At 39.5% G+C, this 144,179-nt stretch overlaps 8 protein-coding genes and 2 non-coding genes across 18 annotated transcripts in view; 5 read left to right on the forward strand and 5 right to left on the reverse strand.

Annotated features, from left to right (window-relative positions):
* The first annotated feature begins 805 nt into the window (after window positions 1-805).
* On the forward strand, window positions 806-1,433 carry LOC145437749 (large ribosomal subunit protein eL20-like). Its single transcript, XM_080315040.1, has one exon. It carries the CDS (start codon window positions 859-861, stop codon window positions 1,393-1,395), a length of 537 nt encoding a protein of 178 aa, XP_080171166.1. The 5' UTR covers window positions 806-858; the 3' UTR covers window positions 1,396-1,433.
* Window positions 1,434-3,508: 2,075 nt separating this feature from the next.
* Window positions 3,509-45,581, reverse strand: LOC145437748 (membrane-associated phosphatidylinositol transfer protein 2-like). Of its 6 annotated transcripts, none has more exons than XM_080315034.1 (32): window positions 45,315-45,581; window positions 41,231-41,325; window positions 39,243-39,329; window positions 37,462-37,594; window positions 35,559-35,744; window positions 34,752-34,930; window positions 34,486-34,543; window positions 32,986-33,164; window positions 30,693-30,774; window positions 30,577-30,633; window positions 29,227-29,313; window positions 28,305-28,430; window positions 24,703-24,758; window positions 24,076-24,198; window positions 22,863-22,996; window positions 22,105-22,270; window positions 21,042-21,170; window positions 20,364-20,525; window positions 19,353-19,491; window positions 18,477-18,624; window positions 18,341-18,417; window positions 17,290-17,409; window positions 16,356-16,421; window positions 15,437-15,585; window positions 14,809-14,925; window positions 14,474-14,614; window positions 14,114-14,241; window positions 13,149-13,298; window positions 11,701-11,884; window positions 8,376-8,504; window positions 6,669-6,743; window positions 3,509-5,710 (listed from the first exon to the last, which is right to left on the reverse strand). In XM_080315034.1, exons 3-32 carry the CDS (start codon window positions 39,318-39,320, stop codon window positions 5,621-5,623), a joined length of 3,648 nt encoding a protein of 1,215 aa, XP_080171160.1. In that variant the 5' UTR covers window positions 39,321-39,329; window positions 41,231-41,325; window positions 45,315-45,581; the 3' UTR covers window positions 3,509-5,620. The 6 variants fall into 6 exon arrangements, with proteins under 6 accessions (XP_080171160.1, XP_080171162.1, XP_080171163.1 ...); XM_080315036.1 differs by lacking the exon at window positions 45,315-45,581 and adding an exon at window positions 42,422-45,292; XM_080315037.1 differs by lacking the exon at window positions 45,315-45,581 and adding an exon at window positions 42,265-42,393.
* Window positions 9,036-9,199, reverse strand: LOC145438397 (U1 spliceosomal RNA). Its single transcript, XR_013914930.1, has one exon. It is a non-coding gene; the product is annotated as a U1 spliceosomal RNA (small nuclear RNA).
* On the reverse strand, window positions 10,880-11,043 carry LOC145438409 (U1 spliceosomal RNA). Its single transcript, XR_013914938.1, has one exon. It is a non-coding gene; the product is annotated as a U1 spliceosomal RNA (small nuclear RNA).
* A 4,922-nt stretch (window positions 45,582-50,503) lies between the features above and the next one.
* Window positions 50,504-64,414, reverse strand: LOC145437750 (catalase-like). Its single transcript, XM_080315041.1, has 12 exons — window positions 64,189-64,414; window positions 62,717-62,795; window positions 62,545-62,655; window positions 60,823-60,953; window positions 60,443-60,547; window positions 60,102-60,227; window positions 59,624-59,758; window positions 58,448-58,504; window positions 56,430-56,721; window positions 54,654-54,799; window positions 53,400-53,507; window positions 50,504-50,752 (listed from the first exon to the last, which is right to left on the reverse strand). Exons 1-12 carry the CDS (start codon window positions 64,345-64,347, stop codon window positions 50,669-50,671), a joined length of 1,533 nt encoding a protein of 510 aa, XP_080171167.1. The 5' UTR covers window positions 64,348-64,414; the 3' UTR covers window positions 50,504-50,668.
* Window positions 64,415-77,410: 12,996 nt separating this feature from the next.
* Window positions 77,411-79,216, forward strand: LOC145436799 (uncharacterized). Its single transcript, XM_080314023.1, has 5 exons — window positions 77,411-78,436; window positions 78,490-78,548; window positions 78,607-78,693; window positions 78,864-78,960; window positions 79,102-79,216. The coding sequence occupies exons 1-5, from the start codon at window positions 78,370-78,372 to the stop codon at window positions 79,209-79,211; spliced, it is 420 nt and encodes a 139-aa protein (XP_080170149.1). The 5' UTR covers window positions 77,411-78,369; the 3' UTR covers window positions 79,212-79,216.
* A 315-nt stretch (window positions 79,217-79,531) lies between these two features.
* LOC145436803 (angiopoietin-related protein 6-like) lies at window positions 79,532-79,928 on the forward strand. The gene is made up of 2 exons (XM_080314027.1): window positions 79,532-79,560; window positions 79,622-79,928. The coding sequence occupies exons 1-2, from the start codon at window positions 79,532-79,534 to the stop codon at window positions 79,926-79,928; spliced, it is 336 nt and encodes a 111-aa protein (XP_080170153.1).
* A 2,038-nt stretch (window positions 79,929-81,966) lies between these two features.
* Window positions 81,967-91,985, reverse strand: LOC145437762 (pyroglutamyl-peptidase 1-like). The gene is made up of 5 exons (XM_080315055.1): window positions 91,785-91,985; window positions 90,743-90,862; window positions 87,249-87,328; window positions 84,936-85,088; window positions 81,967-83,450 (listed from the first exon to the last, which is right to left on the reverse strand). The coding sequence occupies exons 1-5, from the start codon at window positions 91,941-91,943 to the stop codon at window positions 83,285-83,287; spliced, it is 678 nt and encodes a 225-aa protein (XP_080171181.1). The 5' UTR covers window positions 91,944-91,985; the 3' UTR covers window positions 81,967-83,284.
* Window positions 91,986-100,132: 8,147 nt separating this feature from the next.
* Window positions 100,133-119,818, forward strand: LOC145437764 (gametogenetin-binding protein 2-like). Its single transcript, XM_080315056.1, has 18 exons — window positions 100,133-100,295; window positions 100,976-101,056; window positions 102,024-102,133; window positions 102,836-102,979; window positions 103,180-103,278; window positions 104,033-104,233; window positions 109,493-109,664; window positions 111,537-111,646; window positions 111,702-111,803; window positions 113,033-113,210; window positions 113,759-113,911; window positions 114,384-114,507; window positions 115,526-115,633; window positions 117,084-117,143; window positions 117,562-117,662; window positions 117,728-117,808; window positions 118,808-118,871; window positions 119,583-119,818. Exons 1-18 carry the CDS (start codon window positions 100,161-100,163, stop codon window positions 119,759-119,761), a joined length of 2,202 nt encoding a protein of 733 aa, XP_080171182.1. The 5' UTR covers window positions 100,133-100,160; the 3' UTR covers window positions 119,762-119,818.
* A 10,711-nt stretch (window positions 119,819-130,529) lies between these two features.
* The window catches only part of LOC145437765 (calcium homeostasis modulator protein 5-like), a 36,284-nt gene continuing 22,634 nt past the window's right edge, over window positions 130,530-144,179 (forward strand). The window contains exons 1-8 of one of the 4 annotated variants that reach the window (XM_080315058.1): window positions 130,535-130,617; window positions 131,350-131,527; window positions 132,393-132,503; window positions 133,887-133,951; window positions 134,947-135,073; window positions 135,803-135,914; window positions 136,621-136,714; window positions 136,774-136,898. In XM_080315058.1, the coding sequence (XP_080171184.1) occupies window positions 131,359-131,527; window positions 132,393-132,503; window positions 133,887-133,951; window positions 134,947-135,073; window positions 135,803-135,914; window positions 136,621-136,714; window positions 136,774-136,898 (803 nt within the window). In that variant the 5' untranslated portion in view covers window positions 130,535-130,617; window positions 131,350-131,358. Of the gene's footprint in view, window positions 131,528-132,392; window positions 132,504-133,886; window positions 133,952-134,946; window positions 135,074-135,802; window positions 135,915-136,620; window positions 136,715-136,773; window positions 136,899-144,179 lie in introns of all 4 variants that reach the window. The other 3 variants (XM_080315060.1, XM_080315061.1, XM_080315057.1) reach the window with 3 other exon arrangements.

The raw sequence follows: 144,179 nt of genomic DNA on the forward strand, positions 1-144,179 counted from the left end.
TTCTCGCTGGTTCATTAACTTTCAGTTGCGAGGAGCGTGCAATTTCAGTACTCGAAAAAATCGTCTTTTACTACTCGACTCGAATCATTAAAATTAATACTCGATTCAGATTCGAGTACTCGAATCATTGTGCCCAGCCCTAATAACTAATAAACGCATGCAAACATATGATTAACGATGGCATGCAAAATTGATTCATTGTGGCACAGCTCGAATTATTCACTATGCAATTACCATGAAAGAATGCCTTTCTAATTATCCTTCCTCAGGCAGTTTCGGTCCTGGTTGTGTGGTAAGGGAAGCCCTACCAAGGCCAGAATCGGAAATATAGATATGCTAAATCATAGCAATTTACAACTTAGCTGCGTTGTAAATTGCTGTGGGTAAATCTTGTTATATATCTCACGAGCGACATCTTGCGATCACAACAAGTAAGAATCTCTATCGCTAACCACCCGAGAACGAAAAAAGTGTGCTTACTGCAAATATAATCAGACATTTTCAATATAAAATAGTGCCGTCATATACAATCATTTATAAATAACACACTATTTAGTTTTTCATACATTGGAGTGCGGAACTGAAAGTGGAGGTGACGCTCATTATGTTTTGCAAGAGTATATAAATATACGACACTCGTCTTACGTGGTAATCCTATTTTTCATTTGTTCATAAAAATTTAGTATTCAAGCATGTTATTAGTGCACTAAAATTACATAACGAATTCAGTAACCACAACACCAGCACGCGCCGTCACGAATCTCCGTAATAACACGCATGAGTTGAGTCAATTTGTGGCAAGCCGTTTTCGTGCCGTCAACGAGGCTTTCTTTTTGGCGACGCCGTGGTCTGAGCAAGATGAAGGCAAAGGGAGAATTGCGTGAATACAAGGTAGTAGGCCGTAAATTACCTACTGATACTGATCAGAACCCGCCGCTGTACCGCGTAAGAATATTCGCACCTGATCACATCTCAGCCAAGAGCCGATTCTGGTATTACGTCTCCTACTACAAGAAAGTGAGGAAGAATCATGGCGAGATTCTCCAATGCTCGCAAATTCACGAGACTACGCCCGGAAAAGTAAAGAATTTCGGCGTTTGGCTGCGTTACGACTCCCGTAGCGGTACGCACAACATGTACCGCGAATACCGTGATGTCAAAGTCGCCAGCGCTGTGACTCAGTGCTACAGAGACATGGGTGCAAGACACAGAGCCAGACCCGGGTCTATCCAAATCTTGCGTGTTGAAGAAGTGGCTTCGTCCAAGTGCAAGCGTGCGAACATCAAGCAATTCCACGATTCCAAGATCAAATTCCCGATGCCGAGGCAAGTTCTCAGCAAATCGATGCAGAATCATCCGCGATTCACCACCAGAAGACCGAACACATTCTTTTGAATTGTTTACTGCTTCGGAATAAAGCTACATCAATGCTGTGTGCTGTCTAAATGTAAGCTGAGTGGAGTATTTAATGGACTTGCAGTATGTGTAATTTAATTACGGGTATAGGGCTATGCAAAATCAAGTATAACTGAGTGATTCAATTATGAACTGAACCTAGTGTTTTTAGATGTACGTGTCTGGTTAGGTTGGACGATTACCAGTGAGTGTTAGTGTATCGTTCAAGCTGGCACATATTCGTTTGCACGAGATTGTTAATACTTGCTCTTATACATGACTGTCCGTTATAACAGGAATTGGGAGTTTATAGGACTGGGCGAATCCAGGTAGCCAGGTCAAGGGAGATCTGTATCTGTATGGCACTCGATGAAGTCACACGTACTTCAATTGAGTGCAATGGAGAAAATGAAACCAGTTCTATACCCACAAGATAATTTGATAACTTAACGAGGATCTCCATTGCGTTTCGTAGATATGCAGCGGGCTGTTTTATTACTCGCAGCAATGTCATTACCATAACATGCTTAGCTTTGTGCTATACATATTCTGGATGCTGTGATATAACTAATTAAGGTTTTAGGGTTCACATGATGGTGGTGGGAAGAAAATATCGAAAATAATTCTTATTGATAGTTTTTCAAGGGCCAAAGTGGAATTGGTGGTAACGTCTTGCGCAACATTCCTTTCAATTGCTTAATTATTCTATGAAAGAAACCCTTCTGTCACGCGCAACTTGTTGACAAAAACAACCACTGTTTCCAGTCTGGCTCAAGGGTACCCAACTTCAGTCCTCGAAAATAACCTTATTACATAAGTTGGTATTACAATTGATACGGTACATGGTTCGTTATACTCAGCAACAACCTCTGAGATTGAATGTGGTTTCGATTAAAGACTTCTGAGATATCAGTGATTTTACAAAGAATCATGAACAAGTGGAGTCCTGGTCTAAGATTATTTTGTGGTGTCTGCAAGGAATCGAACCAAAGCATGCTTCATAATTGCCACTGGGCACAGCCTTGTACAAAATCGATACCCGTAAACCAGGTAACTTGATACAATTTTCAACATTTTCGCTTCATATCTTGGAAATGCTAGAGTGCAGGGGAGGCCAGTTTTGTGTTTTTCAGGGATTATGGAGCAAAGATTAGGATTAGCTAATCCAAAATCTACACCGTCATAAATTAGTAGGCCTACCTTATTTTTGAAAATTATCCGTGTCCCAAGTTAACCCGTCATGTGGGGTAACTTTGGACAATGTAGTTTTTTGTATCTCTGTACACCCGATTACAATCTTTCGGCTTATTGCCTACCCATTTGTTTTCGTATTTTGACAAACTATTGATTTATTAACCTTCTCATTCCATTTCAAAAAGCCATCAGGCAGGTCATAACGAATAGAGTTGACGATACACTTTAACACAGATGAAGCAGCCACTTTCCGGAGCTCTAAATATCACATTTTCCACTGTCCAAAGTTACCCCGTTCTGATCACGTTTGAAGGGGTAACTATGGGCATCACATTTCCTAATATTGATTCAAGGGTGAGCCCACCGAGATTTTTGCCATGGACGAAGACTACTTAGAGGTATTTGCTGCCAAGTATTGACTCGCATGTTAACAGCCAATAATTTTGATGAAATTGACCCCTGCCATTAATTTATCAATGTTGTATCAAGTTTATCTGGTAGTGAAATGAATCCACCTTTTATTATTGAGACTACTTGCGGTACTGTTGCCTCATGAAAAACAATTGGACGACCAGCGCCAACCCTTCTCCATCAATAACCATTTAAATCTTTTACTGCTTAGTGTCCAAAGTTACCCCGCTTTACGGTAGTTAGTTGGTTGGCGGTTTTTTGAGTAGTTGTGGTTCTAGTTGTCGATTTTGAAAAATCAGTTGAACCAGGTCAGTTTTCTTCATTTTTACTCCTTAGCACGACCCACTTCTAGGCTTTTTAAAAGACGCTGCTTACACAGATGAGATGGCGAGGAGGCATTTTTGTAACACTGATACACAACCATAAGAACTCGCCCCGCTGTCTCGGATATCCCTACTGAGTAAAGAACTACATCAGCAGTACATTCCAACAAGTAACACAAATAATATGTTTGAGAAAGACCCAGGGACTACTCAACACGCTCCATGTTTTTCCTTGATCTTGCGCTATTGATATTTCAAAAATTCATGTTGCATAATGAAAAATATCAGTGCGAATAACATAATACATGAGTGCTAATCTCATTTGCAATGATACGTTGACAAGTGCTATATGCTTCATAGGACGTTCATGCATGCCCTGGTTTCCATAGATAGCTTGTAATTCTCATGAGCCACTGGGTCATAGTTGACGACTGCGACCAACCATTACATGGCAATCAAATCGAAGCAGCATAGAATTTCCTTATACCAAAATTTTTCTTTGCAAAGGGGGGTAAGCAATTCAGACTTGTGCAAACTAGTTAGTTGACGGTTAAATAACTACTAGATCTTTTAATAGTTACAGTTCAAGTTGAGCATTTTCAAAAGTGAGAAGTTCTAATTGCGCATTTACAGAAATTAGTAGCGAAACAACTAGAAAACTTGTGGCGCCGTCTAGTGTGAATTGTAATATCGGTTTTCTGTTGTGTGATGTTCTGGCAGCCATTGCTAGCTCAGAGTCATCGCTGCTGACAGTGGCATAGCCAAGGTGTGAGTTTTGGGGGTAGAAACCCCTCCCATTGAAGTACAGGTCATGTGAAATTCCGATGAAGTAAAATTGAAGGAGTTGCTTCGGAATTAACACTAGTCAGTTGTGGATTTTTAAAGGTTGTCAGTTCCAGTAGTAGTTGCGCAATGTGCATTTTGAAAATCCAGTAGTTTGTACAAGTCTGCAGCAACTGGCAAAGCAGCAGATGACACGAACGCTACACTGCCATGGCATGAAAAGCCTGAAGGTACACTATAAATAACTTGTGAATTAAATAACATAATATCCCTATCACATATAGTTTGAGAATATAATGGAACAAATTAAACAGATATTTTCCCAAATAGTAAACCCTTATGCAAAATCAAGTCTAGCACCTATATATCATGCAGTTGCATGTCACCGAGTACAAATGACGAAAGCTCTTGGTAATCAAGTACAGAGGTGGTCATAAATGAAGTTTTTAATCAATTTTATGAGTGAAATAGTCAGTAAAACGGCGTGAAATAGCCACTATGTCAGGGTAACTGAATATATTTTTGAATATTTGTAGTGTGACTGGTCATTTTACATTAGTCGCAAAGTTTTATATGAAGAGCTTCTTGGAGGTACAGAACCTCAATATACAATTGAGTAGTATATTCATATTGAAATGAACCGGAATCATTTCGGCTGACACTCGTCAGGGGTAATCGTGAGCTACGTTTCAAAAGCACCAACATCCTATTAGCTGCTAAAAGTGTGCGATCCTTCAACCAAATCCACCTACCTTTTATACTATTCTGACGTTTCATTTTCCACTTGAAGTAGTCTTGAATTGTAATAATTGAGTAGAAATTTAAGGTGTTACTTCTAATATTATCTGAGTAGCAATGCAGACTACTTTGACTCAAATTTGGACAACTACTAAATTTTCAGCGTTTTCCTAATAATATGAGAATTAGAATTATAGCTAGTTTTTTTTTAGAATAAGATTAAGATTAGAATGATAGCCACAGTTTTTCACAAATTAGATTACTATTATAATTACAGCCACACGGTTTTCCCCAAATTAGATCAGAATTCGAATTACAGAATTCACAAAAAACTTGGGCATTGAATGAAGCTCACTTCGTATCAAATCAGATAAGCACAACAATATGTAATGTCTCCAGAGCGTATACTGTATAGCTAGGGCTACCGTACATCCTCCTTTTTTAAGAAATCGGAAATGTCCACCTTTGTTGCAATCCGTCCTCCTTTAGAATTAGATTACCGTCATTTTAATATAATTACTCTATTTAGATAACTAAAATTGTCTAGTTGACCACCCCTGATTAAGTACCACAAGCATGCTGCGTTCAACTCAGCTCAATTCAGGATGTACAATTTGGAATAAGGGATAAATAACAGTGAAATATAATGTGATGTCGATATTACAAGTGTTCAAAATATAAGATTCTATTGAAATGATTGCACTGGCTTGAGACACGCCTCCAGCCATACGCCGATATCCGTAAAAGCTTCTCCTTGCCCACAATTGAGACGGTATTTAATCGTGAAAACTGTTCTTTTTGAAGGATTTTGACTTGTTGCTACTTCGAGAGCCGGGAAGTCCGAAACAGCCTTTACGAGACGCGATCTGAAGAGATGACAATGATAAATTTTTAACCAAATTGGTCATGGCTAGGGTTGGGAACATCATAGGGTTGCACAATCCTAGTCGCTAAGAGTTAATTTACCAACGAGAATGATAGTTTCGATATAATATTCAGCTATAGAACCCTTGGTCGTATTGCATAGGGTTGCCATATTTTGACATCCGAAAAAGAGGAGACCTCAAAAATTCTGACAGCGCTGGACAAGAAAACTGGTCACTTCATGCCTAGATTCCCGTTTCACCCGATTTTTTACGAAACTCTGACATTTGATGCGTCGGGATCGAGTTTTTGATCTAATTTTAGTACTTTTTCTAGAATGAGAGTAAAAATTATCAAAAAAGAGGACATTTAGGCGTCCTTCGAGGACTATGCTGGCCGTAGTATTGCAGCATACGAAACATGCAATACAAATAGCACACAACTGAAATGACAGACCCACAGCATTGTGACAAAAAGCAATGAAATAGGTATTTTCGAAAAAATATCAAATATCTTTCATGTGATATAGATTAATGGTCGCATAAAATGTGCATATTTGAACTTGTATCACTCAGAAAATCGATTTTGCCCGGCCCTAGCTATGATGTCGTAACAGTATGGAAGATGTAGAAAGTTGAAAAATGTACCTTTTTTTGCGGCCACGAAGAATATATCACCAGTGCTACATCACATCAAATATGATTCTGTATTTTCGATCACGCCTATTTCATTGCACTTTGTGACAATGCTGTGGGTTGATTACGACTTCACAGATATGTCTTTTCAGTAATGTGAGTAGCTTTGTATTACATGTTTCATACGCCGGGATATGACCTATCGTAGCAGAGCCCCTGTCAACCAATTCTCAGCTGTACAGGGACCTAGATTTGATACATTCAAAAGACAAATCGGACCATGGTCATTTACAAGACGGTGTTTTTGGAATGAATATGAAAATACCTGTGCATTATACTTTGCCGGCTTCAAACTTTCCTTCAATTGTCTCAGATGAAGTGCATAGCCATCGCTCAGCGACTGAAACGAAATACACAGCCTTCAACCACACTGCACAGTTGTTGGTAATATTAACCTTGGAATCGTGAGCCTCTGACGCTATCAGTTGCAGTCTGCAGCAAATTTGGTGTGTAGGCTTAAATTAGGTAACCTAGCAATTTTATCAAGTAGCCAGTGCGATTTGAGAAAAAAGTCATTCATGAAGAGCCCTAATGTACAAGTGCCAATGCAACAATGATCAGATCATCTCTACGCATAAACATATGCCAGTTATTTAGATATGTGAATAATGACTTACTCCCAAAGAAGAGCGAGCGAATCACAAACAAATTCCGGTGCACTACTGATGACTGACTGTTAGGGCATAATCTAGTATGACGAATGGTTCATTATATAAATTTAGGTCGTTAAGACAGTGCAACACCTTGAAGAAACAATAAGAACAATATGTGAATGCATTCAGAATAAGGGATAAGCAGGGAGAACGAGGGGGTGGATTCAAGTTTGAAAAGGGGTAGAGGGTTCTCGAATTCTACCCGCTGTCTACGCGTCTGGTGGCCAGTAAGTCAGTCAGTCAAGTGGCAAAACTCGACCTAGAATACTTACTTTTTTGCATACTTGGAAATCGCCAACAACAATGACTGCTTAGACCACTCTTAGACCACAACATCTCAAATGTTGGTGCTATTATCAGGTTTCACTTTCGCACATTAAAACATTTGGCTAAACATCCCAATCATTAGTACGGTAGAACAGTGGTTCTCAACCTTTTTCACCTCGCGGACCGGTAAAATTTTAAAAAATGTCTAGCGTACCGGTGAACTTTCAAAATTGAAATGAATCCAAAATGTAAAGTATGCAGCCGTTTTTTGCATTATATGGTGCTAGAGAGTGACATTTAGAGGGTTTTGATCGTATTTATATTCATGATTGCATCTATGTGCTTTTATGGTAGTGAGTCTGCCGAGTCGAGGTAAAATTGCCCTGTTCAGATAAACGTGCTTCCGCCGAGAGTCATTTACAGTCTTTCGTCAGCCCACCCCCGAAAACATTGGTATTGGGGGCCCCACAGGTCGATAAGCCAAACTTCTGGAGGCTTCGCCCCCCGACCCTACAGTTGGGTGGATGTTTTCACCTGTACTTGTGAGCACATCGATTCTACTCTGCGTAAGCAGAGAGTTCACGTAGCTTAATCGCGCCAATTGCGAAAATTTTCGATCATTCACGACTGAAGCGGTTTTCTTGCGGCCGAATTTTTGGCCCACCGTTCGGAGTCCCATGTTAACCTTAACTTCATTATGTTTTGGTACGTCATGGGCGCGGTAATGGCTGACGACGAAATGCGTATAAATCATGCGTATTTCTCGCAGAAGGGCACCTAATCAGCAAGACATTTAGGTACACTAAATCGTGCAAAGCGCGAAAGGAAATTGAAGAATGTTGGAAAACGTTTCAAATTTGATGTTTCATTTATTTTATCAATGGACAAGCCTTTGACATTGCATCTTGAAATTAAAGTATAAAATTGTAATATACCTGGCGGACCGGCAGGAATGTCGTCGCGGATCGGCACCAGTCCGCGGACCGGCGGTTGAGAACCACTGCACTAGAAGTTTCATTCTTCGAAATACACCAAAAGAACAACAAACCCACCACACACTGAGTAGATTGCTTCTTTGATATCTTCCCAATGATAAAGATTTGATTGCAGTCAAGTCCCAAATGATTGTATACAGAAATATCTTTGCTCGAACCATATCCACCGGCGAATGTCAGCTTACACTGAAAAACAGAAGCCAAAAATTTATCAAGGCCGAGTAGATTTACTTTCGTTGAACTGTTGGGCACAAATTTAATTCCTCGAATTATAAGCCTTTTATATTTGTATGGTCCTGATTGATATCACATATCCTCACCATGTAGCTCACTGCACATCACATAGCAGGTTACGAAACCTTACAATTTCTGCTGTATAAATTTACAGAGGTACGCTTGATGCTCTTGGCATGATGCAGAGATAAATTTATTCGATTGCAAAACAATTGATAAGGTGAATCATTGAAAGGAGTTAACATTGTACCAAGCATGTCTATTGTATAATAATAACAATAATATTATAATCTATGTTATATCAGTAATGACAACTTACGTATATCGCAATGCTGCAACCCAAATGCTATCCTGACACACAATCAACTCCCAAGAAAGGAACACCTTATTGAGCTTCCATGTGAAGATACTAAGTGCAAATATATGAGCTAGCTAGTAGTATATTGCATACCTTGGAACATCTAGAAGAGTGATTAGGATTGGAAGGGGTTAGCGCGAACGCAGACCCCACTAACAGAAATTACACGACCGAGTTACCCACATTTGGGGTAATCGCTGGGGTCAACCTAGCCGCAGTGCAATGGCTAGGCCTCGCCCAGGCAGAACCGGCTGCTTGATCCCGGTTTACTGCCTCGTCAGGTAAGTATGAGTTGTTAGGCTAGCGTCGCGAATAATATTCGCGGGATAATAACTAGCGATTACGGTGAGCGCGACAACATGCACACGGCGGCGCCGAGCTTTTGTTTCTTTTTGTTCTCCCGCGATCGCTCACACTTTCGCGCTTCATCGAACGCGTGGACGAGCGAGAGATGGATACTATTGAAGTGTTTGCAGAGCTTCTTAGCAATAGCCTAGTGATCATCATCATCATTGGTTTAGTAACAAATTTTATCAGTTCAATACACAACAACTATGCGATACAATTAATCACTCTTCACTTCTTATCCATAATACCATATTTCCAATTCCAAGTACAGTTAAGAGAGAGAATTGTTCAATATACCAATCAGACATGGTACTAGTTTAGTCTTTCCAATATTTATTAACTAGTCCATACAGGATGTGGTTGATTGGATGAATTTACTATCCTGAAGTGACATTTCCTTCCCATTTCGAGAAATTTTGAAAGAAACCAATAACTTGAAAGCAGTACCACCACATGTAGTTGTGAAGCGCGAAACACCCTCCTTTTCAAATGACCGTTCTGACGCTAATACTCGGTTGCAACTCAATAAGTCGTATTATAGTGTTGCGCGCGGCCAATTAACGAAAGGCGTGTTGCCAATTAGCACTAGACGCGCATTGCACTGCACAATGTAAGGCGACACGATCTCCCGATGTGACGATTGCGAAATCAGGTCATTCATTGCCATCGCCAATCGTTGCTAGCCTGATTTATCGCGTCTCCAACACACCTAGTTCCACTGGCTCGCATCTCCAATAGGCCTAGTACGATAAGATATCACTAGCGTAACTACCGCGTCTCGGGCCGACCATTCTTTGGCTCATATTTCCCGATGGCTTGGATAAAATGCCGTTCTGCTGATTACCGATTGTGATTAAAGAGTGACATCTCGAAACTGCAAACATGTGCGAGAGTGCGACGCGTGCGCACATGCGGAATTGATCGCTAATTCTTGAACATAACAATCAGAAGCTGTGTGTCAAGGCTTGAGTTATAAAAGGGGTAAGGTTTGAACCACCTGAAATCGGCGTCATCATGACACATATTCCATAAAAACTCGCACAGTTTGACTTGCGCAAATCGTCGCCGAGGCTACGTAAGACGCATTGATAAGCGCGCGTCTTTAATTGTTCGACGCGTTGATTAGCGCAGCGCTCGTGTATTTAATTGTTCATGACATTTCAGGCAGTCGCTAATTAGCAGCACTTCCGGACCCGTCGACAAGCATATCATACGCGTATAATCGTCAACACGAGGATGTTGTATAATCGTTATTTACGCATGCACTTAACCCTAATGAATTGATGCTATATTACTAAATTCGAAAAAAAATCGAAACCCCCCCCCCCCCCCCGCATCCCCCTTATTTTTCGACTGGCAACGCGCCTGACTCAGGTACTCGATTTTGCCCAGCCCTAGTTAGGAGCAGTTACAGAATAGTATATTCATATGAAATGAACCATAATATTTTCAAGGGTAATCAATCGTCAGCAACTAGCAGAGAATCGGAAAGAACATTAATAATTTGAAATTGCAAGCTGGTGACACGAAAATTGACTTATATATGAACAACACTTTCTCTGTGCGTATAGAATCGCAGTTTCGTAATGTAGACACGATACTTGGAAAAATTTATAAATGTAAGGGGTTAGCGCGAACGCAGACCCCACTATCAGAAATTCTGCGACCGAGTTACCCACATATGGAGCAATCGCCGGGGTCAGCCTAACCTCAGTGCAATGGAGAGGCCTCGCCCGGACAGAAGCGTCTGCGTGATCACGCTTGACTGCGTCGCCAAGTAAGTATGCTTACTTTACGGCGATCGCGGGTAGTCAACCACGGGAATTTATTAACATTTACGGTGGCCAGGAAGCCACAACACACGATGCGTTTCCTACAACAGTTCATTGATATCATCGCCTACGTACTAAACTTGGACGACTAGATAATTCTACACGTCCAAATAGACCTTTCACAACGGAATGAAGATGATATAATTCTAATCTTAAGCCGTGAAATGTGTCTATGGTCTCATTTTAATTCCAATATACTTTCTGGCCTTCCTAATAAAGCTATAGGAGAACTGTATAGTATCTAACCAGTCCAAGAGTGGTGTACATACATTTGCTATTCTCGTGCTTATGATATTAAATGATATGATCTGAACCTTACTTTTGTTGTATTTCTTTGTTATTCGGAATTTAATTCAATCTCGTGAATTCAATCATTTTAATTCTAAATAAACTGTGTAGTAATGCCAATACTGATCTAATTTAGAAAAGGTGAAAATTTGCTAGGTTTCCAACTCAACTATGAGCCACAGATCATAAAATACGGTAAATTAAGCATTTCTAACATAAAACATTTGAATAGTATATTCCTATTGAAATAAACCAGAATATTTTAACAGTGACTGAATCCAATTTAACTACTCAAGCGCAAAATTCAATAGAGATAACTAACCTCTTGCTGCAGTTGCTTCAGTAAATTGGTTTTCTGCTTCATAGGATCGTGTGACAGGGCGTCCGAAAACCAGACCGGCCCGTGCGGAAAATTGTGGTGCGCCAGCCAGTTGACCACGCGATGTTTCTGTATGTTTGGACGCGCCGTGACGTAGATGATGAGATAGCCGAGATCTTGCCAATGACTGAAACAGAACAGAAGATTTTTTATTGGGTGTTATTCTCTATATTTCTTGCAGTATCATATCAAGTAGGCTGTTCAATAGGGTTGACCAAAATAAACTTATTTTCCAAACATCACTGGCTAACTGATGAAATTGTTAGGTTGACTAAAATGACGCTGTACACCTAATTGGGCTCAGTAGAAGCGAAGCGAAGTGATTGGTAATAATTGAAAAAAGATACATGCAGATATTGACAATCGCGTGGGAAATAAATGCCGTTTAGTTCAGGGGTACACATCCTGTGGACAATGGCTCCCATGAACCATGAAAAAATTTGGGAAATAATAGTTTTTGAAATGCATCATCTCTATGTCTACTCCACTATAATTGTATACACCATTTTTTTTTAAATTAAAATTATGTTTTTAAAATATTTTCAAAGGTTTCAAAGTAATAGGGGTCAGTTGAGTTTATTATACTTTTCGAAGGTGGCTAGAGGTGTGAAAAAGGTTTAGATACTCTTGGTGGTCGCCAATTTCAGTGCGAATCATTATATAACCATCATATTAACAAGGCTATCACAATCAGACTGGGACAACTAGATAATTCTAGTTGTCTAATTTCACTGAATTAGAGAGAAATCCCAGTAATCTAATTCTAATCTAATTTGGAAAAGCTGGAAATTTTCTAGTTGTAGATAATTCTAGTTGTCTAATTTCACTAAATTAGATCGAAATGCCAGTAATCTAATTCTAGTCTAATTTGAAAAAGCTGGAAATTTTCTAGTTGTAGATAATTCTAGTTGTCTAATTTCACTAAATTAGATCGAAATGCCAGTAATCTAATTCTAGTCTAATTTGGAAAAGCTTAAACTTTTCTAGTTGTCCAAGTCTGATCGCAATGACTTGACTAACTTCCAGCTAGTCAGCGTCATATATGTTCTTCACTCTTTAGCAAATGTCTTTGTCCAAATGCTATTACAGGCCCATCTCAAGATCAAAACGCGTAAAAAGAATCTGACACCTTCATGCACGATGGAAGATGATCTTACGTGACCGAAATGAGAGAATTTCAAATTGTAACCCTTCTACTGGTTGGACTTGAGCCAAATTTCGTCACATAGCAAACGAGATTAATAAAAAACAAGTGTGCTTCGAATAGTCCTACTATTTAAATCTGAAACGATGGCAAATTTGGTAGCATTGATTAAAAATAGTTTTCCGTTCCCACCAAAAGTCATTTTGTAACCAATGGTTGAGCACAACTCTTTTCATGTTTCACCCACCGTACGACGTCTACAGAGCCTGGCCGCACTTTTGGGTCTGACCCCATCAGGGAAACACTAGCCGCAAAGGAGCCGTCTATGCTGAAGATGACGCAATCTGTGTTCGGCGGGATCACGACAAGGTAGCTGTCCGCTATGGTGAGGTCTCCTCTGAAAAAGCACCCGTGTTACTATTCAGATCTTCTGCCATTGCTAATCTAAGTTTATACTGTGGAACGCAAAACTTTAACCATGTATTATTCAGATGAGGAGCCTAAAACAGGAGTTGAGTCACAACGAGGTATGATCCACACAAAAATCCACAAGAAAATAGCCTTTGGGCATACGTAGAAGAGATTTTTGCATCTTACGTCCATTTTTTCAAATTTTGAGATCCACTTTTCAAATCGACTTTTTGTATCATTTCCATATTTTTCGGCCATATTTATGTTTGTCGCATTGTTTCAAAGTTAACCATGGCCAAAATATGGCCGAAAGAAGATGAAAACTTTACATAAACAGAAAAATGTCTGTAAATGTACATAAATATGTAAAATGGACATAAGTTATTGTAATTCCGCAGCGGCTATATTGCCTCCGACAGATTAGTGGTTCACAACTAAAATATAACGTGCAAAACCTTTTTATGTGCCTCTTATGCAGTAAATACGTTCAAACGTAAAGTATAAATACAAAACAACATCTATAAACTCCTGGAAATGGTCTGCTCAAAAAGCGCTAGGCAGGCATAATCCAATAGACCTACAAATTGGCATTGCAAACTTGGTAATACGGATTGACAGTGCAAGACACGGTGACCAAGACACTGCAAAATCAGCTATTTTCTGCTCATTTGGCGAAATCGCGTTACCATCAGAGGGTGAAAGAATTGTAAATCATGATAAAAGTATTTCATTGGAAATTGAGCTATATATCAAGACCACTTTTGGAAATTTTTCTCTTCATCCTATAGAATCCATACTGACCTGACCACCATTTTGACAGGGTATATACCCAGCGAAAATCTCTTTTCGGTCGGGATGGTGCAACTGATTCTGCCGTTAGAGTCTGTCAGCTCCGATGCTACGTGAGACCACGCATGTGTCGCCGTGTTCTGTAAATACACAACATTGTGTATGTAGCAGCTGGGCAAAATTGAGTACACGAGTACGATTCTGAATCAAGCATTAGGCTTTGACTCAAATATTGGAGTAGAGTAGGCCTATCACTCAATATGATGTCATAACATTATGAATGATGTGGAGAATTCAAATATGTACCTTTTACGCGACCACAAAGGATATAATGCCAGTTATAAATCCCTTAATTACGAGATGTAAGCTCACCATATCATTGATATAAACATCCACTTTTTCACTAGACAGAGAAACAACGTCCAGCGGTCCGTATGTGAAGCGACCAGAAAGGACTTGTTCCGCACTGTCCACGACCACGCAGTCTTTGCCACGGTGATTCGATGTCATGTTCTGAAATACCAACAGACTCTTGATGAAATACAATAGTAATACGATATTTTGCTTTCGAGATTGCATTCATCGCATGATAATTGTTATAACTTGATTACTTTATCAGTTAACTGCACAATAACCAGCATACAAACACAGATTCGAAGAAAACAAATTGAAAAATAACCGGCTTGTAGTAGTTGTAACTTTTTTACCCGAATTTTGACGTGCGTCCTGCGTTTCAACCACTTTTCTCTGGGTACGGTGGGGGTGAATGAAACAATCTGGTTTTCACAGTCGAGACACACAGCGATATTCTCTTGATGCACAACCTGAGAATAAAAAAATACCTGTTTTACGAGACTTTTGGAGGTACAGAACTTCAATATGCAATTAAATAATAAATACATATTGAAATAAACCCGAAAATTTTTGGCTGACACTGCTCACACAGCTACTAGCGGAGAATTGGAAAAAAAATTGTATACCAACAAGCGGATCACCAAATATGATGCCACTGGCATGAAAATTTGAACCATGAAGGCGATAGGATGGCGTAAGCTCAATGTACCGTTTATAATATTAATTATTAGTTATTTTAAATATTTAATAATCTAAAAATACTACATTGAGCCTTTTAAGCCATTTGTTTGCTTCAATTATTCTAATCTAATTCATATTTGGTGATATGAGGCTTAAAAACGAAGTTCTTTTCGATTCTCTACTAGTTGCTGACGATTACCCCTGACGAGTGTCAGCCGAAAATATCAATAGGAACAGATTTACTCAAAAAGTAACTGTGTGGAAAAATTTTCAAAATTAAATTTTCACGAAAAATTCTACCTGACGAATAATAAAAGCGGCCAAGTCGGTCGATTCCCAGAAGCTGGCGTAAAACAAGTGCGGCAGAGAGACTGTCGGAAACGAGGAGAGAGATTCCGGGCAAAAGAGAGCGAAATCCAATCTCTGATCTCCAAACCATTTTCCTGCCACTGAAATAGAGATAATTTTAAGAATCAATTATTGCCTGAGAAATTTAGTAGCTGTGCCGATTTTTCAATATTCTCTTGAACATCTTCCCAAGTAAAACATGTTTCAGGCCTTTTTTTGCCGCAAGTGTCGTATATAAAACAGCAATTCTTGTTAATTCGAATTTCATTCAATTTCCAGGTTTCTGCGAACTCAGTCATTTTAATTCTCATTTGGAAACAACGACATAGCTATAAGTCTGATTCTAATCTAATTTTTGGAACAAAATCTGTGTAGCTATAAATCTAATTCTAATCTAATTTGAAAAACACAGTGTGTCTATAATTGTAATTTTATTCCCATTAAAAAAAAACAGTGCAGCTTTTATTCTAATTTGGGTCTACTGCGAAAAAAAAAAATGTGTAGCTATAATTATTAAGCTGTCATTCTAATTCTAATCTAAATCTAATCATCAAATATTTTACATGCAGCCTACATCTCTGGAATACGCTAGTTAGAAATCTAAAAATCATTTGGCTTTATTCTGTATATGTGGTAGCCAGATTGTTGATAAGTTGATTACTGTCATCAAATCAGCATGTAAATGAAAGCATTCTGCCAATAGTCTGCATATAAGTTTAAAACAATCGCCACACAAAATAAAGGCAGAAGCGAGGTTTTGTTATGCATATCAACTTGACTATGACATTAAAATAGGAGACCAAGATATAAAAACTGCACACTTTTTTTTATTGCATGGCGTTAACGAGTTAGCGGCATGCAAATTACTCACAATCATTTGGATGGTTGTCGAAAGCATCTCTTGTTTCATCATGTTCCACGCTTGAATGAGCATGCACTGTTACGACAACCGATGATCATGCAAAACTAACCCACAAAATAACGTGCACGTTACACACCGCCACAAATAAGGACCTGAAATATCTTGAAAGCACTGACACATAATTGAGATGAATGGACGCAAGCCCACCGGACAACATACATACAAATATGCTACTGTACTGGACATGACAATGGGCCCGAAATTTCAAATGTACCAGGTTTGTAACCAAGTCGCCGAGTCACAAGTGAATTCTACTTTTATAGTTTTGACTCGAGTCAAGTGGAGTCATTTTCAATTCACTACCGAGTCAAGTCCGAGTCCAAGTCAAGTTTTGAGTTGCAGTGCTTAAAATTGAGTTTTGGCGATGACTTGGACCCGAGTCACAATACTATGACTAGACCTTCAACTCACTGACCTTGGACTCGGTGGTGAATTGAAAATGACTCGACTTGACTCGAGTCAAAACTATAAAAGCGAGATCGACTTATGACTCGAAACCTTGCGAATTTTGTCCAATCATGGAAATCGAGTCATTAAAAATTCGTGACTCGAGTCCAGTCATGCCTCGAGTCATTACAACCCTGAAATGTAGTCAGTGCCATATGCTTGCTGGCAAGGTGATCATTTGAAAGGTAATTTATTCTACTTTCAGCTTTTGCCAACCTCCTCAAGTGGTTATGATAAACTAATTATAATTCCACTTAACAGTTTTACGCCTTTTGTGCATAACTAGGCCTGGAATAATTTCTAACTTAGGAAGCACTACATCTTGTACTATGGTAGAAATTCACATTACTTCTACTTGTTGTGTATCAAAGACTACACTGACCAAACCTGTATGCTGATTACAACAATTAGAACAACAAAATTAACACCAACCAACCTTGGTTAATTTGACTCAGCTGTTCTCCGCTGTACGACATAACACTGAACATGCTCGCTCTTCGTAAGCTTGCAAAATCGCTTTCCGAAAACAGATCAATATTCGCAGTGAGCGTATCGCCTGTGAAAAATTGCAGGTAAAAGAGTCTTGTCTGATGGGAAACCATAATTGAACCTCAACACCAGCTGTTCTCAAACTAGGATACGCGAGGAACTTTATTTTACTGTCAATTTTCAGTTAACAATGATTTTAACACAAGTGTGATATGCAATTTATGAAGGCTACTTGATTACCATTTTCGCAATTTTCAGTGTTATGCTTATTAACAATAAGGCCGTACAAAAATAACTTCAAATTTCACTGGCTACTTGAAGTTGTTAGGTTACCTAAACAACGCTGCACACCAAATTTGACTCAATTCCAACCAGCGGAAGCAAAGTTATTGCGACAGAGAGCTTTGGATTTAAAAGAAATAGTATTTACGGTGGCAAATTAATTCATTTTATTGTAGAATTAGCCACCGTAAATACTATTTCTTCAAATCAAAAATGTTCTACCCCAATAACTTTGCTTATACGGGTTGGAATCGGGCTGAATTTGGTGTGCAGCAAATTTTTAGGTAACTAGGTAGCTAGCAAATTTTGAAAATAAAAAACATCTTCCAACAGCCCTAATGCACAATAAGCAGACTAGTTTATGGGGATGGACTCGCTACTGTGTCAAAAATGCGTCGACAGACTATTATTTTGTCCCCTCCAGTTACAGTTGTGGGCAAGGTTTTTTCATGCATTGTGCATGATGACTCCCTGCCAGACTTTTGTTAAACATAATTCGCGTGTGTGCCTTTCCAAAGAACTTCCAATTATATATTTAATCATGGTAGTGTCAAGTGCTGAAATTATGTTTACAAGTGTAAATAGTTTGTTGTGTTTTGTATTTCAATTGCATATACTTTATGCAACATTGTTTTCACAGGATAAGCCATAATATGCCAATTATTCGAAAGGGTGCGCGGTTAAAATAAGTTTGAGAACCCCTGCAGTAAACTTACCAAGAGTCACTGATTTTCCATCTCCGAGAGGATACTTGTGATATCGAGGAATATCGACGACATTAACTTGAGAGAATCTGCAAGTCAATATCACTTTGATTGCGGATTCTCTCAGAACAAAAAGCACACAAGTCACCTGGTATCGATGAGAGGCTCGACTCTGCTCGAAGAAGGGTCCGACGGATAGAAAATGTTGTAAAATCTCTCACAGTTTGGACGTTTGGGCGAGTCGTGACTCCCTGTGATTGCATTGCGGAGCGCCAGGTTGAGCCCAAGCGGACATCCTGCAAATATAACATGGAAATAATGAATTCAACAATAACAGAACATGGCAGACTAATACAAGCTACCGTATTTTTGCAATTCATAACTAGAAGTAGAACTAGAACTACTCGCTTTTAAAAAGTAGCTACTACAACTAAAACTAGAACTAACCAGTAATCACTTCTAAATATCTGGAACTAACTAGTTAAAACTCAACTAACTAAATTCTAGGTCTGGTTGCGAGTTTTGAAAACTGAGCAGTTAAAGTTCTAGTTGCATATCTTCAAAATCGAGTAGTTCTAGTTCTAGTTGGATATTTTGAAAAATGAGGAGTTATAGTTGCGAATTTTAAAAGTGAAGAATTCTAGTTTTAGTTGCGTATTTTGAATATTGAGTAGTTCTAGTTTTAGTTCTAGTCGAAATATTTCTAGTTCTACATATAGTTGCGGGTTCTGAAAAGTGACTAGTTCTAGTTAGAGTTCTAGTAGCAGATTTTGGAAATCGAGTAGTTCTAGTTCTGGTTGCATCTTTTGAAAATCCAGTAGTTTGTACAAGCTTGGTCTGGAACTGACAAGACAGAGTAATACACCACACATTTTAGGGGGCAAAGCTATGATTATGGATTAGGTATTTTTAAAAACTTTAATAGATACTCAAAGGAAATCTTGAGGTCTAAGATTTAACACTGACAAGTTCACATTTGGAAGCCTTGGCCTATAGCCTTGGCCTATACAATCTGATCACTCACCCAAAAGAAACACCGCAGAAACTTCAAAATCCAGTTTGCTATTTCCACCGTTTTCGAGACTGGTCCCAGAGGAAGAGCGGCGCGAGAGCGGACCGCCGGACGATATACCAGAGCTCAAAACGTGCTTCGGTGACACTTTCTAAGCACAAAAAAAGATTCAGTGGAGCCGCATGACCAGACTTGGACAGCTACATAATATCTAGTTGTCTAATTAGACTAGTTATAGTGAAATTCTAATCTAATTTGTGAAATGTTTCTATGTTCTCATTTTAATTCTAATCTGATTTATGATTTTCTGACCGGTGTAGCCGTAATTCTATTTCTAATCGAATTAGGAAAGCTATAATTCTAACAGTCCGACTCATCGAATGGCGTTTCACAGGACAGAGAAAACATAACTTACAGGCGACCAATACGTCTAATATGCTACACTTACATAGCATAAAGAAAAAAACTGAACAGATGAATATCACAAGAACAAATGGCACGGAAGATGGTCCAGGTACACTTGTACAGACTAGGATTGCGACACACGTCGGGTTGGGCACAAAGATTCGCGAACCCAAATCCGAATTGAGTATAATCTCAAACGGAATGATACACCCCTAGCCACTTGAAGTTAGTTTATAACGAGAACTATAGGTATGGTACAGTTTTCCACTACGGAAACTGTAAACTATCGTACCCTACGAAATTTTTAATACAAAGTAACACATGTCAGCAGAAAGACCTGTCAGTGAAGACGTGATCGACCAACAGCATTGTCATAAAGTGCAATGAAATAGGTAAGGTCACAAAAATGTGATGGTAATATATTTTTTGTGGTCGCATGAAACGTATATATTTGAATTTTTCACATCATTAACGAGTGAAACTTGAATATCTGATTCAAAATCAAATCGCTCGCATATACTCAATTCTTCCTAGCCCTGGTCACAGGATGTTGTTTTGATGCACAACAATAGACTGGTGAATTTGATGACATCACAACGACCACATCTACCACCCAACCTGTACGTCCAAACAATAGTTGGCGCTGTGTCTCCGCGCCGTCACGAGGGGGACTTTCAAGGGGTCAAAATTACCCACGGGGAATTCCCCGTGGTCATACGTGAACCGTAGTTTGGGGGAGGAAGGCAAACTGCAGCTGGATACGAAACGGTCCTCCTCTTCCTATTGTGAAAGTTGATGATAAAAAATGAAAAAAATATATAAAATAATAAAAAAATGAAAATCAATAGTTTTTGATACGAACCAGTCCACTTCCGATTACAAAAATTCAGGTTAAAAATTAGTAACAAATAAAAAATGTCAATAATTGAAAAATATAAATATCAATAGTTTATGATGTAAAACTCACTATTACTAAAATTTAAATTTAAAAAAAGCAAATAATAAAATTTGACAAAAATAAACATTTGAAAAATCAATGTTTTGAGATGCGAAACCGTTCTCTTTCTATATCCAAAATACAAATGAATTCGAAAAGAAATTATTGTATGAATCTGAATATAAAAATCAATATTTTGCGAGAAGATGGAAGTGAAACGGTCCTCCCCTTTTTGTTGAAAAAATTCAAATTAAAAAATTTGAATAAAAAAATACTATATAGAAATTTTAAAAATATCAGTTTTTTTTTAAATCAATATTTTGCGATGATGAGATGGAAAACCACAAAAGGGGAATCACCTCGTGGGGGGAGAGAGAACTTCCTCTTCTGTAACTGCCGTGGGACGTTCGTCTTTTGATTTCCGGGGCCACGAAGTTCAGTATGTCATACGCAAACAGGCCACCGACGCTGTCCGCAATGATGCACACCTGAAAGGATGGAGAAGTTCGAGTCGAGTCGCGGTTTTTGGTGACTCGAGTCATTTTTTCAAATACGTAAAATGACTCGAACCTAATCACACGATTCAGGCTCAACCGTCTTCTCACCGACTTGGACTCGGACTTGACTTGCTAGAGAATTGAAATGACTCGACATGACTCGAGTCAAAACTATAAAAGTGAGATTGACTTGTGACTCGGAACCTTGAGACTTGGTTACAGCCCTGGTAGTTACGCCGTATTACATATGTATGACTGTAAATCATTTGAAATTTCGCAGCTGGACCACTGTAGAAATAACGCCGTGAATTTCTACTCGAATAATGCCAATCACTAGGGCGTTTTTTTTTTGAGATGTGATTGTGTTATGAAAAATTGTGATGTAGGAACCATTGCCAGAATGAAGCAACACGGTTTGTCACCAACAGTGTACGCACAACTTCAGTGTTGTCAGCCAACAAATGCTGCTGTTGAACGTTCTTTCTCCGTTTTTGGCAAGCTACTTAGTAAGGACAGAATCTTTCTACCCGAGAATGTCGGAAAGTAGCCTACTCTTTTTTTGTACTACAACAAATTTTAATTATTTCTACCATAGTACGTGATGTAACTACTGGAATTCTTCATAGGGCCAGATTCCGTTAAAATATGGTTTTTCATGTAAAAATTTGTCAGTTTTTGAGTCAAAAAAGTGTTTTCAGGGCAAACTGCTTCATAAGGACGGACAGTTCCAACCAGAAATGAAGATAAACAGTACAATTCCAACATTATGTGGGAAAACACCTAATTTGCATACGTTGGGTCAAAATGAAGTTGTTTAAGGTAAATAAAAATGTCAAAATTTTGATTTTTAGGTCAAAATATCCCGTTTTTTAGGTAAAAAAAATCGCTCTACCAATTAATTTTGACGAGCAAAGGTGCCACCCACCTGGCCTCCAAAGCCTCGGCCTTCTTTAGAGCGCAGAAATCCTTGAAACACCGAGTTGCATTGATTTAACGTAACATTGACAGCGTCTGTGTACTGCGGGTTGTAAGTGGCGCACGTAGCCACGAGCGTGCCCGATATCGTTTGCGAGTTTGGTTCCGGAGATAAACTGGAAAACGAAGGGACGGTTGCAGCAGAATTGTACAATACAATAGACAGATAGAATACGAATGACATCTGCTCAGTTTTTTCAAAATTAGAATAACTGAATTTGCAAGAACTTGGAATTAAATGAAATTCTGAATTTGACACATGTACACCAAAATTCAAATTACTTCATATCAAAGAAAGTTCATCCTCATAAGCACAAGAATGGCAAATGCCTGTACAGCGAGCTGGCCTCATATCTCACTATACAGTAGGGGTATTCAAAATTGACTTTTTTTCTCAAATCGTACTGGCTACTTGATAAAATTGTTAGGCTACCTAATTTAAGCCTACACACAAAATTAGGTCACCTAACAATTTTATCAAGTAGCCAGAATGATTTGAGAAAAAAAGCCATTTTTGAATACCCCTACTATACAGTTCTCGTGATGCACTTTCAGGCAAACCAGAAATTAGATTAGAATTAAAATGAAAGTAGAGAAAGATTTCACAAATTAGATCGCCGCCATTACGCTTTAACCAGTCCAATTACACAATTATCTAGTTTTCCGAGTCTGAGTTGCAGTGCTTGACGAGACAAGTTGAAATCAAACCTTTTCAATAGCTTGCAAGCTTCCGAACATATTGCCGGGCATTTGACGAGCCTGAACGCAAATCTGCCCACAGCGCTTCTGTAGTGACTGGCCGCGACAACTTCAAATGCAGAGGTAATGGTAGAAAGGTCGTCCTGTAATAAGCAAGACATTTTATTAAGGCTGTGCGAGGGGGAGTTTTGATTCGAGTAGAGTATTCACATTTTCACTACTGTCAGCCAGTGCTGGGATCAAGTCACTACCTTCGAGTCACGAGTCATCTCGAGTCATTCTACATTTTGACTCGAGTCAAGTCAAGTCAATCGATTTTCGAAGGTCACTTGAGTCAAGTCAAGTCACTCGTTTTTTTGGGGTGACTCGAGTCAAGTCGAGTCACAATTCAAGTCAAATTGAATTTTCGAAGTGTCAGCGATGATGCAAAGTCATTACACTTTGCTAGCGGTGTGAAAGACAGATCGATTGGCCATACATCTTGAATTAACAAAGAATATAAAGTGAAATAAACATACAATATGGCATTGTCTTGTTCACGCACACGTAGAACTGCTAATAAAATACGCGAGCTAAAATAGAGGATGGAAAAGGAAACCTCGAGAAGTTGAAACAAATTGAAATGGTACAGTACATTAGACATCTATTCTATATCCGCTCGATTTAAATTATACGAGAGGGTTAGTTCTGAGTCGTCCAAGAAACAGAGATACATTGCTATTAGAATAATGTACCGCTACTTGCTAGTACATTAACGCAAGCTATGATCATTTCGTTTGCGGTCAATTCATTTGTGATATGACAATGGAGGATCAGTGAAGCGTACAATAAGTAAATGACTGGTCGCTCTCATAAGTCACGCCGGCGGGAACAATCCAAACATAAACAAGATACCGTGATTTCATCGGCACCGTTTATTTGATGACTTGAAATTGACTCGTAAATTTTGATTCGAATCCACATTTCTGAAGCGCCGTGTCAAGTCAAGTCATACGAAAAAGTTGACTCGAGTCTGACTCGAGTCATCGCAGTACTGTTGTGAGCAGCTTTTTACTACGTGTTTTACATGCTGCGATACCATCAATCAAGGCTTCAAGGCTTCCACAGTGGGTACTAGTATATAAACTATAATTCACGTTGATAATATAACTAGAACCTTCACTGATAACCCTGATACATTTGGCCGATATTCAAAATGATCAAACTTCAAACAAATCTTCACCTCTTTGCTCGATTGACTGAGCCTTTCGTCCCATAAAGATTCCAGAGGATTGCCCCCGTGCAAAACAAGGAACAACGTATTCACTTTACAACGTTCCAGGCTCATGCGACCGTGGAAGCTTTGCTGCAATGGAATCAGCATATGTCACAACGCAGATGTGTGTCCAATTCAACGGAAAAGACTTAAAACACTTTGAAGTGATTGAAAAATATATTGATATTGAAATAAAACCCGAATATTTTCGGCTGACACTCGTCAGGGGTAATTGTCAGTCGAATATTTGAGGCGAACGGATAGCTATGTGCAATGTTTAGATTATACGCACTCCATACTCTTTTTTATGCGAAGAGAAGGAATTGTCTACAATATAAAAATAGTACATATTGAACCAATGCCATCTATTCCCCTCGATCTTTCGAATTTTTATAGTGACGTCATATTTTGTGATACAATTGTTGATATACAATGTTGTTTCCAATTCGCGACTAGTTGCTGACGATTACCCCTGACGAGTATCAGCCAAAAATATCCGGGTTTATTTCAATATCAGTATACTATTCAATTATTTATTGAACTTCTGTACGTCCAAGAGTTCATTCAAATTCAAAGTAAGGTAAGATTTGTAACCTGAGAGATTGCGTCTTCATCTAAACTTGTCTGGTATGCGATAGAAGACGAGAATTCTAAAAAAAGGAAAACAATTACTTTTACGGCAATAAGTTGGGTTGAAATACGACCGAAGATGGTCATTAGGTTTACCGTAATTTTCCGAATATAGTACGCCCTCATGCATAGGCGCTGACTTACGAGGTTACGAGGTGGCGCAGCCACCTCGTGACCATATTTACGAGGTGGCGGCCACCTCGTACAAAATGCTCAAACGCCCAAGTGATTTGTGACCAGTAATTAGTAATCAGGCGAATCGATGCGACCTCGTTAGAGACGTCTTCGATTTCGATACGCGCGTGTGCCAGGCGCGTAGCCACGGGTTATCGGGGGTCGAACTTCCCTACTTGAAACGCGAAACCCCGTCATTTTGAAATGATCATTCTAACTCTTGCAATTGCAACAGTTGCAATTCAATAATTGTGTAATCACTAATCAGTGTTCCGCGCGGCGGGTTTGCGAGAAACGTGTTGTCAATTAGCGCGAAGAATCTGTGATTATCTCCCGCTGAGATGGTCGCGAAATTAGGTCATTCATTCCCGTGCGCGGGGAAATCGTCGCTAGCCTGATTTATCGCGTCTCGATCAAGCCTGGTTCCGCAGGCTTCAACAATCGCATCTGCAATGGGCCCAGTTCACTCTATATCATCGCTTAACTGCGCTATCGAATCTGCATTGGCGGCTTCGGCCTGGTGTGCACGATATCATCGCTGACCTACACAATAGCATCTGCAATAGGCCTGGAGTGAAATATATCATTGCTGGCCTATGGCCTAACTATCGCGTCTCGGGCCTAGGATGCTTTGATTCCTGTCTCTCGCTGGTTTCGAGACAATGCGGTCGAATTTACGCTAATTAGTTATTGTTTTATGTCATATTGATTGAAAAGCGACATCGCGAAACTGAATAACATCAAATCGCTGCAAACAGACTTTAACGTGCGAAATTGATTCCCGCTAATACTTGAACGTAACGACCAGAAGATTTGTATCATGTCTCAAGTTTTGAAATACGACAAAGGTTTGAAATCGATGCAATCAAGTTCGGGCATTTAGTTTGCGAAAACTGTTGCCGAGACTGCGTAATACGCGCGCGTATTTAATTGTTCACCTGAGATCACTGACTCGCTAATTGACAGCACTCCCGGACTCTTTGGCAAGCTTATCATAGGCCTAAAATCGTCGATACGAAGATATTATATGATCGCCATTTACACATGTACTTGACCCGAATGGAATTGATGCTATATTGGTAAATTTGAGAAAAATCCAAATCCCCCTAATTTTTCGACTGGCTACGCGCCTAGCGTGTGCTGAGAAGCACCATCCTAGATCTCCTCTGCCGACCAGGCGCCCAAATATGCGATCTGGTTTTCTGAAATCTAAATTATGTGCACCTATATTCGTTTACAAAACCATTCATGAGCTAGCTAGCTTCGTGATAGGTAATCGGAGCGCGAAATTGGAGGGTGGGTTGGTGTGTGCCTGCAAATTGGAATTCATTTCTGCGCAGATTCGTTTCTCTAACAAGGCTTTGCGCGTGACATTAATCGGGAAATGCAGCAATACAGCTTAAACACCGATATAATGAGAAAACAATTGTCGTGGCGAAAACTATTCAATACGGTGTCACACTCAAAACCGATTGTGGCGATACTGATTAGATTACACGCTTTCTCATTTGCCATCATCTATATTTCTTGTTATCTGTTTGATACATTCGTACTCCGAAATTGTCGCACAAAGTCATTTTTCAGTGTTCCTTTCATTATTATCGTGATGCAGCACAAGATTATGGGTGGCACAAATTCTGATTTTATTCGATTCGTTTGAACAGGGAACCTTCTACATTCCGATAAACTTGATTGCTGGATGTACTCGTATCGAGAACAACATTATTAAATATTAAACTATTAGGCATTAGATAGACAGTGGATTTCTATTGGTAAGATCGCGGCATGCGTCCGGAAGTGGAATTAATTCTAGCCCAAGGGTGGCCAACACGCGGCCGTAGAACGAAATTTGTGCGGCCGTCAACACGTAATTCAATTAGTATGCGTTGGCGGCTGTCGACATGCATATTGAATTTACGAATTGACCGATGTGCTCCCGAAACGCGTCGCGAACTTAAATCGGGAAATGCACCAATGTTTTAATCATCAAACAATTGCCGCGATGCGAGTTGGTCAACGCGAAGCAAGAAACCGCAAGAGACAATGACTGATTGGCTGCGCGATTTCGCGTTTGTAATCATCATTATTGTCTGCTTGAAGTATTCGAGAGTTTTTGTGTGTTACTTGCATAACAATGATGTGACTGCAGATTTCGTCGGACGGACTGGTAGCGCAGGCCGCAGTTACACTTCAAATGATCGTGCCGTTTTAAGATTCCATTTAATAACTCGACTGCATGGTTTGATATTAATGAGTGCATGGCCGATATTTAAACGTCACGCGAATGGTTCAGCTCTGCACGTACACCAGTGGCATGTAGTAAATTACGTTTTCGTGCGACAATGACGTCATCGATATGGAACAATTATGACGTCACAATACTTCGCCACCTCGTAAAAAAATAAAAGTCGGCGCCTATGCCCTCATGTATAATACGCATGTTAATTCTGGGAAAAAGCATGTAGCCGTGTAAAGTACGCACCCTGCATTCGCAGTACATGAATATTGAATAGTTATGTTTTAGTATTCGATGTCATTCTGTTTTGCGATGTCACTCTTCAACAATCATGACATAACCATCGCTAATCATTATACACTTAACGGCATTGTCTCCAAACGATGGTAGATAGCAGCCAAAGCCTGCGATGCCCGCGTCGCGATAGTTCAGGCCAGCGACATCTTGCGCACGAGGCCTATTACAGATGCGATTGCACAGGCCAACGATTATGTCGTGCGCACCAGGCCTGTTGGAGATGAGACTGTAGTGTTGAGGCCAGCGATTACATATCGCGCACATGGCGTATATGCGATTGTTCAGGCCTGTCGTTGACACGATGAATTAGCGAGGATTGCCGCGCGTGCGTGCAGCAATCAATGACCTAATTTCGCTCGCGTACAAACGGCTAACCAACTCAGAAGGAGATGGCTTGCTGTTGTGCAGCGCATAGCAACACGCTTCTCGCTAATTGGCAGCGTGCAATACAGATAATACGAATTACGGGCATGATGGCTGAATGTGAAGCGCGATTAAAACAAACATGAAGAAAGGTGTGATTTCAAGTAATATTTCGAGGGAGATTTTCTTCAAGGCTTGTTGTACACGTGCATAATACGCACCCCCGATTTTAAGGACAAAAAATCGGGAAAATCTTGCACATTATACATGGAAAATTACGGTACTCAAAACAAAAATTGAAAAATTGCGACTCGAGTCATTACAACCCTGCCTAGAATACTTACCATTTTTCAGTATCAGAAATTGCGACATCTAGTTGTAATAGGTAAAAAATTGCTTTATTACTACTAGTTCTACTTGAGTACCATCAATGTCTACGTCTACTTGCACTTCAGCAGCAACGGCGTCCACTAGACCACCTCTACAAGGAACAGACCTTCATCATCTAGCTTGGTAGCATCAGGTGTCTTGCATTCACCAAGACTCTCTGTAGAGCCCCACTGGTCCTTGACTAGACTTTGCCAATCAGGACCGGCTGATGACGGATCATTTGGTAGTTCGTCTGAAACAAGTGTTACCAATATCAACACTAGAGTCCGACCAATTATCAGCTCGGTGATAATATCGAGACAATATCACACTTTGAAAGAAATGTCGGTATTGGCCATGACAGGAAAGAATATCAGTAATTTCACGACGACTATGGCAAGTTTTTGCAATTTTTGTACCTTTTTTTACAGCTTCCGGCAGCTTCTTAAATACCAATAGTATGGTGTTTTAGGCTGTTTGGAGGATTCTTACATCGCAACTTTTGTCCATTTTTTTTCATGGTACTTTTTGGAACTTTTTCGATTTTTCATGAAACTTTTTGCAAGTGTTTTCGATTTTTCAGGCAAATTGTTGCAATTTTTTCGATTTTTCATGCAACTAACTTTTTATTGGAAATAATTGGCACTATATGTGAATAGATCGCTGGAGTATTTCACTGTCGTTTAAATTTGAGGTCCTTTCCGATTTGACGCACATTCGGGGTGGACAGCCGAAAATTCTATTATCATTGAGTCAATTTTTTCAGGCTACTGATTTCGTTGAAGTTGCCAACGTTGAGTTTTGCTACAGTGCCTTGGATATGGATCAATTCGAGTATCTCATACCCTAATATTTTCAAAGAACTTGTCCATAAATGCAACTTTTTAGTGCAATTTTGTGAAAAATAAATGAAACTTTTCACAGCAACTTTTGTGATTAATAAATGCAACTTTCCAGGGATTTGACTGCAACAAAAACTTGCCCTAATCACGACACAATCAACACTTCGTTTTAAAGATAAAATCGTAGCAAACGTAAGTGCAAAATACCGGTGGCGTCGAAAAATTCATCATCGTCCGACGATTGCTCTGATTCCTGCTCGATACTCTGCATTCTCCACTCGGCGAGAGAATGCTCTGAAAAACAAGCAACGCTCACGACCGCACATGCACTGATTTTCAAGAGAGGTTCAACGGAGAAATAGAAGTTGGAATCAAAAGACTTAATTGGACTAGATATTTATAACCTAGGAAAATGGTGGTAATTTAATTCTAATCTTATTTGTGAAATGTTTTTATGCTCTCTTTCAAATTCTATTCTTATTTCTGGTTTTCATAAAAATGTTACAGGAAATCTGTGTCCTGGGGACAAACCAAGCTCAGTTTACTGACATTTGCCATTCTCGTGATTATGAGAATGAGCTCTTGATATATTATGGACTGAACATGATTTTTTTAATCCGTAAGGTATTCTGATTTCCAAGCTATTGTGAATCAAGAAATTCGAATCTGATTTGGAATAAATAATGTAGCTAACATTCGTATTAGAATCAGATTTGAAAAAAAAATTGTAGTTACCATTCCATTTCTAATCAAATTTGGAAAAAACAGTGTAGTTAGTTCTAATCTAATTTTGAAGAAACTGTGTAGATAACATTCTAATTCTAATCAAATTTGAAAAAAAAAAAACTGAAGCTATCATTGTAATTCTGACCTAATTTGGAAAAACTGTGTAGATAACAGGGTCGTAACCAAGTCACAAGGCTCCGAGTCACAAGTCAATCTCGCTTTTATAGTTTTGACTCGAGTCAAGTCGAGTCATTTTCAATCCGCCACCGAGTCAAATCCGAGTCACGGAGTAGTGTGTCTAGTCCGAGTCATAGTGTTTTGACTCGAGTCCGAGTCCAAGTCATTGTGTTGACTGCTCTACTTCCAGTCTTTGAAGTCTTGTTAAACCCACTTTTTATATCCGTTTGGTGATATCGAATGTTTCACATTTACAATATGCTAATTTTCCTCACTTTCAACAGTTTCCGGTAGCATTTTAAAGTATTAATACTGATAGACGAAATAATTACAGTGTGACAACTTTACTATTCTTCAAAATTACAATGAAATGCCTGTCTTGGTAGACCCAGTCATGACTCGAGTCATTACAACCCTGGTAGACAACGTTCTAATTCTATCCAAATTTGAAAAAGTGAAGCTATCATTCGAATTCAAATCAAATTCGGAAAAACTGTATAGGTAACATTCTAATTATAATCAAATTTGAAAAAAAAACTCAAGCTATGATTTTAATAATAATATAATTTGGAAACACTGAAAATTTTCTAGTCCATTTTTGACTCAGCCACAATAATGATAACAAATGGAAAGTAGTGAGCCAAGCACACTCACTGCTATTTCTGCTACGTAAAGAACGAAACGACGCGTTGGATAACTTCTTCTTTGAGTCTGGAATACGGACTTAAATGAAGACTTATTGCAGTGAATACAATTCCGACGCAGGTTACCGCTCGGAGATGATTCTTCCACCGAATTTCGAACCTTTGAGATTTCCTCTTTCACAGTCGATAACGGAGTGGGGACTGAAGACTAAAAACAGGAGGCCATCAAGCGCTGTGTTTATCAAATCCAACTGTCAGCCAGAAAAGCTACGGGCAATAAATGTGAACATACTCTTGGAGGTACAGAACTTCAATATACAATTAAATAATATTTTGATATTGAAATGAGCCTGAATAATTTCGGCTGGCACTTTGCAGGATTAACCGTCAGCAACTAGCCTACTAGAGAATTGGAAATAACATTCTACATCAACAATTGTATCACTACATATATCACATCACAGGCATGAAATTTGTGTGAAAAATTACCGAGACGACAGAATTCAGTCGAGGAGAGGCAGGTAGTTCTTCCTTTTATGTACCTTGGAGTAAACTTTTAGCAAAACAAGCCAACCTAGTGCGTGCCAACAAGAGGAGTTCCTGTATCTAAAATTAGTATATTGAACTATACTTGCCTAGATTATTCTAAATTTCATGTCCGCGACGTCAGAATGTGTGATAAGATTGTTGATGTACAATATTCTTTCCAATTCTCAGCTAGTTGCTGACGATTACCCCTGACGAGTGTCAGCCGAAAGTATTCTGGCTTATTTCAATATCAATCACTTATTATTTCAGTGCATTTTGAAGTTTGCATACCAACAAAGTTCTATTCAATTCTCTACTAGTTGCTGACAATTACCCCTGACGAGTGTCAGCTGAAAATTTCCGCGTTATTTCAATATGAATAGGTATATATATTGATCAATTGTCATGCTACTTTTGAGCAAATTGCAGCCATTATCGAATTTAGAAACGATGCGAAATAAACTGTGAATTTGAATGTGAACTTTGATTTGACATCCATCACCTAATTTGGACGTGACACAAATTAAATTGTGAACTGAATTTGAATTATTAAATCCACTAATCTCTGTTGGCAAAGGGTAATTTATTCGGTCTGAGGTCAAGCCAACTCGGACCATTGTGTTACAAAACAATCCCACGCTCAATCAAGAAATCATAGCAATTGTGACTGTTACATTGGACACTTCATGGCATAATCATCAATGATTTTCGACACACAACCCCTCCCAATCAATAAAACTAACAAAACACTGGCGTTATCGATACTGCCAAAGCTTCCGTTAATTGAAAAATTGGCTGTGACTTGCATTAATCAAACTTGTACTGGATTTTCAAAATGCGCATCTACAGCTAGAACCACTCATTTTTCGAAACTTGCAAGTAAAACTCGAACTAACGGCATTTAAAATTGCAACTAGATTACACAACCAACAAGATTAAATTCGGAAACAACTCATTCATTTACTGATACAATGCTGACTGGCAAACTCTTCTCTGTTGACAAACTAGGACTAGGACTACACACTATTCAAAATCCACAACTACAACTAGAACTAAGAGTGCTCACTTTTCAAAATATGCAACTAGAACTAGAACTACACACTTTTCAAAACCCACAACTAAAACCAGAACTAAGACTCCACACTTTCAAAATCCACAACTAGAACTAGAAATACACACTTTTCAAATCCACAACTAGAACTGGAACTCCTGACTTTTTAAAATCTGCAACTAGCTAGAACGAGAACTACCATTACTCATTGTTCAAAATCCACAACTAGAACTAGAACTCCTCACTTTTCAAAATCCGCAACTGGACCTAGAACTGCTCCAAAAAATAGTAGTTAGTTCATCGTCAGCAGATTACATTGGTATTGCGAACAAGTCCGGCATTGATAGCAAATCAGAAATCGTTATTCAAGAAACCAAATCAAATCGAATGTGTCATATCCTTTAAGAGGCATCAAGATGATCGATTACCGCCTTAGCCTGCGATCTTTGTCCACTATCTCATCAATAATTCAGCTTATCGGCTATTTTTATATTCTCGAGCGGTTTCCGGGATACTTGTCTCATGAATGTCAATATAATTTGGGGCGGGCAGCCTCGTTCGATGGTCGCTTTTTCTTTGGCCGAGATTTATTGTTTTTGAAATTGCAGTTCATTGGTTCTGACACAAAAGAGCACAATCATTCATGATTCATGCCGAACGCATGAGGGAGATAATTCGATTATAATCGAACCATTTCAAAAGATTGCAGCAGGATTTCAAAATTGGAAGGATTTGGAACACCATCTGGCTCCATCCAAAGTAGGGCCGAGTACAAACTTCTAAATACTTGAATTCAAGTGCAATTAAAAAAAAATTGAACACAAAAATTAGAAAACTTACTTCAAAAGTCCCAGTAGTAGAGTCAGGATAATCGTTGGCAGGCGAATTCCCAAATTTCTTATTAAGAAGAGACTGCGTTTCATTCTCCAAGCGACGTATATCGTCCATGGTTAAGCCGAACCATTCGTCCTGCCAGCACCAGGCTTGTCGATGCGCTCGGCCCATTGTTTTTCGCAGGGCTGCACACGGACAATTCAATGTTTAATTGTATATACACGGTCAGTAGAGTTATTCAAAAATAACTTTTTCTTCCGGATTCCGGGGATTATTAGGTTGCTTAAAAAACGGTACACATCAAATTTGGCTCGATCCCATCACAATGCACATGAGTTTGAAAATGTTAAACTTATTATAAATATTTTTTTCAAATCTTCAAATTTTACTGTCAACTGCATTAAATTGTTGAGTTAATGAGTTGTATGAAAAACCGTTGATCAACAATTCTTGGTTACTTTCAACCGGTAGAAGCGAAGTGATTGCAGTTGAAAATTTTGGATTCATAAAAATCGCCTGGACAGTGGTGGGTAATCCCAGAATTATGAATGAAAAACTTAGATTCCACGCATTGCAATTATGTCACATTGGTTTTGGATCGTTTTGTGAATAACTTAACCATTTCATGGGGTTGAGAGTAAAATTGAAAAACATTTTTTAAATTTTTTCAATATAATGAATTGAGAATTTGCGAACTCCTGTGCGTTCACATCTACAAGTTGGTATCGAGGCAAATTTGGCGTCTTTTTAGGCAACCCAACAATCTTATCAAGTAGCCACATTTAAGATGTTACTTCTACTTCTACTTGAGAACCGACAATGGCTGCTTAGACGACCTTTGATTTGTTGCCAATTTTTTAGGCTTTGGGCCTTAAAATAGGAAGGTAGCGCCAACCATTATCTTTAGGGGCAACTGGTCTTCATTACGCATATGTGAAGTTGGTGACATCAAAACACCATTGGATACCATTAACTTAAGATGTTTTATGGATATTTTGTAGCCTGGGGCACTGATTTATATGATTTGAGAGTTTGGAGCTGGAACTGATTATTATATTGATTACAACCTTAACAACTCACAAATAGAATATGTAGTCAACAGCACATACACAATAAGATCAGCAGCAAGTGTACAAGATAACTATCAGTGTAAAGATACAGAAGGGTCCTTACTTCGTACAATACCATCCTTAAGATCTTTATCTCAATCAGGAACCAAGGAGCTTTCAGCCAAATATATACACAAACATACACTCTCGAAACAAGCTACCGTATCTAGTTATGGTGGTATACCAAATAAGGAAGAGTAAAGAGTGGTTAACTCTATGCAACCTAGCCAACAACAGCTATAATAGAGATTACGATTACATGCCATTAATATTAGGGCTGGTCACATAAATACACATGTAATGGGATGAAAAGTAGTGAATTTTTATTTCAACCCCAACCCTTTTTGAGTTAACGCGCTTCCAAGATTGTGACGTTAAATAGCCAACTAGAACTTACCGACATCATGAATGAATTTTTCTATCTTCGACTGCATTCCCCAGTATTTAAACTCGACCTGGATAGAAAAATGAAACTTGTTTGAAGGCAGATCTCATCAATCTAAGTCCAATCAATCTACATCTCATCCTGAAAATGCTACAGTAGAGCTGTATCGTGCGAATTGAGCCAAGCTCGATGAGCCGACATTTGCCATTCTCATGCTTATGGGTATCAACTCTCATTTAGTACGAAGTGAGGGAAGTGGAGAAAGGAAGTAGAGATACCTTACAAAGCTTATAGGAGCACATAACGCTGTGGCCCGCTTTGCCCCGATTTCTCTTAGCCTCAGCGAGCCAGTCCTCGCTCAACGGGCCGCGGCCTGTTTTTGAACTCGTGAATAGTTTTGTATCTTCCTCTTTTGGAACTTTGTCCCCGGCTTGATCTTTCACCATATCAATCCAATCTGGGAGTGAATTCGAGTAATTTGAGTGAATCATGATCGATCGATGTCAAATTTTTGGGCCGATATCGATAAAACCGATGACGTTCACCGATAGCCCCCAATATGTTCGGTAGGACTGTTCGAAAATAATTTTTTATCAAATTTTACTGGATAGGCTACTGGATAAAATTGTTAGGTTATCTAAAAAACGCTGCACACCAATATCGGCTCAATTCCAACCATTGAAATTGAAGTAATTAGAGTAGAAATTTTGGATTTATTTAATAAAATTAATATAAAAATTTTTCGGATGTTACTGGCTACCCCATGAAAATGCTGATTTGTCTGAAAAAACGATGCACAACAAATTTGGCTCAGTGCCAACTCTTAGAAGCAAAGTTATTGATGTTCAAAATTGACGATTTCAAATCATAGTATTCACGGTAGGTAGATCTACAATAAATAGTGGAAGAATTTGCCACCGTAAATACTATTTTTTCCAAATCCCAAAATTTGTACTCCAATAACTTCTCCACGGGTCGGAATTGAGCCAAATATATCGGGTTAATCGGTACTAGTTATCAGTTTTACCGGTATCGGATCAGAAATCCTATATTGGTCAGGATCTAGTCGTAATCTGGTTAATTACCGACAACTTTTTGCTTTCCGAAAACATCATCTTGCTCTCCAAGATCGTCGCAATATTTCGTTTCGATATCAATCGAAAACTTCTCGATAAACGGACAAGTGAACCGTGTACGCGTGTGTGGGTATGCGTTCCACGCTTCTTCGTAAACGATCATCGCATTCTTTGGCAGTATCGCGACAAACCACCCTTGAAATGACAGCTGCAGTTAGTTTACCCAACATTAGACATTAAAGTATTTGGATCGAAATATTCGCTATTGCAACAAAACCCTTGAAATAACAGCTGCAGTTACGTTACCAAACATTGGACCCTGAAGGGTTTTGAATAGTATATTCATATTGAAATGAACCCTAACCTTTTCGGCTGACACTCGTCAGGGGCAATCATCAGCAAATAGTAGAGAATTGGAAAGAACATTGTATATCAACGATCTAACACAAAATATGACGTCACCAGCATGGAATGAAATCTCAAATAAAGAGAGCGTTTAATGTACTATTTTAAGATGGTGCACGAACTCCTTCTGTAAACAAAGCTTGGGCTGATGTATTTTGATAAAGGTCGACTCCAAGGCACGCAGATGAAAGTGTCAGCCTGAAATATTCGGGTTCATTTCAATATGAACATACTATTCAATTGTATATTGAAGTTTTGTACTTCCAAGAAGCTCTTGAAGGGTTTTGATTGAAATTTCTGTTAAACTGGGATTTCAGAGGTAGTCATGTTGTAAGTGTTGTTGCTACTCAGGTAATAGAAGTAGAAGTAGTCATAAATTTCTACTCAAATAGAAGCAGAAGTAGGGCTGGGTTGTAATGACTCAAGTCGGACTTGAGTCGTATTCTTCAAAATGGGTAATGACTCGACTCGAGTTAAATTGTGTATCGAGTCAACTTGTACTCGAGTCATATCTCATGACTCAACATATTCTATCTGAATTATTCAAGTCTCGTGTATCAGGACCAATGAGGCCCAGCAACTACCTTTTGTATATTAGAATAAACATGTTTAGAGTGAGAAAAATGACTGTATTATGAATCCGATGTCATACGATACCATCAAATTTTACGGTCAGCGAGAGTGAAAGAACCCAAAATCATGATAGAGTATTTTACTCAATATTGGGGGCCATAATATATCAAGAAGGGTGTAGAATTAAGTATAGCCTATTAATTTCAATGTGCATAGGAAGCTAGAACGAAAAATAATGTAAAAACACCCACATCAGCGCAAAACGATATGAGTGCTCGCATCATAATCGAATATTGATCGTCATGATTCGACAAAGTAGGAGAAATTTTTTTAATTACTGGAATTACATGCCTCTTTCCGCTAAGAGCTATATTTTCAAGTAGGATTATAGTCCCGATGCTATTTTGCCACCGTGAAAGCCTTGAAACCTCGATGACCTCGACATCTAAACCGTAACGCACAATGACATTTATGTGAAGTCGTGATCAACATTGCCACAAAGTGCAATAAAACGGTATATTTTATTTGAATATAACACTCATATTGAAATAAACTAGAATACGATATTTTGAGCTGAAACACATTGAAAATTTTCTTTTCAATTCTCTACTAGTTGCTGGCGATTACCCCTGACGAATGTCAGCCGGAAATATTCAGGTTCATTTCAATATCAATATACTATTCAATTGTATATTGAAGTTCTGTGCCTCAAAGAGTCACTTCAATGATTTAATTTGTGATAGTACGATTCGATTTTCCGCGTCACCCATATGCTCGAATACTCTTGCCTAAAAGCCTGATACATTATTCAGAATCAAATCACATAGGTACCATACTTGACTTTGCCCATCCCTAATCATGGACAAAAGAATAAAATGAGATCATGATGTGATTGGACATGATATTATGCATTTGAGGAGATAAATTTCCATACCGGGTATATGAGTGCTGATGTGGTATATTTTTCGAGTGTATTGTCCGGTGCCACCGAGTCCATTGTCGTAGGGCCGGTTCTCTAGAATTTCCACCCCGCTACCTTCGCCGTGACTCTCTTCTCTGCTTTTTTTCTGGACAACAAAATATAATTTTTAAACCTCGTTGAAAAACAATGTTGCGCGATCCCAGCACCCTCCAACACTTAAACAACTGCATAATTTTAGTAATGATAATTCAAATTATCTAATCAGACTGATTAAAGAGAAATGCCGGAAACCTAACTCTAACCTAATTTCTGGTTTTCCTCAAAATGCTACAGAACTGTGTAAGCCAAGCTTGGTATACAAACATTTGTCATTCCCATCCTCTCATGCAGATTTTTCGGTGACTCGACTTGATTCGAGTCATTTTCTCAAAATAAGGAAAATGACTTGCCTCGACTTCTAACTGAGTCATTGCATAAGAACTGGACCGAGTCATATGACTCAAGACTCGTACGCCCAAGGCAGGTATTTCGGCCCTTCTTCGTTATTCCCCGCACATCCAGAAGTGATCACCATGAAACCAATGAATGATTCCCATGAAAATGTGAAAATTTATAAACATGAAAATAAATTGTTTTTCGCGTTGGGATTAGGGCTAGGGGAATATTAGGGTGCGGTGGGAGATATTGCTATATTAGGGTCATGGCAAGGGGGTATTAGGGTGGGTTAGGATATCCTAAGATTAGGGTTGTGGGTGCTGGGGTGGGTTAGGGTCAAGGTTGATGTAGGATATCACAAGATTAGGGTTGAATTTGGGGTCAGGGTATGCCAAGATTAGGGTTGGGAATATTGTAATCGTCACCCCCAACCCTAATCTTAGGATATCCTAACCCCATCCTTGACCCTAATACCCCTCTCCAACCCTAATCTTAGGATACCCTAACCCACCCTAATATACCCCAGTTTACCCCACCCTTAGGATATCCTATCCCCACTCTAATATCCCCAACCCTTATCTTAGGATATCCTAACCCACCCTAATATCCCCTCCCCCATCCCTAATATCTCCCGATCCTAATATCCCAACCCTTATCTTAGGATATCCTAACCCACCCTAATATCCCCTACCCCATCCCTAATATCTCCCGACCCTAATCTTAGGATATCCAAATCTAACCCACCCTAATATGTAATATCCCCCTCCCCCATCCCTAATATCCGTCTGCCCCACCTCAACGCAAAAAACAATTCATTTTGATGTTTGTAAATTTTTCTGTTAGTGTTCATGGGAAGCGTTTATTGGTGTCATGGGGATCATTTTTTCGAGGTGTGGGGAATAACGTAGAAGTGCCGGCATTTCATCGTAATTTCGAATAGTAAAGCTACCACACAACTGCTATTCCGTCTGTTAGTACTGGTACTTGAAAATGCAACCAGAAACTGTTAAAAGTGAGAAAAATGAGTTACCGGTATTATGCATGCGCATGCGCAGCATTCAATATCACCAAGCAGAATTGAAAAAAGTGGGCTTAGCAAGACTTTAACTTGAAACTGAACAGTCACTTTGGCACGAACTCGATCCTCTGCACGCCGACTTGAACTCGGACTGGACTCGGTACTGGATTGAAAATGACTCAACTTGACTCGAATCAAAACTATAAAAGTAAGATTGACTTGTTACTCGAAACCTTGCGACTTAGTTACAACCCTGGTAGAAGCACTTCATTACACTTCTACCCACAAGTATAAACAGATCGTAATACGACGGTTAAGAATGGATATCCGCACAACCCACCTGGATCATGTACAACTGAGCAATCCTGTACTCTTCCACACTCATAGGCATCGGTATTCTATATTCCTTGATCAGCATTGTGATGATCTACAACAATTAAACCAATTTCTATCTTAAAAATTAATTTGAGCTGAATGCATGAAAGATTGAGCTCGTGGTGGCCAGAAATTCTGGTAACATGTTATTCAATGGTCGATGTTATATGTTAATTCTATTTTGAAGATGCATGTTATTTTTGGTTAGTTTCATTTTGCTTCCCGTACTTGGGCCTTGAGCACACATTTGAGGACAAGTTTACAGCTTCGGCAATGGTAATGAAATTACATAGAGAATCAGCTGATATGAATGGGCACAATGCCTTGACGTGCAATGGCCCAGGCACTGCCAAGACCAATACGATTAAGAAACTACTTGGTGCTTCCCCGCAAGATCAAGCTTTACGAGGAGATAGTTTGAGTTTCCCAGCAAATAAGCCTCATTTAAGAGGTTTCATAGACGATGGAATGTTAGGACATACAAAAAACTACATTGTCCAAATTTACCCAACATGCCGGGATAACTTTGGAAACGGATAATTTACGAAAGTATGGTACTTATTATGACCATGAAGATTTTTGATTAGTTAATTCTAATCTTTGGTCCATAACCCAAGAAAAACACAAAACTTGCCGCCCCTGCACTCTAGCATTTCCAAGATATTATAAAGCGAAATTGTGAAAAATAGTTCAAAGTTACCCCGGTTTACGGTATGTCAATATATATGACAATATCACACTGTTCCTTGTTCCGATTATGTTGTAGTCCTCGTAAAACAATCAATCGAGTTATGAAAGATAAATCAATTATATATGTAAACAAATTGAACACGATCAATGTGAATTTTTTTACACACGATCAATTACGATGACTCATAAATGCTCTAATCGGTGTGATCGATCAAGTCATCAAGATTACAAACCCCGATTACCCCATGTATAGCCAACATTAATGATTACCGTACATAAATAACGCTTCATCTGGAAAAGTATTGATCCTCCTTTGTGATGTCGTGTAAGGCAATACATTACTGCCAGACACATAGATATAAAAAGATTTCATGTCGTCATTACCCATGTCTGGTCAAAATTATTTATAAATTGCTAAACGCTTTTTCTGGAAATACTATTGAGGCTTCTTTTTGAGGATGTGAAGGCATCCATTACTGTTAAAAAGGTAAACTGGGTATATAAAAACCCATCACTTCAAAATTTCTATGAAACTAATATTTACGTTAGAAGACATCGATTTCTTGTTGATGACTGATCATCAGAGAGCTTTAATCATGACTTCGAAAAGCATAAGTGGGAAAATCTTTTTCAACTTGGCAACGAGTAAAATTTTGAGTGAAGTGGCTAACTGTGACACGCGATAATTCATGATTTATATCCAGACTTGTACAAGCTACCAATCTAGTACCGTAAGTTCACGGTCAACTAGCTACTGGATTTTTTGCGTGATTCTAGTTACAGATTTTTAAAAGTGAGTAGTTCTAGTCCTAGTTTGGCATTTTAATAAACTTAGTTGCCAAACAGCTAGATAACACATACCGTGGTTTAATGTGATTCGTGGTAACTGTCTTATGTTGTGTGATATTCTTCCAGCCATTGCTAGCCTAAAGCTCATCACTACTAACAACGGCGTAGCCAGGGGGTGGGATTTGGGGTCGAAAGCCCCCCTTTCCAACATGTACTGATGCTCAAGATTCCAGCGAAATTAAAATAAATTAGTTGAATTGGTTTGAATCTGGTTAGTGGTTAGTTGTGTTTTAGTTAGTTGGTTGAGTTATAGTGGGAATTCTTAAAAGTGAGTAGTTCTAGTTCTAGTTAAGGTATTTGAAAGTCCAGCAGTTTATACAAGTCTATCAATAGCGCCAAATGGTTGTCATCATTCCGCAGTCATTACACTCAATTGCTTTGGGTATTTCACACGGAAGTAATAATTTGACTTACCCGTTCTTATATTTCCCAGCTTCACTAATGTTTATTGCAAGCCGTCTTCCAACAGTGAATCAATGTCTGAATACCACATAATCGAATATTGCTGTCTAAAGAGAACAGTACTAATGTTACTCGAAGAGGCTCTTGAAGGTTCCGAACTTCAGTAACCAATTTCGAAATAAACCTGAATATTTTCGACAGACACTCATCTCAGTAATCGCCAGCAGCTAGTAGGGAAAGCGAAAGAAAATTGTATCAACCATTGTAGGCGTATCAGTTTAGTGAAAATTACTTAACATATCATCTGAATAATCAGACGTTTCCAAATACCCTTTCGTATGTTAAATACGCTCGCCAAATTATATTAGACGATTGAAAAGCTCTGCTGGGCAACAACTGTAGCCACGTAACCGTACACTGCAGGTCAACTTGTCATTAAATCAAGCATCCAGGATATGCCAAAAAAAGCTTTGCCATCTATCCAAGGAAGTATCAGGAAATAACTGTTGTATCGCAATCGGCATAAGAGAATTGGCAGTGGTTGATAATCTCCCAATGTGCATCACTAGGCTATTCCACATAACATTATTTTTGATATTTGATTCATCATACCATATTTAGCTTGTTACCAACCAGGCATAATTATATATTATGCGAGATTTATCAAAACCTGTCTGCTAATATTTGCGAAAATCCATGCATAATCAGCTATATTTGGCAAGAGCAGTCAAACAGCAAATTGCAAAATAAAACTGACAAATTAACATATTTATATTGAAATAAAACGAAATATTTTCGGCCGACACATTTGAAGAGCTTCTTGGGTGCACAGAACTCCACTATACAACCGAATACTAAACCCAAAATATTTTCAGCAGTTTAAATATGAATATACTGATCAATTGTATATTGAAGTACTGTATCTCCAAGAAGCTCCTGCGAATTAACATTAACATTGCTGGTAGCACAATATTTGATTATTCAGATCAGATGGATTTCTCGAATATATGCTAAGGCAAAACAAGTGGTAATTGTGGCTGACTTACATTTTTCTAAATATTATCTCTTGCAAACCCACAACAGTTTAGCCCAGCGGCCCACCTCAAAAGGCTCATGTGGCCCACCAGGTAAGCACCACTAGATCAAACTGTTGTGTGCAAGTATGGATCAACTGTGATCAAAAATATTTGCAATGCTAATCACCGTAATATGTTATAAACAGCTGTTGTCCAACATGTAAATAGCAATTCCTTCTCCTTTGAAATACGTCACACAATTGACCATACGTTTAGGCCAACTTACTTTATGACGAAATGAGTCAGTAATATGACAACATGCTGGTAATTTCAGTCCACTGCTATGAAAAAACCACCACCCAGCCGGCAGGAAGTTAAATGAATCACTCCATGACAACAATCTCTAATATGTGTGTCAAAAGTTGTAAGTTAAACCGCCAATTCATTGAATTGCAAAATTGCAGCTTGTAAACCAATAGTAAATATTTCATTTCAGCTTACACAATAAATAAAACACTGCACTTGATCCTAAGATTAAGATACTTTTATTATTTTGTGATACGATTGTTGATATAGAATGTTCTTTCCAATTCTCTACTAGTTGCTGACGATTACCCCTGACGAGTGTCAGCCGAAAATATTTGGGTTCACTTCATTTCAATACCAATATATTATTCAATTGTATATTAAAGTTCTGTACCTCTAAACTATTCAAATACTTCTTTTTGGTCACGGAACACTTGCACTAATGCACATTGATTGACTTTTCTCTGAGTCAAAGGTTTGTTATTTATTGAATGAGTAATTGTTTTCATGATTTTTAATGCACACATAATGAACTGGGAAGTTGAACAAGCAATCTAAAAGGGCGCCAGTTCAAGTTCAATAGTTTGAAAACCATAGAATATGACAATGCTTCCCATAAATCGATGTTCTATTTTTGTAGCGTCTGTCTCGAATTAATCGCTCAAACGAGCCGCACCTAAGATTCACAATTGTAATTGCGCATAAATATTTGATGAGAAGGCAAAGGTTCCTAATGTATGCATGCGACGTCGAAAAATTCATTGTATCGATATCGTGTAGAAGAACTGCCTTGCAAGCATTCCGCAGATTATGCATCACAATTTTTACAAAATCAGACGCCAAAACCTATCTATCTATCTAAAATATAAATATGTCATAAAATGATAAATTAGAAGCAACATTATATCTACTGTATAAAAAAAGATTCATATCGTTCAACTTTGACATCTGATGCACAAATACATAACAAATGGATGTAAAATTAAATAGGCCCATGACACTCAAGTTTGAAATCGGGCCTACTTGAAAAATCACAATTTAATTGGGAATGTATCAAACAGTAAATGAGGAATTGCAAGACTTGCGATCATGACTTTTGAATGATATCATTTTTCAGATTAGAATATAGAAATATCCCAAACTCGCACTACAGTAAGAAATCCTTTATGGTAGATATTGAAAATATCACTTTTTTAAGAAGTGATTTTGAAACATGCATGCAGGCCTAGGAAATTGATCTTGGTTTATCGTGGACACTTAAAAGATATTCCTTCGATTTATTTATATCTTCAACATGTAGGTTCAACAGAAACTAGGTCAATTTTCAAGAGTCAAAATTCTCAATTAACTGAAAATATTGATATTCTTACTACCAGTATCAACACAATAATAATATTTCTAACGTATATGGGGTTCCCAAAGGGATTTCAATTTTGTGATATTTGTGTCTAAATATAGCGAATTAGGATGTTATGTTCATGTGCGTATGTTCAATTTGACATTTACAGCGGACCAAGGAGTGTCCTCACTAGTACCAATACTGAGTTTGACTCAGAGTTGACTCGGTGGTGAATTTAAAATAACTCGACTTGACTCCGACGCTCAAAACTATAAAAGTCAAAGCGACTAGTGACTCGGAACCTTGTGACTTGGTTACAATCCTGGTTGTTGCATCATACAAAGATTCAGTTCGAATAGAAGACAATATCTTGAGAGTTGTCATCCGCAATTTTAGTTAAAATGGATTATATCCACAAACCACACAAACTCTGAAATGTTTCACTAGCTAACTAACTTTTCTTATACATAACATTTAGTTTATTGGTCATAATTTTCCTTTCAAAACACCACTAGACTGCAATACAATGAAAAGATAGGAAGGTGTCAAAACAATTTGGAGTATTCTTTGAACTCAGACACCCACCTGGGCCTAGGTGATGCAAAGAAGACAGCATAAAAGGACAAGCGACAAAATGAGGTGGTATGTGATGGAAGGTGAGGTCGATACATCAGTGGTCCAGTAATCTCGAGCGCTGAATAGTACTCATTCAGTAGAGTCTGAGGTGGTCCAATGACAGAGCATTGAAAGTGAGGAAAATGATATATTTATAAACATATTGTTGCAGCAAGCAAACAAAAGTAGCAAACTTTTTATTCGAGAAGAATGTTACCCACGGGAATTTAACCTAATTCCCATCTGTCAGTTGCTGACATCAATTTACTGTACAAAATGAAATACTTCTATGATAACTACAAGGACCCGCATGAACCGTATGTCATCCATCAACAATTCAACATACAAATGGGAGCGGAAATCTTTTGATCTTAGTTCTATTTACTGTTAACCTATTTCAAAAAATTTGCAATTTCTTGCGCTTCTGTTGTAGCGCAAGACGTCTATGAGCGGAAATCCTACGGAATATATGCGTAATATACTTTCCACTGGGATATAGTCCTAATCTTAATAAAATGTGGCGAATCAGACGATAAATATTTTTCGTCATAGGGCTGAAAATACAACGCACTGCAACAAACTAACTAAATCTAACACTTGGTGAATTATAACGGAGAATCAGACCGTAGAGAGGGGCTAGCGAGGCGATCTAGTCGACTGCAGGTGAAAAATCTGAATAAAATGACTCTATAAATAGGAAACAAAACTAAATCGTTTGCACTGCGCCTGTATGGAATCGGTGTCCTGTGCTCACACTATGTTTTATTTTTTAATTATTTTTTATCAAATTACTTCAACTCGGAAAATCATCGCTGCTCACCTGATATATCAGGCAAAAAGGCCAGCGATTTGCGGACTGCGGTATACGTTCATCCGATCAACACACAACGCAAAGAAGTAGCTGAAACTGTCAAACTATGAGACTAATACAAAAATACTACAATCTCTCAATTGCCGATCATCATCTGAATAATAATAATAAGACAAAGTCTGCCTATCCAGGTAGGTAGCCAAGCAGAAAACGAACATTAACCGGCGTCATGCGATATTCGACCGTCACTAGCAAAAGCAGCAGCAATAACACGAAGCGAGCAGCAAATGTTTACAAAATTGATCTTGCAGGAAGGAGAGAGAGAAAGAGAGAGAGAGTCTGTATTTGCCTTTATATTATTTGTCGAAATACAAACAATTTCTACTGAATAAATACTAGTTTATTGGACCACAACCTGACATATCGATCTCGCCTTCCATCACATGCCACATCATTTTTTCGCTTGTCTATTTATCTTCTTTCACTCTTCATTCAGTGTTCATTGTCCAAGTGCATGCGTCCTCTTTACATCGCTTATCAGGCCCAGCTGCGTGTCTGATTATAGATAACAAAGGTACCCTTAGTTATCTATAGTCTGTTTTGAAATACTGCTCCAAGTCGTTTCGACACCTTCCTATCATTTCATTGTATCGCAGTCTTGTGGTGTTTTGAATTGATTAAAATTCGTAATAAACTGAACTATTTGCCTACATTGCCATTTAATAACGCACCCAACAAAAATGCAACTAGATGAAAAGCGACGCAAAGACATACAAAGGTAGATGGGGGCTCGATATAGCAAATTCATCAAAACTGAGGCAACCAGGCCAGCATATAATCGTCAGAGTGGTCGTCACCCTCAAAACTAGATAACAATAGGCTCACCATATTTTGGAAATCTAAAAAGAGGACACTTTTTCAGAAATTTGAGACTTGCAAAACTGGAGTAAAACTCTCAAAAACCGGTGAATTTTTCCCACTTCGTGACCGCGGTTGACTAAAAAAAAAAAAGGTCATCACCTCGCGCTCAGATCTCAAAATACCGTTTTTTTCGCCGCATTGCTAGGTGCATGGATGACTAAAAAAAAGGTCATCTTTCCGCTCGGAGCTCAATATAGCGTTTTTCGCTCCGGAATACCCTCCGGCGAGTCACTTCTGTACCAATTTACGGCATATCGCTCGCAATTTGCTCTAAATCTGACCTAAAATTTCAAAAAAGAGGACAAACTCTCAAAAAAGAGGACAAAAGGCCGTCCTCCGAGGACACTTTCAAAAAAGTCAAAAAAGAGGACAAATCCTCTTAAAAGAGGACGTATGGTAGGCCTAGGTAACAACAAAAACAACAACAACGTCCAGCATCATGGAACAATTAGATAATAAATTATGTCGCCGACATGCACTCCTACAATCGATGAGCATGTCCAATGTCCATTGTCCATATCCACATTCAAGTCCTAATGCAAGCATATTCTACTCAAGGATATCTAGATTCTAGATATCGCTAATTTTCTATAGAATAAAAAGGTCAGCGGTTGAGATTACCGGGCCACAATCTGATATCGACTTCAACTACCGACACACGCCTTTTCATTTTCGTCGCTTGCTCTTTTATGTTCGAATATATCTTTTCAATCAGTGTGCATCCGGTGCGTGCCTGTTCATGTTATTGTCCAAAGTGGGTATCTGTGTTGTTTGTACTACGTACTCCTATCTCTTCATTTGATAGCAATCTTGTGCTGTTCTGAAAGGATGAATCTGAACTGAACTGAGCTGAACTGAACAGTCGTGATGACCCACATAAGAATCCAGTTTTTCCCGAATAACAATCAAAATCCATTCTCATCTTTTATCTGTAGACGATTGAAAATGACAATCAGAGAGAGACTCTTGGATAGGGTTACTATATTTTGGAAATCTGAAAAGAGAACACTTTCTCAGAATTTGCAGACTTGCAAAACCGGAGGAAAATTCTCAAAAAAGGGTAAATTTTTCACACTCTGCGGTCGGTTGAATAAAAAAAGTCAACTTTCTCGCTCAGCGCCCAAAATACCGTTTTTTCCTCCACATTGTCAGGTGGTTGACTATACAAAAAATGGTCAACTTTACGCCGAGCTCCCGAAATACCCGCTGGAGCTTCACTCCGGTGCTGATTTACGGCATATCAATCCAATTTTGCAGTAAATATTACCTAAATTCTCAAAAAATAGGACTACATCTCAAAAAAGAGGACAAAAGGGCGCGTCCTCCGATCTCTGAAGACACTTTCAAAGAAGTCTAAAAAGAGGACAAGTCCTCTTAAAGAGGACGTATGGTAACCCTACTCTTGGAGGTTCAGAACTTCAATCCACGTACAATTGAATAATATATTCATTTTGATATTTGAAATAAACCCGAAAATGTTCGAGCTGGCTTCATAAGTGGCAGTTGTTACCAGCTCGAGAGTTCAACAAACTTTAATGTCGAAAGAGGCAATTATGTTCATGTTCATATTGTCAAATTTATTCCACCCTTGAGCTTTTCGACTGACTCTCATCTTGAGGTTATGTCAGTAGGCTATATGTCAGTAAACGCGGTTGCAATTTCCAATACATATATACTAGACTACAAGGGCCACTTTCACTTTAACTTTCATCGCCTTTATTTTCTATGTCATTTTCTCCTTTTTTAAATTCATGTGTAGCTACGTTCAATCACACACGTCTCGTATTTACATATTCTAGGGATATAGAGGCCAATGTCAGTGTTTGAGTCGCTATCCTATCTCTTCATTTTATAGCAGTATCTCGACGGATATCCGGCAGTCGTCGAGCATTTCCGCATTCAAGTCGAAATCGAAATACATGCAATTTCTACAGGATGAATACTAACTAGTCAGCCCTCAAAGTTTACCGGACCACGACCTGACATATCGATCTCGCCTTCCGTAACATGACACCTCATTTTGTAGCTTGTCCTTTTATATTAACTTATTTTACTTTTCATTCAGTGCGCATGCCTCCTCTTTACATCGCCTAAGCTAGGGTTACCATATTTTGTAATCGGGAAAGGGGGAGACTTTTTCAAAATTTTCAGATTTAGAATTGTGGATTAAATTAGAAAAAATGGTAAATTTTTCCCGACCTTGTGGTTGGTTGACTATTAAAAAAGGTCGTCACTTTCGTTCGGACCACAAATTTCCTATTTAGCGTCATTTATGCCCATTTCTCATTTCTTTCCAAAGCTGTAAAGGAGGACGAATTCCCAAAAAACGGACATTTAGGCGTCCTCGGAGGACATTTTCAAAAACCTGAAAAGGAGGACATATCCTCCTAGAGCAGACCTGGGCTAAGTGCGGCCCGTGGGGCGAATGCGGCCCGCGAAGCTATTCTGTGCGGCCCGCGAAAGGTTGCTAGGAATTCAAAACATAAAACTTGCTTTTTGAATGACTAAAACCATAGACTGTATCAAATGACCAGGAAATTCATTTACTTTGAAGCCTGTTCATTAATATGCCACGATTACGCTGCCTACGTATACCTGGCATGCGTAATCCAGATTCAAAATAAAGGCTATGTGGCAAAGTATGAGTAGCAATTGAAGTCACAAGAAATCAGTCTTTCCATAGTTTAGTTCAAATCTTCTTTGTTGACATTGTCACATTGCGCATTATACGGTATGTGTTTCAATTTGTGACGCGATATGTTTCCAAATCCCTGAATCGTAAAACAAGTCAATCGGTGCTCGCAAATATTATATGACTCATCATATCTATCACCCACAGAGGATTAACGGGCATGCCAAAAAAAGAAAGCTGAAAACTGAAATTCAAAGAAGGTTTAGGTTTAGAATTTAGAGCACTAAATATTCGCATACTATGGAGTCAGGGGTAAATCTATCCTTTCATTTCTTGCCGATCATGTCGCCGAGATAAAAGGATTTTAATAAAAGTCTGTCTGAAACACTCGGCTAAGGGAGGGTGAAATTCAGAAAAACTGTTGGCTTCGCTCAACATAAAGGCAATTTAACCTGCACACTGCTCGGAAGGCAGCAACCAAAATAATAAGCTTAGTGCTATTGCCTAAACATTTCAGTGCAGTGGTTCTCGAACTGGGAGATGTCAAAGCATCAGAAGGGTGGCGCGAAGCCGAAGTTTACTGAAAGAAATTTTCGCGCTCCGCGCGATATAACCCCAGCTTATAGTTATTGCTCTGTGTACTGTCCGACTTCGATATTTCACAATTCTCTCATCAACAGCCATAATCTTACGTACCATCAAACGTTGGGGTAGCTAGTATTCTGGTTGCGCTTTTAAAAATTTTATGATATCATGATAAGTAGGCGCGAAATTGTTCACTATCATAAAGGGAGGCGTGCCTAAAAAAGTTTGAGAACCACTGTTTTAGAGTCTTAATAGAAGAAAGTGGATAGGGGTTTAAAGAGAGATAAAATGTATCGTTTAGCATTGTTTCGAACCATTATAGCTAATAGATATTTTTAAATTAACTGTAACTTTCTCATTACCTAATATCAACACATTCACTGAGCAGCATTTATTAACAATGTAATTTAGAAATAAGATTAAAATGCACTGGAGAATAAAGCTAAATTTTTTCAGTTGGCCCGTCAACGTATTTATTTTTCTCATTTGGCCGGCGGAGGAAAATAATTGCCCACCCCTGTCCTAGAGGACGACGTATGGTAACCCTAGACTAAGCCCAGTTGGGTGTCTAATTTCAAAGACTACTCCAAGTCGTTTCGACACCCTCCTATCTTTTCATTGTATCGTAGGCTTGTGGTGTTTTGAAATCATTAAATTATCATAAACTGAACTGAAATAGTTCGCACCGACTAAAGTTGTCAAATGAAAACCATAGTTACAGTTTTTTTTCATTCCATACACTACACTTTCGCTGTTTCCTCGCTTGGCGCACAGCATTTCCAGGATAGCATGGGGGGGGGGGAGGGTGCAAGAATTAGAAAGTCATACAAGGCTGTTTCTGCACCTTCCTTGTCCAGCGGCATATATGCATACCATGAGTGCATGATTATCATGAGCTACATGAGCTGATGTATATACTGCAACAGCATCAAGGACAAAAATATAAACGGGCTAGTCCTGTTCCAGACCGACATTCTGATCAACGCAATCCTATATGCCTTGCTGAGGTACCACAACAATTTAAAGACTCTCACTAGCCGTCACAGCAGCACCTGCCGTATAGATTATTTAAAATTTTATTGTATATTTACATGTTGAATATGATGCGTAACACTATGATTCACGAAGATTGTATGCTGTTTGCAATTTTGATTTCTATGCAGCAAATGAACGAATGGAATTGCAACTCCGCCGATTGGTGACAGGGTAACGTTTGGAATCCTCTTCACATCTTTGCCTTCTTGTGGTCTTCGATGAGCGATTTGATCAGGTCGCCAAGACTGCTCTGAGCTTGTCCCCATTGCTTGATCTGTAGAATGAAGCGACAGTTTAGGTCTGTTTGTGAATCCACGCTAGATTCTACTGAAGAACAAGTATCGACTTCCAAGCCAGGCCCTAACTACAAAAGTCAAAGTCGTAGGCTGTGACGATTTTCAAAATTACACCTTAGAAGTGAATGGTTGAGTGAGTTATGAGTCTAAATTTGTGCGACCATAGTGTTCTATATCAGTGGTTCCCAACGTGAGCGATATCGCCCCCCAGGGGGCGATTTGGCGGTCTAGGGGGGCGAAAATAACGAAGGGGCGATAGGGGGCGAAAACGGACGAAGGGGGCGATAGGGGCGATGGCGCGTTAAAACGGCTATATGTAGTCAGGACCGTAACTGCCGCACCCCAAACAGCCCAATTGGGGCGGGCGAACTCGAAGGGGCCCAAAATTATTTCGTGAATTAACATAAATTATATAGTAATTTTTTAGAAATTCATGCAACTTTTCCAAAAAATTTTGCGCTGCGCGCGATTTAATATTGTTACATATCTTGATTTTGGGGTACCCTTTCCCCAACAAAATTACGCGTGATTTATGGAAATGGAGACTTCGCCATTACTGCGCCACGACACACCAAGACATATGAAGTTATAGGCCAGGTAACATACGAGTCCGAGAAGTATGCCCGAACGATCAGCAGCGAGAAGACCTTGGCCGAAAAGGAATGCACTTGTGCTGACCGAAAACTTCGACATATATATATATATATATTTAATTGTCCATAGGCGCCTCAACGGCCGGCGTCGAATGTTCCTGTCCTGGCGATCTGAACCCTAACAGGACAAATGCCATCCCGCAGAGAAAAATTATTTGCCAGATAAGAAATACCAATTTGAAATCATGTGCGTCTCTATGTTTGGTACGTTCTGGCGATTTCCAGATATTTTGGCATAGCAGATATAGAAGGTCACGAAAAAGCATCATGCAACGAAGTCAATATAACAACGGGTCCACCCGAAGATGCTTAGTTATTATTTAGGGATCCTACCTTTCCCAACACACCACACTCAGCTCTACCGGTAAATCTGATTACGTGAGCAGAGTGAGAATAAAAAATTAATAGCAATATATAATATATGCAATTCCCGATCATATTGACCGATTCAACATGAATCATATAAATTTGTCTCGCTTCGCGCGTTTAGGCGTAATACGTTGGCTCACCAAACAGTACATGAAATAGGGTATAGCTGATGTGTAGCGACAAAAAGCCCACTGGCTGAGGGGGGTCTGGGGTGTGGATTATCGCGCTATGGGGGCCCAAGACCAACGTTTGGGGGGTGACGAAGTTCTGTTATGGTCCTGATTGGAGTCAAGTTGGAGAAATTACTTTTTCTAGTCAACTCACGAAAATTTAGCTTCAAAAGTGTAATTTCCAGGTCGAGCCGAAAAGTTGACCATTTTATTATTAGTCAACTCGCCGATGATCCCAGCGTGTCGGTTCCCAATATTTGGGGGGGCGATGATCGGTGTGGAGCTTCAAAAGGGGGCGATGAGTCGAAAAAGGTTGGGAACCACTGTTCTATATGGTGTGGACACGAACAAATGTCTCGGCTCAGTGAAATTGGTTTACGTCACACTTTCCATTTGGCTTAAGGCAATTTGACGGTAATTTTCGACCGGCTTGCCGAGCGCGAAATTTGATAAAACGGGTATCTTGCGGTTTACGCTGCTTCTCACCTGCTCCCAGATGACATGGGTGCTTCACAATACCAATCTCCGTTACAATGCTACATTCGAGACGGATTTTAGGGGTTCCAGGACCACGGGCAGAATAAAATTTATATTTTCGCAATCAGTATTGCGGTAGCTTTCGATTGATACCTGTTATATCGAATATCGCGCTCCGCAAGCCGGTGAAAAAATATCGTCAAATTGCCTCTAGCCAAATGGAAAGTATGACGTAAACCAATTTTACTGAGCCGTGAGATTTGCTTGTGTCCACACCACATAGGACACTAGGGTGCGACTGTGTAAATGTGTATCACGCCGAGGTGGTAGGTGCAGTAGGTCCTGTTTTCGTGTGGCACCCCTAAAAGTCCCAAAAAGGTGGTATCCGTAAATTGAACCCACTACACTCCTGGAAATATTTACATGATGGGTGAAAATGATTCAAATACACCTTATGGAGATATATCCCAGGGGTGCAGTGGGTTATATTCACGTGTTCCACCTTTTTGGATTTCTAGGGATGGGACAGTAAAGAGGAACCCAGTACACCCCTGGGATATATCTCCATAAGGTGTATTTAACTCATTCTCACCCACTCGAAAGACGTGAAAGCAAATTTGCTACCTAAAAGCGCATTCTACCGTCCCGCTGTGGCAGAAATCTGATAAATACATTTATTTCTTACTCACGCATTTACATTTTAGTCCATAATACTAAATGATTGATTGTTGAGGTGTCAGATATGGAGGGGGGAGATAGACTTAAAAACACCCTTATTAAGCAGTGCGGGCGTAAGGATAACCCTAAGTATATCAACAATATCTATGATATTGTTGTTTGTGATGTTCATGGTGTTTTTCGACTACAATGGTCATCTACACCAGGCCGGTATTCTTTATTACTATTAGTGCATCTATGTTGCATTCTGACTGATCCCTACGGTGCCGGCGACTTACCACTCTCTCTTGTAAGAAAGGCTGAGCGTCTTTCACGTGACCAGCGATGTTTTCGGCCAGTCTTTTCCTCTCGTCGGCGCTCAAGACTTTGGTCACGAATGTTGCAACCTGACAAAGAAGCAGACTTGGACAGTTAAAGATAATTCTAGTTGTCTGGTTAGTAGACTACTTTGAGCGAAATGTATTAGTAGTGTAATAGTAATAGTAATAGTAATGTATTAGTAGTGTAGATAGATGTAGAGTAGATGTGATAGATGTGTGTTTGTTATATTATTTATTCTTGTGACAAGGATACAGGTTAAGTTAAGTTAGTACAGGTTAAGAACCACCGTCCAAGATGTTGTTCTCCAATTATACCTTACTATACAGCAGTGGTTCCCAACCTTTTTATCCTAATTCCGCACTTCCGATTTATTACGAGCCTTCATTCCCCACCTAAAAACTCTATATTCATATCTACCCTTTAAAGTGCTACCTCCAATAAAATTTTGCAAGACTTTGCTTAGTATATAGTACGTGCTATTGGTGATTGTTAAGATCCCGGGAATTGATGAGCACACAATAAAATTAACGCAGCGGTGAACTGGTAACCGTAAACGCACCTCCGTAAATATATGTATCCACCCCAGCGCGCAGCCAACAGAAAAATGGAAGGGGTTTGAAAAATTTCCAAATGTTGCGGGGTAGCATCAATTTACATACGTAAATACCGAATAATATAAGGGTCAGATAAACTTTCTGATATTGACGAACTCATGCGTGCGATACATATATATATATATAAGCCGCCGTAAACTACACTTTCGCACAATACTGAAAGAACTTGAAATAACATAAATATGTAATTTCCTTTGTCACGAGTCCGGATGTGCTATCAATTAGCGAGTTTACGATCTCCCTTGACTACATGTTCAGCAATATGAGCTCTTATTACAACGAATCAGAATGTTTCCATCACTACGTTTCGTGACCGATGATGGTGTACAAATGAATAAAAACATGTCTAGAGATCGCGTGTCGCTATCCAGGCAATTCTCGCTAATTGGAAGCACTGATAATATGAATCGCTGAATTGCAAATGAGCTATGAAATATTCGGTCGGCATTTCAAAACGACATTTAATAAAGGAGAATATTACTGTAAAGATTTTTTCAAAAGTGCGTCTATTCCCCACCAAAAATCCCGAAATTCCCCACCAGTGGGGAATTCCCCACCGTTTGGGAACCACTGCTATACAGAAACATCGCAACAAACCTGAGAGAAGTTGTCGTCGTCTTTCGAGCTGTATCTCTTAACGTCACCGCTGACGTTGAAGGTGGATTGGTTGGGTTGGCTGTCCCCGCGTTCCAAGCCGTCTCGGGGCCCGTGGAAGCTGTTGGGGTAATAGTTGGGCGCGTTTCCTGAAAAAGATTCGCTCCAGTTCTTCGTATTTGTACTTGTGAATTTCATCTCACCAAGACGCACAACGCACACTACGATGCACATCAGGGTTGACCAAATTTTGGAAATTTTCGAAAATGCTGCGTTGTACCATTGTAATGCATCATTCTATTCAACTACTTTAAAACGCTTTGCGCGAAATCCCGGTCGGGTCAGACCAAAGACCGGATTAGTAACACATGGTATCCATGACTTGCCCGCTTGGCGCTCAGCATTACCGGGATGGCATGGAGAGGTGGTGCAAGACTCGAAAAACCTTACGAGGCTATATCTGTACCTTCCTTGTACAGCGGCATATGCACATCATGCACTGATAGTATGCATAATGCACAGATCGTGTGTATGTATATCATGAGTCGGTGTGTATGCCGCAAAGCAACATCAATGACGAGAAAATATACTACCTTCTACAACGCAGCATTTTTGAAATTGTTGACAACCCTAATGCACACGGAGACCTTCAAAATTCATTTTACGTAATAATGACGTCAACAGATCTGTCATTGCATACCAAAACATTACACAACATCAGAGGTGGTCAGTATCAAAGCACTTCTATCTTTTCGGAGCACTCAAGCACATCTGGAATACTTTCATATAATCAAGTAGTTATGATTTTTTTTACTACATACCACTTATACTTAAAACTTTGATGACAATACTACTTGAAAGTTAAGAGTAGGGTTGGGCAAAATCGAGTATCTGAGTGATTCGATTCTGAATCACTTAGTAATATGCTTCGAGTCGAGTCGAGTAATCGAGTATCACTCATTATGACGTAATAACAGTATATAAGATGTCAAGGTTCGAATATGTTACTTTCATGCCATCACAAAGAATATATTGTCTGTTATTCATTACATTAAAGATACTTTGGTATTATTTCGACCCTACCGATTTCATTTCACTTTATGACAATGTTGTGAGAGGATAATAACTTCGGTAGCTTTGTACTATGTTTCGTATGCTGCGATACGGCCAATCAAGGTTTCAAGGCTTCCACGGTGGAAGATAGTATCGAAAGCATAATTCTCGTCGATAAAATATCTTTCAGTGGCGAGGAGGGTTCAATTTCAGTACTCGAAAAAATCGTCTTTTGCTACTCGACTCGAATCATGAAAATAATTATTCGATTCAGATTCGAGTATTCGAATGATTGTGCACAGTCCTAGTTTAGAGTCGTTTTGGGATATGTTTGCGTCGCTATTAATGAGTGAAATTGTCATGAGCGTGAGATAGCCCCGTAAGTGAATATATTTTACGAAGATTGGACCTACACCTAACTGTATTGGTGACATAGCATCCTTCATTTTGCGTTAGCCAACAAGATACATCTAGCAATTTCGATGCCGCCTACCAATAACTGCTAAAAGTATGTGCCCCGTCGACTAAAACTACCAACTCGAGTACATTTCAGACCTTCTAGTTTCTACTTCCACTTGAAGTGTTCTTGGCGTTTCTTGAGAATCACGAGCAATGCTGGCTACTTTGGTCACCTCGGTTTGCAGACTGGGTGATTTACAAGCTTGCAGAGACAAAGCAGAAATGCGATGTATTAACCAGAAGAAGTACACGACAAACGATACTGACCTTGGTTATCGGTGACATTTTGCGGCCCGTCCCGCTGATAATTCTTCACCCTAGTCCTGTACGGGCAGTTAATCGGTATCTGCATGTAGTTGGTGCCCAGACGGTGTCTGTGAGTGTCCGGGTAGGAGAATAGGCGTCCTTGCAACATCTTGTCTGGGCTGGGCTCGATGCCGGGCACCATGTGGGATGGGGCGAACGCGATTTGTTCCACGTCGGCGAAGTAATTTTTCGGGTTTTCGTTGAGAACCATCTTGCCGACTGGGATGAGCGGGAATTCAGCTTGCGGCCAGATCTGGAAAAGTAGTCAGCAATGATACTCATGTACGACTGGAATCAATGCCGTGAATTCGTGAAATACAAGTTGATTACAAGCAAAATGAGTCTGAAATATCACTTACCGAGAAATGCCAAAACCACAGGTAGAAGTAGTAATTGGAAGGCGGATTTTAAAGGTGGTTAGTTCTAGTTCTAATCACGAGTTTTCAAAACTCAGTAGTTATATGGTCTAGTTGCGCATTATGAAAAGGCGCAATAGTTTGTACAAGTCGGACCATATGCCCGATGAAGATAGCGTAACCTGGCAAGCAGCGCAGAACCGATCTTATGTAATGTTTGGGTCTGCAATAACAGCTCTGCTGACGTCATTGTTACGTAAAATTGAATTTTGAAAGCTGGTGCATCACATGAGGAAGCGTTTCATGACCATTGACCAAGGCGCGAGTATTCTGAATATTTCAATATGTCAGAATCAAAGACGCTGTTCATTTCTCAAGGAATATTGCGACTCTTGTGCAAACAGTTACCTCGAACACTCGGCAAATACGGCCGGTCTTAGCAAGTACCGGTAACGTAAACACTGGTTTCTAAGAACAGCTAACAGAAGACAATCAACTCAGTTGCGCAATACAGCAGACAGGTATTGCGATTGTCTTCCTTAAATTGATTCCAAAATAATGGCTCTTCAGAATGCTGTAACGGTTGTCAACTGGCAACTAGGAGTTGGCAAGCCTGCAGCGAAAACTAGCTTTAAAAGACAAAGTGACACAAATGGTATTTAAAACTTTGTGTCACGACATAAAACGCTTCTGCGCACGGCTGTCGCAATTATTAATAACATACAAATTGTTTTCTTGTAAACTTATCAGCAGTCGTCGGGCGGATGCCAGCGTTTTCCCTCCTGATTTATGACTTGCCTTCAATTGCCGACAATCAATAGCATTGTGTGACGGCGCGTTATTGTGTGAATGTGTCAATTGGGATTCATTGACGCGCGTGATTGTAACTTTTCGCACTTTAAACGCCAAATGTAGCAATGCAGCCCGAAACGCAGTTATGGACGGCAAAAGATTGCTGTGTTGGACATGATTGTGTGTGGGAGATGAATTACCGATTAGATACGCGCTTTCAAAGCACTGTATGCATTGTTGCGCTGCCAGCAATGTCCCTTGTCAGTGGTAATCAACTTTCTAGCAAAAAGCTGTTACCCACAAAGCGTATTTTACAAGGGAACGCGGCGTTGGATTGGGCACATGCGGCATAATTTGCCAAAATATTGATCAGACTCCAGATTTTTAGTGGCATAAATTCTGAATTTATTCGATTCGTGGCATGTAGTAAAGAGCGTTCTCGTGCGAGTATGAAGTCATCGATCGTGATAGTGATCACAAGTATGCACTCCACACACCCACAACATGAAAGTTCGGAGCTTACGTCTACAGAAACAAACATATGTTAGTTATTACTGCAACCAGATGTCGTAATTTTTGGTACTAAGTAGAAGGTACGTCGTAAATATATAATCGAGTATAAGTATATAAGAAGCAATTTCCAAGTCGGTAAAAAAGAAAGTGTTCTATTTCTAGGCCTAGTTGACTTAAAACTATCAATTAGAAGTAGGCTAATTCAGAACCAGTTGAGGAAGTAGTGTAAGTAGACAAAATCTACTTGAAGTAGAAGTAATTCATTACAGACCACCTCTGAGTACAAAACTGCTACGAACATATCAGCCTGTCACTTACCTTGGTCAAGTCGAACGGATTCCAACGGAATTTCTCTGCTTCCTCAAACGTCATGACCTGAAAAAGTGGGACCGATTGAATATAAAGCAGGTGCACGCGTTAGTTATGCTATTAATCAGCAGTATCAGATTAATGATAGTTTCTTCAGATCAGAACACCTCAAGATTGCGATTTGAAAAGATAGGAAGGTGTTGAAACGACTCGGAGTAGTCTTTGAAATGAGACACCCAACTTGGTCTATAGCCTAGAGTCCTAGACCATATAAAGAAGAGAGATAGGCCTATATACAGCCCTACACACTGGATAAAGAGTAGGCTAACGGAAGATAAGCGACAAAAATGAAGTGGCAGGTGACGGAAGGCAGGTTTGATATATCATATCATGGTCTGGTCATCTCGAGCACAGCACAAATGCGATACATTGTTTGCCGGCACATCATGATGAATATTTTGTTTATCATTTCGAAATATGCAAGACGAGGATGATTTCGCAAATTCGTGACGACCCCTTGGCACGAGTTGCAGCTGTGTGTCGTCACGATTGTCATTGGATTGAATCGGATTGCACGCGAATTGAAAATTTGGAAATCGGTTCTTCTCTACAACATGTACAAGTACAACGTACATTGTACAACATTTTTCTTGGTTTGGTTCTGTGGTGAAATTGCTAATCACGATGTTGCTATGACTTTTTTCTAATAGAATTTACTTCTTTCACCAGAATCCGTGAAAAATTCATATAAAATATATGGAAATGCGTCTTGATTCCAGGCAATTATAAAGATCAAGACGTGTAAATTAGTTTTACCTCTCGTTCATACACACTGAGAAATAATGTTTCGGCGTATAGCTAAACGATATAATTTCCCATCGTGAATGCTATTTATTTCATATCCATTCTCTGATCCAGTAACTTTGCTTCTACTCGTCGGAATTGAACAAAAATTTGTTTTGCGCCGTGTTTTTAGGCAACCTAACAGTTTCATGGTGTTTTAAACTTTATTAACTTCGCTTCTACATATCAGAATTGAACCAAATTTTATGTGCAGCGTATTTTTAGATAACCTAACAATTTTACGGGGTAGTCGGTAAAATTTGAATTTTTTTTTTAATAAATCCAAAATTTTTCACTCTAATACCTACCCTTTTTAAAAATTAAAAATGTTTTCGAGCAAACCTGGATTTTCAGAGTCCAAGACGGGAAATTGCCATCTGCGATCGCGTTGAATAAATCGCGGTTCGCGTAATCCGGATCGCTACCCGCCAGTTCGTCGGCTTTGTCCGCCATCAAGTTTTTGATGCCCTGGTCGCACTGAAACAGATGTCGATGTTGAGAAGTGGCGTAAGTATCGTAGGCCCCGGCCCAAGTCTAGTTCCCATAACTAACTCAAAGCATGTAATTCTTCAATGTGTTAATATCTAATGAACAATCCAGTCCGTGACGCTACAGTGTTACACTAATAGCATTCGTGTACCAGCCTATCAGTCATGATATAAGGGTCTGAATATACAGTATACACCCGTGGACGCGAAACTAGAGCCGACCTCTCACCTCAAACTTACACCACGATATAAATCAAAGCGAATTTTGGGAAACTGATGACTAGTAAACATATAGTCAAGACTCATAAAAGTGAGAATGAGTTCGTCCTTACTTTGAAATGGAACTTGACGTAAATCGCTTCGCCAGCCTTGTTGACCATCTTGAAAGTATGGCTTCCATAGCCGTTCATGAATCGGTAGCCGTCTGGGGTTCCTCTATCGCTGAACAGGAAGCTGACCTGCGAAACAACTTCGAATTGGACAACTAGATAATAGTATTTGTCTGATTATAATAATTAGATTAGAGTTAAATGCTGCTAATATGAAAGTTTCTATGCTCTAATTCTGATTCCAATGACTGGTTTTCCCGAGAAGGCTACAGTAGAGCTGTATTGTGCGAAAGGAGACAAGCTTGCTGTACCGACATTTGCTATTCTATTTCTCCAACCCTCACCTGGTGGGTGGTCTCCGGTCGGAGGGTGATGAAGTCCCAGAACATGTCGGGGTCCTTCAAGTGGGTCTGCGGGTTGCGCTTCTGGGTGTGGATAAACGAGGGGAACTGAAACGTGAAAGTTGCAGATTTGAGTCTGACGCCACAAAGTATATAATAACGTAATAGTAATAATAACAACGCAATAATGCATTTACGGTCATCATAGTTATTTTTAGGTTGATCAGACGTTGCAGAGTAGTCATTATTCGAGTAGAAGTAGGAATAGCGATTTCAAAGTAAGTATTCTATAGGTATACTTTCACCTTGAGTAGAAGTATTTGGTTACTGACCCCTGCTGATATTGATTAATATTATTTATTTTATTATTTATTATTACTCACGAAGATGGGGTCCCGGATAAAGAAGATAGGCGTGTTGTTCCCCACAAGATCCCAATTTCCCTCTTCAGTGTAGAACTTGACTGCGAACCCACGTGGGTCCCGAGCGGTATCGGCACTACCGGACTCGCCTCCTGCAATTACGAGGGTGATGTTTAACAATGGTTACAGATATTATTGATTCAGATTAGAAAATCATGCTATTAGATGCTAGTCTCCTTTAATATGTCTGTTCATGACTAGTAGCTTAATACAACAAAATACTGCAATAGAAAGAAAGGAATTTGGAAATTCGAATGGTTTTCCAATTTCGTACCACCGTTTCACGTAATCGATCCGAGTCAACACTGGATAATGCGACGATAAAATACGAGAGAGAGAGAGAGACAGAGAGAGAGAGAATCTTCATTTGTCAATTGCACATATTACAAAATGCAATTGCGTGAAATTGCCTGATATAGCAGTGTCATCAATGTCGATTGTCGAGCCACCCAGCCAGGAGCATTTTACTACAAGATTAGCTATACTCTTAAAACTTGAAATTAACTCAGCAAAAATATAACTCTAGAGAAAATCACAGCATCATGGAAAATAAATTAGTAATCAACTGAATAAAATAAGGTATATGGGATGGTAACCTCACTAACCTGGCCGTTGCAAGTACAATTTAGCGGTAGCAAGATAGCAGATAATAATCAAACAAAAGATTGTCTTTTTAAAGTCAAAAGAAGGAAAATTGCGAAGCTCGGATGGTAAGTTATTCCATACTATGACACCGATATACGTGATTGAATTTTGCACAAGACCATATCTCGAACCGGTGCCAGATTTGGATAGAAATGTCGAATCTGAATCGAGGTTATCGCTGGTGTTGCATTGCGGTCGAGAATGCGTTGAACAAGTGTTTTTGTTGTGTTACTACACGCAAGATTTCACGTGAGGAATGAAATAGGTTTCTGTAAATGGAGCGAAAGCTTGCTGCATACGTTGATGCATGACGTGCTCGTTGTGCTGTTAACACAACATCACCGATATCGCGATTCTGCTCAAACTCATCTGCAGACCGAAGTCCATGCGGCGCAGACCAAGATAGTAACTGCTGACATATCAAATTTACGCGCCTAACGCAAACATTGACCGCATCACGTGTGGTGAATTTGCGACAGTAGAAAGTCGGTCGTGATATTAATACAGTGAGCGGGTGTTGTCACATCATAATTTCAGAAATAATCATATTATCGAAATCGCTAATTCACAGTGAGAAAAACATTTCGTCGGATTGCAAGTCATCGCGTTGATTACAGTCGGTTAATGAGAGGTAATTCCGAAAAAAATGATAGGAAAATGCAATATCACGCAGTCACTCACATACAACAGTAATACACATTCCAAATCCAACTAGTCAAAGTGAGGAAATGCTTGCTTCGTTCCAAAACCATGAATAGAACATCTTTACGATTAATCAATGACGTAACGGTTGTCACATTACCACTGTTGCCCAATGCTCAGCTACTTCGACCAGACACTGAGTCATTCATTTTCTACTATCATTGAATATTTCTGTTTTTTTAAAACTAACATTCGTTTCAGTTAGATAGTGCAGAGACAGTGTACTTGGTTCATGGGGGGGGGGGTGATCAGTCTAGTTGACCCCCAAGGTCGTATTGATCCTCCCCGATAGCAAATATTGTGGATGTGTAACATCGTAGACGGCTGAAAACTCACCCACTGTAGAAAACCGGACAGCGACCGGGGTGCGTTTGCCGACGCTCTCGAACACTTTGGCCTTGCAATACTTTGTGATGTCATGCGTGACTTCGAAATATCCTTTCGCGCCTAAAACGAAAGTCACTGTTGACGACAATCAATCTCGTCCTCGCTGGCTCGAACTACTGACCGCCTCCTTTCGCGTGGACAACGCGCTCTGGGATCCTCTCGCGGTTGAAATGTGCCATCTCGTCCGTGAATACGAAGTCCTGGAACATTGCCGTCAGTTATTATTAAGTTCCTATCACTTTTGTAAATGACAACGCTGGATTGAGCATTGCGCTTGCCTGTGAGGGGATATCGACACTCAATGGTACAGTAGTGTGCGCTTGAGCGTACTGAGCAACAAGCTGCTACCATGATCGTTCCTGAACACGAAGTTCTAGGACATTGTCCTCGGATATTGGAGGCATGGTTCTATGGCTATCGTAAGGCCCGGGCATAATCGACTACATAGTGATTCGCGTCACTTACCACTCATTATAAGTGATAGCAGTATAAAAGATGGGAATTTTAAATGTGTACCTTTTGTGGGACCACAAAATATTATGTCAGTTCCGCATCACGTTACTGATACTTTGGTATTTTTTCGACCACACCAATTTGATTCCACATTGTGACAATGCTGCGGGTTGATAACGACTTCACGGATATGTCATTTTCACTAACGTGCGTAGTTTTGTACTAGTATACATTAGGCTTACCATATTTCGGAAATCTAAAAAGAGGACACTTTTTCAGAAATATGAGACTTGCAAAACCGGAGAAGAATTCTCAATATATTAATCGATGAATTTTTCCCACTTTGTGTTCGGTTGACTAAAAAAAGGTCATCTTTCCGCTCAGAGCTCAATATACCGTTTTCCTCTCCACATTGCTAGGTGGTTGACTAAAAAAAAAAGTCATATTTCCGCTCAGAGCTCAAAATACCGTTTTCCTCTCCACATTGCTAGGTGGTTGACTAAAAAAAAAGGTCATCTTTTCGCTCAGAGCTCAAATCACCGTTTTTAACTCCGAAATACCCACCGGAGCGTCACTTCTGTGCTAATTTACGGCATATCACTCGCATTTTGCTCTAAATGTGACCTAAAAAGCGTCCTCCGAGGACACTTTCAAAAAAGTCAAAAAAGAGGACAAATCCTCTTAAAAGAGGACGTATGGTAACCCGAGTATACATGTTTCGTATGCTGAGATACGGCCAATCGAGGTTTACGGTGTCCCATAGTGGAAAATGTCATCGAAACTGTAATTTTCGTAGATAAATTTACTGTTACTGTCAAGGAGCGTATAAGTTGAGCACTCCAAACAATCATTCACCCCTTCTCGACTTAATCATTAGGATTATTACTCGATTCAGATTCGAATACTCGAATCATTGTGTAGAGCCCAGCAAGAATGACAACGCTCGATTGAGCATTGAGCTTGTGACGTCATGTCGACACTTTGTGAGGCTTTGAGCTTTTCAGCTCACTGCGCGAACAAGAGGAACAACTATCGCCTATCTGCTACCGGATGGAATCAGTTACTTAATCGTAAGTACTGCGTTTAGTGTAAGCCTGCTGACAAACCAGGTATGTTAAAAGTAAAATCTTATTAGTATACCTGCATAAGGAGTGGTCCTCTTGGGCCGACAGTCAGAGACTGTAGCTTGCTGTCAATGGTCATGCCGGTACTTGCGGTCAAGGCGTCGACAGGGCATTTTTCCACGTTGGTGGCGTATTCTTTCAGCTGGTCGGCAGCTTTGCTTCGCGGACAAGCCATAGTTATCGGTAGTTTATATAGTTATGCTCTGATAACGTACAACTTAATGAGAAACACAATATACATATTAAATTACACGAATTACTGATAGCCTGCGTACTGCAACTATACTGCAACCCTCGATAACTTTCGTTCGAATGTAGGGTAGGCTTACCATTTCTGTTGAGTCATTCGGTTGTTTTGTTTGACTTTAACGCAGGGTTAGAGTTAAACGTAGGGTTGATATTGAATAATAAGCTTGTCTTAGCCGAGCTGCGCTGAGGAAACCCTATTCGCTGCGCGACTTCGACACCATATGCCTAGCCTACGGATGTTCATTGTGACGTAGATAAATAATGACCAAGTCTAACATTCGCGGCTTGGGCATCGTCCTAGCTGCGATAATATTCAAAAAAGTTCACCTATTTTAATACATCAGGGGTGATTCAAATGCATTCCAAGTTTCAGTGACCTAGCAAAGATTATCGACACTGTCAAGTCGACAGCCAGCCAAATTCTTTTCTGATAATTGTCAAAATGACGGTTATAATCGTAATTGAATTGGCCGCTTGCAACAATCATATCCCATAATTTGCACCTCACTAATCTGCAATCACGTCGCGATTGGAGACAAGGAATTGCTGACGAACTGACTTAAATCCGAGCAACAATCTCGCCAAATTATAATCCCCTTGTGGATAGTTTAATTTCATATCGCGTGACATCGCTTGAACTGCGCCCAGTACGGTACTACTGCAGTTTATGCGGCATTCCGTGACTGGGACGCTTCCTTAGTTGGTTAATCGATCAAGACACCGCTTGAGACCGGAGGTAAAGGAAATATTTATCAATTGCTGAATTCTCAGGGAATTGACTCCTTTACAGCTACACCAAAGTTGGAACACTATAAAATTTCAGTTTTTCCGAATTAGATTAGAATTACTTAATTATCAAAAACTCGTAAATTTAATTAGAATGAAATACATCAAAAATCAAGTTCACTTCAGGTCAAGTCAAAGTTAATTCCCAATTTCCCATAAGCACGAGAATGGAAAATGTCTGTACACCATGCCTGGCTCGTTTCGGACTATGTAGTTCTGTAGCATTTTTAGAAAAATCAGAAATCCGATCAGAATTAAAATGAGAGCTGTGAAACATTTCACAAATTAGATTACCGGCAATTTGCTGCAATTAGTATAACTAACTAGAATTAGCTAGCAAACATTTGGCAAAATATTTTACAATTAGATTACCGACATTTCGCTCTGAGCGATCTGATTAGGCATCTGGAATTATGCTGAATGTGCTTGACACTTGACAAAACCAGTTCAACTTCACAAATTTTGAGCCCGGTAACTTTACCTCAACTTTATTACTAAGTGCGATCCTTCCTTGATCGCTTGAGTTTATTGTTTCTGATTCTTGCATAACAAAAATGCAAAACCGATTGAAGTCATACGCCGCCACGTTTTAACGCGATTCTCTAGTTACAATTAACAGTGTTTCATTTGAGCTGCGTTAATACAAACCTTTCGTCAGTTATACGGCGGCCGGTGGTTAAACATTTACAGACGCTTGTCGTGGTATTCAATGCAATAGGAGCTGGAACGTTTCGATCAAGTTGCGTTTGTTTAGCACACACAACTACACCATGCCTGCAATTTACATCTGATGGATTCGCGGGTTCGCACAGTCAAGCACGTAATAGCAACCATCAAATCACAGCAATTCGTAGTAATCGCGAGGATCTCGCAACGCTACAGCAGTTGTTTTGTTAATGCTTTCCTTCGACTAAGTATAGGTACGACATTTGATGATCTGCTAGCCGATTTTCAGTATTCTTTCATTTCGTGACTGAATATACTGGTCTGCCCTCAAGATTACCGGACCTTGATGTGACAGTGACATGTGGACCTCGCCTAACAGCACATGCGATATTCATTTTCATCACTAGTATTTTATGTTATGGCCTAGGTGGGCGTCTGATTTCAAAGATTACTCCAAGTCGTTTCGACACCTTCCTATCTTTTCATTGTATCGCAGTCTTGTGGCGTTTTCAAATGATGAAAATAATAATAACTGATACTACTATTAAAGTGAGATTACTGCAGTTTTGGAAGGTAGCCTTGATTTCCATAAATAGAACAACGTTCCTACGCAACTATATTGCAATATATGTCTTCCTCAAAATCAGTGAACACCAAACACGGCCAACAGTCTTTGCGGCATAGAACGGTCTGCGCGGGTTTCACGCTTGCAGACGAATTTTATAGAGCATAGTAGTAGTGCTTTGTCATCCTGAACGTGCCTGCGGCTCGCCCGTCATGGCTTCCAATGAGAGTGATGTTACGTCAGTACTCTCGAAATTCAAAGCCGAGACGCCATTTGACTGCAGAAGGCTCGAATCCCAACGAGAGCTACTTGCTGACCTCGAGGATTATCTGAGCCACTCAGCCCGCATATAGAGATAGTGGTTTGCAAAGACCTGCGAAAACTCGGAAAAGTTGGAAATTCTAGTTGTTTAATTAGACTAATTTAAACGTAACGCCAGGTATCTAATCTAATTTGTGAAATGAGTGTATGATCTCATTTTATTTCTAATATAATTTCCGCTTTTCCTGACAGTGCTACAGGAGAGCTGTATATTGTGCGAAGCGAGACGAACTTGGTGCACATATATTTGCCATAGGCCTACTCAGTACTCATGCTGCTTGTGAAAATGAACCCTGATTGGATATTTACTGAAGTTGATTTTTGTCGTATTTCTTTCAAATCCGGAATTGAATTCAATTTCCAAGTTTTTGCTAATTCAGTAACTCTAATTTGATAAAAAATCTCTGTATCATTCTGAATCTCATCTAATCTGGAAAAACATCTAGTTGTCCTATGTTCCGTGAGGCTGGACATTATGACGTCATAACAGAATGTAATCTGTCAAAGTTCAGATATGTACCTTTTATGCCACCACAAATATAATGCCTGTTATCCATCACATTAAAGATACTTACGAATATTTCCGACCATACCGATTTCATTGCACTTTGTCACAATGTTGTGAGACAATCATGACGTCGGAAATGTGTTATTTCCATAAACGTTCGTTGCTTTGTACTGTATGTTTCGTATGCTACGATATGGCCAATCAAGGCTTCAAAAGTGAATATTTATCGAAACTATAATTTTGGTTGATAAATTAACTTTCGGTGGCGAGGATAATTGCAGTACTCGAAAATATCGTCTTTTACTACTCGACTCGAATCATTGTGCCCAGCCCTAGTCCTAAGACATACATTGCAAACAAGACTTGGTGATCATTGATCATTTGCTACCATCGTTTAATTTTTCGTCTATTTTTTTTTTAACTACCGTAACATTTTTTACAGCCAGACTGTTCAGAGTCAAGTGTACCTGTTTGATGCTGGTGTGATCAGACTAGATGACCTTCACGGTCTTATCGATCATTCCTATCTAATACCGAATACTGTGCATGCATATTTTCGGTACCACCACCACTGCCGTGTGTTATGTATTTTGGTTTGATGAAAATAAAGACTCTCTCTCTCTCTCTCTCTTATGAGTCCGTTCAGTCTTTGATGACACACGAGCAGTTACATTTACATAGGGTTGCGTTATTTAAAACAAACGGTCACATAGTATTTTAAACAAAGGCCTTTAAAAAAAAGCTTTTTTTAAAGTTGTAAAATCATGCCATAATTGTGTAAATACTTTCCAAAAACATATTGTATGAGCCTACGGACAATTACCACCATATATAGCCGACGTATATCGATATGGGATGGTTGGAACCCTCATAATAGTCGGTTCAACATTAATAGTAGGCCTACATATATGTCGTCAAAGGAGCTATATTTACCCTAAATTTTCAATTGTCAATGTCGATCCACTACGGCGTCACAATTGAAAATTCGCGACGTCGCTGCTTTAAAAAACAACAAAAACCATGTTTGTTTTAAATCGAATTTTGTTTTAAATGCAACCCGACATGTACACAGTAACATTGCCTAATTACTCCAACCGCAGTTTCATCGGAATATATTGTCACTGCGATATTGAAATACGCCAGAATTATTGCCACACGTTTCTAACTTCGTTAACCACGTTACTAACGTTCGCTCCCTGAGAGTCAATGGAAATGCGTATAGCGAATGCCTGGGCTCAGTTTATTAAGAATTTTTTTTAGTCAACCCGCCGGTGATTACAGTTTGTATGCCCAATTTTCGGTACACAAATCGGTGTTGACCTTGAAAAGGGGGCGATGGGTCGAAAAAGGTTGGGAACCACTGGTCTAGGCGATGTAAGGAGGAGATATGCACAATTTCACAATGTACATGCACGCTGGATGGAGAATAAAAGAAGACAATACAAAATGACAAGCGATAAAATGAGGTGGCATGTGTCGGAAGGTGATATCGATATGTCAGGTCGTGGTCCGGTATGGAATATTATGGAACGTAATATATCAGGGTCAGGCAACTTCTCCGGTCCGCGGGCCGGGTATAGGAAAATAAAGTACTTGGCGCGCCGGATTCCGAAACCGATACAGTAATCGTGAAATCATCCACCTCTAAAAGGAATAATTCACATATAACGTGAATTTTAACTTGAAAACATAAACGCCAAAAACAGTATTTAATGAATTTAATAACGTTCAAGTTCGAGTTTATTCATAAAATTTCATCACTTCAAAACATTACAAGACTGCAATACAATGAATGAAGCCGAAACGACAGGGAGTAGTCCTTGACATCAGATCTGGGCCTAGGCGATGTAAAGAGGAGGCATGCAGTGCACACAGAGTGAAAGTGAAAGAAGATATATATAAAATGGCAAGCGATAAAATCATCTTGCAAGTGACGAAAGGCGAGATCGATATGTCAGGTCGTGGTCCGGTAAACGGTGAGGGCTGACTAGTTAGTATTCATTCAGTAAAAATTGCTTGTATTTCGTACGCAGTTTAGGTTACTACAATAGCCATTGAAGTCAGTGATATTTGTGGTCGATCAAAGTTGTCGACAAGTGCTTTGAGCTCATATGGTTGCATGTCGGACATAGAAACCCTTGGTAAAGACTAAAGATAGTACATGAGCATCAGCTAGATTGGAGCGCAGCTTTGTTCATTTTCATGGTTGAAAATACATGTAGACCCGAACAGAACGAGTAGTTTCATGGCCACCTTTGTCCGGCTGCTGGCCACGTTATCATGTAAGATCGGAAACTCTCGTCGGGCCGCTTAAAATCCCTTCGCGGGCCGTATGTTGCCCGCTCCTGTAATAGATCGTCCACATTACAGCGATGTTGAAATTCCACAGCCAGTGAGCGTAGCTTCAAAATAGACGTGCTTTTCACTTCTCCTTGTGTACCAGCTCGAATCTGCGGAAGCTCAGTCGTGATCGGTGGCGGAAAAGCCCCTGACATATTTCTGCAACATCACGAATGCAAACTCACACTGACTGCACCTTTTGCGCATAGAAATTGTCGTTACGGCTATGCGTTTCGGATTAGATTCCTCCTAATTAACGTTATTGATTGGTTCGCTCGCAGTCAAATATCGGTTCTTATTCGTCACACCAAGAAACAAGGAAAAAAGATAAACAACAGAATGCTGGCAATATTGACTTGGAGGCGACGAGAGGCTGTTGGGCCATCCAAAAGCAGTCTAGGGTTGTTCAGATTTGGGCAATTTTTTGGAAACTCGTTTTGCATAATTCCAAATGATAGTTTAGTGCATAAAAACACCTCTTAAACCGATTTTGGTCATTTTCATCGCGGTCTTCCTTGCGCGCAGAGCCCCCAAAGACCCACAGGCCAATTCTCCTTACTAGCGACGATTCACCATTGCTGGTTTGTAGCTTTTGTGAAGTTTGCGGTAGAAAACGGCTGAGTAGGGCTGGGAAATATCAGGTTGAATCATCTTTTTGACAATTGAACTTACCTACATTCCTATACATGCCAAATGCGTTTCACCTTCCCGTATTTGGTATAGGGAGCCGGGTGGTAGGCCTACGTATGAACGAATACAGGCATTTTCAGCCGGTTTCAACTCTGTAAATGTTAATCAAAGGCATATTGTATATGAATGTAATTTCACCTTTATAGTAGCTCCAATTCACCTAATCCGCATCAGGTTTGCAGTATCTAATAAGTCTGAAAGAAAGTTGACACCCCCCCTCCCCCCACCTCCGAACACAAAAACTCAGGCCTGTCCTGTCCAAGACGTTGTCACAGTAGCGAATACGGCCAGAATGCAAATCTCAAAAGCTCACGACACTAGGCTTCTTCTCAAAAGATCATGACAGTTAAGTCTAAATGGGGGTCCTGATCATCAACTACCAATGCATTCTGTCAGAAAACGTCCATGGTGTTCTTACGGAAACAGAAACAATAATCTCAATACATTTTAGTCATTGTCGTCAACCACTATGGTATGTGCTTACAACTGAGTTAACATAAGAAAAAGAAATCTGGCACAGACTATGTTTCTGAAACTTGATGAATTTATTGTAAGGAAATTTGCATTATCAAACTTGAAAAGCAGAATAAGGCAAACACAAATCCGGACATAGTAGGCCGACCATTTACGTGACTTAGACAATTGTGAAAGATCAAAATACAGTTATTATCATTGAAGAACATGTTGAGAATTAGGTAAGCATAAAAACAAAAAGTGGATAACAACAGGCTCTAGTCTCATGCAAGCTTATAGGATTTCAGTGTGGATTTATTGAAGTTGTGATACTTCTGACGGTGTAGCTCAACAACTTGGAGCAGACTTTTCTTTTGGCGCTCATCATCTGTGATGATCGAAGCAAAGTCGGTGTTGAGTTTTAATTCCTCGTTCAGCAGCGTCATTAACGACTTTGACATTACTTACAAAATGGCTCATTTCATTGTATGATTCATACTGAGGCCATTGTTCCACAGGCTGATTCAACCATTCTCCAGAACACTCAAATTCGTTGAACAAATGCCATGACTGAGGGCCCACTAAATCAGCCAAAGTGGTGTTATCATCTATAGTCCTTTCTGACGAGAGAATGGGTGGCCCACGTCAATAAGATTGCGGTTTTTCAACTTTCAGTAGGCGGCTTGCAATGCTTTTTCTGGTATCGCAACTTTCTTTTTCTGAGAACAAGGCATAAACCACAGTTTCTTCCACAATGTACCATGGATGCTTCTTCAACTTATTGAGAGCAGATTCAGCAACATCTTCATCGGTAGTTGCGTAACCGCGTATCTCCTGAATGAACCGCAAGTCGTTTACCGGCGCGTCACGCCCAATGCTGCAGTCCAGCCAAGCAGGAACATAGAATAAGCTTAGAAACAAGTTCATGCGTTCCAGTTGAGTCAAGCAAATACTGTAGAACTTGGCATAGAGTGGGTAACTTGGAGTGAATAATACACTCAGAGGAATATCCAATCAAATAATGACCAGACTTCGATCTCGTTCTTGGTGGGTCCGAGACAACCTTTCTCCGCTTTGTTTCAGACATTCTTCTTCAACCAAATTCTAGCCTACCAGCAAATTGGATAACTCAGTATTTGGCGCTTCTTCGATATACGCCCCAGATCGAAACAGTGCTTCACATGTAACCAGCAAGTGTTTCCCATGAACACGATCAAATTTTATAAACGTCAAAATAAATTGTTTTTTTGCCTGTGGAGAGACGGATATTAGGGTTGGATGTGGTCAAAGTTGGGGTTAGAGATATCAGGGTTGGGGGGGATTATGGTTGGGGGTAGGTGGATATTAGGGTTGTGTTAGGGTATTCCAGGATCAGAGCTGGGGAAGGGGGATATTAGGGTTGGAGGTGGGTTAGGGTCAAAGTTGGTGTTAGGGTATCCAAAGATTAGGGTTGGGGATATTATGGTCGGGAGAGTGTGGAATATCGTGTCCCGCACTCCAAACCTATTCTTGGGTTACCCTAACTCTAACACAGCTCTAACCCCAACCCAGGTCTAACCCTAACTCTAAACCCTAATATCCCCCGCCCCAACCCTAATATCCCCCCCTCCAACCCTAATATCCCCATTTCCTAACCCTAACCCAGCTCTAACCTAACTCTAAACCCATCCCCTAACCCTAATATCCCCATTTCCTAACCCTGACCAGCTCTAACCCTAACTCGAAACCCATCCCCTAACCCTAATATCCCCCCTCCCCAACCCTAATATCCCCCTCTCCCTAATATCCCCCTAACCCTAACCCTAACCCAGCCCTAATATCCCCCTTTCCCAACCCTAATATCCATCATTCCTCGAACCCTAATATCCCCCTCTACTCAACCCTAAAATCCTCCCTCCCTCCCTCCCAGTCTTAATATCTCCCTCTCCTCCAACCATAATATCCCCCTTCCACAACAAAGGCCAAAAAAGCAATTTATTTTGACGTTTATAAATTTTATTGTGTTCATGTGAAACATTTGTTGGTGTCATGGGGAGCACTGTTTCGATCTGGGGCGTATATCGAAGAAGCGCCCAGTATTTTACAGTAACACTAAAATTGAGGCAAAGATTACTGACATACCTTCCAGTAACATTTACTAGCTTAACACCAGCTGGAAATATCTGCGCATCTGTTCTCGAGTTCGACTCACAATCACAACACGATGGTGCTTCTTCGGTATACGATTCATAACAAACGTGCAACCAATACATGTTTCCCATGAACACGATTGACCGGTTCTGCATGGTATAACGAAGATACATCTGGCATTTATAGGACTGCATTTCAGTACAGTTATGAATACAGATATATTTCCCATCCTTACATAGCCGTCTTGAACTGATAACTTCACAAAAGCTCCAAACCAGTGACACGGTCAACACTACAGATAGAGATATGACGTAAACACTCTGGTGGATCGTCAGAAGTAAGGAGAATTGACTCGTGGGTCTTTGAGGGCTTTGCGCGCAAGGAAGACCGCGATAAAAATGATCGAAATCGGTTTTAGAGGTGTTTTTATGCACTAAACTATCATTTGGAATTACGCAAAACAAGTTTCCAAAAAATTGCTCAAATCTGAACAACCCTAAAAAGTACTGCCTTTCAACCTGAGTAACGCTTCGTACTTGTGCGAATGACGAATGTGGTGCGAATGCAAATCCGGATTGACTTTCTGCTTTCTTTCGCTTAAAGGTCAACTGCATCTCTATAGACAACTTTGCGGAATCATGTTCAGAACATTTTTTTATACCGAAATTACCGACTTTCCGTGTTTCAACTCAATCGGAAATTGCCGTAATTTTGACTGAAAGTCCCAATATTGGCATGTTTACAGAAAAAGCAGAATGTGCATTGTGACGTCAAGTACATGACATCTCTATTCTCACCACAGCGGATATGTGTGTTCGCCAAGACGCTGGGCGAATATTTGAGTTAGTTGTAAGGCGAAGGACTCGCTTGTATGGTGTTAAAACTGAGTCTGAGTACTTGAATGTAAGTATGAAATGCGGACGCGCTTCAGGTGGTGATTCGCTCGATCCCACATCAGTGGAACCCCTATCAGCTTCGTATAATGATGGGTCGGTTGGTCATCTGTAGTGTGATCAGCGTAAAAGCTAAATGAAATGCAGTATGGTAGCTGCCTATGTATAATTTGGTGGATTACCTCGTTTCAATTAGGAATCTTGCTACAATCAATCACAGGTGTTAATATGGAGGTTGCCAGCTTAAATGCCAACTATCAGGGAGAGTTTGTGCTGACAGAATAAGAGTGAATCACAGCATTACCATGATTTCAATCAGCTTGTTGGGATGGTGATGCATTGAAGATGTTTTACTATAGATATGAACAGGATTATGGCCACAGAATTATAACATCTAGTTTGATGCATGAGTGAATGAGCCTCATTAAGATGAAACGGCGAGTCATTTGCCAAGTAATTTCCTAACACAACTACACTTTTCAGGAAGCTGAGAAACACTGCACAGGAATTTCGTCCGATTGCTATGGGGATTCTGCAGAAAACAACACGGAAAATCCTGCCTGCGCATGTCGTTACTGCCATCCGATCAAAAGTCACATCCAGTAGTTTCAAAGGATTTTAATTTTGAAATGCTTCATTGTGAATGAAAATAGTTTTATTGAAAATAGTAAACGCAACAAACTAATCCATCAACACTGCTACTGTATCAGGAAGAGAAATATGTCGGATTTTGTGTCCAGCAATATCATCATCCGAGCTAATTTTGACGATGCCGCTACTCAAATAAAATTGATGAACTCTGCCGTTCCTGGTCTTGTTTTGATGAGTGCATTGACTTCTTCATTGCAGTAATCTAGAGAAGGCAAAAAATATCACAAGGTGTTAAAACACAGTCAGATTGAAGGCAGTATTCCAAACGTTGTATTCTTAAGTATCATTAAATAAAGGATTGCCAACTGCATCCTACAATGATGCGTATGGCTTGTGAATATGGTGAAATCTTATAAGGGTTGTGAAATCTTATAAGGGTTGTTTTGAACAGTTAACACAGTACTTTACGACAGTTATGGTGATACTGGTACTTTCTCATCTCCGCTGAGCTGCCAACATCTTGAGAGGGACATAGATTACGATATAGTAATGGATCATCGGTATTATCTTGTTGCTTTTGCTGCTTACATGATAAGCAGGCTTCCTTACTTATAGGCTACGGCTTCATCAGTCTATGATTTTATCAGGGTTGTAGCCAAGTCGCAAATTTCCGAGTCACAAGTCAATCTCACTTCTATAGTTTTGGCTCGAGTCGCGTCCTTTTCAATTATCCACGGAGTCCATAAAAGGTGGTCAGCGATGTAACCATCAGGTCATGCAGTCAGCTGGTTACATAATCCCTTTTCAGTAACTAATGCCACTACTTCATTCAATGAGTGAAGTGGCTTAATTTTAGAATACTTCCACTTCAAAAGTTATTGAAGGCATATACTTAATTCTACATGTGATGTATACTTGAGTGCAAACAATAACTACTTTCATTACCACCACAGTCAATACTAATAGAAACGGTTAGTTACACTCTTATAGTACTAGCTGACTCAATACATTTTCACTTACCGATTTCGGACAGTACGTAGCTTCAGAGGAGTACCGGTATTCCTCCGTGAAAATAAAGTGTGGACGGGAGTACATGCGATAGTTGCCTGTGTTCGGTAGTCAACTAGCTTGTGTATCGCGGATACTTCATTGAAGCAAGATGGTTGGACGTGATCCGCGCATAAATATGATTCTGAGCGCAATTTTGGTCTTCACGGTGTTCCGCACCGTTCAGCTATAGGCGTCCGGTCGGCTGCCGGCATATGGCTTGTGAAAGCGATGTAAGGACACTTTGAGTACCGCATATTGCGTATTGTAGCAGCCATACGCGACATAACGTCTACCTCCATTCCTCATCTTCTTAACAGCTTTCACGATCACACTGAAATACTCAAATCCACAGCAACAGGGATAACCTTATGCAAACCAGGTATCAAGACTTCTGTTGTGTCAGTTACATGACGTCATTTCATGGCTGAATGGTTTCGTTTCCGTTTTTTGGCTTTTCGATTTATAATTTAAATTACTTCAATATTATGCAGAAATTACAATTTTTATTATTTTATTCATATTGCTAGCGACATAATGTATGAAATAAGCAAAAGTCTTTTTGAAGATGCAGTTGACCTTTAACAATCATCATATTTTCGTAATAACTATTATTCGATTAGAGCTAGGCACAAGGATATACCATCATTACAGACTGACATTTGGAAGTTACTGTAACGCAAATTTTACCCCTTCAAGGTTTCATAAAGTAAGGACCGCAAAGGGTTAATTTTGGCTCGACACGGTTAGAATATTTGTTGAATTTATTGTAAAAAATCCTGCGATAGTTTTCACACGTCCAAGGTGACTGTGTTGGGTACTGTAGCCAATAAGCGAGACACGTAGAAATATGACTTCATCATGAGAATTCATTGTGATAAGATTTATCTGACTGGTTTTCCTGGAAAACATGGTCGAAAACCGTTGGGATCAACTAGTGTGTAGCAGTGTTGGGATCAAGTCACTACCTTCGAGTCACGAGTCATTTCGAGTCATTGCACATTTTGACTCGAGTCAAGTCAAGTCAATCGATTTTCGAAGGTGACTCGAGTCAAGTCAAGTCACTTGATTTTTGGTAGTGACTCGAGTCAAGTCGAGTCAAGTCAAGTCAAGTCACGAGTCAAGTCACAATTCAAGTCAAATTGAATTTTCGAGGTATGAGGCGTGATTACGTCATTGTATTTTGCTAGCTGTCTGAAATACAGATTGAGTGGTCATTGATTTTGAACTGATGAAGGAATATAGAGTTAAATATGCACGCAAGTAAGGTGCTGTATCGCTCACATATAAGTAGAACTAATAAACTACGTAATTGCACAGCCTCAGTTTATAGTAACCAGCAAAAATAGAGAATAGAGAAACGAATTAGTAAGATGCAATTCATTACCCTTTTGTAAATCGATATGATACAATTCGAGCCTGCGCCATAATGGTTGAGGACTGTATAAACTATTTTCAAATTCAATTTCAATAAAACACGAGGTTTGGTCAAGTTCAGAACACAGAACAGATATAGACATTTTTTCTATTAAACTACTTTACTAAAGTCTAGTTTACGACAACGTAGGCTGTAAGCTTCGATTACTTCGTTTGCGATCAATATATATGTGAGAGAACAATGGAGGCTCAGTAAAACGCACGATCATTGAATGATTGGTCGCTCTCACGGGTTACACCAGCGTTACGCGAACAATCCGACACATATGCCAGATACAGTGATTTTTATCGACACTGATTACTTGATGACTTGAAATTGACTCGTGAATTTTGCTCCGAGTCACGAGTCAATCCACATTTCTGATACGCCGAGTCAAGTCAAGTCAAGTCATTTTAGCAAAGTGACTCGAGTCAAGTCAAGTCATACGAAAAAGTGACTCGAGTCTGACTCGAGTCAAGTCATGACTCGAGTCATCCCAACACTGGTGTGTAGGGGTGAGAAACGAGCGAGTTCAAGCCAATGAGAGTCGTTCATTTCAAGGCCAACCACAGCTCAACAATTTCATGGGTTTAATTTTATATTTTATTTTTATAGTTAATTCGAAAATTTCAATTGGCTCTGCGTCGGCGTATACTGGTTGGAATTGAGCCAAATTCCGTGGGCAGCGTTTTTTAGGCAACCTAACAATTTAATCAACGAATCGCCGGGATCAGGAAAAAAAAGTTATTTTCGAGCTACACTTGTTGCGGTACGTTGAGCATCACACCAGTCAACCTATTTGTTTCATCTGGCCGTCGTATGCAAGGATAGGCCTATAAAGTAGGCTACAAGATGCAAAATGTCAAATGATAAGTTCACAGACAGTGCAAAATTCTACGATTCAAACGAATGCAGGTTGTAAAAATATTTTGACAATTTCTTGACCTAACGCTACAATATTATTGACAAAATTTTAACTGTTTGTGACATGTCAAAAAAATCGCCCTATAATTATGATATATCTAATAAAGACACGTTTGTTCTTCCCCAGATATGTACCAATATAGATTATAATTTTTTTGAATCGCCAGATTACGCTCGAGGTAAGAGCGTCACTGCGCCAGCCACTGTGCATCAACGACCGAGTAATTTTTTGTATCATAACAATCGGCAATTCTCCACAAAAGACGAAGATCATGGTGCACCCTGGTTGTGCGTCATTGGTTTGCGTCATTGTCACGTATTGTTCGGTTGTGCATAAAACAATGTAATTAATAAATATAGTGAAAATATTTTTCGTTTGTGTAATAAATAGAAACGGTCGATAATACTTATACTCAATGAATACTAACTTTACTAGATATCCGGACTCAAGCATAGAACACAGAGCTAAGAAAGGCATTTGCTTTTGTGACTCACCTGAAGTCGGTCGCATAACTTGTGAACCTTTACATTCATCCATCACCACGTAGGCCTACTATCTTATTTAGTTTAATACGCAATAACGTTGCGGCAGCTGATACTAAATAGAAAATTTCCTCATGAAAATTTCGCTAAAGATTTGGATTCTTTTCGTGTTCGGATTCGCGATCTACCTTCGGTCGTCAGGTACGAGGAATTTGTTTTCTAAATCGAATCGGATAGTAGTTTCTCTTTTTTAGCGAAATTCTGCGTGAGAAGATACGTCAACGGTAAATGGATCTCGAAGGGGGACTGTGGGGTTGGTATAGTAGTTGACGTCACCGCTGAAGCTTATAATCTGTGTGCGTTTCATGAAGGGTCCGGGAAGAATGTCGGAGATGCAGAAGGAACTTCTCAAAATGAAAGATGACAGGAAGAACTGCAATGCGAGCGAGGAATGGACTGTATGTAGCATTAAAATTTTTCCTTTGCAACGCCATAAGCTAACTTGCTCCATTATGTACAGAACTGCAAAATAAGGTTTGAACCGCAATATTAAACACACTCATGGAATAGCATTGATGACATTTCTGAAACTTTGATTATTATAATTATTAGCTGAATTTCGTTGCAGGTTTTCCAGCGCAGAATAAACGGAAACGTGGATTTCTATCGAGGTTGGGATGATTACAAAAATGGATTCGGGGATTGTGAAGGAGATTTGTGGCTCGGTAGGAAGGTTTTCAATCTTATTTCTTCAAGTTGTAGGTTTCCGTCGATCTTATCTTGATTATGACCTCTGTAATAAAGCTTGTTCTTGTGGCAACGTAGCTCGATTCAAACCAACGCCTTCCATAAATTCGTGTCTTCAGGGCTCGAGAACTTGCAAGAAAGGACGAAGGAAGGAGATATGGAATTAGAAATCAACCTGATCACAAAAGACACAGGAATTCATTGGACGGTAAAATACAGGCGAGTTTGAAGCAACGGTTCATCATATATTATCTGTTTTGGCTCTCAAGTTAGAGCCAATGATGACGAAGGCGCATAAAAACGTGAAATAATCGCTATTGATGATACACTATGTTCTTAAATAATTCCACTTAATTCGCATCTTATTTAGCAATAAATTTTCAAAAGCGACTACAACAATTCGCAGTCCGTGTCGGTGTCGCAATAATACTTAAATTTCGTGCACCACGACGTCACGGAACTTCGATTGTGACGCAATAGTCGATATCGATGCATGGCTCTTTGAGCAAATGTAGCAAAAAGACAGATTCCTATATAATAAAAAGCAGTATGACGTCACACTGGCACAAAATTCGTTGGTGACCCATTTTAAAAGCCGCTAGTGGTCGCTAAAGAGTATCCGGATATTTTCTTTTTCAGCAACTTCAGCGTCGGCCCCGGATCCGACAACTACAGACTGCAGGTATCCGGATTCTCCGGGAATGCGACCTACGATGCTCTCGCATATCACAACAATCGACAATTCTCGACGAAAGACATGGATCACGATAGTAATGAAGGCAATTGCGCTTCTGAATACGAAGGAGGTTGGTGGTACCACGGCAACAGCAACCTGAACGGAAACTTCAACAAGACAGGCTTCAAGGGAGTTTGGTGGGGGGTTGATAATGACGGTCACCTCCTCCTCCTGCGCTTCTCGGAGATGAGGTTCCGAAAAAGATCGTGAAAGGCGAATCCGCTTCAAACATACGTGAAATTTTGGAGGAATCCACAACTGACTCTATACTTATAACAGCTTGAGTAACAATGATTTGAAATAGATAATGTTTTCGTTTGGTGTATAAATTAATTTTTATTGATTTAACCTTCTGTCGATACTCGGTTTATTCTATACCCAATTAATGTTGATTATAGTATTACAAGTGTAATGGGGTGTATTTTGAAAAGTCTGTGGACGTTTCCACCATGCCATGGTAAGTGCCATCAAATAATCATGGTTAATCCCAAAGAATGTAGGAGGACAGGAAGTGCGCGGTCATTGCTACGTCACGGCATTGTATGTAACGCAGCAGCAACTGAAGAGACAAACCTGAAGCCAATTCGTTGTCTGCTGGTTATTTTTATGCAGGTCCGACCATAACAAAATGTATTTCTGTGCTGCACCGAATTGCGCATCCAAAGATGCTTCATATCTATTTCCAGCAGATGAAGAGAGGAGGCGAAGATGAAAATAAAATGCAGGTGAGATCAATGAACGCCATCACAGATTTCTCGACTTTGCGAAGTTTGTCGCTATATTGGGATTTTAATTGAATATCGTTTGATTAGCGCAAGTAAACTCTAGAAACACTTCGAAGCCGGTCAATTTGAAAGGAAGTTCATTGACGGTCGCGTGAAATTGAAGCCGAACGCAATTCCAACATCATTTGATGTCTCGAATCCCCCCATAAATTCGAAGGTAGGCCTACTAGATTCTCAAGATCCACTGACGGTAAGAGATGACATTTTATACAGGTGAATTAAATTTACCTGGCATATAAAATCTTGTCACAGAAATGGATTGCAATGATCGTGTGAATTTGCTTGATGAAAAACAAGTTGTCGGAGAATCATCGGTTGGCCAACATTGCCTTTTTTACATGACTTGTCGATATACATAAGTCTGTAAAATTAATCCCTTTATTTAGAATCTCAACCAAATGGCTTCTTGCGAGCACTGCGTCCTGCTAAAGCAGGCGCTGGAGCTAGTAATTAAGATTCACAATTTCCGATTGGTCCATATAACCTTACGCATATAGTGAAATAGTTTAATTCAAAACGAGCGAAAATAGTTGCCTTTTTAATGAGACACTTGATAGCTTAGCCAATTTGTTGCACATCTGAACAAAATGTTGTTAAGTATCTTCATCTTCTTTTTGTATAACAATTTTCGGTTAGTTTGTGTGAACGAAATTTATTTTACAAAAAAGTGCGAATGGAGCTCAAATAGGTTGAAAAGCACTGCTTGAGTATATACGCGGCAAAGTATAAGTGGAGGATCAGTGAGACGAACAATCGAATGACTCACTTCTCTCACAACACACATGCCTCATCCATTTTCGTCGTTACCTTATCTGTTATCCTTTCTTAAATACAGTGTGCACGCTTCTTATTTACATGCTGTAGCCCAAGGTGAGTGTTTGGTTAAAACACTACTCCCAAGTATTTCGGCACCTTCCGATCTTTTCATTATATCGCAACCTTGTGGTGCATGATACGATAAAAGTTATAGTAAAATGATAATGACCATTGACCAATTAGTAAATTACAAGGATCAAAACTACAATGGCGCCAAGTCGAAACCGCTAGTGTGCATGCCTCTTCTTTACTTCGCCTAGGCCAAGGTGGGCTTCTTATCTTTAAGGCTACTCCAAGTTGCTTCGACACCTTCCTACCTTTTCATTGTATCGCAGTCTTGTGATGTTTTGAAATGATGAAAATATTAATAAAAACTGATTTATCCCTTCCAAGTCCGAAAAGGTAGGTACTTGCACTCGAGACAGTCCGCAGCCATGAATTATCGGCAAAATATATTCAATGGAAAACACGCGTAACCAATCACTGCTGGATAAGCGATCATCTCCGACCACTTTTAATACACTAATTTTCACTCTCCTCACAACAGCGAGAATATATCGGGATTATTGGTAAGTTCCTAGTTGTTGGTTTTATCGACTTTTAAATCAGATATCGGCCAGGCTCTAGTGTATGCACAACACGCAAGGTGAGCATCAGCAAGTAACTATTGAGAGGATGATAGTTGGAGCATTCTTTGGAAGTAACCTACAACGGGCACCCAAATCTCGCGATAAATATCAAAAACAAGAATCATAACAAGTTACGGAACAGAAAGAGTGGCGACATTGCGTATAAAAACTACATCTCTACCAACAAAGCAAACATGGATCGTGTCAGGGTACAAGGCTACATTTCCAGTTGCAAAAGTAATGCTTTCTGGTGAAACAACTCACAGAAAGGAAATCTTTCGTTATGTACGGAACATATCAAAACGAGCAATAACACTTATGAGTCAGCATGATCATTTTTCAATTTCCAAGCTTGTCTACGACAACAGCAGTGTACAATTCAGCCGCCCGTCAATTTTGAATATAATATTTCAGATCAACACCAAGCTGTGTTACAACCAGGGGTGAGCACAATGACTCGAGTAGTTCAATCTGAATCGAGCATTAATTCCAATGATTCGAGTGGAGTACCAAAATTACACACTCCATGGCGCTAAGAGTAAATTATTTATCCTCAAAAAATGATAATTTCAATAGTATTTTCACTGTGGAAGATTATTTTGCTCAGCCCTGGTTACAACTACATGTGACCAAAATTAATAGCGGATTCTGCACATGGACAACGGTGTGTAGTTATGATAAAGCAATTTACATGACAAATAACAGTAAAGCGGCAAGCTTGATAAAACGCTGCACACCAAATTTGTGTCAATTCCAATGCGCAGCAGCGAGGCTATTTTGCTTTCAACCCCATGAAATTGTTAAGACGTCCAAAAAAGAAACGATGCTACACAACTACACAATTTAATGCGGCTGTCAGTAAAATCTGAAAAAAATTCCGACCACAATAGCTTTGCTTCTACGGGTTGAAATTGAGCCAAATTTGGTGTGCAGGGACTTTTAGCCATCCTAACGGTAATATTTAAAGAAAAAAGTTATATTTGAACAACACAGATTTCATATTGGCCAAGTTCCAAGTTGTCTGAGTTCTTATCCGAGTGTCAACTTTCATCGTTTTTGTAACTAAAGCCGTTACCAATAAAGAAATTAGTTCAGAAGATCCAAGTTTACAAGTTATCACAAATAGCGCTACAGAATGTGAGGTTTTAAGGCAATTCCATGGCAGACAGCCTCCACATTTCCATGTATGTGACAGTAGCACACTCGCCATGAATGCGAATAACACTCGCTATTAAAATAACGCATAAATCGACACTGATCCAAACGCGTTGGATCAACGTTAAAAAGTTCAAGAAATACTGATATCACTTCTGCACAGGTATGAGTTTTTGAAACATCAACTCTTCTCTTGGATTTGTTGAATCATCTTTAAAATAACAGCGCGGATGCCGTCGGCTAGCTGCTTGTCGGTATAAACTCTTTTCAACGGCGGAACGTGGATAAACGCGCTGTATCCCAATTGTAATTGTAGCGACGTGTAGTATATGTATTCACAAAGGTATCTGTAAATATATATTAAAGATCAGTCACTATACAATATGTAGAAGTGGTCAAAGCAATCACCGTTGGTACTACAGTTGAAGTACAAGTAACACTGTAAATGAAAGTCATGACTCGACTCGCAATTTTTCTAGACTCAAGTCATTTTCTCTGAAGTGCAAAGTGCAATATATGTCATTGCGCGTTATATATATTGGGGTTGTTAAAAAAAAGTCTCTTCAGATTACACAGATGATTCACTGAATAGATTGTTAGGTTGCATAAATAAACGCTGCACACCAAATTTGATTCAATTCCAACTTTAAAAATTTTGAATTTATTACAAAATATTTTCAATTACTTTTTTCAAAATTTACTGTCAACCCCATGAAATTATAGAGTTGTCTACAAATAAGATGGAAAACAAATTTGACACAATTCCAACCCATTGAAGCGAAGTTATTTGAGTTTGATAACTCTGGGACTACCCACCGTCCAGGCCCGTGGTTCCCAACCTTTTCGGATGTCGGAGCCGCATTTCAAATTTCAGAGTACGTATGGAGCCGCATGAGAACACTCGAGTAGGCTACTTATAATGAAAATTTAAAGGTAGCTAGCCTACCTCTGAATCTCAGCATCCAGCTAATTCAAAATCATGCACAATGTACATTGACTGATTTTATATCGGTTATTTTAGCATTGATAGACGCAGATTGGCGAGTGCTATACATTGAAATGAAAATGCATATCGTTATTACAACATACATGTCGTTATGTGATAGCTTTTCAGTCTTCATACATTCCAGTACCTAATGCACAAGTTTGCGGGGATTATACGCTTAGTAATATTGGATTTATTGCAATTTATACTCGACTATAAGATGTCATTTTGATGTTAGTGAAATTCTGTCGAAATTTACTCTTCACTGAGACGATATAGAAAGGTCCAGACCAGCAGAACCCAAGAAGATATATCATTGTCTGGCAGGGATTCATCCATTCGACGCTTGTCTCCAAGAATTCTATTTCCCGGTTTCAGATTCAGCCTTGGACGGCTTTAGACATAACAAATATCCCGCATTTTAGCATTCATATACAGAAATTGACTATAACTATTCCCAGAAACAAACAACAAGGGTAGTCAATTATATTTTGTGGCATATTTAGAGGTCAATCAGATCCACAAAAAGGCTTCCTTGGAGCCGCGGTTGGGAATCACTGGTCCAGGCTATTTTTGTGAATTCAAAATTCTCAACTGTAATAACTTCGCAGCTTCGGAAAATTAGTACCCTGGAATATTATGAGTAAGAGGCACTCGATATCACCTGAGCAAAGTTGTAAAAGAAGGATTGATTTGAACTCAAAAATGAATAGCAAACACAATGAATGGGACTCGGTGTCCTCGATGTCGCCTTGAAAATGACTCGAGTCAAAACTATAAAAGTAAGATTAACTTGTGACTTGGTTGCAACCCTGGTAGCAACACATCAACCATTTACACATATCACCTTCCAGCATCGTGGGACGTTTCGATCTGGATGTCCGGCTCCATTTCCTTGGCTTCTTCCGCAACTTTTCGCAAATCCAACAGACTCTCAATGCAGTCGGGGCCGGACTTTTTACAACAATTTTTCTTTGGACACCTTCCTTTTACGTCGGGACTGAAAATACGAAAAGTCAGCATGGAGAAGATTGCGTTGAATTGAAATGGTCAAGGAGACCAAAATGATGTTAACCAAGTAAATTGAATTTCAAAATAAGCTACGCGTTCATTCTTACACAACTGGCAATCTAGTTCGTTGACTGCCAACTAGTTACTGGTTGTTCGAGTAGTTCTAGTTCTAGTTACACGTTTTAAAATAATTTACTTCTAGAACAACAGGAAAACGTATGTCATTGTTTGGCGTGAATTGCGATACCGGTGTTCTGTTGTGTGATGTTCTTGCAGCCATTGCTAGCTCATAGTCATCGCTACTAACGGTGCCGTAGCCAGGGAGTGGGTTAGCAGGTCGGGACCCATCCCATTTCAACTCAAAACCCAGGCCTTTTGAAAATCCGATTTTATCCCCAATATTTCTTAAATAATTTGTAATTCACTAATTCGTATTATCAGTCATTAGTTGCGTTTTAGTTCTACTTATGCATTTTGCGAATCCAGTAGTTTGTACATATTTTTATGATTCAAGGCCAAGTCACATGTAATGCAGGGTTAAAGTGTTTTGTTCTCTGAGCTGAAGCCCATCATATTATATTGTGAATGATTCCCTGGTAATGGGAAAACACTAAAGCACTCTTCACAAGCTGAGTTTTGATACCAGAATAGGGCATAGGCAGCTACTGAAAACAACGCAAACGAAACCCATCTGATAAGAAAGTCCTAGTTCGAGTAAATGTTTATGAAATATATGCAAAGTGAATGCAGATGGAGGTACACAACTGCACACGTCTCATCAAGCTATCAATTGTTTCCTCCTTCTTAAAAACAACTTATGGTGATGGCTGCAATTAAGGATCAAGTTCTGCTTGCTATTGTCCATTAGGATTTTGATTGCTCGTAGTATTTAATGGACGTTTAGTATTAGACTATGGAAGCAGACTTGGAATAGCCCTACTAAATAATTCTAGTAAGTTGGCCATGATCCTCAAACCATTATGAAGAAAACGCAAGTTAAGAAGATGCTGAGAATGGCCATCAGACTTAGTCAACTAGATAATTCTAGTTGTCTTAATGACTAAGAGCGAAATGCTCGTAATCTAATTCTAATCTATTATGTGAAATGCTTCTATGAACTCATGTTAATTCTAATCTAATTTCTGCTTTTCCTGAAAACGCTGCAGGAGAACTGTATCGTGCATGACAAGCCAAGCTTGCTGTAGAAACATTTGCGATTCTCATTCTTATGAGCATGAATTCAATTTCACAGTTTTAACGAATTCAGTAATTCTAATTCTAATCTCATTTGGAAAAAAATTATGTAGGTATAAAGAGAGAGAGAGATTTATTTCTTCGTCAACCGGATTAAACAGAATGAGTATGCAAAAAAAATAAATACTCAAAACAAAAACAAACACATATACATTAATAATAGCGTGTAACCGGCTTTATAACGGTATAGACGGGTGCCGGCGATATGATCCTTACGATCTTCATGTCAAGCCGGAACCTGGGTGATATAGATTCTAACTACAACCTAATATGCAAAGCTGAAAATTTTCTAGTTGACCAACTCCCCATGGAAGGCACAGTTCTGTTAGTTTAGTGCTGTTTGCACCATGTAGCTGTAACACCTGTAGTTGGTAGTTTCATATTACTAAAAAGTCATGTTCACACTGGAGCAGATTTACAGTAAATGTAGGCTACTGCAATAGAGTTCAATAGGAATAAGCCTATAGCAAATTCGAAAATTGGTAGATATGAATAGCTGCATATACATTTCTGTAAGTCATACGTAGTACTTATGAACAGTGACTAATTCGGAATCGGATCAGACATTCCAGCATGAAGATGACCTAAGATAGCCTAGTCATTGTTGTGTCTTTTGGTTTTGCTCGTTCCGTAGCTAACATAATCAACAATAAGATATTGAATACAAAGGCCACTTGCTTGAGGTTAAGCACATCCAACTAGCAACAGGGGTTTGAGTGTGCAATATCGGTGCCCCTAGTGAGTTCAGCATTTACAATTATCGTTCTGAAATCATTATTAGACATGAAAATACGCTTGCTGAAAAAGAAAACATTGTATCCCACAATGCAGAGATCTTCTCCCAATACAGACTCAATTGTCTGTGCCAGACACAAATCAAAGCAAAGCAGCTCACGTTTCATAGGAGGTATTTCGGGCACATTCTTCCAATGTGATTGCTCTTGCCCTGCCAGACACTCCGACATGAACCATCAGCTGAATATGGAATAACACTTTATTTACTATCAATGCATAGTAATATATGATCAAAATCACTGTTGTATGTATTTGTTACCAAGAGAGTGCAGGCAATAATATCATATTCATTACAATTTGCTGCAAATTGAAGACCACTTTATCATGTGTATCAAATAAGGATCGTAACCGGATTGTGGACAATAGGGTGGAGTGAAAAATGGAAAATTTTGAATTTCAAAACGGACACTTGATATGTTGTGCCAAATTGAAAAAAAAAAATTTCTATAACAATTTTGGGCTCGTGCGCCCTCTAGTGGTCGTGCAATTGCACCGAACGAGCCAAAAATAGCAAATTTCGCTATATATTGTTGACCGCTTCTGCTAGAAAGCTGATTTTGGGCTCAAAAGATGCGGAAGCAACAAGTTTCTATCTCACTTCCACAGAACTTTGTCTTAAAAATGAACAGAAAAAAAGTTACGAGCAAATTATTGATTTTTAGACCATTTTTCGGTAAAATTAGGCACTGAAGCAGGGTACGAGGCCAAAAGCGTGTAGTGACCGATCTTATGACTGACAACTCCATATTGGAAACACATAAATTGCTAATTCATATTGAAAACACAAAACCATCAATTCCATATTGAAAAAAGATATATTTTGAAGATGATTTCTCTACCAGAGTATTAGTCTGCACAAACTTTGAAATCATGTTTTGTATTAAAAGATTTCATCTGTTTTTGAGACTTCAGTTTTTCTCTGATTAAGTCATCTCTACGTTTAAATCCCGACACATGGGCAGATGCTTTGGTCACCACTTCAACGTCTCTTTCCACTGCCTGGTTGTGCCAAGGATGTTTGAGGAGATGACCTTAGATTTTCCATCTCGAGATATGGGGAGTTTTTGATTGCTGGTGGCTGTTCTATATCTTTTAGATTCAAGTTGACAATTTAGTGGTATGATTTGGCCTTGATGTTTATAATTGGGATTTTAAACAATCTGATTCTAGTGTCAACGTTGTTTTTAGGTTTCGTTTCATTAACATATCCTCCTTCAAAGTCGATAATTGGAATCTGGTATTCTGTTTGATCTGCTCACAGTTGTAATCTTGCAAGTCTTCCGAGGCCTTCATCATCATCACCGAGCTTTCCCAAAAGACATTATCCGGATGTGCAAAATATGCTTTTCCTTGTAGCAAAGGTAGTGCAAGGTTGCGAATTCGTGTATCAGAAAGCTTTGTAATATGGGAAACTATGCTGCACTAGTTTTTAGCACCATCAACAATGGAATTGTGCCTTTTTATTTCAAACCATGACGGAAAATAAAACTCCATGCAGAATTAGGCAAGATAGTTCAGATTGCTTGATTGATGACTCTGTCGCACATGTATGCTATGTATAGAACCTCAAAAAAATCAGGAAATCTGAACTATCTTACTCAATTCTGCATGGAGGTTTATTTTCCGTCATGGTTTGAAATAAAAAGGTACAATTATGGATGACTCAGTCCCACATAGAACATGCCGAATTTTGAGTTTCTATGTACGACAAAGTCATCCATCAAGCAATCTGAACTATCTTGCTCAATTCTGCATGGAGGTTTATTTTCCGTCATGGTTTGAAATAAAAAGGCACAATTCCATTGTTGATGGTGCTAAAAACTTCTGCAACATAGTTTCCCATGTTACAAAAGCTTTCTAATACACAATTCGTAACCTTGCACTATCTTTGCTACAACAAAAGGCATGTTTTGCACATCGGGGAATGCTCGGTGATGATAATGAAGGCCTCAGAAGACTTGCAAATCTATAACTATGAGCAGATCAAACCGAATATCAGATTCCAATTGGCGACTTAGAAGTAGGATATGTTAATGAACCGAAACCTAAAAACAGCGTTGACCCTAGAGTCAGATTGTTCAAAATCCCAATTATAAACATCAAGGCCAAGTCATACCACCAAATTGTCAACTTGCATCTAAAAGATGCGGAACATCCACCAGCAATCAAAAGCTTTTCATATCTTGAGCTGGAAAATCTAAGGTCATCTCCTCAAACATCCTTGGCACAACCAGGCAGTGGAAAGAGACGTTAAAGTGGTGACCGAAGCATATGCCCATTGCCCATGTGTCGGGATTTGAACGTAGAGATGGCCTCATCACACAAAGACTGAAATCTCGAAAGCAGATGAAATCCTTTATTACAAAATAAGATTTTAAAGTTTGTGCATACTAATACTTTGGTAGTGAATCCATATTTGAAATATATCTTGTTTCAATATAGAATTGATGTTTTTGTGTTTTCAATATGGATTTGCAATTTATGTGCTTTTAATATGGAGTTGTCAGTCATAAGATCAATCACTACAAGCTTTTGGCATCATAGCCACGGCTTCAGTGCCTAATTTTACCTGAAAACAGCGTAAAAATCAATAATTTGCTTGTAACTTTTTTTCGGTTCATTTTTAAGACAAAAGTTCTGTGGAAGTGAGATAGCAACTTGTTGCTTCCGCATCTTTTAAGCCCAAAACCAGCTTTCTAGCATAAGCGGTAATCAATATATAGCGAAATTAGCTATTTTTGGCTCGTTCGGTGCAATTGCACGACCACTAGAGGGTGCACGAGCCCAAAATTATTATAGAAATTATTTATTTTCAATTTGGCACCACATATCAAGTGTTCGTTTTGAAATTCAAAATTTTCCATTTTTCACTCCACCCTAGTGGACAATTTCAGTTGTTACCATGGCAAATTATTATAATCATTATTGAAATAAACCCGAATATTTTCGGCTGACACTCGTCAGGGGTAATCGTCAGCAACAGGTACAGAATTGAAAACAAAGCTTTCAAAGAATTAAAATGAAAGATATGTTGGCGTCCGTGCTCCATTCTTACAAGCTCGAAACACTGAAATTGAGTAATTTTGTTACAGGAAATAATACATTTGCAAAACCGAGCAAATTCACTGAACTTTTATGCTTGCTGACGGAAACGTCAGCAAACGACAATGGATGGATGTCCTGGATATTGATATAAGCCACTTTAAATATCTATAACACTAGAACTAAATATACACAAGTGCAGTCTAACTTTAAAACCAATGGACTTGGGCATTCTATCACCTCATCAGTAGAAGCAGCATACTTTGCAACCTAAGGTTCCAGATTATTAAGTGGATTTTGAAAAAAATTGACATAAGCTACTTTGATTCCACAGCGACAATTGAGTTAGCTTGAGTCTGTATCCTTTATGCACAAGTTCACAATAGCCCAGTATATTCAAGGTCTTGGTAAGATATTCAAAAGAAATATTCCAGAGACTGGTGAAATACATACTGTATCTCAACCACGATCAAACATACGCAACAGAAATGCTACCTAGATATGCCTTATTTACGGTATCAATCAATACAAAAATCACTTTTCCTAGCCTACCTTCGGTTTGTCCGACTTCCAAATTTTCGGGACATTGTGATCCACAGTTGCATATTCTACAGGAATCTCGTGTATTTCCAAGTCGACATCATCTCCCAATCCTCCAGTTTTCTGCATCAACTGCGGAGAAAAATCAGAATTTTATACCAGTCTATGGGCGACAGTTTAATTGGTTTCTTTCATCTCATCTACTATTGTATACTTGTGTACTAACTTCTTTATTATTTGGATCACAATTGAGGGTCAACAAAACCAAATCGTTTGCATTATTGTACAATTCCACGCAACACTGTACATATAAATATTGAGAAAAAGTCTCTTTCTCTGGTCTTTGAAATGTGACTCACAAAAAATTGTTAAGAGTTCATTCATTCATTCGCTTATTAAAGTTTAATCAGTTCAAAACAACACATTGAAAAGATAGGAAGGAGGCTGAACGATTTGGAATAGTCTTTCAATCAAACACGCACCTTGGCCTACGCAGATAAGGAGAATAAAAGGTATGTACAGTAGTTGCACACAGACTGAAAGCGACAAAACAAATATATGACATGAAAAACAAAGAAAATGGCATGTGTTGGCAGGTTGCATCCAATGATATGATGCAGTAGTCTTGTCTCGGGCACAGGCAACACAGTTGCATAGCCTTGCATTAATTGGCTGGGCAAAACCGAGTGCCTGAGTGATTCGATCATCACTCGACGCCACAGAAGTGCGAAATGTGAATGATGTGGGAAGTTCAAATATGTACCTCAATGCTACCACAAAGTATATAATGCTATTTAAAGATTACATTTGGTATTTTTCGATCATGTTTCGTATGCTATGATACGACCAATCGAGGTTTACAGTCTTCCGCAGTGGAGAATATTAAACTTTAATTCATGTCGACATATGAACTCTCAATAGCGTTTCATTTCAATACTCGAAAAATCATCTCTTGCTACTCGCCTCAAATCATTTGAATTAATAGCTTACTCGGATCATTGTTCCCATCCCTAATTTTGGGATATAAAATATGGGTTAATTTCATAAAACTTGCCTGCACAGCAACCCAGCTTGCGTTCACCTTGTGATCTCGAAAGGGGCCGAATCCGGTGACGACAACTTTGAATGGAGGTGTCATTGTGAATACTGCTACACAACCCGATTTCTTATAAAAAGAACAGAAATTTGGAAAGTTATGCAACATCAAATTCATTAGAAATTTCCATGTCTCATCTCAAAACCCCGGATGAAAATGAACTTAACTCACAAGTATATATATATATTATACATGCGTCTATATAGAGATCTACCATAGACAGTCATGTGGTTTCTTTTAAACAGTGACTGTGCAAGTGTGCATGCACAAAAGAAATCATAGCATTTGAACTTTCGACATAAATCAAAACAATGTGATTATGCGACAGCATTTATTTGATGTAACAATTTTTTTGTATATGAACGAATAATTCAAAGCAGGGGTCCCCAACTCTAATTGCAATTAAAAATCTCTAATGGTAAGACGTTAAGAACAGCTGCCAAAATCACAGAATGCAACCTGAACTCCCAGACATTGGCAGACACCGTATGCTGGTTACTTAATGACACTGCAAATAAGTGATATTTTCGAAAATATATGCATTTATTGTGATAGGGGTGGCTCTGTCGCCCAGTTGTCATGAAAATTTCACTCATAAAATTTATGTAGGTATATTCAAAAGTGAGTTCTGCTTTACAAAATCCATAGTGTAAAAAGCATGTACTTTTGCTTAAAAAACTTATGTAGAATTGGAAGTAATTTTAAAGTATAACTACTTGAGTACGGCAAGTAATACAAGAAGACAAACTTTCATGAGTATACTCAGAAAAAGTATGCAAGCTAGCCTATACTTCATTAATGACAAGACAACTTCTTCATTTAACCTTTTGCTAAGGTGCTAATCATGTACAGCATACCCTGTGTCTATAGTTCAGATGTTTTGTTTCTTTTCTTATTACTAGGACTATACTAAGTGGGGTAAGAATTTGGTAACATTTTTGCCGATTTCTGCCAAGCTCATATTTACTACCTTACAATTACATCAAATATTATAGTTGCAGAGTTAAAAATTGAATAACATATTCATATTGAAATAAACCCGAAAGATTCCGGTTTATTTATATAACAATATATATTATGCAATTGTATAGATAAGTTCCGCACCCCAAACAGTTTCTTTCAAGTTAAGAAAAAAAGATTCACAATTTACAAGAAATTGTAATGCTTCGTAATGTATACAATCTTTCAATGTAAAATAAAACAAGCATTCGAGCAATACGACAATTTCTGTGGGTAACCATGTTCATATCGTCCATCTGCACGATTTTCAGCTGGAAATTTTGATCTGTCACAAGCGTCAAGTCAATAACATTATCTAACTCCGACACACCTCTAAATGAATATAAGCGGACGGACATTGCGCAACACCCGGCAGCGGACTCCGAAATCAGCTGGTCAACAAAGAAAAAATATTTCCAATACAAAGTTGCTGATGCGCATCGATACCACAAAAATGTTTTGCTGTGGACAGATTTCGAAAGCACAAATCTACTTATATCTATATATTACTAACTTTCGTAGGATGGTAATCTATATTATCTCATAGCAATTTACAACGTAGCAGGAAAACGTTATGTTTATATTGATACTCAATCAATCAGGTTTATTATTATTTTCATCGTTTCAAAACATCACAAGACTGCGATACAATTGCTTCGTTTCCATGCTCGGCCGATGGGCCCATTTTCGAGAGACTCGGCCGACGAACGAGAGAATTTTGTTGCGCATTTACAGTGATGCACACCCACGTCGGCCGACTCGTCGGCCATCTAGTAAATCCTTCGGCTTAGCCCTTCGGCCATGCATGCGCTGTGTCTTCGATTAGCTAATTGGTATTCGCTACTTACAATACACTTTTCGTATCAAATTAACCATGGCTGCACTCCGGACGGATCTTGGACGCCTTGAGAAACCAAGAATTATGATCGCAACGGAATTTAGTAGTACCGGTACTGCTACAAATTACCCGTAGGCTACCGAAATCTTCGCGATCTGATCACATACGCTGCGGCCACAATTCGAAGGTTTGCGTTCTATGGTGCATGGATACAATACAAACTATACCGCTTGACCACAAACTAGGTGAACTTATTCACATTCCCCTGGTAAGCAAATCATCGACAGGACACTGGACGTTCATGTCTGAATCACGACGACGAAACAGTAGTACCGGTAGACTACTGGAGAAGTTACTATTCTGTGCTCGAAATTATTGGACCACGATATCCCATGTCTATATCCCCCACATACTAAGATATGCCACCAATTTTCATCTTTTATCCATCTTATTTTATCTTCTGTTAGTTTTAAGCAATTGGTTCATCGTGACCATTTTACATGTTGGATGCATTTCGCGTTCAAGGTCAAAAGCGTGTTATTTGATTGAATGACCGCTACAAGTCTTTTCGGCTCATTCCTACCGAGTCATTTATCGCAATCTTCTGATTATTATGAAATTGTTACTGAGTAAGTAAGCCAAAAACGTCATCGCGATCGCTTCGCCCACCTAGTTCGGCCAAGTCACGGTTGGGTTACGTCTGCTCATGGAAACACGGCCGACATGTACAACGCATGCGTCATCGCCTTTCGGCCGACCGTCGGCCGAGCATGGAAACGAAGTAAATGAAAAGATAGGAAGTTGTCGAAACAACTTGGAGTAGCCTTTAATATCAGACACCCACCTTAGCCTAGGCGAAGTAAAGAAGAGGCATGCACACTGAATGAAAAGTAATGCAGAGAATATAAGACGCAAGCGACAAAATGAGGTGGCATGTGGTGGAGGCAGTGGCGTAGCAGCCACTTGGCGGTTCTGTCTCTGCGCCAGGGGCGGCAGGCTCCAAGGGGTCGGCAAAATGAACCTTCATAGTGAGAGAGAGAGAGAGAGAGATGGTATTCTTTTTCGCCTGTACCATCGAGATGCTTTGACGACGGAGATGCGATACGGACTTTATAGTAAGGTCATCTAGTCTGCACCCCCGTTTTTTTCCTCCGTGATTGCTGAGCGCCTAGCGGGATAACCGCGGATACCAGTTTTCGAGTCTTTGGTCTGACCCGGTCGGGGATCGAACCCACGACCTGCCGGTCAAGTAGCCGGACGCATCACCATTACAATATCTCGCTCGGCACAGTGTACACAGCCGGCTAAAAGAAGCGTAATTGGTAGTCCTATAGCTGGCGTCCCGTGAGCTAAAATTTAATCAAACAGGTCTCAATCGAAAGCTAGTGTCGCGCTGATTCCGAAAACACAAATTAATATGTTAACATGGCGACGGAACCACTTCGAAATAGCCGTCAAGGCTGATTGTTCGGAGAGTTCGCAGAAAAAGGAGAATGCCTGGCGAACAATCAGAAGATGCTGGCCTCAGTGTTGTTGAAGAAGTTAGACCAGTGGTTCTTAACCTGGGGGTAATTACCCCCAAAGGGGTAATTTACCAATTTTTGGGGGGTAATAGACATTTTTTAAAAACTTGTAACGCTGCACTGAAATATTTTGAAACGTAAATATGAATGTAGGCTAGCTTATATTTCTGCGCGCTTGTATATATTTTGTTTCACTTAACACACCATGCCTGCTGTGATATCATATTAACCACTTGTGATTATGAATAACAGGATCGAATGTCGTTTAGTATAGTGCTAGGTAAGTCCAATTTATTTTGCAGTATGGGGATCATATATTGTTACGCATGCTGGCAAATTGAAAGACAACGGGGGTCGTCTAAGTTAAGCTATTTACACCTATAATGCAGTAACAATATCACAGAAATAGAGTTATCAGTATTGAAAAGTGTAGTGGTCTAGTATAGTCAAAGAAAGTAAGTCTATTATCATCACAATGCCTTCGAAGAAACGAGGCAAGATATTGGAACCTTTTGGGTTCGCCTTCAAAATGAATAACCAATCTTCGTCATCTTGGGATTGAACATTCTGATTGAATTTCATTGAACTTATTGCCGTGAAATAAGATTTTCTGCAATGGTACCTATCAAAACGAAATATCAAAATAAGTTTGCGATAAACTATTACAGGAGATGATGTCTATGATCCTCCCCTTTGTCTAGATGTGACCACTGGATAACACAAAAACAGCCTCAGCTTTCCATTTGACATGATATTTTCAACAGGCATTTCAGTGTACATAATGACGTCACGTTATGATATAATATTATGATGACGTCACGTTATTTTCTTAAAAGGGGTAATTGCATCCCATCATTTTCTTCTTGGGGGTAACGATATGAAAAAGGTTAAGAACCACTGAGTTAGACGATGCATGTTTCAAGCTTTGGACAGATTTAAACTTGAAGCTGAAAGTAGGTTTACCGGCATACACCACTTAAATGATCAGGGTTGTAATGACTCGAGTCACAATTTTCTGATGACTCGACTTGACTCGAGTCATTTTCTAAAAATACGGAAATGACTCTACTCGACTCGAGTCAATCTGTGTATTGACTCGACTTGGACTCGAGTCATTGCGCATGACTCGAACCAAGCCATATGACTCGAGACTCAGACGGCCATGACCGTCATTTCATTGTAATTTCGAAGAATAGTTAAGTATAACCACACTGTTGGAATTTCATCTATTGGTACTGGTAATTGATATTGCGACCAGAAACTGCTAAAAGCGAGGAAAATTAGTATATTTTAAATGCGAACCATTCGATATCACCAAACAGAGTTATAAAAAGTGGACTTAACAATAAGACTTTGACTGGAAACTGAGCAGTCAACACAATGACTTGGACTCGGACTAAAGTCATAATACCATGACTCGGACTCGACCCTCGGCTCGCAGACTTGGACTCAGACTTGACTCAGTGGTGAATTGAATATGACTCGACTTGACTCGAGTCAAAACTATGATACGTTTCGATTTTTGAATTCCCACGCGCTGCTGCAAAGCGAAATTCACAATTTATTCACCAGCGCTTTTAGAAGCACCTATGACGACGAGGTGGACTTTTCGGAGTTAGCTGCGAAAATTGTCATTCCTTATACCTTCGAATTAGGGATCATATAAATCAGAAGATCACTAGCTTTTCGTACAAACCAATATGAGGCCATTAGGATAAACACAAATTAAGGCATGATCATATGAAGTCGTTCAACTTGAGATTTTAAAAGGGTTAAGAGGCTGGTGCGGAGCAGTGAAACCACGTTTGATCGTAGTGCAACAGCGTTTGATGTTTTACAGTGGTTAGTTAATGCAAAGCTACTTGATTCGACACCATATTTATGCTCGTGTCTGAAACTTTATCTGACCATTGGTGCTTCAATTGCAAGCTGTGTGAAGGGCTTCTCAAAGCTCAATCTGATTAAGTCTTCTCTATGTTCTACCATGAATGATGATCGGCTATCAGCTCTGTCCATTCTGTCTATAGAAAGAGACTACGTTCAAAAACTTGAATTTAAGGATATTATCGCTGACTTTGCTTTGAGGTGGCGATTGATTTTCTATTTGCACAATACATTCGTTCGCTATTTCTTGTCTTCATTATTTTGGCCTTATTAACGTTGAGACGGTGAGGCTGTGACGCGGCATATTATTTGCGATTATTTTTATTGACAAGATTGCTTGAACATGAATCTATGTCGAAATTTGCTGCGGTCTACTTAGGGGGCGGCATTTTAAGCGAGAGCCAGGGGCGGCAGCACATGCTGCTACGCCAGTGGGTGGAGGGCGAGGTCGATGTTAGATCGTGGTCCGGTAATCCTGAAGACTGGCTAGTATTCATACTATCGAACGTGACGCAGATTTTCCATTTAATAAAATATGTTAAATTGTGTCTTTTGCAATCATTTAGCAAACAGACATTAAGCCGGCAATATCCCAAGGGCGTATCGAGCATTTCTATCCTATACCGAATACTGTGCAGTCTGTGTTTTTCCGTATCATCATTGTTGCCGTGTATGTCTCTCTCTCTCTTCCCCTTTCCGTATCATCATTGTCGTCATCGCCTGTTTCTTCTTTCTTCCTTCGGTTGGCGGGAAATAAACTCTCTCTCTCTCTATTAACACAACTTTCCCCGAATTTCAGAGAGAGAGAGAGAGAGAGAGAATGCGAGCAGTCATGCACCAGGAAGCCGTGTGCCCGTTCGCGAGGATTTGTGATAAATCGAAGCGCGTTATAGTCACATGCTCGACCAGTCGGAATGACTGAATGCGAATGTACATCGACGCCCTACTCGCCGTTCATCTGAAATATAGGCCATCATTATCTAGTATATATAGCTCAACCTATAATATTTGGTCAACTTCCTTACTCCAGGCACAGCAGCAGTCCTATATACGCGTGGTTTTGTCATATCATTACGCCCCCACCCTTATGATTAGGCTACTCGTACAGATCGTCGGCATCTACATCAATCGGTACGTCGAGCGTTTCGAATTTCGTTCGGGTAATCAGCAGGCTTCGGACTATAATTCATCAAAAGCAGCGAGTGCGCTGCGCAGTGCGCATCCTAATATAATAGCAATAACGTATATTCACTAGGTGCCGTAGATGCAATGGTCATGGAAGACATACGATAATAACGTAGGCTATAACGTGACCGTGCCAGTTTAGTTTAGTTCAGTTCAGTTCAGTTCAGTGTAAATTATTTCATCATTTTAAAGTACCACAAAGATTGCAATTAAATGAAAAAACAGGAGAGAGTATTACGCGATTTGGTGTCATGCACATTTTATATTCGAATTTTGAATTTGAATTTTGACGCCAATCGAATCGTACCAGCTATAATCAGTTAATCACCCACCGAGCATCAGCGACTCATGTTTCCCAGTTCAGTTCGGATCAGCTTATTGTTAATAATTTTCCTTTGAAAACACCACAAGATTGCGATACAATAATGAAAAGACAGGAAGGTATCGAAACGACTTTGGATTAATCTTTGAAATCAGACAGCAACTTTGGTCCTAGGCGATGAGGCATGCACATTGAATGAACATAGGGAAGATAACATAAAATGACAGGCCACAAATGAGGTGGCATGTACGAAGGAAGGCGAGATCGTGGTCTGGACTAGATGTTGTATCAGGCCTGGATGAGTCAGTTTTGATCATGATCATTTCACATTTGACTACGTTTAACTGCCATTTCGACTGTACCATATCTTTTACTAACATGGTGATGACATGATTTAAATTATTGAAACATGCAACATTAGTCAATTGAAGCACAAACGCGCGAATGAAGAAATAGAAGACTGAATTTCGACACATCATGGCTCATTGCAGCGGGGAAGGGCGCTAAAGCAGATCGGGTCGGTTGGTTCCTCACGTCATCGACTCATTCATTTGGAAACTGGAAAATTATGCTTTTACCTTTGCGGTGTATGTATAGCGATTTCTTGCTGTGTCGTAGTAGAAGCAGCGTATTTGGTGGCTTATAAATGGTTGGATACCTCTTATTTTGATCGGATTAGGGCGCTGAAATTGTAAAAGAGCAAAACATCACGCGGTTTCGACCCGCGGCATATTGCGACACGCTGTATCCGAATTTATCCTTGGGAGGTGATCACTGACGTCTGATTGTGATTATTACCAATTGGTTTACGCTGTCACATGTACCAACCATATAATTGAAGAGCGATCATAACACTAATCATAACACTAATATCGTTGAAGTTTTATATCCTTGGTTATTCTGAGTTTCTATGATGTATTATTTTCGTGTTAGGTCTTCTATGATGAAACAATACTACAGTCACGCTGACTTTGTTGATCTCCCGATCTAATCTAATTTGGAAAAAAGAGTGAAGGCTGCGGTCCAGCTCTAATTCTAATCTGGTTTGGAAAAGCAGAGAATTGGAATTACAGCTACAGTTTTTCCAAATTAGATTAGAATTATTGAATTTACGAAAACTTAGATTCTCATACATATGCATGAGGGTGACAACAAATGTTTGTACACCAAGCTTGGCTCGTTGCACACGATACAGGCTTTCCTGTTGCATTTTCAGGAAACCAGAAATTAAGATTAGGAATAAAATGAGATCATAGGAACAACTCACAAATTAGATTAAAATTAGAGCAAAGAAACATTTCCCAAATTGAATTAGAATTGGATTACCGCCATTTCGTTTTGATTAGTGTATTCAGACAGCTAGAATTATCTAGTTGTCCAAGTCTGCTTTTGAGCTATATAATTCTATAAATCTAATTTGCAAAAGATGAAAATTTTCTAGTTATGTATGTAAAAAATACAATCATTACAGAAGGGAGTAAAGCATATATATATGCTTTACTCCCTTCTGTAATGATTGTATTTTTTTTTTATTGCGGAGCTGAATAAATCCCTTTTCTCTCTCTCTCTCTCTGTTTCAATATATGTATGCAGGAAATTGTTTTGAAAATACTGCACACGGCGTTGAAATAATGAGGCTTGTTGCTGTGTGCCGAGGAGACGAGGACTACCCTTATGGCGTTCGACAATTGCCAGTCAATGTTGACAGACACTTAACGGTAAAGCAGTTTTTTTATTCCTTTTATATACTTATAACCACCCGGTTATACGGCATGCATTGTACTCTGTGTCTCCGCTTGAATCCTATACCGCACCCGCAAATGTCAATAAATGTTGATATGCAATTTTCTTTTTAATGTCTACTCACGAACACGATTACGCCTGACTAGTGTCAGCCGAAAATATTCAGGTATATTTCAATATATGAATTCAATTATAGGCCAAAATGTGTACTTGACAAAGACCTTTAACCCTGAAATGATTGAATACTAGTCGTCCGTCTCCGGACCACGATCTGACACATCAATCTCGCCTATTGTCACACGAGTATTTCATTTCATCACTAGTCACTTTATGTTATCCATTATTTCCTTCCATTCAGTGTGCAGGCCTCTTATTTACATTGCCTAGGTCTGTGTATGTGTATGATTTTAAAGAACGCTCCAAGTAGTTTTGACACCTTCCTATCTTTTTATTGTATCGCAGTCTTATGGTGTTTTGAAATAATGAAATTATCAATGAACTCGTACTGAATTTGACAAAAATTGATTATCAGACCATCCGAAATATTTTACATTGCTTATTAACTGTACTACCTGAATTTGCTGAAATAATGTTTGGTGTGTTGAAACGTGTGAAATCGTTAATACTTTGTCTCAAAGCAATGTTTCTCATTCAGATGGTGCTGCAGCTGGTAGACCCCTTGCAGTCAGGATACCGCAACAGTGACGTCAAAACTGATCTGCGGACTTTTATTAAGGTGCATTGTCATGTTGATAGGTGTTCTATAATCGCATATCTATTTGTATCTATTCAAATTATTTTGTTTCATTCTGTATATATGACCTGATTCTAGCCTCGTCTATCAGTCCAGGAACTGTCTTGTCTGTTTGTTTAGATATGTTAAAAGGGCACTGCACTCTAAAAATGATGTCTCAAATTGAAGAGCGAAACTAAATTTTTTTTTGCCGCAGCTGTTTTCTTCAGAACGCCACCGTAATGGAGCTGCAATTTATTGAAATTTCCACACTAGTTTCACGCTTCAGCAGTCACGCAGAGACCGAACTTTATATAGTTGTCAACCGATGTTATGAAGGAAATATGTCATACAGTCAGGAGATTTATGTCAAAATCGGGCCTAGTGTATTCTATTTCTTAAGGATAGAAATAGATCATGTCCTATTCTTATGTATAAAACGTGGACATCTTCTGTTAAACGTGGTATCTAAACCACCTTGGCGTGTACGACATATTTCCTTCATAACATCGGCTGACAACTATATAAAGTTCAATCTCTGCGTGACTTCTGGAGCGTGAAACCCCTGTGGAAATTTCAGTAAATTGCAGCTCCTTTACAGTGGCGTTCTGAAGAAAATGGCTGCGGCCAATATTTTCTTTTCTTCGTTTTGCCCTTCAATTTGAGACCACATCATTTTTAGAGTGCAGTGCCCCTTTAAGAGTGAAAAATATGAGTATGTATTGAACGCGAGACTTATAATATAGCCCGAGAGCTTGAATAAAGTGAGTCATAAACCTGGCTTGAACTCGAGTCTTGATGTGACTTGACCTAGGTGGTGGATTGAGAATGACTCGACTTGAATCCAGTCAAAACTATAACAGCGAGATTTAGTTGCGACTCGGAAATATGTGGCTTGGTCGCAACCCTGTCATGTACTGTTGATAGACGGTGTCCAATTCAAGTTACAAGGCTTCCTTGTTTTGTTCAGAACTACAACATTCTCACTGTGGAAAAGGTGAAGCAGGCTTGCATGATCACCGAACGTGACCTGTCTACTTTCCTATCTCACTTCGCGCCCTGCGTGGGCTGTCGAAGAAGGTAAAATTACCATAGTCAAAAGTAACCGGTCATTATTTTAAGACTTATTATTTTACGTCAAAAGTCTGTTGGAATTATAGTGCTAGGTCATATAATTATCAAGATTGTTTACAAACCACAATGTATGGTAGAGGCTGCACTGCCTGCGAACTTCTCATTGCATTACACATGTTACGACCAATGCAGGTTTCAAGGCGTTCACAGTGGAAAATACTTCCCAAACTAGAATTCTTGTTGATAACATAATCTTTAATGGCAAGGAGCGTATAATTTAATTGCTCAAAAGCATCATCTGTCGCTATTCGACTTGACACTACTAATACTCCATACCGATTCTAGGACTCTGATCATTGTGTCCAGCCCTACTGATTACCAAGAAAATGTAGCGGAGTTACTATAATAATTTTCAACATTTTGCACAGTAACGCGCAGTTTGACTCCTTCATGCGTCAAAATATTTTCAAAAAAAGTTTTTTAATGTCAAAAAAATCGTCATTTTATAGGAGTTTTGACTTTTTGTATAGTATTGTGCAATGTAACTACTAGAGTTCCTAATGCATTCAGTCAAATTATTCAAAAAAGTTTGGTTATGTCAAAAAATATCAAAGCCTTCAATTTATAGGTCAGAATTTTTCATCCATTTAGGTCATTAGATTATCACCCACGTCGGTTTATAAGGCTCTCTTATGAATTCTTTTGTAGCGTGGAACAAATGTTCAGCCAGCTGGCAGATCAGCAGCATCCTGCCATGGAACCCTTGCAGATTACACCTTCCAAGACATTGTTCATAAAAAGGAATATCTGTACAAATCCGACCGCTTTGTACAAGCTTTTTTACCATGATGTGTAAGTATATAAAAACCGTTATTTGTCGTATGTTTTCATCACCTAGCTCAGCGGTTCTTATTAACCTGGAGTCTATGAACCCCTCGGAAGTCCGCGGGTTAGTTCTGAGAGGTTCTTGAAAGGCCAATGTTGAGACTATTTTCTATTTTATGGAATAATTCTCAAGTTCCCTCCGTGAAATGTCTGCTTTAAACCTTCAGATATCATATGTACGGCCAAATTGAACATCTTCTGAAGAACAAGAAAAACAAGCGCTGCTACATCCATTCCCTCGAAATGCAGAAGCCGAGACTGGGCAGGTGAGAAGATGTACTAAGCTTTTACTACGTTATTATTGAATAATAAATTCTTACCGAATAATGAATGTACCCGAGTATTTTTGGCTGACACTCGGCGTGAGTGCAGCAACTAGTCAAGAATTTGGAAAGGAGATCATGTTCTCTACTAGCTTCTGACGATTACCGCTGACGAGTGTCAACCGAAAATATTCAGGTTTATTTTTGTGTGAAATTTGCATTTTTTGGCGTTCAATGTAAATGTCACCTTCATGCTGGTCCCGAACCAGAACCCATGGTTGTAACCAAGTCACAAGGCTACGAGACACAAGTCAATCTCACTTTCATAGTTTTGACTCGAGTCATCACCATTGAGTCAAGTTTGAGTCTAAGTCATTGTGTTGACTGCTCAGTTTCCAGTTAAAAAGTCTTGTTAAACCCACTTTTTATAACTCTGTTTGGTGATATCGAATAGTTCACATTTATGATATACTAATTCTCAGTTTTAACTGTTTCTGGTCACATTTTCAAGTAACGTACTAGTACCAATAGATGAAACCCCGATAGTGTGGTTACTACTACTCTACAATTCATCGAAATTACAATGGAATGTTGTTCTTGGCCGTGTGGGTCTCGAGTCATGCACAATGACTCGAGTCAATACACAGATTGAGTAGAGCCGAGTCATTTCCGTATTCTGAGCAAAAATGACTCGAGTCAAGTCGAGTCGTCAAAAAATTGTGACTCGAGTGTCAGCTGGTATGTGTGTTGTGTTTAGGTCTATGTTCACCCAGACGGGACCCAGTCCGAGTTCAAACCCGTCCCAAGACCCCGCCCAGGCCCCGGCCGTCAACTACTCTGGCACCGGGTCGTGGATGGACATCTGGAACGACCTCTCCAACGAATGCAAGGAGGAGGTCGTGATTTTGGATTGCGAAGGCATTCTGGATCTCATGGAGGACTATTTGAAACGTCACAGGTCAGTTGGCTTCAGATTAGAATTAAAGCTGCACAGTTTTTTCCAAATTAGATTACAATTAGAATTAATCTGCAGTTTTTTCTCCAAATTACATTGGAAGTAGAGTCATAGCTGCACAGTTTTTCAAAATTTGATTAGGATGATAGCTACACAGTTTTTAGAATTATACTGAATTTGCAAAAACTTGGAAATTGAATGACATTCTGAATTGTAAGGAAACACAACAAAATAAACTCAGTTCATATGAAATCAGAGTTCATTATCATAAGCATGAGCATAAAAAATCTCTGTACAGGAAGCTTGGCTCGTTTCGCACAACAAGTTCAGTTAATATCAAACCAGAGTTAATTCTGGTAAGCGAGAGAATGGCAAATATCTGTTCATCAAGATTGGTTCGTTTCACATTATACGGTTTACTTGTTGCATATTTCGGAAAACTAGAAGTTAGATTAGAATTAAAATGAGTGCATAGAAAAACGTTGCTCGAATTAGTCTAATTAGACAACGAGAATTAGCTGGTCTTCCAAGACTGCACTCAGTTAGCACTTCCATAAATCTCTACTAAATTACAAGTAAAAGTGACTATTTGTAAAGAGTTTTTTTCAACTGTGTTAATCGCTGAAGTTGTCAAATCGAGTTGTTCAAACTAGTCAACGTTGCTGCTCAATTGAAATGAGAAGTAACGCCGTGCATTTCTACTCGATTACGAGTACAAATAGCTTTTTGTTAGACGCGGTTCTCAGCCTTTTTTTACCTCGCAGGCCAGTAAAACTTCCAAAGAAATGTTGCGGACCGGTGAAAGTTTGAAAATCGTATTTAACCCGACATTTAATCACTTCGAATGTATGCAACTCAAATTTAACATTGCAAACTGCAATTCATGCTGCCCTATCTATTTATGCGTGGTTCTATTGAAGTCTCTGCAAGGCAAAATTTGCGGATTCCAACTGCAATTATAAAAGATAACATTCCGCTGGTATAAATTACTCAATCAGCAAACCGAAAATTGTAACTACTCGAGTTGGTGCTTGTAGTTGACAAAACCTACTTTACTACTTGGAACAAGTAGTACTAGGTTACCTCTGTTGGTGGAGGGGTGAACTTGTTTAAACTAGTGCAGTTGCTGAGTAGCAATGCTGCCTTTTCTGTCCGTGATACGATAGCTCAGCTCTTGTGTGCTTTTGAACAAATATTTGCCGATAAGGTTTGTTTGGCAAAGGCCAGATTTTATTCCTGACTCAGCTCGTAAGCGTTAACTCAATTCGCATTTCTAGATGTGCGAATTGAAAAGAAATGGTTGAAATTTTTTGCTATTACCGTGTCAGTATACTACAGTTTGAAAACCAGAAGTGGTCAGTTATAAAGTATGAAAGTATGTCTACTTTTTTATAGTATTCAAACAGGTTTGCTTACTTTCACTGCTTATGTACTTTTGTGGTGGACTACTTCCACTTCTACTTGACATACTTTATTATTTGCAAATTTGATTTCGAAAAGTTGACGGTGGTTTTTGAAAATGGCTGCCGCTTTGGCTAGTGAAATTGTCAATAAAAGTGCATGAGCATAATTTGAAAGATTCTGACTATGTGTATTGTTATTGGTCGTTTCGATTTCAAAAATGTAGCCACCTGGGATTAACTGCTAAAAGTTATGCGGCCCCTCGACCAAATCCTCTTTCTGAGACCAATTAAGAACTGTCCACACCTTCATTTTCTAGTTACACTTGAAGTACTTTTGACGCTGACTTTGAAATGCTACTTCTATTTCTATTTCTATTTACTTCTGCCTCTGCTCAAGTAGATATGGTGACCAATTTGCGCAGCTAGAAGTCGAACTACTCGCTTTTCAAAGTTCATAACTAGTACTAGCACTAACGGCCTTCCGTTTCCGCAACTAGCTAAAAAGCATACCTAGCTACATTCAATCCCGAAGCTACGCATTCAATTTTATTTTATTTCTTAAAACTCACTCGCCACTACTATTAGAACTGCTCTGCTTTCAAAACTCACAACTACAACTAGCACTTTTCAAAATCATTTTTCTAAATCTCTAACTAGAACTACTGAAAATGTGCAACTATATTTGAACTAGAACTACTCTCTTTTGAAAATGTGCAACTAGAACTATAATTAAGCTAGTAGAACTGGGACATAAACTAATGGCTTTTAAAAATACGGAGCTAGAACTAGATGTACTCACTTTTGAAATGCGCAACCAGAACTAAAACTGCTCACTTTTCAAAATCCGCTACTAAAACTAGAACTAGTTATTTTTCAAAATGACCAACTAGAACCAGAACTCCTCAAAAACCAGTAGTTAGTTGACCGACTACTACTGAATTGGTATTTTGTACGTTTTGCTTTTTGGGTTATCCTAAATTTCAATTAATGTAGGTACACTAGGGCTGTTCAAAAATAGCTTTTTTTCCTGAATCTTGCTGGTTATGGCTTAAATCGTTAGGTTGCCGGACGCACACCAAATTTTGATTAATTCCAACCAATAATCGCGGATTTCGTACAGTTTGAATATTTTGAATTTACCCAAAGATCCAAAAAAAAATTTTAGTTAAATATTATATCAACCCCATGAAATTGTTGCGCTGTCTTCAAAGATGATGCAAAACAAATTTGACTCAATTCCAACTCGTAGAAGCGGATTTATTTCAGTTTTTCGATGATAATTCTTGGATTATCCATTAATCCAGTGGTTCTCGACCTTTTTTACCCGCGGACTCATCTCAAGCTCGCCAGTATACCCGCGGACTCAAGCTATATATTACTGAAAAATATATTTTTGTCTATCCAAGAGAGTGTAATACTGTAGCAACAAAAAATGAGCTAAAATTGAGTCAAGGAAGCTTTCTTAAATCTGTCTTTCCACATCTGTCGGCTTTGCAATTCAAGCAACTATTCAGTAATGCAGTCCACATCTCGAGTTCCACTTATATTATACAACTATAGATTGTTTCTGTGATTCGCACATGTCCCTACGATTTGTAATTTTCCAAATCGTCTGTAAGTGAACAAGTCGCCATAATCAATTACCAGCACTCAGCGTATATCGCGCCGGAAACCTGTGCAATGTGCCTACGTGCAGGACCGTAACAGCACTTCGTCAGCCCCCCTCAATAACAAAACGTTGGTCTTGGGCCACACAGGCCATTAACCTAACTTCTGGTGGGCTTTACCCCCAGACCCCCCTTCCAATACCTCTTTACCCCTACTTCTCAGCGAAATTTTTGTACCGTTCACTCAGTCGTTTTGTTTCGTATAATCCGCGCGAGGCGCGAAAATATTCCATAATTCACGATTGAATCGGTCAATATGATCGGGGATTGCATCTATATATATATAGCTGTCAATTTTTATGCTATCTCTGCTCATGCATTCAGATTTATCGGTCGAGCTGAGTGAGACGTTTCGGAATATGATATAATGATATAATTTTTCTAAAAAGTTGCATAAATTTTCAAAAAACACTCTATAATTTATGTAAATTCACGAATAGTTTTGGCCCCCCTTCGAAATCCCCCCTCAATTATGGGGGTTTGATGTACGGCAGTTACGGTGCCGCATACGTGTGTATAAAGAGCTGTCCCAGGGGTTTATACCTGGCATATTCTGTATGTGAATTGTTTATAGTGAACACGCAGCATTAAATTCCGAGTCCATTCGTACTAAATTCAAGTCAATCCGACCAAAATTGTAGAGTTTATGACCGTGATAGAATTGCTTATGACAATTTTAGCAATAGGCTACCTCGAACATGAATGTAGGACATTTTGAAAAATTCCAGTTGGCGATAATAGGGGTTTTATACCTGGCGTGATTGGTATCAAACCAGGATGATGCGACAGATGTGTAAAGCATACCCGTTTTGCCTGTGATACTTGCAACCAACTGGTTTGCCCAAGACACAGAAAATCTCAGGAGAACCAATAATGCTTGGAATGCTGATCAATTTGTAGTGGTGCTGTTTCGTTGTTCTTGCGTTTGAAATATACGTGGCCAAACATCGCTTATTGAGGTATTTCTAATATTGCTTTCAAAACTACATTCACTGCAGTATAATTTATTAACTTGCAGGAATTTCGTATGCCCCTTATCAACAAGAGGTAACGGCACAATAAGAAGCATATAGAAAGAGATTCAAACAAAATCCAAATTGGCAAAATATGACGTAACAATGCAATGATAAAAAGGAACGGTAGCTGGCCAAAGTTAGCTGTACCGGTACTCCGGTAGTCATAATAAAGGGATAATAGAGAATCAAATTATACAATACTCAGAAGACGTTACACAGATAATCAGCGGAATATATTAATGGAATATTGAAAGATTGTATACAAACACTTTATCCTTTTTATGGTGCCCTTAATTCTTGATAAGGGAAATCCGAAAAGTCACCGAGGTAATAAATTCTACTGCAATGAATGTAGTTCTGAAAGCACTATTGAAGTAAAGTGCCACCAGTCACATATTTGAGATATCTATGCATTTTTTATGACAGCTATTAAGGTTACTAACATTTCAAAATAGGTATTTTGCTAATCACTCAGCCTAATTCTAAATTCGGAATTTGACGAAACCGGACCAGGACGGGGCTCATTCACTTTCGGACCAAAAAGCTATTTTCTCCCTATAACGCTGCAATGACTTTGGTCCGAAAGTGAACGAGCCCCGTAGGTCTGTCAGTTACATGTTCCGAAATCATATCGGAAGTGGAAGAAAAAGTGTGCCGTGCCGATTAAGTTACTGAAAATTCCTGTGTTCACGGACTCACCAAGGACCTTCAAATGAGTCCGCGGACTCGGGGTTGAGAAACACTGCATTAATCAAAGATAATCCCGGAATTATCGAAGAAAAACTCAAATTCAAAATTATCAAACTGTACGAAATCCGCGATTATTGGTTGAAATTAATTAAAATTTGGTGTGCGTCGTTTTTTAAGGCAACCTAACGATTTAGTCACGTAACCAGCAAGATTCAGGAAAAAATGTTTTTTTGAACAGCCCTAATGTACACCATTAAGCAATAATTCTTTTTAATTCAAGTTTTCTCGTTTGTTGTTCAGATTTCTGTGGGCTGTACAAGTGCCATCTTGCCTAATACATAATATTTTCGGCGAATTGGTTCTCTGCTCTTTCCATATTAATATCGGCCTATGATATCGGTTATTGGTCGAAAATCGGTATCGGTCGACCTCTAGTTTGTGCGAGTTTTATTCCACCAGCTCTGATGAAAAGCGTTCTCTTTCTAGATTCTGCAAAGACTGCAAAAGTAAGGTGGCGCGCGCGTTTGGTATCCTGGTGGATGAAATCGACCCCGACAAGGAGAGCGGGTATTGCAAAACTCTGTATGCCGGATTACGTTTCTGCGGGCCAAAGTCCGAGAAAGATTTCGGCAAGGCGGAGACCGATTCCGAAGACGAGGTTTGAGAATCGTGTGTGGGACCGGGGCTACATTTGAGTACCAGAGTGATCCGATTCTGAATCGACTTGTGCAAACTACTGCATTTTCAAATCTCCTACCTAGAACTAGAACTACACAGATTTCAAAATGCACAACTAGAACCGCTCAAGAACCAGTAGTTAGTTGACAGCCAACCAGGGTTGAAACCAAGTCACGAAGCTCCGAGTCTCAAGTCAATCTCACTGATGCATCGGGCGTTTTTTTTGACATGTCAAAAAAAGTCAAAATTTTGTCCAAATTGTGGCGTTAGGTTAAAAAATGCGAAAATTTTTCACGAGGTCAAAATTTTTTTGCAACCTACATTTCGTTTGTATCGTAGATTCTCACTGTCGGGGAACTTATTATTTGACATTTCACAGCTTGCAGGCTACTTTATGGGCCTAGTGTTGTAGACGGCCCATTGTCTGCTCATTGTGAAGCATATACATTCAAATGAAACAAATAGGTTGACATGGTGTTCACCGCAATATCCTAACTGAAGCCAGACTGCGTGGGCATTGCATGGTTCTTATATCAAGAAGGGCATGATGAAAAATTGTGATGTAGACAACAGAATGAATTAACACGGTGTGTCACCACTCACCAGCAGCGTACGCACAACCTCAGTGTTACCAGTCAGCTGTTGAACGCTCTTTCTCGGCAACCAACTTAGTAAGGACAGACACTTTCTACCCGAGAATGTAGGAAAGTATCTTTCGTTGTACTACAACAAATTTTAATTATTTCTACCGTAATGCGTCATGTAACTACTGGAATTCCGCATAGGGCTTTGGGTCAAAAAAGTTTTTTCAGGCAAAACCATTCGAAAGGACAGACAGTTCCAACCAGAAATGAAGATAAGTAGTACAATTCTAGCATTATGTGGGAAAACACCAAATTTGCTTACTTCAGGTCAAAATTTGGTCAGAATTAAATTTTTCAAGGTCAGAAAATTTCAAAATTTTGATTTTTTAGGTTAAATCTTTCTTTTTGTAGTTAAAAAAAATTGCCCTACTTATATAGTTTTAACCCGAGTCAAGTCGAGTCATTTTCAATTCACCACCGAGTCAAGTCGGAGGCCAAGTCATTGTGTTGACTGCTCAGCTTCCAGTCGAAGTCTTGTTAAACCAACTCTTTATAACTCTGCTTGGTGATATCGAATGGTTCGCATTTATAATATACTAATTTTCCTCACTTTTAGCAGTTTCTGGTCGCATTTTCAAGGAAAATAGACGAAATCTCAATAGTGTGGTAACTTTACTATTCTTTGAAATTACAATGAAATGTCGGTCTTGGCCGTCTAAGTCTCGAGCCGTTTGACTTGGTTCGAGTGGGGCGCAATGACTCGAGTCCAAGTCGAGTCAATACACAGATTGAGTCGAGTCATTGAGTCGAGTCAGTCAACTAGCTAGTTTGGTAGTTTGTACAAGTCAATAGCAGTGTGAAACAAGTGGAAAGTTGAAATATGTACCTTTTACGCCACGACAAAGAACATAATGTTGGTTCCATATGTCATTAAAGATAATTTGATATATTTTTGACCATAAGTAGCCTATTAGTTGATCACAATTTCACAGATATGTCCATCCCACTAACGTATGTACGGGAGGCTTTATGTTTGGTATGCCATTCGAGGTTCTGAGGGTTTCCACACTGTAAAATTGTATCGGAAGTATATTTCTAGTTGATAAATTAACTGTAAGGGGCTAGGAGCATATCATTTCAGCACTTGAAAAAATCATTGACTCTAATCGTCAGAACTAATACTCGATACAGATTCGAATACTCTGGTCATTGTGCCCCTCCCTATTCATGTGCGAATATTTGCAGTGATTTCATGCTTTTCGTTATAGGACGAAGAAGAATATTACGATGACGCCGACGACATGGATTCCAACCATGACTACATGGACTGCTGTGAGGAACACGCCAAACATAAAGTGGACAAATCCACCGAAACCAAGTAAATATTGAGGAGGATAATATTGGAATACCGAGCTGAACTGACGTGTTTTCAGCGAATTCATCGGCTCCAACCACACTCGACACATTCACGTTTGCTGCGAGACCAATTACATTGCGCACCTCATGTCCAGGGCCGAAGCCGAGATTTCTGGCGGGTTAGTGGCAAAGAATCTTGTTTACACCTTCATTGAGTTCAATATCAGTTGTTACTTCAGAGGACGTCACTGTTTCACCATAATCACTGATCTTGAGTTGAAACGAACATAACTAGGGCGATTTTTTTTTACATGCCAAAATAAGTCGAAAATTTGTCAAAATTGTGGACATACGGCCCATTGTCCGCTCATTGTGAATCATAAACGGTCAAATAAAACAACCAGGTTGACATGGTGTTATGCTGAAACTACGGCAATACCCTAACTGAAGCAAGGCTGCGTGAGCATTGGTTTTTATATCGAGAAGCGCGCGATAAAAATTTGCGACGTAGACAACATTGTCAGAATGAAGCAACACGGTTTGTCGCCAGCATTGTACGCACAACTTCAGTGTAGTCACCCAACAACTGCTGCTGGTGAACGTTCTTTCTCCATTCTTGGCAAGCTACTTAGTAAGGACAGACACTTTCTACCCGAGAATGCAGCGGAGTGTCTTTTGTTGTACTACAACAAATTTTAAATATTTCTACCATAATGCGTGATGTCACTACTGGAATTCTTCATAGGTCCCGATTTCCTTAAAACGAGTTTTTTCATGTGAAAATTTTGTCAGTTATTAAGTCGAAAAAGTATTTTCAGGCCAAACTACTTCGTAAGGACAGGCAATTCCAACCAGGACTAAAGATTAGTACAATTCTAACATGTGTAAGAAAATGTCAAAATTTTCTAGATCAAAACTTCTGTTTTTTAGGTAAAAATTGCCTTGAATGATCGTAATTTGTGACCATTTTATCCGAATAAAGTCCGTGCTTTCCGGTTTCATCATTGAAATTTTGAAATAAACCCGAATATTTTCGACTGACGTCATGAGAGGTAATAGTCAGCAACTAGTAGAGAATTGAAAAAAACTTTGTATATCAACCGGGGTGTCACCAAATACGCTGTTACCGGCGTGACAATTTGAATCATCGAGGCTATCAATTTGAATTGCGGTATCTACTATTTGTTGACGATTACCCCCGACTAGTATCAGCTGAGAATATTTGAGTTCATTTCAATATGCCACAGTGCACGGTACATAGCAAGTATCAGAACTATATTTTTCGTTGCTCAAATATGACTGTAGTGTGAAAATTTAGAATTTCGCTATCAGATATTGGACTCGAATTCGAGTACTCGAATTGTTGAGCTCAGGCCTAGTAGCTACGTAAACAGTCTTGTTACGACAGGAACCGACCTGAGCGTCACGCCAAAACGGTTGACGTGGCCCAAGAAGAAGTGCTGACCTGCATCAGTCTCTACTTGTACGAACGCTTGCACAGACTCTGGAGGAACGTGAAGGCCGAGACGCAGACTTGGAAGATTCTATTCTACGTCAGCATTGAGGCGATGAGACGCGTGTTTGAGGTAAACACGCCATTTCTGGTACTCTTACGATATATATTCATCAGAAAATCGCGACTCGAGTCAGACTCAAGTAATTACAACCCTGCACAACCATGACTCGGACTCCACCCTCTACTGATTTGGACTCGGACTCGGTGGTGAATTGAAAATGACTCGGCTCGAGTCAGAACTGTAAAAGGGAGATTGACTTATGACTCGGAAGCTTGTGACTTGGTTACAACCTTGGAGTGAACTTCGTTCAAACGATGCATAACAAATTTGTCTCAATTATACTCTGCAGGAGCAATGTCATTCGAGTTGAACATTTTGGATTTATAAAAATAATATTTACGGTGGCTACATCCAACAACTTATAATGATAGAATTTCCAAAATGTTCTACTTGAATAATTTTGCTTCTACAGGTTTGAACTGAAACAAATTTGGTGTACAGCGTTTTTTAGGTAACGTAACAATTTTATGAAGTGGACAGTGAAACTTGAGAAAAACAGTTGTTTTTGATTGCCACTAGTGACAACCTCTGAACTCTCTGATCGTCTTATGTTTCAGATTTTTGTGGAAGAGAAAGTGGGCATGGGCAAGCTGGAGGCGCTCTGCGAGGAGCTGGAGGAGGAAGAGAGAATGATGGAGGAGAGACTGGAGAAGAAGCGGCAGAAAAGGAAGAGGCAGAAGAAAAGGAAGGACGCTAAAAAGCTGGAAGAGGTATGTAGTAAGAGGTTGTCTTGTACTGCTATTTCTGCATTTCCGCAATATAATTCTGATGAGTCAGTCTGTGGTAGAACTTTAGTATTCAGTAACAGAATCAATCTGCGTATTGACTGGACTTGGACTCGAGTCATTGCGCACGACTCGAACCAAGTCATATGACTCGAGACTCTGACGGCCAAGACTGACATTTCATTGTAATTTCGAAGAATATTAAAGTCACCACACTATTGGGATTTTGTCTATTGGTGAAGTGCGACCAGAAACTGCTAAAAGTGAACCATTCGATATCATCGAACAGAGTTATAAAAAGTGGGTTTAACAAGACTTTAACTGGAAACTGAGCAGTCAACACAATGACTCGAACTCGACCCTTCACTCGCTGATTCGGACTCGGACTACTACATTAGCGACACTGAACTACTTTGACCGCCTCTTCGAGTAACATAGTTTCATATTTCGCACACAGATTGTCCCCTGCAACGTTACGTCCGAAATACCCGAAACTGAGATCAAAGTCGAGGCGAAAGTGGACAAGAAATCGACTTGCGGCAATCACTGTTGCTTTCCGAAGAACGGGAATCAAATTCCTGGTGAGTTACGAAAATTGTTGTTTCAATAGTATTTTCCACTTTTTTGTCGGTATCGGTGATTCCCTGGTTAAATTGTTAGGCTGCCTAAAACAACGCTGCACACCAAATTTGGCTCGATTCCAACCCGTAGAAGGCGAGTAGCCGACGCATACCCAATTAAACTAGTTTTTTCAAATTTTACTCCAAACCCCATGAAATTGTCGAGTCGCCTAAAAGAATGATGCATGACAATTTTTGCTCACTTGCTCACTCACTCGTCTGGGGTAATCGTTAGGGCTGGGCAAAATCGAGTACCTGAGTGATTCGATTCTGAATCACTTAAATATGGTTCGAGTCGAGTCGAGTATTCGAGTATCACTCATTATGACGTCACAACATAATGTACTATGTCGAAGTTCAAATATGTACCTTTTATGCCACCACGAAGAACATAATGGCTGTTATCCGCGTCACATTAAAGATGCTTTGGTATTTTTTCGACCATACCCATTTCATTGCACTTTTTGACAATGCTGTCGGATGATCATGACTTCGGAAATGTGTTATTTCCAGCAGGCCTAACGTTCGTAGCTTTTGTACTATGTCTAGTATGCTGCGACACGGCCAATCAAGGTTTCAAGGCTTCCTCTCGTTAGTAAATTAACTATCAGTTGCGAGGAGCATATAATTTCAGTACTCGAAAAATCGTCTTTTACTACTCGACTCGAATCATTAAAATTAATACTAGATTCAGATTCGAGTACTCGAATCATTGTGCCCAGCCCTAGTAATCGTCAGCAACTAGTAGAGAATTCAGAAGAACAGCGTATATCAACAATCGTGTCACAAAATATGACGTCACCAGCATGAAATTTCAAACGAGAGAGCGTTTAATGTACTATTTTCAGGTCTTTGTGGTCGCATAAAAGCATTTATTTGATATATCCGCATCAGAATTGAAACACTCAGATACTCGCTTTTACCACCCCTTCGCACGACACGCACAAGCTGCGTTCTTTGACACAATACTTTGTTTCAGTCAACCACACTCACGATCTCGGATATTCTTCGGGCTGCTGCGAAAGTTCCGTCAATTCTCGCGAGGGGTCGGAGGTCACCTGCTCGGACGGGTTTTGCAATCACGAAGGTGAATTTTGTGAAATCACATTTTTCAATTGAAAGTGTTTGACATCTGCTCGCGTAGTTTACAATGCACGTTCACAGTGCAGGCTCAAACTCACCCAACTTTGATATATTCTGACTTTTTCAGAATACTTTGGTTTTTGACTGTGTGTCGTTTTTTAATAGAAACTAGGCCTAGAATCAGGCGCGTAGCCAGAGGGGGGGTTTCGGGGGTCGGTAGTAGGGGCGTAGACATGGGGGTAGAATTGTAGAACGTTCTACCCCCTTTCCAGGCTCGATTCTATCCTGAAAATCCCAAGTCGACGCTATTGCTATAATTTTGACTTGTGCAAATCGTCGCAGAGGCTACGTAAGACGCATTGCTAAGCGCGCGTATTTAATTGCTCGACGCATTGATAAGCGCACACTATCGGTTGGCCTACACAATCGCATCTGCAATAGGCCTAATACGAAAGATATATCAATAGATCATCGCTAGCCTAACTCCATCGCTAGCCTAACTATCGCGTCTCGGGCCTAGCATGGTTTGGCTCCTATCCCTCGATGGCTTGGAGACCATACCGTTGATTGTATGCTGATTAGCGATTGTGATTAAAGAGTGACATCGCGAAACTGAAAGACATCGAATGTCCGCAAACATGTGCAATGCGTGCGAAATATATTTCCGCTAATACTTGAACATAACCATCAGAATATGTGTATCAACTTGAGTTATAAAAGAGGACAGGTTTGAAGCACCTGAAATCGGCGTCATTGTGGCGCATATTCCCTAGAAACTCGGACATTTCGACTTGCGAAAATAGTCGACGAGGCTGCGTAAGACGCGTTGATGAGCGCGCGTATTCAACTGCTCGACGCTTTGATAAGCGCAGGTATTTAATTGTTGACGACATATCAGGGAGTTTCTAATTAACAGCACTTCCAGACTCGTCGACAAGCTTATCAAACGCGTATGATCGCGAACACGAGGCGATTGTATAATTTATAATCGTCATTTACGCATGTACTTAACCCTAATGAATTGACGGTATATTCGTAAATTCGCAAAACATCGAAACCCCGCCCTTTTATTTTAAAACCCCTTTCCTATTTTTCGGCTGGCTACGCGCCTGCCTAGAATGCTTACTTTGTCACTTTGAAATCACTAGTTCTGTTTGTACTTGTGTAAAAAAAAATTCACTTGCTCGAAAATCGCTATTACTATTTGTACCCCAATGGAATTTTGTTCAGGTTTTTTCAAGTGAAACTAAGCCTAGACAATGTACTTTTTTACTTGAAAATCGCTACTTCTATTGTACACTCAAGTAAAAATTTTGTTCAGTCTTTAGACAAAATTAGGCCAAAAATACATAATTTTCTACTTCCTAATTCTACTTATGTTTGTGTAGAAATTTACGGTACTCCCGCTTGTAGCCAACTCGAGTACTAACGATAACTACCTTTGATTTCAACAGAGCACGATGTTGTTGAGAAAAACCAGCGTAACACGAGACCCACTTGTGGCGGCCACAGTGGTAAGTAACGGTGTTCAACTAACTACTGGTTTTTTGATTAGTTCTAGTTGAGGGTTTTGAAAAATTGGTATTTCCTAGCTCATTTGCAATTCAGAATTGAATCCAGTTTGTTGTATTCAGTTGGTTGGTTACGGATTTTTAAAGCTCGATGGTTCTAGTTGCTAGTTTTCGAAAGTGGGTTGTTCTAGTTCTGGCTTTAGTTTTCAAATCCAGTAGTTCTACTTGCACATTTTGAAAATCCAGTAATACAAGTGCGCTTAACGGTGTCGTAAGAAACTTGATCTGGATTGGAAACTTGAACTCTAGTTCTGGCTCTAGTTTTCAAATCCAGTAGTTTTAGTTGCACATTTTGAAAATCCAGTTATACAAGTGCGCTTCACGGTATCGTAAGAAACTTGAACTGGATTGTGTTCCACAGATTGTCTTTCCTGCCAGGATGCCTTTCCGCCCCCAAAAACTCCGCTTTTAGTCGATGGTACTTGCGACGATTGCCACATTTCAAAGGATAACGCGAGCAAGGTGAGAATCTGCGTGGGATTTTCTGCGCCGTGCTTGTTAACCTGATGTGTCGCCTGTTTTCGCAGAGTCATTGTTCAAACGGCGGATGTCACATCAATTTTAAGCCGTGTCACTTTCACTCGAAATTACTGGAAATGTTGGGAGAGGTGAGTGTGCGAAGTTGAGCAGGGATTCATCCAACTTGTATATAGAAGGGTTGGGTACACAATATGGATGTTGGGCGATACACATACTGTACAATAAGGTTGTTCAAAAATAACTTCTTGCGTCAAATTTTACCGACTAACAGATAAAACTGTTAGGTTGGCTAAAAATGCCGATTTAAAAAAAATAGTATTTACGGTTATAAATTCATTAATTTAGTGATAGCAGCTGCCTGTGTATTGAAACATCTTCAGATTAGGAATCTAGATATATAATTGGATATGGAATTTCTATGCCGACATGAAATAGTAAAATTTTTATTTCAAGAGTACCATGGGAAACAAATTTTTCGTTCAGATTTTGCCTACTTTTCACTGCCTACACGGTGCTTCTACAGTTCTGCCTGACAGTTTTTAAACCAAAACAGTGGTTCTCAACCTTTTTGTCTTCGCGGAACCCCACAAGTTTTAGTTCAAATTTAGCTTGATTCTCGTGCAGCTGTCATCTGTCTTGTGCAAATATTAACCGTAGGCTGGTGATAAACGGCAACAAAATGACTTTTCCTTTAAATAACATACTCTATGCAGAAATTGGCTGTTTTTACTATTTCAACTACTCCAACTTTTTAAATTTTTTTCCGCAATCCACAACAAAACATCTGTAAGAATGAATATGTTTGTGTCAGTAAATGGCAATTTGTCAATTGAAATGAATTTTCACAGGATATTTCATCCCAGATACTGATGATTTAGTCCTGAAGTTTTCGCAGTTATGATGTGAAACTGCCTCATGATTTCCCTTCTTTAAAAAACTTACTTATTTGGTTGTCGGTCTCTTTGCAAATTTAGAGGTTTGACGGACCCCGGTTGAGAACCACTGGCCTGGAATGCATACATTTTCACTTACTGGAAAATCGCTACGTCTGCTTTACTTTCCTAGAAACTTACGTTACTTTTACTCGAGTGTCAAAGACGGCTACTTTGACCATTTATGCGTTTCAGGAGCAGGAGGAATCTGCGGGCGACATCAATTTGGAAGACGGGGCCTACAGTTCCGGGTTGTCTGGTGAGTCACAAAAATAGAGACTAAACTAATGTAAGTGTCACCAGATTTGGACAACTTGGAAAATTTCAGCTTGGATAGAATGATGGCTGCAGTGTTTTTTTCAAATTAGATTAGAATTATAGCTGCACGTTTATTTTCCAGATTAGATTCAAACTGGAATTATAGCTACACAGTTTTTCCAAATTAGATTAGAATAAGAATGATAGCTAGAAATTTTTTTCTAAATTGGATTAGAACTAGAATTATTGCTATGCACTTTTTGCCAAATTAGATTGTAACTGGAATTATAGCTACAGATTTGGTTTCAAATTAGATTAGATAACTACAGTGTTTACCAAGATTAGTTTTAGTGAACTCGTGAGAACTTGGAATGTAGCCTACACCAAGCTTGGCAAATTTTCCACGATACAGCTCTCCTGTAGCATTTTCAGGATAACGAGAAATTAGAATGATGATAGAAACGATTCATAGTACATTGAACGCTCTCTCTTTCATGCTGGTGACGTCATATCTTGTGATATGATTGATGATATACAATGTTCTTTCCAATTCTCTACTAGTTGCTGACGATCACCCCTGACGAGTGTCAGCCGAAAATATGCGGGTTTATTTCAATATGAATATACTATTCAAACAATTTATAGATTACCGGCATTTGACTGTAGCCAGTCTAATGAGACAGCTAGAATTATCTAACGATATTTCTTGTAGGCTCTGGAGGTCGTGATGACGAGAGTGACGACGAAGGACTAACGGCGGAAGAAATAGCGGAGTTCGAATTGAACCGGAGTCGGATCCGGGAGGAGAGAATCGTTTTGCGGGAGAAGATACGGAAGGACTTTGAGCAGCTGTGCGGAAAAAGCGAGAATGGGCTTGGAAGCTGCAACTGACGCGTTTCATGGAATTGAGAATTTGTTATAAAGCAAATATATCCGTTAATCTCGTGAGAGGGAGTTATGTTTTTGTGTAACTTCGTTGCAGTGTGACTAGAAAACAACATTGAGAAAATGAATTCAATATTGTGAAAAGTGTGCTTTAGTAAAAAAGCAGGGTTGTAACCAAGTCACAAGTCAATGTTACTTCTTAGTTTTGGCTCGAGTCAATTCCACGTCCAGGAGCAAGGATTCAACTCACTCTTTATACTGATATATTACACTCAACAGCTCACAGACAGTAGAAGACAGTTTCTGGGCACATTTTCTTTCCATGGCTTGAGTGCAACAAGTTACAAGGTCACCAGTCAATATTACTTTTATAGTTTGGGTCGAGTCACTCTCAATCACCGAGGCATAGGGTCAAACACGAGTCGATAGTGTTTCAAGTCAGATTCAACTGAAACTCTTGGGTGATATAGAAGGCCTCACATTCATAATATACTGTACTCATGTTTTCTCATTCCTAACATGTTTATTCAAACAGATAAAAGGCAGTTTCTGGTCTCATTTTTCGAGTTTCGGTCCTAAAACAAGAGACTTGAACAAATAAAGGATATCACGAGCAATGTTCCCTCTAATTTTTGACGAGTCTGCGCACACTCACCAACTCACTGCGCAGACCCTTGGAAATCAGTGCGTAGCGACAAAAAAAAGGTCATCACTTCGGATTTTTCGTGCGCAACGTAGATTTTCTGTGCGCAGGGACCGTGTCAGCACTGCGCATTTGCGCACTGCGCAGCTTAGAGGGAACATTGATCACGAGTCATATGGTTTGCTCTAGTCACTACAGCCCTGTCAGCAGAACCCGGACACAGTATTGAGTTCGAGTCTATAGGCTCAAAAAAGTTTTATTTCATGTCTCTTCGCTGAAAATTACAGCAGCGAATAAAAGTAACTCAGTACTGTGGTCATGAATTTCCAAGGCTGGCTGAGTAGGCAGACCTGTAAGCCAAATGTCTGCATCTAGTGCTGGCTGCATCCCAGCGGTTCCGGCAACGAATACTTCAGTGAATTAAATATTTGTTGTAAAGCAAATATATTCACCAATATCGTGAGAAATGATTTTGATATCAGGCATCTTTGCTGAAAGTTCAGAATGTGTTAACCAGTGCCCAATGTTATAGCTCAGGAGGAAGATCTTTCGACCGAATATCCAACAAACAAGTATAGCTTTGTACTGTACATGCTTCATCTTTGAGGCTGCATCAGATATATCCGTTTAATTTCAACAGTTAAGCTTTATTTAATGTATCTTTTTCACCGCGACACCAGAAAATCACTCGTGTATTGATCAGGTGTAGATATTTTGAACGAACATCCATAGATTATCTTGATGGCTAAATCGACAGTATCTTCATGGCTAACTTCATCCCACAGATTCTGGCATAGCATCTATAATAGCTTGCACTCTGGACAGCATGATCTGGTTCCTTGACTGACAAGATTGCTTTGTGTAGGGTGGCAGAATCTCCAAGGCTTGTGCTATCATCAACTTATCTTCAACTGATTTTACAGGAAGCCTATTCTGCTCCAGCCAAGTGTGCAGTTTCGTTTTCCGCAATTCCAATTCACTATTTGAATAACAGACTTCCGTTTTGAACTCACACAATTCGCCGAGTATCTTATTGAATTGCTCACATGGGTTTTCGAGAATTGATACGTCTTTGATGGCGTGACCTAAAATCAGGGTCATTTTAGGTTTTTCATTACGCGCATGCACGTTCATGACTATACTGTTTGTGACTGGATCGATGGTGTAAACCCAGCCTATTTTGGTGAGCCTCCCGGCTGTGGTCACTTCGACTTTGTGGTGCAAAAATTTGCGAGCATCACACGCAGAGTTGGCCGGCCACATAGCCGCAACAAGAAAAGGATAGCTTTCGCAGCCTAGTCTGACAATAACGGCTGTGTTCTAAAATGCAAGTAATAATGCAGCGGTGGAGTGTCGGAGACAAAAGTACACACACCAACGAACGGTAACGTGCTATGCTAATAATACTCGATAACATACACCAAACACACAATGAAAATTACAAACGAATGTGCTCTGTTTACGAACAGCGTGCATTCATGCGATACATATACAATCAATAATCAAAATATGGTGAAGCACCGTACTGAGATGAAAAACCACCCTCAACATCTAAAATCTGCATTGTTCAGAACAATCGGATGACCGCAAAACAATGACCATAACAATGACCCATTGCGGCTCTTCGATTGTTCGGACAATGCCGATAATTCAGACTTGGAGGGCGAATTCTAATCGGTTCAGTGCCTGATCATACTTTTATTTACATTTTCGGAATCAATGCGATAGTAGCTTTCGATCAAGACCGGATTCAGTAAATTCTGAGCTCTGGAAGACAACTTTTGGATTGCCAGAAATCCTACAGTAGCTGCCGTAAAATAAGTCTGAGTAAAGCTTCAGCGAAGCGGAACGAAGCTGCAAAATCGGTCGCTGCCATCCCATGTTTACATTCTATACATATACACTTGAGGGATGACCATCAGGATCGCAGTTGGACCATAGCAATTTACAGAGTAGCTGGCATGGAAACTCCGTAAGCAATGTTTAGGGCTGGGCAAAATCGAGAACCTGAGTGATTCGATTCTGAATCACTTAGTAATATGCTTCAAGTCGAGTCGAGTAATCGAGTATCACTCATTATGACGTCACAAAAAGATAATGCCTGTTATCCGTCATACCGGGGCCTACGATATCGTGGATCGTCAAGTGAAAATGGTTTGTTGCTCAGGGAAAAAATATATTTCCAAGTGAAAAAGGTTTGTTACCCAGAGAAAAAATATATTTCCAAGTGAAAAAGGGTTTGTTACTCAAGGGAAAAAGATATTTCTAAACGAAAATAGTTTGCTACTCTAGGAAAAAAAATATATTTCCAAACGAAAACGATATTGTTACTAGGGTAAGAGGTGTGTGTTCAGTGTCGTTGGTCTTGTTAAACGTAGTTGTCCAGTTGTACAATATACTTGTCGTGAGTCTACAATTAAGAAGGGGGAGAATGAAAACACTATTATGAGTGTCAGAAGGTTGTTGTATGTAGATTTGACAGTAACCCTATCATTCGCATATGACAAACACAATCATGACCGCGAATACTGGTAACTAACTTGTTCGGTCTCGATCAATGCAAAAGAGATGATTAGTTTTTTGAAACCGTAGCGAAGACCACATGTAAATCTATGCAATAGACTTCTATCTCCTTACATTCAGTCGTGTCGTGTCCATTTTAATACAGGCCCCACATGTATGACATGCACACACCAACACCGTAAACAGAAGTCGATGATTTTGATTGTTAAAAATATTTCTTGACTACATCGGAATGTCTATGTTGCAGAAAGTAAATACTTTTATGGTGTTGTGTGTTTAATGAAAGCGATTGGTTACAAGTATGTTTTGGGAAAATAAAATTTATTTTTCTGTATGTGACAGTTTGTGAGGAAATGAAAACAGATTCATGGTTTGAATTGGATTGCGCTGTTTAATGTACGCTTCAACATGGAGACTTGACGCGGAACAACAACTCGATTCACAAAACAATTTGTCACTGGTGTGCAGAGGGTTGGCAACATTTTAATACAGCTCCATCTACTGGTTGTTGTGAGGATAATCATGTGATGACTCAGTACTTTTCGTTAGCAAAGTAGATTGATCTGTGTGTAAGATTCGAGAGTCGTTACTAGAAAACGTATGTACTCGTATGTACTTAGTAGCTAAAACTATATGCGCAAGTGCAATATAATTTAGATAAATTTATCAATGATTTATAGCTTAACTACTTTTTGACCAATGTGTCGACTGCACTGCGCCTTTTTTCACTACGCAATAAATGCTGCCTTCCCCACAGCTTGAGCGTTGAGGTCATGCCTCATTCTGCTGTAGATCAAACAGTAGGAACCTGGTAATGCTGTTGACTGCTAAAATGACGGTCGCTGCGGTAGCTTGGTACAGACGAAACAGCTATGCCCCTACTCACTGCCCAAGTTATCTCACCACTTAGAAGTTAGAATTCAAATCTTGTGACCACCAGTACCAGTGTACCACCAGTGTGTACGTCACGACCCACGATAGTTCCTTTCATTTATGATGTCATGAAATCTCGACGGAAAAGCATAATTTATTATGCAACACAGATACCAGAGGAAAACGATCGAAGTTCTGTAGTGGTTGAAAATAAGACAAAATAAGGACGCAAGGTGAAAATAAGGACATTTCTTAGAAATAAGGACAAATGAGTTTTCTAAGACGTGGCCCTTCAAAATAAGGACAAATCTTAGAAATAAGGACGGTATGGCACCCCTGCCAATAGGCCTAGTTTCGAGTGTAACGTATGTAAAAATTGTACATGTACATTAGGGCTGTTCAAAAATAACTTTTTTTTCGGATTCCAGCCATTCACTGATTAAATTGTCAGGTTGACCTAAAAAACGCTGCACACCAAATTTGGTTCAATTCTAACAAGTATAGGACTCCGCAGATCCAGTTAAAATTTTAAATTTATTATGAAAAATTAAAAAAAAAAATTCAAATTTTTCTGCCAACCCCATGAATTTGTTGAGCTGTCTTCAAAGACGTTGCAAAAAAATTTGAATCAATTCCGACCAGTAGATCAGTAAATAGCGGATCCACCGATCAAGGATAATCCGAGGATTATCATCAAAAAACTCACACAACTCCGCTTCTAATGGTGAGTTGTGCCCATTTCGGCCCGTTTGGTGTGAATTGACTCTTTCAGCATCGGACCCGGCACCGAGAACTACACACTTCACGTATCCGGATACTCCGGAAATGCAACCTACGACGCTCTAGCACATCACAACAATCTCCAATTCTCAACGAACGACGCGGATAACGACACTTGGACGGCAGAGAATTGCGCATCTTATAACGCAGGAGGCATGAGGACTGTAACTGTAATGGCGTGTGCGGGTACAGCATTTTGAACGGAGCAGGGTCCATCGGATTCTTGTGTGCTGATGACGTCATCGGTCACCTGTGTTGCTCGGTGATGAAGGTCTACAAAAAGGACCTGAAAAGAACGACACCTTGCGGAACGGGCTCTGACAATTTTCAATTACTCAGAATCTTAAAAATGGGAGCAACTGACTCGATCAGGACCAGTTTCATGAAATTTCAGTCCTCGGGTCGCGAGCTGTAACGCTACTTTTAGACTGTTTTGACACTGCTCAGCAATACAAATAACTGCTTGCCCGAACGTAACGACGGGAGTTGCGTGTCTATCCGTAGTTCCGTAATCTACGGATTCTATACCACCCGTTACGCTCCCTCTCAAAACTCAAGTCGCGATTGGCAGTCATAACAATACGAACATGATGTGTGGGACTTCTGATATCTGCACACCTGGGCTTATATCTAAATTGCATTTCTCGTTTTATAACTTTTCCATGTTGTTGTTTTCAAGAGTCTGTAAATATTCGTTTCTTTTTATTAGTAAATCTATCTTAGCCTAGCTGCATTATCTTAGCTCCTGTCTGGGAGGCTCGACTTTGATCACTGTTATATCGGGTCTCCCGTCTATACCTTTGCAAACTGCGCCTGTCTGAGCCATTCTCATTGCGGCTCTTTCATGATTGCAAAAATGTAAGTGTACGTACATGCATTTCCCCAGTTTCCCAGGTTAAACCTGAATTTAATCAAATGCATTCTATTACGTATACAATTCAATTGAATTTATTGCTACAATTTTCATCATTTCAACACCACCAAGACTGCGATACAATGAAAGATAGGAACGTTTCGAAACGACTTGGGGAAGTCTTCCAGATCAGAAACCCACCTCTGGCCTAGTTGATGTAAAAAAGGAGGCATGCGCATTGCACACTGAATGAAAAGTAAAATAAGATACTATAAAAGGACAGGTCGTGGTCCGGTAAACTAGAGGATTAACTAGTATTTAGTTCAGGGGTTCTCAACTTTCCTTGCATAATGAGCCGCCAAAACGGCTGCGGGCCGCAGAACATTATTCCGTATATTTGTGGATTACTATTATATTTAGGCTAACATAGCCTATTTACCAGTCGTATATGTGCATTTAGAACATTTGTGTGCATTCTACAGCATTTATCGACAGCGTTCGTAAGCTTTCACTGGCTGTTTCTAGTGAGATTATGTCATCTTCCGACGGAACAAGTAAATCCCTTCATGGAGCGTGCATTGCATTCGTTCCCAAGTCGCTATGTGCAGTGTGCACGTTCAAACCCTTGCACCAGAGAACTGAACTCTCGAAAAATTTGGATTTGAATAAAATAGATTTACGGTGAGCACAACTATAATAAATAAATAAAGAATGGGTCACCGTAAATACTATTTTATTCAAATCCAACTTTTTCGACGGCAATAACTCTGCTTCCACTGGTTGGAATTGAACCAAATTTGGTGAGCATCGTTTCTATAGACAGCCCAACACTTTCATGGGGTCAACAGAAAATTTTCAAATTTATTATTTTTTTTTTTTATATAATAAATAGAAACTTACTTCTCCTGTAACAAAGCGGTTACTGGCTGGAATTGAACCAAATTTTGCGTGTAGGCATAAATTAGGCAACCTAACAATTTCATCAAGTAGCCAGTACGAATTGAGGAAAAAAGTCATTTTTGAAGAGCCCTACTGTATACATATATTTATTTAGTAGTAATTGCCTATTCGGTTGCTGTGTGTATAGGCCTGTCTCGCATTGTTAGGTCGTCTCTTTTCGTTATCAGTTTGTGTGCATCGGTAATTATGAGAATATGAGTTTAGTGTTAATCGCTGTTTTGAGTATTGTGCCATGGAATATAATCATTCGTTTACGAGAGCGAGCACTCGAACAGGCGGCATTCGCGAAAAGACGAGATCCTGAGCTCAAGAACACCGGTACTTCCCCGTTGTTGCTTCGTATGCCTTAGGCTTAGGGGCTAGGCTACCCCAGAAATTGAAAAAAAATCAAATTTTTTTTTATTGCTGATATTTGTTGTATTAGATGTCATCTTTCATATACCCAAGTATTATAATCATTGAATTCACCTAAGTGTCACAAATTGATTTTTTCATGAGACTATGTAGTCAATCTCCCCCCTTAATTGTGAACTCGGCTACAGCCACCGCGAATATCCGAGCCCTATATTACCTACGCACGTCGCTGTCGATCTAGTGCTTTTGAGGATATCTATTGTGTAATCAACGATGCGTTACAACATATCAAAACAAACGGTATGCCGGTCTCAGTACTTTGCAGCTGGTGGTTAGTAGGTTCTCAGCGACTGGGTTTGGTGACTGTTTTTGTCAATCAAAGCTGATATTGATCACTGTTAGAGTAGGCTTACCATACGTCCTCTTTTAAGAGGATTTGTCCTCTTTTTTGACTTTTTTGAAAGTGTCCTCGGAGGACGCCCTTTTGTCCTCTTTTTTGAGATTTTGTCCTCTTTTTTAAAAATTCAGGTCTGTGATGCCGCAAATGAGCACAGAAGTGACGGTCCGGCGGATATTTCGGAGTGAAAAACGGTGAAGTTTTTTTTTTTAGTCATCCACCTGGCAATGTAGAGTAAAAAACGTTATTTTGAGATCTGAGCGGAAGTGAAGACCTTTTTTTTTTTTTTTTTTAGTCAATCGACCGCAAAGTGGGAAAAATTCACCGGTTTTTGAGAATTCTACTCCGGTTTTGTATCTTGCAAATTTCTGAAAAAGTGTCCTCTTTTTGCATTTTTAAAATATGGTAAGCCTGTGTTAGAGGCTGGATTGGAGTGTCACATCTATCACACTGTCATTTGATGTGTCATGGCATTTGTCAAGACATGCAATTGACCACGGAATCGGATTTTGTTCGAGCCATTCACCGTTTTATGGTCGACTATTGAGCGACTATTGCAAAACGTGGGAAATCAAGTGGGAAAATGGGAAGTCAAAGAATGGAAATCTACTCATTCAGAACTGTGAACGAATGGACAGGGCTGTCTAAAGCAGAAAACATGGCAATACAGAAGGGAAATATAGCATCCTGGCGCTTTTTAGACTATTAACTGTGTGAAATTTTGGATTTTCAGAGTGATAATGTGACTTTTACATGTTACGAAATTAAAGTGGCTTTTTCTCAAAATTTTCTATTTTTCGTACCTTGAAAGTTATGAATAATTTTTCAGGCAGAAAAAAGTCGTCCAATCAACGTGAAAATTTGCAGGTATATGTATCTTGGGATGCTTCTCCGGATGAAACTGTTTATTTTTTTCTATAAGTGAAGGGTCCCTCCCTTTGGGTTCAACTAACTCAAAAATTTGAAATCTCTTTTTAATTTCCAAATTTTTTTTTCAGAGAATAACCCTTGTTGGAAAAAAAATAGTGTCATCCGGAAATTGGGGGTAATTTGAATCTATTATAAGCACCAAGAAAAAATTTCACTCAAAAATTTTGCCAGAAAAAAATTCACAAAATAATAGTTTGAAAAATCATAAAATCGGATGAAAATCAAAAGGTAACCTTTTTATCCAATTCGATTTATTATTATTATTATCAATTTCATCATTTCAATACACCTCAAGACTGCGATACAATGAAAAGATATTTGACATGCGAGCTGACTGGAAAGCCTACCCCAAGCCGCGTCGACTCCTATATATCTCGTCATTGTTTCGCAATGTTGTGGTGTTTTTGAAAAGATCAAATTATTTATGGAGTGATGATGGTGAATTTCTATCAGAGCCATAGTGAGGATATAGTTGTTCGTCTGCAGGCGATACAGTCTCTAGTTACAAGAGAAAATATCGCGGCATGTAAAACTTGGGACTGATTGCCCGCATGGTCCAATACGAAGACGCGATCGGTGTTTTCCGGAATATCTTACGCGTTTCGTCTCGTACACCTTGTGCGATTCTCTTTGCGTCGCGTCTTCGCTTATCTTATTTTGATGACGCCGCGAACGCGACTGAAAAAGATTTATGATCGGCTGGAACAGAAATGTTGTCACATGCAACAAAGAAATACATCGCAAGCAACCGGAGTGTTTAAAAGCGCCGGGTTGAAGCGTGGGGTATTTCGTTCGACTGGGAGAAGGGGCAGAATTAACCAGCGCTCAATTCTGGCGTTCGCAGATGAGAATGCAACAAGATAAAGGGAGAAATGTCAGAATCGCGGGAGTTTTTTAAGCAAAAGTGTAACATCCACTACTGATGAGATTGTAGATAAGCTACGCGGTCTTATAACATACGAGGGTTACTACATGTAGGATGTGCCAACACCAAAGTACTATTGCCTGCTCAATATCTATTCGAATGCTCAGAGGTGGTCAAAATAGTCATTGTGGTGTTCAAGTACAAGTAGACGTAGAAGTAATGTTTTGAGTCTTTACTCAAATACTAGCAGCGATTTCCGCGTAAGTACAAAGTGAGCATTCTAGGCCTAGTTTTGGTAGAAGCGGTCTAAAATCACAGGAACTTAAGCAGTGCAGGAGGAAAAATTGACTTAAAAGAGCATAGCATAAGTAGCGAGTTTCACGTAGGCACAATAGTCAATATTCTAGTCCTAGTTTTGTATAAATAACTCAAAACGGTAATTCAGTAGTAGAAGTATAGGTTACGATAAAGCCTAAAATCATAATCATTTGAGTAAGTGTAAGTAGGCAAAACCGATTTGAGTACTCTGAAAAAGTAACAGTACCACGTTACTATAACATCCTCTACAAAGGATAATGGAAGAGGTTCTTGGAGGTACGCAAGTTCAGCAGTACACAATTGAATAATTGGGGATAATTGTTGATGTACAATGTTTTTTCCAATTCTCTACTAGTGGCTGACAATTAGCCTGACGAGTGTTAGCCGAAAATATTCGTGTTTATTTCAATACGAATATAATATTCAATGATAATTATAAGCGACCCAGCTTATAGTCACCAATGTAGCTTTGCTATACCAAGACAATACCCTGGAATCTTAAATTTTGGCAAGATTGTCTTGTAATCGTGAGGCCGCAAACGAATGTTTGTTGAAATATCAGCCAGTCAGTTTATTGAAATTTACACCAGATCAAAACACCACAAGAATGTTATACAATGAAAAGATAGGAAGGTGTCGATACGACTCGGAGTAGTCTTTGATATCAGAGAGCCATCTGGGTGTGAATAAGACGTATGCACAATTGCACAGTGAATAAAATGTAATAGATATAAGATAACATAAGAAAGACAAGCGATGAAAATGAATTGGCATGTTTTGGAAGGCAGTGGTGGACTGTAGCGAAGTACTTTGTCGCAGTACCGAAGTAGATTTTGCCTATTTGCACTACTTTTAAGGGGTTACGATGGTAGACTAGCCTACTTCTAATTTTACTTCACAATTTTCATTTTCTTGCGCAAAAGTAAATATAGAATACTTACTTTTGTACTAACTTGGAACTTTCTACTTGCAGTTGCACTTGAGTAGAAATATTTGAACAGCTTCTTTGAGGTACAGAACTTCAATATACAATTGGCTGGTGTCGACTTTTATCAAAATACACCAGCCAAGGCTGTGTCAACAAAAAGAGTTCGTGTATCATCTAAAAATAGTACATTGAACGCTCTCGTATTCGACATTTCATGCTGGTGACGTCATATTTTGTGTTACGATTGTTGATATACGCTGTTCTTTCGAATTCTCTACTAGTTGCTGACGATTACCCCTGACGAGTGTCAGCCGAAAATATTCGGGTTCATTTTAATATGAATATACTATTCAAGTGAGTAGAAATATACACGGCATTACTTGTACATGAGGGATTGAGTATACTGCAGCAACGATAACTACTTTGACACCTCTCTCGGTATGCTAAGTAGATGTCAGATCGTGGTCCAGTAATCTCGAGCGCTGTCTACAGTATTCAATGAGTATAGAGTTTGTCTTTCGGTATTTCGTCCAAGGTTCAGTCGTTAGATTCCCATTATCGTGCTGTTGTTTTCGGCTATATAGTATGAGTCACGCCATTGAAATACGCATCTTTACGATCGACCTTTGAGAACCAAATATTTACCCGATTAGGTCACGGACGTTTGCGTTTCGCTTTGCATTTGGGAATGTTAGGATACTGTGACATACCGGTATAACTAATCAATCACTTGAGGCAAGTGCTACATCATAGGCAGAGTTCAACTGGAAGAGTTTTAAATTTTCCAAGTTGGATAGAATTAAAATTATAGTTTCGCATTTTTTCAAATTAGATTAGAATTAGAATGACTGTTTTCGCAAAAACTTGGAAATTGAATTCTATTCCGAAGTAGAACGGAATATAACAAAATCGAGTTTAGTAGGGCTACATATCAAATCCGAGTTCATTGTCACAAGCATGAAATAGCAAATGCCTGCACATCGAGCTTGGCTCGTTTCGCACGACACAGTTTTCCTGTAGCATTTCCAGGAAACTTAGATTAGAATGAAAATGAGAGAACAGAGAAATTTCACAGATAGATTCGAATTAGATTACCGGCGCTTCGCTCTATAATTAGTCTAATCAGTCTGATGGTCATTCTCAGCATTTACTCAAACTTGCGATTTCCAGTTTACGATCATGAGCAAGCTTCTGGACGGATTGTCGGACATTCTTCCGAAAGTGGTCGACAACAAAACTTCGATTAAAAACTCCTTAATAACGCTGCAAATATTCTGGTTAGAGCGCCTGTCGTCACAGGCGATCTTTTGCTGCCCGTGCTACAAAGATGCCGATATTGCCGAAGAAGGTAGGCCTATAGATGTCACACTGTTTATAGCAGTGATTCTTAATCTGTACTAACCTGGCGAGCCCGTGCGATAAACAGCAAGCCTTCGACGAATCTCAAATTTTCACCTAGTCATACACATAAAACTTCCACATTACACATCTAACGCATTACTATAGAATAGCCTACTATGTCGTAATAAATAAACTTGACTTGCGTAAATTTGTGTCTTGACTCGACTTGTAATCATGACTCATATGGCTCGAGACTCAGACGGCCAAGACAGGCATTTCATTGTACCTTATACTCATGTACTTGCACCCATTGTAACTTTATACTCATGACTCATATGACTCGATACTCGCGGCGACCAAGACAAGCAGGTATTTCATTATAACTTCGAAAAACAGCAAAGTTCCCAAAATTCGTTTTTCGACTATCAAAACTGATACTTGAATATTTATAGTACCAAAAACTGTTAAGAGCAAGAAATTATTATATTATGGATGCGAGGCATTCGACACCACCCGGGAGAGCTGTAAAAAGTGGGTGAACATAACTTGACCTCGAAACTGAACAGTGAACAGAATGACATGGACTCGGACTCGAGTCATAACACCTTTTGACTCGGACTCGACCCATTGCTCACCGACTTGGACTTGACTCTGTGGTGAATTGCAGCAAAACTATGAAAGTGAGATTGACTTGTGACTCGGTTACAACCCTGGTGCGCGAAACGAAACCAGCTTAAAACACGATTTTCGCACAAAACAAAAAAGACAATAATGAGTATAGGCCTATTTACTGTAATTCAGAGTGATTTCTACTGTATGACTCTGGTGTGAGCCTTCACCTCCCGCGAATCACTTAAAACTTATTTCTTCAGCGATGACAAGGCGAAGGCAGATGTACGGACTAAGCTTTCTCGTGGCTCCAGCGATCGTTCTACTGATGGCTAGTTGGCTCATCAACCCTACAACTGCTCGGCTTTGCACCGGTAAGTCTAAGTCAGTGTTGTTAAAAGTCGATGTAGCATCGTTAATCTTCACTTAGTTACAATTAGAAATTAGAAAGACGTATCAAAACTACTTTAAATGGAAGTAAAAAATGTAGGTTACAGAAGTACTCGAGTAACTAGTTTCAACAAGTATATTTAATCGACGGTGGTCAGATAATATTTTTCATCAAGCGACCAGTTGCGGTTTGTTCGTTCCGTATTTACCGACTTGTAACACGGCCCGCTTCTATAGGCATTTCATAAGACACCACTTATGCGGATCACGTGGCGAGGAGGAGCCTAGATAAACCTCAAACACTTTGATAGGAATTCTGGAGTCGACCTTGCAGCTGTGGATTATACCACTACGCTATATCGCACCACACAATGCGATGTAATGAACCGATAGAAGGATGGTGAACGACCAGTTGCGGTCTCTTGCACTGGCACCCACATCGGCCTAGTGCTCGATGTCACGGTTCCTTTATCAATATTCGTCTATATTTTGAGGCTCTTTCTTTCTGTGTCCATTCTTTGTGGGCGCTCTCTTTCATCGGGTCTTTTACTGTGTTTTTGTCGCCGTAAGAACAACGACGCGGGGGAGAGAAGCTCGGGATAACCTCCGACGCGGAATCGAACCCGGGGCGGGCCGCCTGGGCGGTAGGCGCTTATCGTCACCACTACGCTATCTCTCCCGCAACTCAGCACAATTATTGACATAGGGATACCATATGTTCAATTTTAGGAGGAATTGACCTCATTCTTCAATAAAAGTAAAATGTACTCCGAGGACGCCCAAATGTCATTTTTCCGCATGCTCTCCTCTTTTTCTGCTTTGAGTTTAAGGCGATTGACTAAAAAAAGTCAATCCGACGCAAACTATACACGTGGAACCCGAGTTTTTAGGCATTGCCGCTTACGTTGAATAAGAAAAGGCAAACTCACCAAGAATCACAATTACCTGTGTAAATTCCTCGTTTTTATGCCTGCTACATGAACTTGAAAAAGTGTCTATTGTCGGATCCGAAAATATGGTAACCATATATTGACACAATAAATAAGTGAAATTTTCGAAAAATGTATTCAGTTATAGTCATACGGGCCTATATCGCTTAGCCTTTCTGATAACTTCACTCGTAAAAATGTCGGTAGCATATCCTGAAACTGGATTCTTCGCAGCAAAATATGAGGCTTAAAAAATACGTCATTTTTTGGCAAGAAACTGTTTAGTAGAAGTGAAGGTAGTTAGAAATATACAACCACTGAGTATTGAGGCGCAAGTACCCAAAGTTTACTTGGATACTCCGAAAAAGTAGACGCCCTCCGTTCCTGACCGCCTTTGAGTGAAGTTGAGCTGAAATGATTTTACAATTCTATCACAAGGTTTTACAAAGAGAAAGCCGAGGTTTTGTGTGAGGTGTTCTACACTGGTGCGAATTGCAATGCAGGTAAGCGAATGGTTGCTATGTAATTCTTGTTATTACCATAGTGTCCTATATAGTGTAGACACAGGCAAATCTCACGCCTCAGTGAAATTGATTCACGTCACAATTTCAATTTGGCTACAGGCAATTTGACGGTCATTTTTGACCGGTTTGCCGAGCATTCAATTTGGTAAAACGGGTATCAATCGCAAGCTGACTCTGCACTGATTTTGAAATTATAAATTTTATTCCGCTCGTGGCACTGGAACTCCCACAATCAGCCTCGAATTTTTCATTGTTATGGAGATTGGCATTTGGACGCAACAATGCGGTTTGGCGAAACGAGAGAGTAGCTCAAGAGAAAAAGAGCCAGACAACATTGCTCAGTATTGTTGCGTCCCAATGCCAATCTCCATAGCAATGAAAAATTCGAGGCCGATTGTGGGAGTTCCAGGGTCACGAGCGGAATAAAATTTATATTTTCAAAATCAGTGCAGAGTCAGCTTTCGATTGATACCCGTTTTACCGAATTTAATGCTCGGCAAGCCGGTCAAAAATGACCGTCAAATTGCCTGTAGCCAAATGTGAATTGTGATTTGCCTGTGTCGACACCATATAGGACACTATGTTATTACAGTGAAATGTGTGGTCTTATGATATGCTTCACTGAGCCCGGCACTGTTGTTGTTTTGGTAGCAGACATGCACGTGGGCTGCTGAAGGAATACACTCTGAATTCGACCTGTAAAGGTGCCTGTCTAATAGGTCGATGTACAGACATTTGCCATTCTCGTGATTATGAGGATGATCTCTGATTTGATACGAAGGGAACTTGATTCTTGATGTATTCCTTTCTTGTTCGGTATTCAATTATATCACCAAGCTTATGCGACTAATTCTGATCCAGTTTGGAAAACTAACTGTGTAACTATCATTCTCTTTCTGGTATAGATTGGAAAAACTGAATTCTTCTAGTTGGCCACCTCGGTCATAACGTGTATGACCTGCATGTTTCGACAGTCCGTGATCGCCCCGCTAGCCTGGCTCTCCATCGCCTTGTTGGACGGAAAATACCTCGCTTGTGTCATGACGACGCGTCCGTACATGGAATCGTGTGTCGAATTCTACAGGAATTCGAGAGAACGTCGTGAGTTAATCAAGGCCTTCAGTTTTATGTTTAACGACTTTTCCATTCCATTCCAGAGTCCAGGTTCAATTTAGTTTAGTTCAGTTCAGGCAATTGTTAATAGTGTCCTTTCAAAACACCACCAGATTGTGACACAATGAAGAAATAGAAAGGTGTCGAAACGAATTGGAGTAGTCTTTCAATCAGACACCCACCATGGACTAGAATTAAATAAAAGCAATGCACAGTGAAAGAGAAGCGACAGAAGATAATGTAAATGGTACAAGCGACGAAATCGAAGTAGCGCACTCACAGCGAAAAGAGTGGAGGTAGAATAACCGAACTAACATCAGAATTGGTCGAATATTTTAGCGGATCTAGCGACTGAACAGCATTTCCTTATTAGTGCAATAATCTATAGAATAAGACTTTACAACGGAGCATTTTCGAGATTTTTCAAATTTAGGACAACCCTAATAGTCATTTTCTCACTCTAAACGTGTATATTCAGACAGCAGAAGACATGTTTGTGGGCATATATTTCAATTATCGGCCCTGATATACGAGATTTGAAGAAGTCATACAGAATGTGCCGGGTCATATCACGTGGTCGAGTCATGCGCAATGACCCGAGTACAAGTTGAGTCAATAATAAACAAATTGAACCGAGTCGAGTCATTTTCCATTTTTAAGAGCAAACAACTCCGAACTTCTACACACGAGTACTCAAGTCGTTCTTCTTTCCTTCAGCTGCCGTATATTCCGAAGAATTCCAGTTGAATCGCGCGATCTCGCAGATGATTGGCTGGTTCCTCCTGTCCACGGTTTTCCTGCTAGGAGCCGTTATTTACACGTGGCGCAGGTGCGGGTCTAGAATGGCCTATTGAAAAAACTTCAATCTTTCCTCTTAATCTACGCAGGCAGTCAAAATAATATCTAGAGTGCATGACATAGGCGTAGTATGGAAAGTGTTGTAGCTATTTGCCAGTGAGCAAAACGTTTGTATTCCAGGCCAAGTTTCGCCTAAAAAATGAAAGCTCCGAAGTAGAAGTATACTCTAAAATCATAACCACTTGCGTAGTGCGTGTAGACGTAGCAAAATCTATCCGATCAAGTAGGAGTACTACGTTACTGACCTTCACCGGTATTCTAACTCGTACAACCGAACCAATTACAGTAAAAGTAGTAGTAGTAGGCTGTGCCAAAAGTCCTTCAAATAGGATTAGAAAACGGTAGGTCTTGAAATTACTCAAGTGAGTATAGTTTCAAAGGGTAGATATGATCGAGGGCTATGTCATACCTTTAGCAGTTTAATTGCGAGTCTTCTCGAGCAACGCAAAATAACTAATGCGGCGACCCTCGGAAGAGTGGACTTTTCGGAAAAGTTGAAATATTTCTTTTTTGACCATCTCCGTGTGTCTAGCTGTTTCTATACGACTGCTGATATACAATATTCTTTTCAATTCTCTACTAGTTGCTGACGATTACGACAGTCAGCCAAAAATATACGAGTATATATCAATAGGAATATATTATTCCAAAGTGTAAGACCGACGCAAATTTTGCAGGTATTACTCGTCGATATTTCATTGGCAGAAGAAATACATATCGCTGACCAAACATATCGAGCGCGAAGAGTTCGAAAAAGTGTCAGAAGAGAAAGTGAAGTTGGAACTAGTATGTAACTCGGAACCGCTTGTCTAGCAAAAGTTCTTTTTCAGATCAGGAAAGACGCGAATAAGAACCTGCGGAAATTCTTGAACGAAAACAGATCAGAGAAAGATTGGGAGAAAGTAACGGGTCTGTTCCGCGTTCGATCGGACTCAGGAAAAATTTCAGCCTTCAGGTACGCGATTCACTTGAATTGAATTGGAGCCGTACATTACGTGACTTTCCTGAGTGATCGAATAGGACCAAGGCATGGATAATTTGATATACTTTAAGGTCTTGGCCTACAGTGCAGGCAACGTGAATCAATGACATGTCATCTGATTGGATGGAATTTCAATGTCTCAATCCCAAAATGCAAGAAGTTGGAAGCTTATCGATTAATTAGAGAAATAAAACATCAAACTTTAAATTTATTTAGAAGTTAAGAACGTATAGTGTTGCGGAGAGAGCATATGGTGTATTGGGCGTATGTCACAATGACGCACATGTTGTGCGAAACTATTTAAAAGTAGCAACTCGTTTCGACTAAGTTGTATGTAGGGCTGGGCAAAATCGAGTACCTGAGTGATTAGATTCTGAATCACCTATTACCCTTCTAGTCGAGTATTCGAGTATCACTCATTATGACGTCACAGCAGAATGTACTATGTCAAAGTTCAAATATGTACTTTTTTGCCTCCACAAAGAACATAACGCCTGTTATCTATCATATTAAAGGGAATAGCAACAAAAAAAAATCAAAATTTAGGATGTTTTTTCGGTAGGAAAGGTTAAAATTTTATCTCTGCTGTCACCTCATGGCCTTATTTCACCCAAACAATAACTAGAAACTGCGAAATTTCAATTTTATTTTTCTTTGATAATGGGGGATGGGGTGTTTTTTTCAAGTTCTAAACAAAAGATCGCATATTTTTCTGATAACTCTATAAAATATATGGTTTGACCGGTATAAAATATATCTATCTATATGATCGCCGGTTACAAATTTGTTAGATTGTTGTCAGTTGTCATTCAAGCATTCTGGCGCTCATTCTTATCATTACATCGGTGATACTTGTTCATTGACTTTATACTCGGCAAATGTTTGTAAGTGTTTTTCTCAATTATAAAATTTTGTTACGTCGCATCACGGTAAACCAAAAATTTGTGTGAAATATTTGTCCTAAATGATTCACTCAAGGTTTTTTGGAAAGCTGAGATTCAGACTTGTGCTATGCTAAAAGATTTTTGACGTAGGTCTACCATGCTAACAGTTACAGAACTTCAAAGCAAACTTAGAGCCAACTTACAGCAAATTTATGACAAAAATTTGAATTTTTAATTGTGAAATGAAATTTCTCCGAGATGGGTATCACATATTCCTTCAGATTTTAGCATAGCACAGCACTGTCCTAGTACTTCCTAAAGAAGGCGTTAGATCGGAAAAAGGGCTTCACAATTTCGAGATTTTGCATTCCCTGTGTCGATGCATTTTCTGTCCTTCGAATCCACTATATGCCACATCATCATCATCATCATCATTGGTTTATTAGCAATTTTATCAGCTCAATACACCACAAAAATGCGATACAATGAAAAGAAAGGAAGATGTCGAAGCGACTAGGAGTTGTCTATGGAATCGGACACCCACCTTAGCCTAGGCCAGGGGCGGGCAACTTCTCTAGTCGGCGGGCCGGATATAGGAAAATTAAGTACTTGGCGGGCCGGATTGCTGAATCGATACATTATTCGCCCATTTATCCACATATACAAGGAATATATCATATTTAATGAACGTATTTTACCGACAGCAATGTCACTTCAAAGCCATTTCTCGCCGATAGTGACGAACAAAATGTGGATTTGAAAATAGCATTGCCATACAGGCGCCGCCATGTCTGCTTCTATCTGATCAATGAACACACGTACAATCCTTAATTAAGATTTCAAGGCGTTCGATAAGCCCGGTACCCCAAATTTACCAAGATATCAATTCATTGGGGTTGAGTAGGTGACGAACTAGCGTCGTTGTTCAACTGTGTGGCCTAGTTAATCTCGACATTTGATTCATGCGGCCCGCGTCCTCTACGATATTTGAAAAGTGGCCTGCGACCCGTTTTGAGTTGGCGACCCCTGGCATAAGCGGTGTCTTACAAATGCCTAAAAGTTTGCCGTGCTACAAGTCGGCGGTTACGGAATCAAAAATAAGAAATACCCGCCTGGTGTAAATGACTATTGTAGTCGACAAACACCATGATTACCACAAGCGACATTAGGGTTGACTATATCGTAAATGCCGATAACGCAAGTCTTCTCGCTTTGACGAACTTACGCGAGAGCTCCACTCTCGCACGCTGCACATACACGTATAATAACATACAGTCACTAAAATTTGACGTAGTAAGAAGTAGTGGGGAATATCGGCAGACTGGCTCCGCGGGCCACATTATCATGTGAGACGGAAAACTGATGTCCGCGGGCCGGACAAAATCCCTTCGCGGGCCAGATCCGGCCCGCGGGCCGTATGTTGCCCGCCCCTGGCCTAGGCGATGTGAAGAGGAGGCATGCACACTGAATGAAAGTATAGAAAAAGTATAGAAAAAGGAAGCGACAAGAAATAGGGCGGCATGTCATGGGAAGCGAGATCGATAGGTCAGTCGTGCAGTCAGTCACTCATGCAGAGAAGAACCATTTTTTTTTGTATGTAACATAGCGAGACTAGCGACTGTGAAAATTTCATGGTGATTGGGGTAGCCATACGAAATTTAGGTTTTTGAGTTTCTAGTCCCCTTAAAGGTACTGTACTTCGGTATTTTTGCGACCATACCGATTTCATAGCACTTCTTGGGACTGTTATGGGATGATCATGACTTCGGTAATATCTTATTCCAGTAACGTTCGGAGCTTTGTACTATGTCTCGTATGCTGCGACACGTTTAATCTAGGCTTCCCCAATGGAAAATAGTATCGAAACTATAATTCTCGTTAGTAAATTAACTTTCAGTTGAGAGGAGTGTATAATTTCAGTACTCGAAAAATCGTCTTCTCCTACTCGACTCGAATCATTGAAATTAATACTCGATGTGAAAGCCACGGAGACTCACTTTTAAACGAACTTTCCGACAGTGTAATTAAGCGTCACATCGCAGTATAATAGAGGCTATAGCAAACAGCAAAGTAGCAATTCTTTCAAACGATAACGAATAATCACAAGTCACAACCATAGGCGCTTACTTTTATTTTTGCATGGGGTGGCGGCAGGCGCTTAACGCAAAACCCCGTCTTTTTAAAATGACCATTCTGACGCTAATATTCAGTTGCAATTCAACAAACGCGGGGCCGCGACCAATTAGCGAGATTCGTCATCGCACAATGGCGAGGTGATTGCGAAATTAGGTCCTTGATTGCCGCGCGCTCGGCATTCATCGCTGGACTAAGCAGTAACACAGCGCGACAATTCTGGAACACGAAAGACAGACAAGAATGATAATTATAACCGCGCGCGGCCAATCGGTAGTTATCCGTTACTGCCAACACAATGGGTTTTTACTTAGTATTGAGTGCATTGCTGCATTTCCCGATTTACGTTCGCAAAGCATGATTGGATTAATATTATGGGCACTGGAATACATTCCAACTAGCAGGCACACACAATAAAACACTGTTGTGTTCAACTTTGGGCTCCGACAATATTTATCACAAAAATGGTTCACAGAATATTTTAAACGCGGATTACGGCCCTCATCGATGCAAATAATGCACTATACAATTTGTAGAAGGTGAGCGTATATTTGGTCGTCAAATCGCGATAGGAGATGGTGTTTCTCAACGCGCGCGATGAAATCTACGTTTTTAACGATGAGGTCGAATTTGTACAAATGTACATCTATTAAAGATCGATAGTTTGCTGAAATCAGCCTCACCCTGTGCGCAATACATAGTAGTGATCAATTTTATTGACTGTACAATGGGCTGGCCAGGTTGCGCTGGTAACGTAATTGCAGACATGCCGCGAACCTGCAATAATTACAATTACAGGGTGCTCTAGGGATAGTCATACCTGAATACCCAGATTCGGCAATGGCAACGAGCACAATTTGTTCAGACGCGGGCATAAGTTTTAATTAAAAAGATACATAAACACAAACAATATTAAAATCGGAGATTGTTACTGTTTGGCGAAGTGTTTCTGCGGACGGTAGCAGGCCTGCATGCGGACGCGCTAAATCAAACCACAGCCGATAGTGCACATGAGATATCGATGACCCATTTCGCACACAAATGATTCTAGATAATTTGGAGTACGCAGCATCGATAATACGAATTAGTGATTTGGCATTTCAAAAGGACAGGATCTCTAGCTATAAATAGAAACTCCCTGGTTACTTACCTAGGGTTTTATTGAATGTCGACAACGCGCTAGTTAATATCAGCCCGGAGCCTACAGCCTACGTAGGCCCCGATCAGCCAGTCGAATTTGTTCGTAAAATGGTGCGCTTTTAATTATCCACGTGTTATTGCAGTACGAGCAATATGGGCGCATGCCGCGACATTATCAATAGAAAAACTATAGAAATTAAACATGGAACGGCAACGACCGATTTTGCAGCTTCGTTTCGCTTCGCCGAGGCTGGAGTGGAGAATTGTTTTTGCGTAAGCGACTGCGGGACTTCTGGCAATCCAAAAGCTAACTTCCCGAGCTCAGAAATTACTGAATCTGGTCTTGATCGAAAGCTACTGTTGCACCGATTCCGAAAATATAAATTAAAATAATGATCAGGGTCTGATCCACCTGGAATCCGTCCTCGAAGTCCGAAATAGCGGCATTGCTCGAACAATCGGAGAGTCGCAACGGGTCATTGTTATGGTCATTGTGTTGCGGTTACCCGATTGTTCTGAACAATGCCGACATTTCAGACTTGGAGGACAGATTGTAAGTGGATCAGTGCCTGATCAATATTTTAATTTATATTTTCGGAATCGGTGCAACAGTAGCTTTCGATCAAGACCAGATCCAGAAATCCTACAGTCGCTTACGCAAAACAATTCTCCACTCCAGGCTCGGCGAAGCGGAACAAAGCCGCAAAGTCGGTCGTTGCCGTTCCATGTGTAATTTCTATAGAAAAACATATCCCAAAGGATTGAAATTCGATCCGCGATATGGTTGGGCTCGATAGAGTCCGTCCAGTAATGAAGTTTATCAGAACAGAAGGTTGCCGTTCAAACTAATCGAATAAATTCAGAATTTGCGCCACCGAGAATCTCGTGTTGCATCAATATTTGACAACGTAACTCAACGCCGTGCATTGCACAATGCACAGTATTAATAACAAGTCAAACGCTGACAAGTGACACCGAGGGAATACGAGTGTATAAAGCAGATGAGAATTAGTAGCCTGCAGATGATAGCAAACGAGAAAGCGCGCATCTAATCAGCAATTCCTCAACTTGCCCACAGCACAAAAGGGTTCCAAGTCTGGCATCGCGACAATTGTTTGCTCATTATAACGACGTTTGAGCTGGATTGTTGCATTTGGCGAAGCCTTGTTAGAGTAATTAATATGCGCACTTTGCGCAGGAAAGACTTTCAATTCGCAGGCATACACAAACACACTGTTCTATTTCGCGCTCCAAGCCTCCAATTAAAGAGATTATCACAGAACTAACTCAAGAATTATTTTGTAAACGAATATGGGCGCAAATACAATTTCATTAAGAGAAGGACAACGTGAATTCGCTCGTCTGGTCGAGAGACAAGATGGTGTTTCTCAGCGCAAGCGAGTCGAAATAGGCGTCGTAAACGAGGTTGCTTCGATTGTCTGATTACTTATCACGGATTACAATTTATTGGGGCGTTGTAAGTAGGGCTGGGCACAATGATTCGAGTACTCGAATCTGAATCGAGTAATAATTGTAATGATTCGAGTCGAGTAGCAAAATACGATTTTTCGAGTACTGGAATTATACGCTCCTAGCAACTGGAAGCTAATTTATAAACGAAAATTATAGTTTCGACAGTAATTTTCAGTCTTGAAACCTTAAAACCGTGATTGCGGGTCGTATCGTAGCACACGAAACAAGTACAAAGCTACAAACATTACTGGAACTAGCAGATTTCCGAAGTCATGATCGTCCCACAACATTGCCACCAAGTGCAATAACATCGGTATGGTCGAAAAAATACCAATGTATCTTTAATGTGACCGATAACAGGCATTATATTCTTTGTGGTGACATAAAAGGTACATATTTGAACTTTCACATATTACGTTATGTTATGACGTCATAATGTGTGATACTCGATTACTCGACTCGACTCGAAGCATATTACGTGACTCAGAATCGAATCACTCAGGTACTCGATTATGCCCAGCCCTAGTTGTAAGCACTAGTTCGTCGTCGCCGACGAAGCTGCGTATTCACATTCGCGCGCGTATCCGGTTAATGGTAAATAGTTGGCATTTACGCGCTATCACGGACTCGCAAATTGACAGCGCTGATGATTTAAAATCGCGCTGCGCCACCCCGTAACTCGGCGCCTATGATCACAACCATGTATTACACAGGACTTTACCAGCTTCGCCTTGCAGAAACTTCAATATAACCAACAAACTGCATACAAATATATTATATCAAAAAGACTTCATTAAAGGAAGTTCCTAATATTACATTGAGCTGCATTGTATTAAATTTAGGGTTAATTTTGATTTTTGAAGGTGCATCTGTCCGCAACATTTGTTCAGAAGTTTAGCCGGTTCGCGACCTCAAGTTAAAAACCACTATACTGTACTACACTATGTAGTTAAACAGCTTGGATATATCAAAACTATCTTTGCACTTTCAAAAGTAAAAACTACAGTTTTGGGACAAGTTTATATCACTTTTTCGAATGGAAATAAATAGGCTATACACACATACTCGGAGATATCACCTGTTTGCAGTATCATGGCGTAAGTGAAGGTGCATCTTGTAATTTAGAAAGATTCCACCTCCGCTGCTAAACATCAACCAAATCTTGAGTAATAACTGAGACCTTTCATTATCTACTTCCACTTGTAATAGTTTTGACGTGCTTGGAAATCGCTATTTCCACCTGTAATTGAGTAGAAAATTTTCGATGTTAGTACCCCATTTCTGTAGCATGCATGGTCTGACCAATTATACATGAGTGTTTATTGTGTAAGGTTTTCCGGATTGAACAATTGGTCAATTTGGTGAGCATGTCTATTTTGGATCTTTATTAGTATCAGGTAGCCTATTCACACATCTGCAAAGTATATTTGAAGCCATGTTCCCTTTCATTTTTCACGAGTCTGCGCGCACTCACCAACTCACTGCGCGGTCCATTGGACAACAGTGCGCAACAACTAAAAAAAGTATCATCACTTTGATTGGAATGCCGAATTATACCCACTTCTCCCGTGAATTTTGTGGTGTTGACAAAAAAAAACACATCACTCCGCCTTTTTTGTGCGCA

The sequence above is a fragment of the Botryllus schlosseri genome, chromosome 4 (assembly GCF_051294905.1).
Source record: "Botryllus schlosseri isolate E-star chromosome 4, Bs_hap1, whole genome shotgun sequence".
Classification (NCBI taxonomy): Eukaryota; Metazoa; Chordata; class Ascidiacea; order Stolidobranchia; family Styelidae; genus Botryllus; species Botryllus schlosseri.

Coding starts and splice junctions, on each gene's coding strand:
- LOC145437750 (XM_080315041.1), bottom strand. CDS start 64,347: ATGGCTTGTCCGCGAAGCAAAGCTGCCGACCAGCTGAAAGAATACGCC. Junction 59,759..60,101: donor ACGTCAAGTTCCATTTCAAA/GTAAGGACGAAC, acceptor CATCTGTTTCAG/TGCGACCAGGGCATCAAAAA. Junction 56,722..58,447: donor ATCCGTTCGACTTGACCAAG/GTAAGTGACAGG, acceptor CTACTTTTCCAG/ATCTGGCCGCAAGCTGAATT.
- LOC145436803 (XM_080314027.1), top strand. CDS start 79,532: ATGACGTCACACTGGCACAAAATTCGTTG. Junction 79,561..79,621: donor CACTGGCACAAAATTCGTTG/GTGACCCATTTT, acceptor TTTCTTTTTCAG/CAACTTCAGCGTCGGCCCCG.
- LOC145437764 (XM_080315056.1), top strand. CDS start 100,161: ATGTATGCAGGAAATTGTTTTGAAAATACTGCACACGGCGTTGAAATA. Junction 111,804..113,032: donor GAAGCCGAGATTTCTGGCGG/GTTAGTGGCAAA, acceptor TTGTTACGACAG/GAACCGACCTGAGCGTCACG. Junction 117,809..118,807: donor TACTGGAAATGTTGGGAGAG/GTGAGTGTGCGA, acceptor TATGCGTTTCAG/GAGCAGGAGGAATCTGCGGG.
- LOC145437749 (XM_080315040.1), top strand. CDS start 859: ATGAAGGCAAAGGGAGAATTGCGTGAATACAAGGTAGTAGGCCGTAAA.
- LOC145437762 (XM_080315055.1), bottom strand. CDS start 91,943: ATGAATTTGATGTTGCATAACTTTCCAAATTTCTGTTCTTTTTATAAG. Junction 90,863..91,784: donor CAAGCTGGGTTGCTGTGCAG/GCAAGTTTTATG, acceptor TTTTCTCCGCAG/TTGATGCAGAAAACTGGAGG. Junction 87,329..90,742: donor GGAAGTCGGACAAACCGAAG/GTAGGCTAGGAA, acceptor TTCCATATTCAG/CTGATGGTTCATGTCGGAGT.
- LOC145437748 (XM_080315034.1), bottom strand. CDS start 39,320: ATGCTGATCAAGGAATATAGAATACCGATGCCTATGAGTGTGGAAGAG. Junction 30,775..32,985: donor CTACTACTGGGACTTTTGAA/GTAAGTTTTCTA, acceptor TCCTGTTTTTAG/TCTTCAGTCCCCACTCCGTT. Junction 15,586..16,355: donor CGACAACCATCCAAATGATT/GTGAGTAATTTG, acceptor TCTCTATTTCAG/TGGCAGGAAAATGGTTTGGA.
- LOC145436799 (XM_080314023.1), top strand. CDS start 78,370: ATGAAAATTTCGCTAAAGATTTGGATTCTTTTCGTGTTCGGATTCGCG. Junction 78,549..78,606: donor TCTCGAAGGGGGACTGTGGG/GTTGGTATAGTA, acceptor CGTTTCATGAAG/GGTCCGGGAAGAATGTCGGA. Junction 78,961..79,101: donor TGAAGGAGATTTGTGGCTCG/GTAGGAAGGTTT, acceptor TCGTGTCTTCAG/GGCTCGAGAACTTGCAAGAA.